Genomic DNA, 144179 nt, shown 5'->3' on the forward strand with positions numbered 1-144179 from the left:
ACATAGACCACAATGTGTCCCTAGTGAGCCTCTAGTTGACTAGCTCGTTGATCAACAAATAGTCATGGTTTCCTGGCTATGGACATGGGGATGTCATTGATAACGGGATCACATCATTAGGAGAATGATGTGATGGACAAGACCCAATCCTAAACATAGCACAAGATCGTATAGTTCGTTTGCTAGAGTTTTTCCAATGTCAAGTATCTTTTCCTTAGACCATGAGATCGTGTAACTCCCGGATACCGTAGGAGTGCTTTGGGTGTACCAAACGTCACAACGTAACTGGGTGACTATAAAGGTATACTATGGGTATCTCCGAAATTGTCTGTTGGGTTGACACGGATCAAGACTGGGATTTGTCACTCCGTATGACAGAGAGGTATCTCTGGGCCCACTCGGTAATGCATCATCATAATGAGCTCAAAGTGACCAAGTGTCTGGTCACGGGATCATGCATTACGGTACGAGTAAAGTGACTTGCCGGTAACGAGATTGAACAAGGTATTGGGATACCGACGATCGAATCTCGGGCAAGTAACGTACCGATTGACAAAGGGAATTGTATACGGGGTTGCGTGAATCCTCGACATCGTGGTTCATCCGATGAGATCATCAAGGAGCATGTGGGAGCCAACATGGGTATCAAGATCCCGCTGTTGGTTATTGATCGGAGAGCCATCTCGGTTATGTCTACATGTCTCTCGAACCCGTAGGGTCTACACACTTAAGGTTCGGTGACGCTAGGGTTGTAGAGATATGTATATGCAGTAACCCGAAAGTTGTTCGGAGTCCTGGATGAGATCCCGGACGTCACGAGGAGTTCCGGAATGGTCCGGAGGTAAAGAATTATATATAGGAAGTGCTATTTCGGCCATCGGGACAAGTTTCGGGGTCACCGGTATTGTACCGGGACCATCGGAAGGGTCCCGTGGGTCCACCGGGTGGGGCCACCTATCCCGGAGGGCCCCATGGGCTGAAGTGGGAGGGGAACCAGCCCCTAGTGGGCTGGTGCGCCCCCCTTGGGCCTTCCTCCTGCGCCTAGGGTTGGGAACCCTAGGGTGGGGGGCGCCCCACTTGCCTTGGGGGGCACTCCACCCCCCCTTGGCCGCCGCCCCTTGGGAGATTGGATCTCCAGGGCCGGCGCCCCCCTGGGGACCCTATATATAGAGGGCGGGAGGGAGGGCAGCCGCACCCATGCCTTTGGTGCCTCCCTCTCCCTCTCCAACACCTCTTCCTCCTCCATAGAGCTTGGCGAAGCCCTGCCGGAGTACTGCTGCATCCACCACCACGCCGTTGTGTTGCTGGATCTTCATCAACCTCTCCTTTCCCCTTGCTGGATCAAGAAGGAGGAGACGTCACGCTGAACGTACGTGTGTTGAACGCGGAGGTGCCGTCCGTTCGGCGCTAGGATCTCCGGTGATTTGGATCACGTCGAGGACGACTCCCTCATCCCCGTTCTTTGAACGCTTCCGCTCGCGATCTACAAAGGTATGTAGATGCATCCGATCATTCATTGCTAGATGAACTCATAGATGGATCTTGGTGAAACCGTAGGAAATTTTTTATTTTCTGCAACGTTCCCCAACATGGAGAACACGGGCAGAGCTTGGGCAACTGCCTTAATCAAAATCTCTTTGCCAGCTGAAGATAAAAGTTTCTGCATCCACCCCTTGATTTTCTCCCAGACTCGGTTCCTGAGATATTTAAAAGTGCCCATCTTGGACTGCCCCACGTCCGTAGGCATGCCCAAGTATCTTTCACTCAGGGACTCATTCTGCACATTTAGAATGTTTTTAATTTGTTGCCTCATCTGTTGCAGACACCCTCTACTGAAGAAAAAGGCAGTGAATACATCTTTGACAAGACCCAGCCTCTCGTAACGTGGACCGTCGATAGACTAACCAGCTCGGATGCCATATGGTCCCGTGTCAGCGACCTGGGCCTTGTTGGGCCTCCAACAGCTGACTAGCCCAGCCAGAAGACGCAAGAGATTATATGTATAGTGGGAGCCCCTCAAAAAAATGTAGAGGTATTAATTTGCAACTAGGCTTGGATCAAAACAACGGCTTCGACCGAGGCTTGTGTTGGGTAGAGATGGTCTAAACGGCCAAATTCAGTGTTTTGACCCTTTTGGCAAAGTTATGCCGGATATGACACCGGTTTAAAAAAATCAGGATTTGACATTTTTTTCTACTGCCGGGGTCGATGACGGTAGGTTATCACAGCCTACCACCGAGGTCCCTGGCGGTAGGGTTGACGGCAGAGGCAGACGATCATCGGTTGTTGCTGACGTGGCCAGAGTGTCTACCGCCAAAGAGGGCAGCGGTAGCTTGAAGTACCATATCGCCATAGTCTCTGTCGGTAGGCCTCAACCCCCCCCCCCCAAAACCCTCACCTCAGGCATATATGTTCCTGAAACAGGGTTTTATTTTGCAGTAGGGTATACAACCCTGCCGCCAGCTACCTCGACAGTAGGTGTCGAAGAGGGGAAATTGGTTTTGTTCCTGAAACTGGATTTTCATTTGCGGTAGGGTACCCAAACCTACCGCTAGTCTCTTGCAGTAGGTATCTATCCCCTTTAAACTCTAATTCCTTTCCTGCAAAATTTGATCATTCAATATAAATATCATAACCTCACACATCATAATATCATCTGGAAATAAAATTAGTATCTCACACATCATAATATGCATCACACATCGAAATAGTTCAACATACTCAACATTGCAAATAGGTTTACATGTCTAACATAGCAAATAGTTCAAAAAATTCACGATAGCAAATACTTGAACATAGCCAACAAGTTCTCCTTCATCTCAACACAAAGCGAGTAGTTCAACATGACCATATCACTTGGTCTCCCCCCCTTGGCGGTACGCTCCTTGTTTCTCTTCAAGCAGGTCTCTTGCGTAATTGTTGTTGTATGACGAGAAGTACGCTCCCTCGGAACGGGGATGGACTCTTCCATTGCGTATTTGGTTGTTTCCTCATTTTGTCCTGGGTTGGCTAAGTGGGTGGTGGTCCGTCTTCCTCATCATACTCCTCCTCGTCATCCCCTTCTTCTTCTCCCTCGACTTGTTCCTCATCTCTTCCTCATCTTCCTCGTCCTCCTCAACAATGTGAGACGACGAGGCGGCATTGCTAGAGGAACCTCTGCCAGCATGGCTCGACGAAGCGAGGGTACGTGTCGACGGTCCAGGAACATGCACATTAACCGAGCTAGCACACCCAAGCATGCCCACTAGCTTGCGACAATGGTTCCTGAACTTCTGCAATAACAAATAAACAAAAACATGATATGGATCAAGTTTATGGTTATGGATCTAGCAGTGACAAATACTATAGTATGTTATGATTATGCCTAGTATGCTCAAAGTGAGTGATAAAAACATGACATGGACCAGTGTTGTGGTTTGCTACTTCTTAGCTTGCGTTGGTTTTTCCCTTGAAGAGGAAATGGTTGATGTAACACAATAGAGGTAAGTATTTCCCTCAGTTAAGAACCAAGTTATCAATCCAGTATGAGAAGAACGCACAAATCACCAACACCTGCACAAACAATCAAACACTTGCACCCAATGCGATAAAGGGGTTGTTAATCCCTTCACGGTCACTTGCAAAGGTGAGATCTGATAGAGATAGATAAATAAAAGATAAAATATTTTTGGGTTTTTTGGTATATAGATATGAAAATAAAAGATTGCAAAATAGTAGATCGGAAAATAATATGATGAAAAATAGACCCGGGGGGCATAGGTTTCACTAGAGGCTTCTCTCGTGAAGGCAAATAATACGGTGGGTGAACAAATTACTGTCGAGCAATTGATAAAAAAGCGCAAAGTTATGATGATATCCAAGGCAATGATTATGCATATAGGCATTACGTCCGTGTCAAGTAGACCAACTCTTGCCTGCATCTACTACTATTACTCCACACATCGACCGCTATCCAGCATGCATCTAGAGTATTAAGTTCATAAAGAACGGAATAACGTCTTAAGTAAGATGACATGATGTAGAGGAATTAATGATACGTCTCCGACAATTTATGAAGTATTCATGTCATGTTTACAACAATTCTATATGATTTTGGTATGATTTGATTAGAACTAACTTGGACTGACGTTGTTTTCAGCACAACTACCGTGGTGTTGTTTTTGTGCAGAAATAAAAGTTCTCAAAACGAGCTGAAAATTAACGGAGAATTTTTCTGGAAAATGTAAAAAATACTGGAAGAAAAAGATGCGAAAGAAGAGTCCCGGGCTAACCACAAGGGTGGAGGGCGCCCCCACCCCCCTAGGGCGCGCCCTCCGACCTTGTGATCACCTCATGGGGCCCCCTAACGTGAAACCGACGCCAACCCCTCCTATAAATCCTAAAAACCCCAGAACAGAAGAGAAATCGGAAATTCTGCCGCCGTAAGTCTTTGTAGCCACGAAAAACCAATCTAGGTCCTCTCTGGCACCCTGCCGAAGGGGGCCATCATTACCGATGGCCATGGAGGAGGATCCTGGAGAGGCCATCATCGCCATGGAGGCCAAGGACCAGAGGGAGAACCTTTCCCCATCTAGGGGAAGGCCATGGAGGAGGAAGCACAAGGGGGAGATCCTCTCCCCCTCTCTCTCGGTGGCACCGGAGTGCCATCGGGGGAACCATCGCCGCGGTGATCGTCTTAATCAACATCACCATCATCATCTCTTTTACGCGGTCCACTCTCCCGCACCCCGTTGTAATCCCCTACTTGAACATGGTGCTTTATGCCACATATTATGATCTAATGATGTGTTGCCGTCCTATGATGTTTTGAGTAGATTTCTTTTGTCCTTTGGGTTGATTGATGATATATATTGGTTTGAGTTGTATGTTTTACTTTGGTGTTGTCCTATGGTGCCTTCCGTGCCGCGCACACGTGGGGGATTCCCGTTGTAGGGTGTTGCAATACGTTAATGATTCGCTTATAGTGGGTTGCTAGAGTGACATAAGCTTAAACCCGAGTAAGGGGGTTGTTGTGTATGGGATAAAGGGGACTTGATACTTTAATGCTATGGTTGGGTTTTACCTTAATGATCTTTAGTAGTTGTGGATGCTTGCTAGAGTTCCAATCATAAGTGCATATGATCCAATAAGAGAAAGTATGTTAGCTTATGCCTCTCCCTCATATGAAATTGCAATAATGATTACTGATCTTGTTAACAATTTCCTAGGACAATTCCGCACACCGACCCATCATTATTCCACACTCGCTATTTATAATATATATTAATATATTCTAACTTTATGATAACAGCACCTACTTTTATATTTTGTTTCTTCGATATCATGCAAAGTTATCCTCTTCATACCCACAACGTAGTTTTATTTATCGTTTCTAGTTGAAAGCAAACGTTCGGTGTACGTAGAGTAGTATCCGTGGCAGATAGGACTTGAGAGAATATTGATCTTACCTTTAGATCCTTGAGGGTTCGACACTCCATACTTATCACTTCCACCTTTGGAAATTGCTACGATGATTCCTTGCACTTGGGTATTATCAAGCTCTTTTCTGGCGCCGTTGTTGGGGAGCAATAGCGTGGGGTTGATATTTTCGTGTATGCTTGTTTGCTTTCTTCACTAAGTAGTTTTTGTTTCCCCTTTTGTTTTTGCTTAGTTGTGGGTGAAACAAACAAAAAAATTAAAAAATGAATATACCAAAAAGAAATTTTGCTTACCTCTTATGCCTAAAAACTTTTTCAAAAAGAGAAGCGATTGGAAGGTTGTGCATTGGAGAAGTGAGGGTCGACCTTGAACACTTGTGTTCATGCTCATGGAAACAATGTAGAATTTTTCATGGAAGTTTCCCAAAAATAAGTATCCCCTTGTATATATTCATTGTATTATAAAAATAAGGTGCCAAGTTTTGGTTGTAGGATGATTAGATTGTTTGTTTGCTATGTGCAGTGCAAAAACAGAAACTTTAGTTGTAGTGCGTGAACTCTCATTTTTTACTAGAACATCGAATGCCTATGAAACCTTTTGCACAGTACTTCTATACAAATTGTTTAAATTGTCCTATTTGTTTTGGAATTTTTGGAGTTACAGAAGTATAAGAAAGTTGCAGAATACTACAGATTGTCTTGTTTTTGACAGATTCTATTTTCTACGTGTTATTCACTTATTTTGATGTATCTATGGGTAGTATCAGGGGGTATGAACCATGATGAAGTTGGAATACAGTAGATATAATGCTAATATGAAATTGGAATGAGTTTACAATAGTACCTGTCGTGGTTCTAACTCTGACAGTGATATAGGGGGGTAAGTATGGAGAGGCGAGGTCTTAGCTATGGAGAGGTTGTAAAGACGCAAGGTTTACGAGTTCAGGCCCTTCTCGGAGGAAGTAACAGCCCTACGTCTCGGTGCCCGGAGGCGGTTGACTGGATTATGTGTGTATGAGTTACAGAGGTGCGAACCCTTGTCTCGGAGGAGGGGGTGGCTTATATAGAGTGCGCCAGGAACCCGGCCAACCCACGTTACGAAGGGTTCAATGTACATTAAGGTGGGGCGTTTCTGGTAATGCTAGTAATAAAGTGCTATGATGACCATAAAAGCTACTTAATGACCGACCGTTAGCGTGCGGGGCGCCTTTAGGTCTCCTGGCCGTCGAGTGGTTGGGTCTCGGTCGAGTGATGCTTCTTGGTCGAGTGTCTTCAAGTCTGTCGAGTGGGACACCTTCAAGTCGATTGAAAGGTGATTTCTTCTAGAGATGTCCTTGGGCAGGGCAGTTAGGACAGGTCCATGACCCTACCCTAGGTTCATAGCTTCATCATTAGCCCCCGAATGGATCGAGGTTTGAGTGAGACAGGAGTTGAGGACCTCTCCAACTCATTTTTCATGTCGTGAGCATATCTTGCTTCGGATCAACGGACCTGAGTGATGACGGCAACTTCCTTTTCAGTCGCCTTGATCCATTCTTAGTTCTTCGTCGAGTGAGTTCCTTTACCTGTAAGGTTCCAAGTGACGGTGCGGAGGAGATCTTTTAGTCTGACAAGTCTGTTTGCTGCTCACGGATTTAGTGGGATCCGAATTTTGGGAAGCGCGCGGGACGGGGGAGGCCGCAGTAATCGGATGGGATAGAGCGGAATCGACTCGATCCCCGCGCCACCTTTTTCGCCACGTATCGCTCACGCGGTTGTTACGGGGTTTGACGGAGCCATCTGGGCCTACGAGTCAGCCACTTGGAAGCGGCCTCATATAAGGCGTTGGACCGGGGTCCTCCGAACAGTGCGCCCCATTACCTCCTCTCCTCCTCACGCCTCTCTGCTGCGCTCGCTCTCGCCCCAGCGCCACCGCACCGCACGCGTCTCGTCGGCGACAATGGTGAAGGAGAAGACAGCGGCTCTGGAGCGGGCGAAGAAGGCGACGGCGAAATCGAAGGGGAAGGCGACAAGCCGGGGCGGATCTTCCTCGCGGACTGGTCTGCCGAGGGGTTGGATCCAGGGCGACTGGATCCACTCGAAGATCTCCCAAGAAGACCTCGACGACCTGGCCGAGGAAGGACTGATCCCCTACGACTCGGCGCGGCTTCCGGGGAAGGAATCCGAGCCACAACCCCGGGAGGGTGAGCGCGTTCTTCTTGCCACCCACGTCGACCGTGGGTTTTCCTTGCCTCCTCATCCTTTCTTCCGAGGGTTTCTGAACTTCTTTGGGGCTCAACTCCACCATTTTACCCCCAACTCAATCGTTTATCTTGCCGCGTTCATTTCCTTGTGCGAGAACTTCTTGGGTTGTCGACCTCACTGGGGTCTTTTCAAGCATATTTTCACTTGTCGCTCCCAGACAGTGAAAAAGGCTAATCCGAGTGACGAGAGGACCCAAGTGATCCAGATGTGTGGGGGTCTTGGCATCCAGACGAGGGAAAAAAGCTCTTTTCCGGCCATGATTCTTCCCGATTCAGTTCGCGGATGGCAGTCGACCTGGTTCTACTGCAAAGACCAGTCGACGCTAGGGCAATCGACCGGCCTCCCTCCCTTTACCATGGACCGAGTGGAAAAACCCTCCCCTTTGAAGGTGCTCCCGGAGGAGAAGGCGCACGTGAAGGTGTTGGTCAACCGAGTGGTCCAGCTCATTCGTGACGGGGTCACTGGTATGGATCTCTTGGAGGTCTTCCTTAAGCGGCGCATCCAGCCTCTCCAAGCCCGAGAGCACCCGATGTGGATGTATTCGGGTCTAGAAGACTCCACTCGGATCTACCCGGAGAAGGCCGATGATGACACGCTGGAGAAGTGGCTGTCAAGCATTACCGGGAACAAGGACAATCCCAGAGGAGCCAGGAGAGTTCTCCCATTCGACCAGTCGCGTGCACCAGAGCAGGTCTGATTCTGAGTTTTTGCTTGTAATCCGAATTCACTCGCGCAGCTGTCTGTATTGCGTCGACTGACTTTGTTCTCCCTTCTTTCTTTCAGGCCATTACTGAAATGTATTCGATGCCCAACGGGGAGCAAGAGCAAGCTTTGGAAGGCGAGGCGAGTGGTGGCGAAAGTGGCGAGTGGACTTCTGATGGTGAAGGGGATGGTGAAAGTGACGACTCAAGTGATGGGGAAGAAGTCGAGTTGCCTCCTCGCATAGAGAGACGATCCAAGCTTGACCAAGAACGGCCGAGTGCCCGCGACAAGGCAACTGCTCAGGCTGGCCAGTCTTCGAAGCGTCCTCGGGTCTCTTCACCAACCCCGACTGAGAAGGCGCCAAAGCACCCCAAAGTTGCAGAGCCGAAGACTCGGAAGGCGCTGCCAAAGATCAAGATCGATATCCCTGTTGCTTCCGCGTGAGTGTCTCTCCTTGTATTCACTCGACGCTCCGCGCTGTTTGTTTTTCTTGTTCTAACTGGACGAACTTTGGAATTGTTAGCGCTGCCACTTCTGGGACCTCAGCTTACAGGGATGATGATGAGGTGATGGAGGATGCAGTCACTTCTAATCCAGGTATGATTTCCACCATACTATCTTTCTTTGGTCGATTCAACTACATAGTGCACCCACTGGGTGGCGTGATTTTGGCAATTTGAACTTTGCACAGCTCCCAACATTATTGACCTCCCTGATGATGATGAAGAGCCCGAGAGGTCTTTGACGAGGAAGAGTAGGCGAGCTCCTGCAAGTGAGACGCTACAGTCGACGCCGAGGGCGGAACCAGTCGTTCAGGACACTGGTGACGTCAATCGGGGTTCTGTTACCTTCGCGGAGCCCCTGTCGAGTGCCTTGCCTTCTTCTTCGACTGCTCATGCCCCTGTCGACCCGCCTTCAGTTTTTGCGACCCATCATGTCCCAGAGGACGAGGTGAATGCCGCTAGGGAAGCCATACGCCAGGCGGGCATTATGATGGAGAAGATGAAGATGGTGCGGGACGCCAGACAAGCCGCCTATGATGCCAGCTCGGCTCTCCAGAGCAACGTTCAGGTTAGTCGGTTATCTGAAGGTTCTTTCCAAAAATCTTTGCGTCTGTACACCCACTGGGTGCGTTGATTGAAGTACTGTAGTCTTTGTATTTTGCCGAATGTATAAACCAAACTGGTAGTTTGTCTCTTCCACTCGACTCCGGCGGGCCGGTCGAGTGAGATCAGAACCGGTGGGGGCACGCTAAGTGCACCCACTGGGTGTAGTCCCCGAGACTATGGTGGACTGCTGGCAGTCGACTGTAGTCTGAGTTCTACTTTATTTCTCTCTCTTTTTCTTTTTGGACTCGACTTCGGCGGGCCGGTCGAGTGGGATCAGAACCGGTGGGGGCACGCTAAGTGCACCCATTGGGTGTAGTCCCCGAGACTATGGTGGACTGCTGGCAGTCGACCGTAGTCTTAGTATTTATTGCCTTTGTTTTTTTTACTGTAACGATAACTTCTCCCCTTTGATTTCAGAAATCTTGCGATCTTGGAGCTCGCTTTGCTGACTTGGAGAAGCAGCAGATTCAACTGAACCTTGATCTGGAGCTGGCCAGGACAGAGCTGCAAAAGGTCAGAGACGGCGCCGCAGGTAAGACGATTTTGTCGACTGGTTAGTTTTTAGGCTTGAGTACCCTTCTATTATTTCCGAATCAATCATCATTTCTTTCCAGAAAAACTGAGCGAAGCTCTGGCGAAGAAGGATCAGGGCTTGGCTGCTGCCCGTAAGGAGGCTGACGACAAGACCGCTCTGGCCGTATAGAAGCTGGCTTCGGTCGGCCAGTTAGAAGAAGAGAATATCAAGCTGAAGACCGCTCTGAATGAAGCCAACAGGGAGTGTACACGTTGGAAGAAGGATAACCTCAACCTGAACGAAAAGATGGAAGGCATCGCTCGCAGGAGGGACGATCTGGAGAGCTACTTGAGGAGCCTCGCCAAGAAGTTGTACATCAAGCTTGAAGGTGCACATTCAGTTCCGACTGGTGTTTTTTTTGTGTCGACTCAGTCTATGAAAATTGACTTATCCTTGGATCGTGAATGCAGAGTTTTGCCAGAACTTTGAAGAGGAGACTGGGCGGATCGAACCAGGTTTGGATCCAATCAACTCTCCCGTGAAAGATGAAACTGCCATGAATCTGCTCCGAATGGAATCTCGCATTGACGGTGTCGTGGACTACTTGGCTCGACTGAAGGTTGCCATGTCACGGATCGACCCGGCACTTTGGCCAGAGGCTACGCTCCAAAACGATCTCGAGTCTCTGATGACTCGTCTTAATGGAATCCCTGACCGAGTGCAGGAGTGGAAGAAGTCTTCTGCTCGGTGTGGCGCTGATGTGGCTCTGTCCTTGGTTCGTGTCCACTGCAAGGAGGTGCGACAAGACAAGCTGGCAGCAATCAAGGTCGCCAACATCCAGAAGCATGACTTCCGAACCTTTATGGAGACTTTCATCGCTGCAGCCACTCGGATAGCCGACGGCGTCGACCTGGATGAGTTTGTCGAGCCTGCCAGCCCTCCTCCCGCGGAGTGAACAAACTCTTAGGTCTCACCTTAAATTTGCCTCGGAATGCCGAGTGGTTTTTGTAACCGTTAAACTTTTTCGGGCTGCATGCCCGAGTACTTCTATCTGTGGTCTGGAACCTTTGGATCTTATCTGAACTTGATTTATCGTTGAATATCTTCATGAATTATCTGTCGAGTGGGACTTGTTCTTCACTCGAAATAACTTTGTATTTGTGGTGCAGCTCCGAAGGGGAAGGTAGCAGTCGATTTGCACCTCGTCGTCCTTGCGGGTTGGGATGTGTTCCGTACTTAGGCGAGCACTGGACTGCAGCTAAGCCCTCGAGTGGGAGGTCTGCTCTCCACTCGGTAGGATTTTTAAACACTTAGGCGAGCACTGGGCTGTAGCTAAGCCTCCGAGTGGGAGGCCTGCTCTCCACTCGGTAGGATTTTTTCCAAACTTAGGCAGGTACTGGACTGCAGCTAAGCCCCCCGAGTGGGAGTCTGGCTCGCCACTCGGTAGGATTTTTAAACACTTAGGCGAGCACCGGGCTGCAGCTAAGCCTCCGAGTGGGAGGTCTGCTCTCCACTCGGTAGGATTTTTTCCAAACTTAGGCGAGTACTGGACTGCAGCTAAGCCCCCGAGTGGAAGGTCTGCTCTCCACTCGGTAGGATTTTTAAACACTTAGGCGAGTACTGGGCTGCAGCTAAGCCTCTGAGTGGGAGGTCTGCTCTCCACTCGGTAGGATTTTTTCCAAACTTAGGCGAGTACTGGACTGCAGCTAAGCCGCCGAGTGGGAGGTCTGCTCTCCACTCGGTAGGATTTTTAAACACTTAGGCGAGTACTGGACTGCAGCTAAGCCCCCAAGTGGGAGTCTGGCTCTCCACTCGGTAGGATTTTTACAAACTTAGGCGAAACGGATTCGCAGCTAAGCCTCCGAGTGGGAGTCTGGCTCTCCACTCGGTAGGATTTTTTCAAACTTAGGCGAGTACTGGACTGCAGCTAAGCCCCCGAATGGGAGGTCTGCTCTCCACTCGGTAGGATTTTTAAACACTTAGGCGAGTACTGGGCTGCAGCTAAGCCTCCGAGTGAGAGGTCTGCTCACCACTCGGTAGGATTTTTTCCAAACTTAGGCAAAACGGATTCGCAGTTAAGCCTCCGAGTGGGAGTCTGGCTCTCCACTCGGTAGGATTTTTACAAACTTAGGCGAAACAGATTCGCAGCTAAGCCTCCGAGTGGGAGTCTGGCTCTCCACTCGGTAGGATTTTTACAAACTTAGGCGAAACGGATTCGCAGCTAAGCCTCCGAGTGGGAGTGTGGCTCTCCACTCGGTAGGATTTTTACAAACTTAGGCGAAACGGATTCGCAGCTAAGCCACCCACTGGGGGATTTCATGCGCAAACAAAAGCAATAACAATTATAGGAAGATTTGTAATACTCTTGTCTTTGATAAACATACTACAGAAGTTTTTCTTATTACATCTCATCCGAGTGAGAATTCAAGTGTGAAAGGGGAGGAGCAGTTCTGCATTCCAAGCTCGTGGTTCATCGGTCTGGCGATCGACATTGTAAAGGTGATACGCTCCATTGTGGAGGACTCTAGTGACGATGAAGGGACCTTCCCAAGTAGGAGCGAGCTTGTGTGGTTTCTGTTGATCCACTCGGAGGACCAAATCTCCTTCTTGGAAGGCTCGACTATTCACATTTCTGGCATGAAATCGACGCAAGTCTTGCTGATAAATGGTTGATCGGGTCATAGCCATTTCTCTTTCTTCTTCCAGGAGGTCGACTGCGTCTTGCCGGGCTTGTTCTGCTTCATCTTCGGTATAAAGCTCGACTCGGGGTGCATTGTGAAGTAGATCACTCGACAAGACTGCTTCCGCTCCATAAACCAGAAAGAACGGAGTTCTTCCAGTCGACCGATTCGGAGTAGTCCTCAATCCCCACATAACCGACGAAAGCTCGTCGACCCAAGCGCCTGCCGCGTGCTTGAGATCACGCCTCAGTCGAGGCTTTAGTCCTTTGAGAATCAGACCATTTGCCCTTTCTGTCTGTCCATTCGACTGGGGGTGGGCGACCGATGCGTAGTCGACTCGTGTGCCTTGAGAGGCGCAAAAAGCTCTGAACTTGTCTGAATCAAAGTTTGACCCATTGTCGGTGATGATGCTATGCGGGACTTCATATCTGAATGTTAACTCTCTGACGAAACTGATAGCAGTGCAAGCATCAAGATTCTTGATAGGCTTAGCTTCAATCCATTTGGTAAACTTGTCGACTGCCACAAGCACATGTTCTCAATGGGCCAACCATGTCCAGTCCCCAAACAGCGAAGGGCCAGACGAGTGGGATGGTCTTCAGGGCTGATGCAGGCTTGTGCGACATGTTGGAGTAGAACTGGCACCCTTCGCACTTGTCGACTATCTCTTTTGCCATTTCATTCGCTCTTGGCCAGTAAAATCCCGCTCGGTATGCTTTAGCCACAATGGTCTGAGAGGACGCATGATGGCCACAGGTTCCCGAGTGGATATCATCAAGGATCATCTGACCTTCTTCTGGTGTTATACACTTCTGACCGACTCCAGTCGCGCTTTCTCTATATAACTGTCCCTTTACGACTGTAAAGGCCTTGGATCGACGGACGATCTGACGAGCCTCTTCTTCGTCCTCCGGGAGTTCCTTTCTCAGGATATACGCGATGTACGGTATCGTCCAGTCAGGGGTGATTGCCAAAACTTCCATGATTAGGTCGACCACTGCCGGAATTTCAACTTCAGTCGGATCTGTGGCACTCTTTGGCTGCGGGGCTTCATCTGTAAAAGGATCTTCTTGGACTGATGGCGAGTGGATGTGTTCCAAAAACACATTGCTGGGGATGGCTTCTCTCTTGGAGCCTATCTTTGCCAAATCATCAACCGCTTGATTTTTCAGTCGGGGGATGTGATGAAGCTCTAACCCCTCGAATTTTTTCTCTAACTTTCTCACTGCATTGCAATAACCAATCATAGCTGGACTTCTGACGTCCCATTCTTTCATCACCTGATTAACCACCAAATCTGAGTCGCCATAAACCATGAGGCGACGGATGCCGAGTGAAATGGCCATGCGCAACCCATACAAAAGTGCTTCATATTCTGCTTCGTTATTAGAGGAATCAAAGTGAATCTGGAGAACATATCTGAGCTTATCTCCTCGGGGGGAAACCAATACTACCCCAGCCCCGGAACCATTCAGCATCTTAGATCCATCGAAGAACATGGTCCAATGCTCCGAGTGACCTTGAGTCGGAAGTTGCTGTTCGATCCACTCGGCGACGAAATCTGCAATTGCTTGGGACTTGATAGCTTTCTTTGCCTCAAACTTGATATCTAGGGGAAGAAGTTCGATCGCCCATTTGGCCACTCGACCAGTTGCATCTCTGTTGTGCAAAAATCTCTGATAGTGGAGCGTCGCTGATGACTGTAATGGAATGATCAGAGAAGTAATGCGCAACCTTCTTCGTGGTCATATAAATCCCATATACAAGCTTCTGGTAATGAGGATATCTTTGCTTTGAAGGAGTCAAAACTTCAGAAACATAATATACTGGGCGCTGAACTTTGAAGGCCTTTCCTTCTTCTTCCCGCTCGACCGTAAGTACTGTACTGACAACTTGTCCTGTGGCTGCAATGTAAATCAGCAAAGGCTCCTTGCTGATTGGGGCAACAAGCACCGGCTGGGTGGAGAGCAGAGCTTTGAGCTCTGTAAACGCTGCATCAGCTTCTGGAGTCCACTCGAACTTGTCGGACTTCTTCATCAGTCGGTAAAGAGGCAATGCCTTTTCACCGAGGCGAGAGATGAATCGACTTAAAGCGGCCAAGCATCCTGTAAGCTTCTGGACGTCATGCACACACACGGGACGTTTCATCCGGAGTATAGTACCAATTTTTCAGGATTGGCGTCGATTCCCCGTTCGGAAACGAGAAAACCGAGTAACTTCCCACCTGGAACTCCGAATGTGCACTTTGACGGATTGAGCTTGATATCATACCGCCTGAGGTTGGCAAAGGTTTCAGCAAGGTCAGTCAGCAGGTCGGAACCCTTCCATGACTTGACCACAATATCATCCATGTATGCCTCCACATTCCGACTGACTTGAGGGAGCAAACACTTCTGAATCATCCTCATGAACGTGGCTCCGGCATTCTTGAGGCCGAACGGCATGGTGACATAACAGAAGCACCCGAATAGAGTGATGAAAGCTGTTTTGATCTCGTCGGGCCCGTACAGACGAATCTGATGGTACCCGGAATAGGCGTCTAGGAAAGACAAACGCTCACATCCCGCAGTCGAGTCGACTATCTGGTCGATGCGGGGGAGAGGAAAATGATCTTTTGGGCAGGCCCGATTGATATGCTTGAAATCGATGCACATGTGAAGTGACTTGTCCTTCTTGGGTACCATGACAACATTGGCGAGCCACTCGGAGTGGTAAATTTCTCGGATGAACTCCGCTGCTAAGAGCCGAGCCACCTCCTCGCCAATGGCCTTCCTCTTCTGGACGGCGGACCGTCGAAGATGTTCTTTCACAGGTTTAAATTTTGGGTCGACTCGTAGGCGGTGCTCAGCCAGCCCCTTGGGAACTCCAGGCATGTCAGCAGGCTTCCATGCGAAGATGTCTCAGTTCTCACGGAGGAACTGGATGAGCGCTTCTTCCTATTTGGAGTCGACCGTCATTGAGATGTGAGTCAGAGCAGCGTTGGGATCGGTCGGGTGAATGTGAACTGCCTTCGTTTCACCGGACGACTGAAAAGCTGATTCTGAAGCAAGCTTCTTAGCTCGTAGCAACTCACTCAGATCTGCAGTCTTCTGATACTCTTGCAGCTCGACCACTGCCATCTGAGCGTCAGCGATCTTTGAGCCTTTCTGAAAACACTCTTCTGCTTTCTTTCGATTGCCTGTAACAGTGATCACACCTTTGGGACCAGGCATCTTCAATTTGAGATACACATAACATGGTCGAGCCATGAAGCGTGCATAAGCTGGCCTGCCCAAAATAGCGTGATAAGCACTTTGGAAATCCACAACTTCGAAAGTCAACTTTTCCTTGCGGTAATTCTTGGAATCACCGAAAACCACATCAAGAGCAATTTGGCCGAGTGACTCGGCTTTCTTCCCAGGAATGACTCCATGGAAACTCATGTTACTGGTGCTGAGCCTGGACATCGGAATGCCCATCCCTTTCAATGTTTCTGCATATAGTATGTTCAAACCGCTGCCTCCATCCATCAGGACTTTGGTCAATCAAGTGCCTTCGACAATTGGGTCGACCACCAGAGCTTGCCTCCCAGGGATGGCAATGTGCGTAGGGTGATCAGACTGGTCGAATGTGATAGCAGTCTGGGACCACTTCAGATAATTGGGTGTTGCCGGAGCAACCATATTCACCTCACGATTAATAACCTTCAGTCGACTTTTGCTCTCAATATCAGCAAAAATCATCAGGGTGGAATTGACCTAGGGGTACCCATCGTCACTATCTTCCTTGTCCTCAATTTTGTCCGACTCCTTTTCCTTGTCTTTGAACTGCTTGCCTTGAAACTGCTGGATCAGAAGCCGACACTGTCGAGTGGTATGCTTTGGGTAAATGAGTTGACCCTCTTCATCCTTCTTGGTGTGGATGTGACACGGTAGATCCAAAACATCATTCCCATCTTGGTCTTTAACTTTCTTGGGGTTCCAAGGTCCTTTGGGTTTTCCCTTAAATTTTCCCTGGGTTACGGCCAGAGCCTCCCCAGGAGCGGCTGGCTCGGCTTTCCGCTTCTGTTTCCGACTGGAATTTCCTCCGGTTTCCTGGGCGACTGCTTTATGCTTGCCACTCCGAAGTCGATCCTCATCTTCACCATTAGTGTATTTGGTGGCAATCTCCATCATCCGATTCAGAGACATCTCTCCGGTTCGACCGAACTTTAGATTCAATTCTCTGTACTTAACGCCTTCTTTAAAGGCACAAACTGCTTGATGATCTGGTACATTTTCAACTGTGTGATGCAATGTGATCCACCTCTGGATGTAATCCCTCAGAGTTTCATTCGGTTTCTGCACGCAAGACCGCAATTCCGTAAGGCCTGCAAGTCGCTTGCATGTTCCTTCAAATGTGGTGACAAACACTCGGGAGAGATCCTCCCAAGTGTAAATGCTGCTGGGTGCTAACTGATTCAGCCACGCTCTGGCCGAGCCTTCTAACATGAGAGGCAGGTGCTTCATGGCTACCTCATCGTTCCCACCGCCAATCTGGACAGCCACTCGGTAATCTTCGAGCCAAGTATCGGGCTTGGACTCACCGGTGAACTTACTAACTCCAGTCGCCAACCTGAAGTTGGGAGGAATTACAGCGGCTCTAATGGCTCGACTGAAACACTCCGGCCCTGAAACATGTACTCTGCTACTGGTAGGCGCATCTCTGTCGTGGCCTTCTCGGTGAGCTCTATTCCTGTCGACCAAACCTTGAACGAGAATGGATCTCGCATCAAAGCCTGGTTCCCTGGGGTCGATCGGAATCCCCCGCCCAACATTATGAGGGCGTCTGTCCGCCTGCTGTCGAGGCACATACGATCCACTCCTCAGGGGAGGGGTTGGCACTCGACGTCGATCATCACGATCGAATCGGTGATCATACTGCTCATTCCTTCTGTACTGATCATGCCGGTCTCCACGTCCCTCATGCCTCGGAGGCGATCTTGGGCTGTGAGCCGACTGGACTGTATCTGCTGCAACAGATCGACTGTGGATCCTGTTCCGCGACTGAGAAACAGCGGAATTCTGGTCTCCCGCTGCCCGGAGCAACGCTCTGATTTGCAACAAGCCTCTGCCAGCCTCTGACTGGGAGGGCTGAATCGACTCTACTATACGAGTCGCAGCCGCCAAATTCTGAATCGGAGTACGATATACCTGCGGGGGCGGAAAGAGCTGACGTCGACTGGATTCTGGAACCCGTTGTCGCGCACGCTCGTCGAGTGCTCGCTGGAGGTTCTCCAGTCGAGTGCGCTCAGCCAAGTTTGCCAAGCGCGCATCCTCTAAGGCTCGGGCCTCGGGGGTTTCTCCAACGATAGGAGTGTGGAGTGCATCCATGTTCCGGCGGCGAAGTTCCTCCCGCTGCAACGACGTGATAGGCTCGGGGAGATACTCCTCGTGAGGACGCAACGGGTCGCCCCCATCCGCACCTTCGTCGGCGCGAGGGAAACCGGGAGGACTGTGTGGCCCATCGATCACCAGAACCTCTACAGCTGGGTCACTGCTGTCGCATTCGGATGCGGTCTCTGCGGAGCAAGTTGACAAGTCGAACAGGCCGTAGAGGGATTCGTCGGGCTCGATTGCCGCGACTTGTGGGGTGGCCGACTGGCGGGCCACCGCATGCCTCACCCACCTCTGAAGCCTCGACCGACCGGAGCGCTTGCGTCGGCGAGAAACAGGGCGGGGAGATGTCACGGGAGTCGACCGATACTGGGTCGACGGCTGCCGCAGGAGGACACCACGGACGCATGCGCGAAAGTGCGTCGCCCCGCGGACGGGGAGCGCGTCGACGTTGAGTGGAGCCTCCTGAAGCCAAGCAGAGTCGTCGGCGATGAACGTGAGCGCGCCGAGACGAATCTCGCGGCCCTCCACCAAAACTCCGCCCGAAACCATGATCAAGGAGATCGGAAAAAAATCACAACTTCTCAAACTAGGCGCTAAGACTCCTCGCCCCACGGTGGGCGACAACTGTCGTGGTTCTAACTCTGACAGTGATATAGGGGGGTAAGTATGGAGAGGCGAGGTCTTAGCTATGGAGAGGTTGTAAAGACGCAAGGTTTACGAGTTCAGGCCCTTCTCGGAGGAAGTAACAGCCCTACGTCTCGGTGCCCGAAGGCGGTCGACTGGATTATGTGTGTATGAGTTACAGAGGTGCGAACCCTTGTCTCAGAGGAGGGGGTGGCTTATATAAAGTGCGCCAGGAACCCGGCCAACCCACGTTACGAAGGGTTCAATGTACATTAAGGCAGGGCGTTTCTGGTAACGCTAGTAATAAAGTGCTATGATGACCATAAAAGTTACTTAATGACCGACCATTAGCGTGCGGGGCGCCTTTAGGTCTCCTGGCCGTCGAGTGGTTGGGTCTCGGTCGAGTGATGCTTCTTGGTCGAGTGTCTTCAAGTCTGTCGAGTGGGACACCTTCAAGTCGATTGAAAGGTGATTTCTTCTAGAGATGTCCTTGGGTAGGGCAGTTAGGACAGGTCCATGACCCTACCCTAGGTTCATAGCTTCATCAGTACCTACTGGTAGTGATTTGTTTTATTATACTAACGGGTCTCACAAGATTGTTTGTTAAGTTTTGTGTGGATGAAGTGTTCAAAGAACGAGGAGTTACCCATATGAGAAGAATAAGGAGAGGCAAGAGCTTAAGCTTGAGGATGCCCAAGGCACCCCAAGTAAATATTTCAAGGATACTCAAGCATCTAAGCTTGGGGATGCCCCGATTGGCATCCCATCTTTCTTCTCCAAACAATTATTGGTATACCTCGGTTTTTGTTTTGTTCACATGACATGCGTCTTTTGTGTTTATTTTTCCTTTATTTTCCTTTATGATCCATGCTAGTATGAGATAGCCCTTCATTGATTTGTAGAATGCTCTTTGTGCTTCACTTAAATTCTTTGAGTATGGCTTTATAGAATGCTCTTTGTGCTTCACTTAAATCTTTTGAGTATAACTTTATAGAATGCTTCGTGTGCTTAATTTATATATTTTGAGCTTGGATATCGGTAAATTTATATTATTTGTAGAATGCTCTATGAACTTCACTTATATCTTTTAGAGTATAAATAAAATGATTGTCGGAATTGGGCTTGGAAGAGTATCATTTGAATATCATGCCTAGCTAAAACGACATTAAAGAAAAGCGCTTGTTGGGAGACAACCCAACATTTATCCTTACTGTTTTTGTGCGGTAACATGATTAAGCTACTGTATTAATCATTTTTATAGCTTTTGTTTTAATAAAGTGCCAAGTAAGATCTTTGGGATAGCTTATGGTGATACTTGATTTGATCTTGCTGAAAAACAGAAACTTTTGCGCTCATTGCCAGAATTGTAATAAATCACAAAAGCGTGATTTTGATCTGAATTTTTTAAACGGGATTGATATACAAATTTCCTGGGTTTCCCTATTTTTCAGAATTTTTAGAGTAGCAGAAGTATGGTTGTTGTTCAGATCATTACAAACTGTTCTGTTTCTGACAGATTCTGTTTTCAATGCATAGTTTGTTTGTTTTCTAGTTTCTATGGCTTATATTGCTCAATGTAAATTGTAGAAATGAAATGGTACAGTAGGCATTGTGTGAGAACAATTATGAATCTTGCCTTTGACAGTAGCAAAATGAATAATTTACTCTTTATCATAATAACCTATCTCACGAAGTCCAGTTAAGTTTTGTGTGATTGAAGTTTTCAAGTTTTGGGTGAGATATCGATACGAGGAGAATAAGGAGTGGAAAAACCCTAAGCTTGGGATGCCCAAGGCACCCCAATGTAATTTTCAAGGAGGACTCAAGCACCTAAGCTTGGGATGCCCCGGAAGGCATCCCTATTTCGTTTTCAAAACCATCGGTATACCTTACTCGGAGCTATATTTTTATTCGTCACATGATATGTGTTTTGCTTGGAGCGTATTTTCATTTTACTTGCTGTTTGAATGAAGTCATTGGATCTGAAATCTTGAAAAATAGAGAGTCCTCCCATGGCTAGTTAATTATTTGACTACTCATTGTCCTTCACTTATATCTTTTTGGAGTAGTTTATCATTTACTCACGTGCTTCACTTATATCCTATGAGTAAATGGGTGAATGAATTGAATATCATAGATCTGAAATTTTATATGATTCATATGCTTATCCCATGGGGAGTAATGACTTCACTTATAAAAAGCATAGGTGGTAAAATTTATTGAAAGTTAGCAAAGTCAACATCAGTCACTTGGACAATTCATAAAAGAATATTGAAGAAAGAGAGATTTCACATATAAATATACTATTTTGGACATCTTTTGTAATTGTGAGCACTCGTTAAAATATGACATGTTACAAAGTTGACGTTGTACAAGGAAGACAATATAATGAGTTATGTTTTCTTATATCCGAATATAAGTTATATTGTCATGGAACATTCAACATGTTGAGATTGCCTTTCCCCATCATGCTAGCCAAATTCTTTGCATCAAGTAGGGATACTACTTGTAATTCCAAACATCCCTTAAACCAGTTTTGCCATGAGAGTCTACCATACCTATCTATGGATTGAGTAAGATCCTTCAAATAAGTTTTCATCGGTGCAAGCAATAAAAATTGCTCTCTAAATATGTATGATCTATTAGTGTGAAGTAAATAAGCTTTATACGAACTTGTGATATGGAATAAATAAAAACGACGGACTGCATAATAAAGGTCTTTATCACAAGGGCAACATAAAGTGACATTCTTTTGCATTAAGATTCTGTGCATCCAACCATAAAAACGCATGACAACCTCTGCTTCCCTCTGCGAAGGGTCTATCTTTTACTTTTATCTTCTACCCTTATACAAGAGCCATGGTGATCATCACCTTTCCTTTTTACACTTTTTTTCTTTGGCAAGCACTATGTGTTGAAGTGATCCGGATATTTATATCCACTCGGATGTAGGTTTTCATAGAGTATTATTGTTGACATTACCCTTAAGGTAAAAGGTTGGGAGATGAAACTATAAGCCTCTATCTTTCTCTGTGTCCGATTGAAACTTTGAACCCATAAATATCACGTGAGTATATGGAATTTGCTAAATCAAAGCTCTTACATAGACCCTTCCTAAAAATAAGATGAATTGTAATTGTCTGATGACTAAGAACATGGTTTGTTAATTTTCAAGAAAGTTTATGGTCCATAGTTTAACATGTGAATAACTCGTTACTTGATCATGAGAAGTTTTATGAAGATGAGCTACTATTTATAATAAAGAATAATGCTAGAAAAGGTGGTTGGAACTTTCATTGATCAAACTTGTGCATTTGATAGCATTCACACTTCATAAATTATTTCTTTCATCATTTACCTACTCGAGGACGAGCAGGAATTAAGCTTGGGATGCTGATATGTCTTCGACGTATCTATAATTTATGAAGTATTCATGCCATGTTTACAACAATTCTATATGATTTTGGTATGATTTGATTAGAACTAACCCAGACTGACGTTTTCAGCAAAACTACAGTGATGGTGTTTTTGTACAGAAATAAAAATACTCAAAACGAGTTGAAAATTAACAAAGAATTTTTCTAGAAAATATAAAATACTGGAAGAAAAAGATATGGAAGATGAGTCCTAGGCTAACCACAAGGGTGGAGGGCGCCCCCACCCCCTAGGGCACGCCCTCCGACCTTGTGATCGCCTTGTGAGGCCCCCTGACATGAAACCGATGCCAACCCCTCCTATAAATTCTAAAACCCTCAGAACAGAAGAGAGATCGGAAGTACCGCCGCTGTAAGCCTCTGTAGCCACGAAAAACCAATCTAGGCCCTTTCTGGCACCCTGCCAGAAGGGGCCATCATCATCGATGGCCATGGAGGAGAATCCCGGAGAGGCCATCATCGCCATGGAGGCCAAGAACTAGAGGGAGAACCTTTCCCCATCTAGGGGGAAGGCCATGAATGAGGAAGCACAAGGGGGAGATCCTCTCCCCCTCTCTCTCGATGGTGCCGGAGTGCCATCAGGGAACCATCATCGCGGTGATCGTCTTCATCAACATCACCATCATCATCACCATCCGCATCTCTTTTACGCGGTCCACTCTCCCGCATCCCGCTGTAATCCCCTACTTAAACATGGTGCTTTAGGCCACATATTATGATCCAATGATGTGTTGCCATCCTATGATGTTTTGAGTAGATTTATTTTGTCCTTTGGGTTGATTGATGATATATATATTGGTTTGAGTTGTATGTGTTTACTTTGGTGTTGTCCTATGGTGCCTTCCATGCCACGCACACGTGGGGGATTCTCGCTATAGGGTGTTGCAATACGTTAATGATTCGCTTATAGTGGGTTGCTAGAGTGACAAAAGTTTAAACCCGAGTAAGGGGGTTGTTGCATATGAGATAAAGGGTACTTGATACTTTAATGCTATGGTTGGTTTTACCTTAATGATCTTTAGTAGTTGCGAATGCTTGCTAGAGTTCCAATCATAAGTGCATATAATCCAAGAAGAGAAAGTATGTTAGCTTATGCCTCTCCCTCATATGAAATTGCAATAATGATTACCGATCTTGTTAACAATTGCCTAGGACAATTCCGCACACCGATCCATCATTATTCCACACTCGCTATTTATAATATATATTAATATATTCCAACTTTATGATAACAGCACCTACTTTTATATTTTAGTTTTTTGATATCATGCAAAGTTACCCTCTTCATACCCAAAACGTAATTTTATTTCTCGTTTATAGTTAAAAGCAAACGTTCAGTGTACGTAGAATCGTATTAGTGGCAGATAGGACTTGAGAGAATATTGATCTTACCTTTAGCTCCTTGTGGGTTCGACACTCCATACTTATCATTTTCACCTTTGGAAATTGCTACGATGATTCCTTGCACTTGGGATTATTAATTAACTAAGCAATATGGTGAAAACCCCATCTTTTTATTCTCGATGGCAACAATGCAATACGTGTCTCGCTACCCCTACTTTGTCACTAGGTGAAATCACGCAAGATTGAACCCAAAGTTAAGCACCTCTCCCATTGTAAGAAAACCAATCTAATTGGCCAAACCAAATTGATAATTCGAAGAGAATTACAAAGATATTAAATCATGCATAAAAGAACTGAGAGAAGATTCAAATAATATTTATAGATAAGCTGATCATAAATCCACAATTCATCGGATCTCGACAAACACACCGCAAAAGAAGATTACATTGGATAGATCTCCAAAAACATCGAGGAGAACGTGGTATTGAGAATCAAAGAGAGAGAAGAAGCCATCTAGCTACTAGCTATGGACTCGTAGGTATGAGGTAAACTACTCACGCTTCTTCAGAAGGGCAATGGAGTTGATGTAGAAACCCTTCGTGATCGATTCTCCCTCCTGCAGGATGCCGGGAAAGGCCCAAGATGGGATCTCACGAGAACAGAAGGTTGTGGCGGTGAAGAAGTGTTTTCGTGAATGCCTCTGGTGGTTTTGGAATATATGTGAATTTATAGGAGAAAGATATAGGCCAGGGGAATCCCAAGGGCCCCACAAGGTAGGGGGCGCCCCCCCTAGGGCACGCCTCCCACCCTTGCCACCGCCTTGTGGCTCTTCTGACTTGGACTCCAAGTCCCCTGGGTGTCTTCTAGTCTAAGAAAAATCATCATAAAGTTTTATTCCGTTTGGACTCCGTATGGTATTCCTTTTCTGCGAGGCTCAAACGTTGGGAAACGTTACATGAAAAACAAAAAAAATTCTACGCACACACAATAATCTATCCATGAAGATGCATAGCAACAAGGGGGGAGTATGTCCTTGTACCCTCATAGACCGAAAGCGAAAGCGTTTCACAACGCGATTGATGTAGTCGAGCTTTCTTCGCGCTCCATCGATCGAGTACCGAACGTACGACACTTCTGAGTTCTCACACGAGGTTCTCCTCTCAGCCTGCGCTCTTCTTGAACACGATGCCACCATGCATCGGCTCCTCCTTTCAGCTTGTATGCGACCAAAGGAACTCTACGATCTTCCGGAACCTCCATAACCTCAAAGAAAGTCTCCACTTGATATGACCAATCTAGGCACCCTTCAATATCAACATTTATATTAAAACTTGGGATCTCAGCTTTCATCCTTGTATGTATCTCTTGCATATGTAGGATTGGGTGCTCTCCGATATGCTTAGAGATTTGGTTCTTCAAGGGCATCATCATATTCTTCATCTTCAGAAACTTCAACATAAATTGGCCTTCTTGAAGCACATTGAACAACATTTTGTTATGGCGGTCTTGCTCCAAGATTACCTCTCCTTCTTCTTTGATGAACATCTTATTCTTCTTTAGATGAATCTCCTTCATTGGTAGCAGGGGACACCTTTTTATTATCTAAACCAGCTGGTCAAATCTCCGATTAAGATCTTCACGCAACTCTTTGATTTGTTGTTCTGCAACATCCATCCTCTTCTCCAATTGCTCCATTGCTTGCTGCAGCTTGCTCTCGAAGAGGATAACAAGAACTAGTATGGATCAACGAGGCTCTGGTACCACCTGAAACAGCACAAAGGTTGTGGAGGAGCAACTCCACCTTGCTGCTACAATGTGTACAACACAAGTGTTGAAGGAACAACTTCAACATGCTGCGCTAGATATCGCTCTAGTAGCGAATGTAGGCCGATATGGCAGCAAGAGTTCAATCCAGAACTCCTAGAGCACAAGATCTACTCCATGATCTTAGATAAGAACAACAAATTCTATTATAGGTAGTGGGTACATAGTCTAGGTTACAAAGTAGAGGTGAGGACCTCTATTTATAGGGCTTTGGAAAGCCTTCACATACTTCTACTTATAACTGGAATACTTTAGAAAATATTACTTAGGATTCACCATTCTACTCACAGCTACTTATAAGCTACTTATAACTAGAGAACTCTATAAACAATAGGTAGGGTACAAAAGAAAAGAAAAGAAACACTACACTAGAGTGGAAGCATCTAGAAGTAGCCAAACAAATCTGACATATGATTTTTTTTTCATCTAGTGTTCCTCACCACTCCACCACTAGATCCAGCATCTACAAGGCAATCCCTGTCGATTCCCTTCCAGAACACCACCCCGAAGCTGCATCCCCCCCCCCTGCACCCGACATTGCACCCCCACCGGCTGCAAAGTCGACCTCAACACTGGTTGCTTCTTCCCCAAGGTCCTCCCATGGCAACGATGGTGAATCTACTGTACATGTAAATGGGTAATATTTTTGCACATGTTTGCAGATGTTTCAATTGTGATTACTGCTGTGTCCATGTGACTTATGTATACATTGTTAGTTTGATATATGATTGTGCCTATGCAAAAGTTCAGTTAGTGTGTTATGTGTATTGTTCTGTTCATATGATCTGTGCATAGACAATTCACAAGAGCTTCTGATTTGTGTATACACAAGTTACATGAGCTTCTGATTTGTGCATACACAAGTCACATGAGCTTCATACGATTTCTGCATAGATGAGTACCAAAGTGACATGCATTTTCTTAGAGAAAAATCGAGCATGGCAAAGTGTTCAAGTTGCTAGAAAAATAAAGGTCAATTGAACTTTATTACTCCTTATTAGGTTGCCATACTTTTGTTCCTTGACTACCAACCTTGCAGAGCTCAATATGTATGTATGGCAAAGTGTTCAAGTTGCTAGGAAAATAAAGTTGGCATCATAATTTTAATTTATACTCCCTCCGTTCCTAAATACTTGTCTTTCTAGGCATTTCAACAAGTGACTACATACGGAGCAAAATAGATGAATCTATACTCTAAAATATGTTTACATACATCCGTATGTAGTAGTCATTTGAAATGTCTAGAAAGACAAATATTTAGGAACGGAGGGAGTATATAACATCACCTTCTTGGCCGGTAGGGGTTTAGGGTGCAACTTTTGTACATCCAGATCTGATAAATTCTTAGGTGCTAGTAAGTTCTTTTTGTATCAAAGGGTTTCCCCCTCCGAATTCCATTAAGGGAAACCAAGCAGCAAGCTACAAGTCATGAGAACTACAAACACAAACGAAAAACGCAGCAAACAGCTAACTAACAAAGCCCAAAGTAATAAGATCCAGCATCCAACGCAGGAGTTAAGCCCTCTAAACAAAAGCCAGCAGGAGGGAGGCGCACAACAGGAGTGTCACCTAAGCAAAACAGGCATCAACAAGCAGACTAGACCTATTACAAGGAGATCAACGCCTGTGGAGACAAATCCGCACCACCAAAGCAGCCTCAGGCTTGAATCCTCACAACGTTGATCCTCATTGATAAAGAGAAGCAGCTTTGAAGTCATGGAGAATGAAAATAGGACCCTGGCTCGAGCCCATCTAGTGATTAAAGGTAAAATGCTTCGGTACATTGGTGCAGGGGAATGCGTACCTACGCCTTTTAACTACCTTGGGGAGAGCGGACTCGCTGATGACCCTCCTTGGGAAACAAATGAAGTGGGTGGATTGGAGTTCGTCTCCGCCAATTAGAGATACGGTGCTAACCCAAGCTGAGTGAGTGAAGGCTGCGGCTTGACGTACTAGCTGTTTGCTATCAAATCCTTGTGATGCCCTGTAAACCTCACTTGCCACCTGTTCGAGAAGTCTTGACCCCAGCTCCAGCATTCTTCTTGCTTGGTCCTTTGTCTGAAAAATAGACCAAGAAGTAATCCAGTATGTCATAGACTGAACAAGATTCATATGATCATTACATTTTTTGCCATCAAATATAACAGCACTGCGACATTTCCAAACAGTCCACATCAAAGCACCCACTCCAATCATAGCAAGTTTCTGATCATTTTTAGCAAAAAGTTTTAATCCACCTGCCAAACCAGTTCACACCTGGGCACAGATCGAAGATTAAAGGCACATTTAATTAAACTCCACAGAAGAGAGGCAACAGAGCATGAAAAAAAACAAATGGTCTACAGATTCATCTTCACCACACAAAGAACATTCTTTGGGCCCTTTCCACCACCTCTTGAGCAGAGAATCTTTTGTTAAGTAAACATAACATATGGTCCAAAATATATTAAGCTACCATTACTTGTGACTGTTTGCTTCTTTTATCACTTCATGGTTGATACAGGAAGAAGTTTCCTGCCAAGATGCAGTTTCTACTCTCAGTGGCCAATGAACAATGCCGCAGATCCACGAGTGTTACAATTTCAAATGGGCAGATGTTAACTTGTCTGCAGTTGCTAAAAGCTCCTCAAGGCCAACTCTTCTACACACCAACCGAATCCCGTGGTAGAGAAGCAGGATCGGCCCCAATGGAGTTTGAGCGCAGTTATTCTGAATTATATATCTTGTTGTTATTCTGAAATATATAACTTGTCTTAACTGGGATAATTTGTGATCATTCAAAAAACACAGCACATAAAACTCTCTGTACTAGAGGTCACAAATAACAAGGGCCATGGTGATAACACAGTATGTGGTTGTAGGACTGGACATATTTTTTTACTCACCCAGAATCGGACTATGGCTGTACATCTCTCTGTAATAACAATTACGCACAGCTAACCAGGGATATATAAGTGATTCACAAGGGAACTACGTACCACCAGAAGAAGTTGAAGCTTCACGAGCAGCTTTGCGATCATCCCAAGCCTTCAAGACGCCTTGAATGCGCTCCCAGCTCAGCTTGTCTTCCTCATGCCTAGCCTTAAGAACACCAGTGAGCTTCCTTATCTCGTCTTGGAGCTTGGCCACGTCACTCTTGCTTTTCTTTGCTTCAGCTTGATTCCTCTGCGTGAGAGTTGCTATCTGCTGCTTGTACGCGGCTTCATCTTCGTTCTTCTTTCGAAGCTGCTCCTGCAAAAGAGCGTTGGCCTGCCTCTCCTTGACAAGCTCCTCCTCCAAGTGAGCTCTGGACTGGGCTTCTTGGTCAAGCTGCTCCATCAGCTGATCTGAAACCAGAAACAAAGTAAGCATAGAGGAAGGGGATCGGATCGGGAGGCAACGGCGGCGGCGGGGATGGGGGGGGGGGGGGGGGGGGGGGGGGGAGGGGCTAGACCTAAATCCCCTGATCTCCTCCTCGTTTAATTCCCCTGATCCAATCACAACGAACCACCCAGAAATAAATCGCCGGGAAATCCGCCCGCGCAGGAAAATGAAACGAGAAGGAACAACCCTGGCCCGGAGCCGCCACACGGCGCGGCGCGGCGGGCCTGTCTAGGTGGTCGGCGGCGGGCGTACCTTGGGGCCTCGGAGGACGGCGACGCCTAGGGTTTGCGGTCGTGTCCAGTGGCGAAGAAGAGGGGGACGGACGAGCTGAGATGGGTTTGGGTTGGAGGGGTGGGGGAGAAGTGGGAGCGAAGGGAAGGGGAGAGGCGACACGTCGGGCACAAGTACTAGTAGGGCAGGGCAGCAAATCGGGGGCGATATGAGTTGGAATTACCGACGAAATAAGCAACCGGAAATCTCGACTGCTAATCCCCAACCGATTTCGATTTAATTTAATTTGATTTAGTTCCGATTAGGAGAGAGAGAAAGACCGAGAAAAAAATTAGGACCGGTCTAGCGAGCGGCCAGCTGCTCGCTACAGTTTGCGAGCGGCCGGCCTAAAATTGCAAGTTTTGGTTTTTAATAATCTATAAATAGCAATTACTTTTTTTTGAGCATTAGTACAAACACAAGCGTTCATACACACGCGCATACACTCATTCCTATGAACGCACACACGCACACCCTACCCCTATGAGCACCTCCAAGAGACTGAGCCGGCATATCATCTTGAGATTTACGAAGTCACCGTAGGCGCCTCATGGGGGGGGGAGGGGCTAGACCTAAATCCCCTGATCTCCTCCTCGTTTAATTCCCCTGATCCAATCACAACGAACCACCCAGAAATAAATCGCCGGGAAATCCGCCCGCGCGGGAAAATGAAACGAGAAGGAACAACCCTGGCCCGGAGCCGCCACACGGCGCGGCGCGGCGGGCCTGTCTAGGTGGTCGGCGGCGGGCGTACCTTGGGGCCTCGGAGGACGGCGACGCCTAGGGTTTGCGGTCGTGTCCAGTGGCGAAGACGAGGGGGACGGACGAGCTGAGATGGGTTTGGGTTGGAGGGGTGGGGGAGAAGTGGGAGCGAAGGGAAGGGGAGAGGCGACACGTCGGGCACAAGTACTAGTTGGGCAGGGCAGCAAATCGGGGGCGATATGAGTTGGAATTACCGACGAAATAAGCAACCGGAAATCTCGACTGCTAGGCTAGACCTAAATCCCCTGATCTCCTCCTCGTTTAATTCCCCTGATCCAATCACAACGAACCACCCAGAAATAAATCGCCGGGAAATCCGCCCGCGCAGGAAAATGAAACGAGAAGGAACAACCCTGGCCCGGAGCCGCCACACGGCGCGGCGCGGCGGGCCTGTCTAGGTGGTCGGCGGCGGGCGTACCTTGGGGCCTCGGAGGACGGCGACGCCTAGGGTTTGCGGTCGTGTCCAGTGGCGAAGACGAGAGGGACGGACGAGCTGAGATGGGTTTGGGTTGGAGGGGTGGGGGAGAAGTGGGAGCGAAGGGAAGGGGAGAGGCGACACGTCGGGCACAAGTACTAGTAGGGCAGGGCAGCAAATCGGGGGCGATATGAGTTGGAATTACCGACGAAATAAGCAACCGGAAATCTCGACTGCTAATCCCCAACCGATTTCGATTTAATTTAATTTAATTTACTTCCGATTAGGAGAGAGAGAGAAAGACCGAGAAAAAAATTTGGACCGGTCTAGCGAGCGGCCAGCTGCTCGCTACAGTTTGCGAGCGGCCGGCCTAAAATTGCAAGTTTTGGTTTTTAATAATCTATAAATAGCAATTACTTTTTTTGGGCATTAGTACAAACACAAGCGTTCATACACACGCGCATACACTCATTCCTATGAACGCACACACGCACACCCTACCCCTATGAGCACCTCCAAGAGACTGAGCCGGCATATCATCTTGAGATTTACGAAGTCACCGTAGACGCCTCGTCGTCGACGGGAACGTCTCCTCTCACTGAAAGTGCATCGCGCGAAAATCCTGAAATAAATCCAGGAATAATGCGAGCACCAGGATTTGAACCCTGGTGGGTTGGGGATACCACTGTCCACCTAACCAACTCAACCACACGTTGATTCGCAATAGCAATTACCTAGTGTGTGTCTTTTTTGTCAGTTAGTGGATGTTTTTGTTAGCATTAAATGCGTACAGCAAATACATACAGACTAATCTGTAAAACACGTTTATTTTCGCCTCTTAAATCTTTAAAAAGTCATATCTTTTAAACCACACGTTGGAATTCTGATCCGTTTTCACCTTTGGATTCATCGCGACGAGATCTTCGAAACTAGATCCCGCATGGGTATGTTTCGAAAAAAATTTGATCTAACTTTTGTGCTATATGGTGCAACTAAAGTACTGCATTGTGCAACTAGAATACATTGCTGTGCCAACTGAGTATATGTGTGTAATTAGTCCTGCCAACTAAATATGAATGCGTGTGCAACTAGTGTCCTGCCAACTAAACATCAATGTGTGTGCAACTAAACTATATTACAAGCCAACTAAGCATATGTGTGTGCAACTAGTCTTTCTGCCAACTAAACATCAACGTGTGTGCAATTAGACTACGTTACAAGCCAACTAAACATCAATGTGTGTGCAACTAGACTACATTATAAGCTATGACAATTCATATGCGACTATGCGGACCAGATTGTGCAACTCTGTGGCCATGCATGTGCCAACTAGAACTACTATGTGTGCAATTACAACTACTGTGGGTGCAGCTCCAAAAAACTGGGTTTGAAAAAAATTGCACCATGCAGTACTAAACTTGCACAAAGCAGTACTGAAGTTGCACGATATAGCGCCAAAGTTGGCATAAAAAAATTTCGTCGAAACATACTCATGGGGGATCTAGTTTCAAAGATCTCGTCGCAAAGAATTCAACAGTGAAGACGGATCTAAATTCCGAATCGCGGTTTGAAAGATATGGTTTTTTTTAAAATTCGAAAAACCAAAATAATTGTACGTGAAGTTGTTTCTTTCAAATTGGAATAATCAGTGTGAACACATTAAATACTGATAACGACATGCACTAACAGACAAAAATACAACTCATGCATGGCAAGAAAGCTCGGTCGCTCGTTCTCTCCAGTTAGCGCGCGGCCACTTTTTAGATTTTGGTAAAAAAAAATATGAGACCAGGTCTCACGATTAGCAAGTGAGACCCGCCCTGATGGATGACACCTGACATTCACACATCACAAAGCATCTAATCTCTCCTCTCCTGATTTCAGGTGGAGGGTGGGGTAGATGCTTTGTGATTTGTGTCATCCATAAGGATGGGTGTGACCTGCTAACCCGTGAGACCTGGTCTCATAGAATTCCTTTTCGCCTTGAGCGGTTAGGTCAAGGAGGCCAGATCAGATGCGATTGGATGGTTGGCGTTCGTCCGGATCGCCGCTTTGGTTGCTCGCCTAGGCCTCTAGGACTCTACTAGCCGCCCGTGTACTCGCTGGAGTAGTAGGCTAGGCACGCGTGTGCGCTCCGGACCCTCTTTTCTCCTGCTCGTGCTCCTTATGGTTACGTTGTATAAATGAAAACGTTTAACTATATTTCCCTCGGAAAAAACATTTATAATAATTATATAAGGGCATCTCCAACATTATCCTTCAGTGGACCGGTGGGGAACAGTCGGTGGGCACTGATGCAGGAGCCGGTCATCCAAAACTGCCCGCACATATTTCAAATCGGATCTAAATAAACTAGACAAATTATATCAAACATGACGAAATTCATTAAAATTTGGACATAATTTCTAGAGACCCTGTTGGGCCGCCAACAGGTAACCCACGACCTGGGCCCTAGGAGGGAGGCACCGTTTCGCAACTAGGCCGGGATCATCTCGTCCCCTCAAAATTTACTAAAAAAAAGCTCCTGGCTTGTGCTGGCTAAAGATGACCATGGAGCCTTCCACCTCTGTGGCGACCTCCACCGCCGCCGCCTTAGCAGGCGACGCTAATTGCACGAAGCCATGGAGCGCCCGCGTGCTCACCTTGGCGCGCCTCGCCCGGCATCGGGAGGTCCTGGCCCTGCTTCGCCACGGTGACCCCTCGCCACTGCCGCACGCCCTTGCGCTACCAGCCGCGGTAATCTCTTGCACGGCACTATCCCTGGTCTCTAGCATCGCCGAGATACAGTCACTCGGTTGCAAGTGCGGCCTGCTCCCTTCCTTCGATGCCTACCTCCTCTCCTTGCTGCTCTCCTCCTACTCCCGCCTCGGCCTCCTCCCGCGCGCCCACCAACTCCTTAATGAAATGCCCCTTGCGTCCATGCCTCCCACCACACGCCACACTGCCTTTAACTCCCTCATCTTCGGATGCGCGCTTCATGCGCTCCCGGCGGCCTGCTTCGCCCTCTTCCGCCGCATGCGGGCGGCCGGCGCCCCCTTTGATGCTGTCACACTCATGACGCTGCTCTCCGCCGCTCCTCAGAGCGTCGTGTCGCAGCTCCATGCCCTCGCGGGGAAAGCAGGGCTCGCCGCCGAGACAAACGTGGGCAACTGCCTCATATCAGCGTACGCGCGCCGCGGTGCTGGCCTTGGCCGGCAGGTGTTTGACGAGATGCCATTGACCTCCTGTGACATTGTCTCATGGAACGCCGTGTTGGAAATATGAGCAATTTATCGAATGATTTTATTAACAGAAATACTAAATAAAGCATGACTAGTATAGAAGAGATAAAACAAGTCATGTGATCTGATAGAGAGAAGGTAAATAACATCTGCATATGTGAACTGTAACCAAACATATCTACAGCAGACAGTAGATCAAGTTGCATATATGAAATAGAACTTAACATATCTAGGGCAAACACTGGAACAAGGAACTGTGGCAGGACCTCTAACAGGAAGAGCAAGAACATGTACGGGACAGCAGCACCAGCAGAAGCACTGGACTTGGGGACGGTGTCCTTGCCAGCCATGTCATCGAGAAGGTTGTCGACGTCGGCGAAGAAGTCATCATCGGGGAAGTAGTCGTCGGAGTCTGGGGTGTCCGTGACGAAGAAGTCAGTAGTCGCGCGGAGCACTCCCCAAAAACCTTATCACCCTTCTCCCGTACTGGACTCAAAGAGGTGCGGTTTTGGAGGCCTACTGTCCCGACCTGCGGTGCACGCTGCAAGCCGGGATGGGGAAGAACGTAGCATCAGTGCAGTGCTCGGGAACTTAGTGGCGAGAGGGAGATGGTCTTTCTGATGTGCCTCTCTGGAGAGGAGAAACCTCTCTTATATAGGCACAGTAGAGAGAGGCGAACAAGCTGCGACGGGAGGTGAAGCAACAGAGGGAGACGAAGCGAACAGGTAGCAGGCAGAGAGGTGCGTCGTTCGTAATCAATCTCCACTACAGCAAAAACGTTTCGGCTCCCATGTGACCGTTCATATACCCGTCGTGCGTGGCAAAAATTTAGACATCGGCTCGGCTCATTCCCACAACCAGCGGCGTGGCACGTCGTGACGAGGCGTGGCGTGGCAAGGCGGGCGGCGGAGGAGGTTCGCGCGTGGATGTCCCTCTTGTTCTCATGCTCATAGATGTGGGGAGAGAACCTCCCTTATAAAGAGGTCCAACTCCCTCTAAACTAGCACTGTGGGACTAAACTTTAGTTCCACCTCTTGCCTTGCACGAATGGGCTGTGTGGGCCTCTAGGACTAATTAGGAATTTCTGAAACTACTATTGGGCTGGCCCAAAATAGACAAAATTCCAACAATCCCCCACCAGATCCCAGAGGCGCACAAAAATTGCCTTTGGTTCCAAAAACATTTTTTTATATACCGGTACTGCAGTGGAGACTGTTAAGTTGAACTTCCACCTAGAACTCTATGCTACACTAGTAAGCAACTTGAACAGTGGACTGGACCTTGAACTGCAAGTTTTCTACAAATCTAGCTTCACATAAAGCCTTGACCAATACGTGGCTGCCGTAGGTCTTCCCCGCGGGTGGAGCTTATGTGTCATACTCCGAGACCTTTCATGAGTTTACTAGAGAGAACCCTACTCTCATAGATTGCGACGTTTAACAATCAGACTCATATAGGTGTGTTCTTCAAAAGATGTTCTGCAGGAAAACATCTCTGCTTCAATGAGCCAATTAGAACACATTAAGATATACATCAACCAGCCATGCAGATTAGGAGAGTATTGCATCTTCATGGAGTGGTATTGTTAATAGTAAGGATACTCTCCTCTCAGTTGATCAACAACTTGTCTTCCACATCTAATTCACGGGATCTCCGATCACATAGACTAGGTTACCACTGTGAACAACTCATATTGTGGGTCTCATACCATCTCCCTTGATGCATTATCTATCACATTACGTGATAGACCCTTAGTAAAAGGATCTGCCAGATTTTTAGACGTTTGGATATAATCCAATGCAATAACTCTGGGGTTTCTCATTTTCCTGACAGACTTTAACCTTCTCTGAACGTGTCTTGATGACTCCATGTTATCTTTTGAGCTGCTCACTTTCGTGATCACAGTTTGATTGTCGCAGTTCATAAGGATACCTGGTACAGGTTTCTCAACAACCGGCAAGTCATTCAAGAGATGATGAAGCCAATCCACTTCGACCGTAGCTGTATCTAGTGCTGTGAGTTCTCTTTCCACTGTTGACCTCGATAAGATGGTCTTCTTGCAAGACTTCCAAGAAACAACGCCACCTCCATGAGTGAATACATATCCGCTCGTGGCCTTTATCACATCGGCATCTAAGATCCAGTTTGAGTCACTATACCCTTCAAGCACCTTTGGGTGCCCAGTGTAGTGAATTCCATAATTCGTAGTGCCTTTCAAATAACGCAAAACTCTCTCTAGAGCTTTCCGATGCACATCTCCTGATTTTGAGACAAACCTGCTGAGTTTGCTAACAACAAAAGAGATGTCAGGTCTTGTAGCACTGGTTAAATACATAAGCGAGCCAATAATCTAAGAATATTTCAATTGGTCTCTAGCAATTCTTCGATTCTTTCGAAGCAACACACTAGCATCATATGGTGTTGGAGAAGGCTTGCAGTCACTATAGCCAAAGCGACTCAAGATCTTTTCCACATAGTGAGATTGAAGCAATGTAATCCCACCATCATCGTCTCTCAACAACTTGATGTTCAGAATGACACCAACCACTCATAAATCCTTCATCTCAAAGCAACGAGATAGGAAATCCTTGACCTCCTTAATAACCTTCAGATTTGTTTCGAAAATCAGTATGTCATCAACATACAAACAAAGGATAACTCCCTCGCCCCACCATGGCGATAGTACACACATTTATCAGCTTCGTTTATAACAAAGCCTGTAGCTGTTAAAGTTCTTTCAAACTTCTCATGCCACTATTTGGGTGTTTAATTGAGTCCATACAAAGACTTCAGCAACTTGCACACTTTTCCCTCCTGACCATCTACTACAAACCCATCTGGTTGTTCCATATATATTTCCTCATCCAACTCTCCATTTAGGAAAGCAGTCTTAACATCCATTTGATGAACGAGAAGACCATGTGAGGCCGCTAGAGAAAGTAGTACTCGAATAGTGGTCAGTCAAGCCATAGGTGAGTAAGTATCAAAGAAGTCTGCACCTTCCTTTTGGGTATAACCCTTGGCCATGAGCCGTGCCTTGTATTTTCAATAGTACCATCAGGCATAAGCCTCTTCTTGAATATCCATTTGCACCCTATAGGTTTGCACCTATCAGGACGATTAGTGATCTCCCAAGTTTCATTTGCCAAGATGGAATCCATCTCACTACGGACCGCTTCCTTCCAGTAGTCAGCATCTTCAGACGCATAGACCTCTGAAATAGAATTGGGAGTATCATCTATGAGATACACAAGAAAATCATCACCAAAGGACTTTGCAGTCCTCTGTCTCTTGCTCCTAGTAGGAACTTCATTGTTCTCCTCTACATGATTTTCAAAGTGTTCTATCGAAATCACAGGTTGAGTAATTGTAACTGGTTCCTGATTCGATGAACTAGGCATCTCCTGATTAGATGAGGTAGCCATATCCTTCTTGGGAAATATATCTTCAAAGAAAGTTGCGTCATTCGACTCCATAATCGTACCGACATGCATGTCAGGTACCTCAGATTTTACAACCAAGAATCTATAACCAATGCTATGAAAAGCATATCCTAGGAAAACACAATCCACAGTCTTTGGTCCAAGCTTGCGCTTCTTTGGAATTGGCACATTGACTTTCGCCAAACAACCCCAGGTTCATAGATAAGAGAGTTTTAACCTTTTCTTCTCCCATTCCTTGAATGGAGTTATCTCTTTGTTCTTTGTGGGAACTCGGTTTAGGACATGACATGCAATCAATATCGCCTCCCCCCACCATGCCTTGGAGAGACCCGATGTGTCTAACATGGCGTTAACCAAATCAGTTAGACTATGGTTCTTTCTTTTGTCCACCCCATTTGACTGGGCTGAATAGGGGGGGGTCCTCTCATGGATTATACCATGTTCTGCATAAAAGGAATCCAATTCATTTGAGAAATACTCTCCACCATGATCGGACCTAAGCCTCTTGATCTTTCGATCAAGTTGGTTTTCCGCTTCCACTTTATAGATCTTGAAATAGTTCAAAGCCTCATCCTTAGATTTCATAAGATACACATGGCAGTATCTAGTGGAGTCATCAATTAACGTCATAAAATATTTCTTTCAAACTTTTGTCAACACACCATTCATTTCAGAAAGATCTGAATGTATGAGTTCTAGTGGTGCAAGATTTCTTGTTTCTGCAGTCGTATGAGACTTACGAGGTTGCTTAGCTTGCACACACACACTTGACACTTAGATCCCTTGGCAGTGGTGAAACTAGGGATGAAGTTCAACTTTTCTAATCGCGACATGCAACCAAAGTTAACATGACAAAGATGTGAATGCCACACATTTGATTCACTATTATTGCAGACATGATTAACAACTTTATTGCAAACGTCTGACAAGGATAAACGAAACAGGCCTCCTGACTCATAGCCTTTACCAACAAAGGTTCCATACTTGGATATTGAAAATTTATTCGACTCAAAGACAAGCTTGTAGCCATCTCTACACAGAAGAGACCCGCTAACAAGATTTTTATTGACGGAGGGGACATAATGCACGTTCTTCAGCCGCACGATCTTCCTCGAAGTAAACTTCAGATCGACCGTGCCAACACCACGAACAAAAGCACTTGAACCGTTGCCCATCAGCATGGTGGAAGTCCCTGCGGTCTGATAATACGAGAACATGGAAATATCACTGCATACATGCACATTAGCATCCGTGTCAATTAACCAATTAGGAGAATGGCATACTGAAACAATAGTGTGAAATATACCATACCCAGCATCCTTCATGTCAGTGTCTCCAATGACAACATTAGCGCTCTTGCCGCCTTTCCCAAGATGACGCTTGTCATAGCGATTAGGACAACTAGGAGCCCAATGATCAGGATCTTCACACACATGACAAACACCTTTCTTCTTGTCATTCTTCTTCTTGAAGTTTGTGTGCTGTACAGCCTTGTTCTTCCCATCAAACTTTGCTTTACCATCAAACTTTCCCTTGTTCTTGAACTTGTGGGGCTGGAAGTTTTTCTTCTTTACCAGATTGGCACTAGAACCTCCCTCAATACCTCGAGCATGGTTGTCCTTTGCTCTCGCCTTTTCTTCCACATCAAGAGTACCAATGAGATCCGGAACGGAAAACTCCTGCCTCATGCTTCAGTAAGGTAGCAAAGTTCCTCCACGTGGGAGGAAGCTTAGTGATGATACCTCCGGCAACAAACTTGTCCGGTAGCATACAATTGAAGTGCTCAAGTTCTCTAGCAAATGACTGTATTTCATGAGCACAGAGCGCTCTTCAGTCATCCTGTAATCATAGAATTGCTCCATGATGTACAACTCAGTGCCAGCATCCGAGACCCCAAACTTGGCCTCGAGTGCGTCCCACATATCTTTTCCATTATCAATTGAGGCATAAGCATCAACTATGTTCTCACCAAGAACACTCAAGAGAGCAGCCTTAAACAGGGTATCCATTTTCTGAAAAGCTTGTTCTTGTTGAGCACCATATTCTCCTTCAGGTTTGCCAAGACTGGCGTCATAGCAACTCATGGTTTGAAACCATAAGAATGTTCTCACGCGCCACCTCTTGTAGTGGATACCCTCAAACATAGGAGGTCTCATGGAAGCAGCAAAACCACTCGGGGTAAATTGCCTATTAATAAGGTTTTTGGATTGTTGGAAATATGAGCAATTCACCGAATGATTTTATTAACAGAAATACTAGATAAAGCATGACTAGTATAGCAGAGATAAAACAAGTCATGCGATCTGATAGAGAGAAGGTAAATAACATCTGCATATGTGAACTGTAACCAAACATATCTAGAGCAGACAGTAGAGCAAGTTGCATATATGAAATAGAACTTAACATATCTAGGACAAACACTAGAACAAGGAACTGTGGCAGGACCTCTAACAGGAAGAGAAAGAACATGTACGGGACAACAACACTAGCAGAAGCACTGGACTTGGGGTCGGTGTCCTCGCCAGCCATGTCATCGAGAAGGTTGTCGATGTCGGGGAAGAAGTCGTCGGAGTTCGGGGCGTTCGTGACGAAGAAGTCAGTAGTCGCATGGAGCGCTCCCCAAAAACCTTATCACCCTTCTCCCGTACATGACTCAAAGAGGTGCGGTTTCGGCTTGGCTCATTCCCGCAACCCACGGCGCGTCTTGACGAGGCGAGGCGTGGCGAGGTGGGCGACGGAGGAGGAGCACGCGTGGATGTCCCTCTTGTTCTCATGCTCATACATGTGGGGAGAGAACCTCCCTTATAAAGAGGTCCAACTCCCTCTAAACTAGCAATGTGGGACTAAACTTTAGTTCCACTTATTTCCTTGCACGAATGGGCTGTGTGGGCCTCTAGGATTTATTAGGAATTTCTGAAATTGCTATTGGGCTGGCCCAAAATAGACAAAATTCCAGCATGCCGTGCTGTCATCCCACGCGCAGAATGGCCTCGCAGGGGACGCCCTTGATCTCTACGGCCGCATGTGTGGCCACGATGGCGGCGGCGTGGAGCCAGACGTCGTGATGCTCGTGGGCGTGCTCCCTCATGTGCCCACCTTGGAGAGTGCGATGTAGGCCTAGGTGTCGAACACTGCATGCAAGAGAGACTCCCAGGCTTCCGTGCCAACATGCAGCTCTGCAACTCTCTCATCAACTTCCATGCGTGCTGCAGAAGTTTTCCCCAGGCCCAACGGTTGTTCAACAAAATGCCCAGGAAGAGCATTGTGTCTTGGACGGCACTGATCACTGGGTACAGCATGCACGGGCATGGTGATGTTGCTGTATATCTCTTCTAGGCGATGGTGTCAGAAGGCACCCGACCAGATAATGTCGCAATGGTCGGCCTCTTGTCGACATGCAACCACGCTGGAATGTACGAGGATGGGCACAAGTACTTCTCATCAATGGAGAGTACATACCAGTTGCGACCTACACTGTTGCACTACACCTGCATGGTGGACCTCCTTGGACGGGCCGACCGTCTCAAGGAGGCGCAAGAACTCATTTCTTCAATGCCCATGTCAGCCGATGGTGTCGTGTGGGGTGCCCTTCCACTAGTAGAAAACAGGGCTTTGGTCCAGGCCAGGTAATCCCATTAGTCCCGGTTCACTCACGAACCGGGACCAATGGTGGCATATGTCTCGGTTCGTGACGCCAGGGGGCCGGCCGGGCCTCGTGGGCCATTGGTCCCGGTTCATCTAGCCCTATTGGTCCCGGTTCCATACACGAACCGAGACCAATGGGCCTCGCTCCTGGCCCACAACCATTGGTCCCGGTTTGTTGCTGGAACTGGGACCAAAGGGGGTCCTTTAGTCCCGGTTCTAGCCACGAACCAGGACCAATGAGATGCCTATATATAGTGCCCGCGCGCTCAGCTCAGCTCACTGCTCTATTTTTTGGGAGAGGTGTGTTGTGCTCTAGCTCACCTCCTATGCACATGAGGTGTTCAATGAAATGCCCGAGCCACACTACTTAAGCTTTCTCCTCTCCAAGCTCGACCTGCAAGCTCCATTTTCCTCAAGATTTGTATAGGTTTAGCGGTCCGTCCCGTCCCGTCCCCGTCTTCACCGCCGTCGATCTCGTCGCCGACACCACCGTGGTGAGCCTCTTGTTCTTATCTTCTTTGTAAAATAAAAAAATCTTACTTGTATGATTAGATAGATACTTGTCTAATTTTCTTACTTTTATTATTGTTTGTTATTATATAGTGCGATGGTTTTGGTATCCGCCCCCGTCGGCCCTCGTCCTGTCTATGATTCGGATGTGGTATATATTATCTTTTATAACTATTTGGTTCATTTATTGTTTATGACAATTATGCCGACCAATGTGACATAGATTTTATTTATCTAGGAGGTATGTGAACCGGAAATTCCAACTGACCCTATTGTCGAGAGGTTAAATTTAGTTGAAGAAGAAAACAATTACTTGAAGGAAAAAATAAAAAAATTGAGGAGGAGAATATGATATTGGAGTTGCATGTTGCGGATGTCGTCGATGTTCACAAGATCAAGATGGATGCAATGCACTTGAAGATTAGAAAGATTAGAAAATATGCCATTCATACCAAGGCTTGGTATTATTATGCCGTTGGATCAATTGTTACCTTGGTTGCGATTATGATCGCATTTGTTGTTGCATTGAAATGTTTTACATAGTTTCAATGTATGGTTTAATTAGATGCTTTGGAGAGCTATATGTTGTTCAATGAGAACTATGTATGTACTTTGGTTTTAATGTGATGATGAACTTCTATTAATTTGGTCACTTATCTATTCATGATGTTCTTTAATGGTTTTTGACACACTTAATTATATATAATGCACATAGATGAACCGACAATGGATGTACGGTGACAGACACACCTCCGAGTACATTAAGGGCGTGCATAATTTTCTCGAAGTGGCTGAGGCAAACAAGCAGAATGGTTTTATGTGTTGTCCATGCCCTATATGTGGGAATATGAAGTATTACTCTGACCAGAAAATCCTTCACACCCACCTGCTTTATAAGGGTTTCATGCCACACTATATTGTTTGGACCAAGCACGGAGAAATAGGGATTATGATGGAAGACAACGAAGAAGAAGAGGACGATGACAACTATGTGCCCCCTGAATACGGTGTTGGTGCAATGGGGGAAGCTGAAGATCAAGAGGAACTAGATGATGTGCCCAATGATGATCTCCGCCGGGTCATTGTTGATGCAAGGAGACAGTGCGAAAGTGAAAAGGAGAAGCTGAAGTTTGATCGCATGTTAGAGGATCACAAAAAAGGGTTGTACCCCAATTGCGAAGATGGCAACACAAAGCTCGGTACCGTACTGGAATTGCTGCAGTGGAAGGCAGAGAAAGTTGTGCCTGACAAAGGATTTGAGAAGCTACTAAAAATATTGAAGAAGAATCTTACAAATGATAACGAATTGCCCGACAGTACGTATGCAACAAAGAAGGTCGTATGCCCTCTAGGATTGGAGGTGCAGAAGATACATGCATGCCCTAATGACCGCATCCTCTACCGCGGTGCATACGAGGATTTGAACACATGCCCGGTATGCAGGGCATTGCGGTATAAGATCAGACGAGATGACCCTGGTGATGTTGACGGAGAGCCCCCAGGAAGAGGGTTCCTGCCAAGGTGATGTGGTATGCTCCTATAATACCACGGTTGAAATGTATGTTCAGAAACAAAGAGCATGCTAAGTTGATGCGATGGCACAGAGAGGACCGTAAGAAAGACGAGAAGTTGAGAGCACCTGCCGACGGGTCGCAGTGGAGAAAAATCGAGAGAAAGTACCGGGGTGAGTTTGCAGGTGACCCAAGAAACGTATGGTTTGGTTTAAGCGCGGATGGCATTAATCCTTTTGGGGAGCAGAGCAGCAATCACAACACCTGGCCCATGACTCTATGTATGTATAACCTTCCTCCTTGGATGTGCATGAAGCGGAAGTTCATTATGATGCCAGTTCTCATCCAAGGCCCTAAGCAACCCAGCAACGACATTGATGTGTACCTAAGGCCATTAGTTGAATAGCTTTTACCGCTGTGGAATGGAAATGGTGTACATGTGTGGGATGAGCACAAACAGGAGGAATTCGACCTGCATGTGTTGCTGTTTGTAACCATCAATGATTGGCCTGCTCTCAGTAACCTTTCAAAACAGACAAACAAGGGATACCACGCATGCACGCACTGTTTAGCTGACACCGAAAGTATATACCTGGACAAATGCAGGAAGAATGTGTACCTGGGGCATCGTCGATTTCTTCCAACCAACCATCAATGTTGAAAGAAAGGCAAGCATTTCAAAGGCGAGGCATATCACCAGAAGAAGCTCGCTACACGTACCGGTGATCACGTACTTGCTATGGTCAATGATTTACACGTAATATTTGGAAAGGGTCCCGGTGGACTATCTGTTCCGAATGACGCTGAGGGACGCGCACCCATGTGGAAGAAGAAATCTATATTTTGGGACCTACCCTACTAGAAAGACCTGGAGGTCCGCTATTCAATCGACGTGATGCACATGATGAAGAACCTTTGTGTGAACCTGCTAGGCTTCTTGGGCGTGTATGGGAAGACAAAAGATACATCAGAGGCACGGGAGGACCTGCAATGTTTGCACAAAAGACGGCAATGCCTCCAAAGCAGTATGAAGGTCCTGCCAGCTACGCTCTTACCAAAGAAGAGAAGGAAATCTTCTTTGAATGCCTGCTCAGTATGAAGGTCCCTTCTGGCTTCTCGTCGAATATAAAGGGAATAATAAATATGAACGAGAAAAAATTTCAGAACCTTAAGTCTCATGACTGCCATGTGATTATGATGCAACTGCTTCCGGTTGCATTGAGGGGGCTTCTACCGAAAAATGTTTGATTAGCCATTGTGAAGCTATGTGCATTCCTCAATGCAATCTCTCAGAAGGTGATCGATCCAGAAATCCTACCAAGGCTAAGGAGTGATGTGGCGCAATGTCTTGTCAGTTTCGAGCTGGTGTTCCCACCATCCTTCTTCAATATCATGACATACGTCCTAGTTCATCTAGTCGATGAGATTGTCATTCTGGGCCCCGTATTTCTACACAATATGTTCCCCTTTGAGAGGTTCATGGGAGTCCTAAAGAAATATGTCCGTAACCACGCTAGGCCAGAAGGAAGCATCTCCATGGGCCATCAAACAAAGGATGTCATTGGGTTTTGTGTTGACTTCATTCATGGCCTTAAGAAGATTGGTCGCCCTTAATCGCGGTATGAGGGGAGACTGATTGGAAAAGGCAAGCTTGGAGGGGACTCAATAATATGTAGGGACGGACATTCTTGGTCTCAAGCACACTACACATCTCTATAGAACTCTACCTTGGTGACCCCGTATGTCGATGAACACAAGAACAGTCTGCGCTCCAAACACCCGGAGCAGTGTGACGACTGGATTACATGTGAACACATCAGGACTTTCGGCAGTTGGTTGGAAACGCGTCTCAGAGGTGACAACACTGTTTCTGATGAGCTGTACTCATTGTCCAGGGGACCATCTTCGACTGATTGACTTACAAAGGATACGAGATAAATGGGAATACATTTTACACAATCGCCCAAGATCAAAAGAGCACCAACCAAAACAACGGTGTCCGCTTTGATGCAGCAACCAATAGGGGAAAGGACACATATTATGGTTACATAGTGGACATATGGGAACTTGACTATGAACATGATTTTAAGGTCCCTTTCTTTAAGTGCAAATGGGTCAATCTGTCAGGAGGCAGGGTACAGGTAGACCCATAGTACGGAATGACAACAGTGGATCTGAACAATCTTGGGTACACAGACGAACCAGTCGTCCTAGCCAATGATGTGGCACAGGTTTTCTATGTGAAGGACATGTCTGAAGGAAATATGCCCTAGAGGCAATAATAAAGTTATTATTTATTTCCTTATATCATGATAAATGTTTATTATTCATGCTAGAATTGTATTAACCGGAAACATAATACTTGTGTGAATACATAGACAAACAGAGTGTCACTAGTATGCCTCTACTTGACTACCTCGTTGATCAAAGATGGTTATGTTTCCTAGCCATTGACATGAGTTGTCATTTGATTAACGGAATCACATCATTAGGAGAATGGTGTGATTGACTTGACCCATTTCGTTAGCTTAGCACTCGATCGTTTAGTATTCTGCTATTGCTTTCTTCATGACTTATACATGTTCCTATGACTATGAGATTATGCAACTCCCGTTTACCGGAGGAACACTTTGTGTGCTACCAAACGTCACAACGTAACTGGGTGATTATAAAGGTGCTCTACAGGTGTCTCCTAAGGTACTTGTTGGGTTAGCGTATTTCGAGATTAGGATTTGTCACTCCGATTGTCGGAGAGGTATCTCTAAGTCCACTCGGTAATACACATCACTATAAGCCTTGCAAGCATTGCAACTAATGAGTTAGTTGCGGGATGATGTATTACGGAACGAGTAAAGAGACTTGCCAGTAACGAGATGGAACTAGGTATTAAGATACCGACAATCGAATCTCGGCAAGTAACATACCGATGACAAAGGGAACAACGTATGTTGTTATGCGGTTTGACCGATAAAGATCTTCGTAGAATATGTAGGAGCCAATATGAGAATCCAGGTTCCGCTATTGGTTATTGACCGGAGACATGTCTCGGTCATGTCTACATAGTTCTCGAACCCGTAGGGTCCACACGCTTAAAGTTCGATGACGGTTATATTATGAGTTTATGTGTTTTGATGTACCGAAGATAGTTCGGAGTCCCGAATGTGATCACGAACATGACGAGGAGTCTCGAAATGGCCGAGACATAAAGATTGATATATTGGAAGCCTATATTTGGATATCGGAAGTGTTTCGGGTGAAATCGGGATTTTACCGGAGTACCGGGGGTTACCGGAACCCCCGGGGGTTTAATGGGCCAAGATGAGCCTTAGTGGAGAAGAGGAGGGGCGGCCAGGGCAGGCCGCACGCCCCCTCCCCCTCTAGTCCGAATTGGACAAGGAGGGGGGCGGCGCCCCCCTTTCCTTCCTCTCTCCCTCCTCCTTCCCCCTTCTTCTACTCCAACTAGGAAAGGAGGGAGGTTGTAGGACTCCTCCCTGGCGCGCCTCCTCCTGGCCGGTCGCCTCTCCCCCCCTTGCTCCTTTATATACGGGGGTAGGGGCACCTCTAGACACAACAATTTATCCCTTGGATCTCTTAGCCGTGTGCGGTGCCCCCTCCACCATAGTCCACCTCGATAATATCATAGCGGTGCTTAGGCGAAGCCCTGCATCGGTAGAACATCATCATCGTCACCATGCCGTCGTGCTGACAGAACTCTCCCTCAAAGCTCGGCTAGAGCGGAGTTCGAGGGACATCATCGAGCTGAACGTGTGCTGAACTCGGAGGTGTCATACGGTCGGTACTTGATCGGTCGGATCGTGAAGATGTACGACTACACCAACCGCGTTGTGCTAACGCTTCCACTTTCGGTCTACGAGGGTACATGGACAACACTCTCCCCTCTCGTTGCTATGCATCACCATGATCCTGTGTGTGCGTAGGAATTTTTTTGAAATTGCTACGTTACCCAACAGTGGCATCCGAGCCTGGTTTTATGCATAGATGTTATATGCACGAGTAGAACACAAGTGAGTTGTGGGTGATATAAGTCATACTGCTTACTAGCATGTCAGACTTTGGTTCGGCGGTATTGTTGGATGAAGCGGCCCGGACCGACATTACGCGTACGCTTACATGAGACTGGTTCTACCGACGTGCTTTGCACATAGGTGGCTGGCGGGTGTCAGTTTCTCCAACTTTAGTTGAACCGAGTGTGGCTACGCCCGGTCCTTGAGAAGGTTAAAACAACACTAACTTCACAAACTATCATTGTGGTTTTGCTGCTTTGGTAAGAACGGTTCTTGCTCAGCCTGTAGCAGCCACGTAAAACTTGCAACAACAAAGTAGAGGACGTCTAACTTGTTTTTGCAGGGCATGTTGTGATGTGATATGGTCAAGGCATGATGCTATATTTTATTGTATGAGATGATCATGTTTTGTAACTGAGTTATCGGCAACTGGCAGGAGCCATATGGTTGTCGCTTTATTGTATGCAATGCAAACGCCCTGTAATGCTTTACTTTATCACTAAGCGGTAGCGATAGTCGTAGAAGCATAAGTTGAGACGACAACGATGCTACGATGGAGATCAAGGTGTCGCGCCAATGATGATGGTGATCATGATGGTGCTTCGGAGATGGAGATCACAAGCACAAGATGATGATGGCCATATCGTATCACTTATATTGATTGCATGTGATGTTTATCTTTTATGCATGTTATCTTGCTTTGATTGACGGTAGCATTATAAGATGATCTCTCACTAAATTATCAAGGTACAAGTGTTCTCCCTGAGTATGCACCATTGCGAAAGTTCTTCATGCTGAGACACCACGTGATGATCGGGTGTGATAGGCTCTACGTTCAAATACAACTGGTGCAAAACAGTTGCACACACGGAATACTCAGGTTAAACTTGACGAGCCTAGCATATGCAGATATGGCCTCGGAACACTGAGACCTAAAGGTCGAGCATGAATCATATAGTAGATATGGTCAACAGAGTGATGTTCACCATTGAAACTATTGCATCTCACGTGATGATCGAACATGGTTTAGTTGATTTGGATCACGTGATCACTTGGAGGATTAGAGGGATGTCTATCTAAGTGGGAGTTCTTAAGTAATATGATTAATTGAACTTAAACCTATCATGAACTTAGTACCTGATAGTATTTTTCTTGTCTATGTTGATTGTAGATATATGGCCCGTGATGTTGTTCCATTGAATTTTAATGCGTTCCTTGAGAAAGCAAAGTTGAAAGATGATGGTAGCAATTACACGGACTGGGTCCGTAACTTGAGGATTATCCTCATTGCTGCATAAAAGAATTACATCCTGGAAGCACCGCTAGGTGCCAGACCTGCTGTAGGAGCAACACCAGATGTTATGAATGTCTGGCAGAGCAAAGCTGATGACTACTCGATAGTTCAGTGTGCCATGCTTTACGGCTTAGAACCGGGACTTCAATGACGTTTTGAACGTCATGGAGTGCATCTAGTTATTGCCGTAACCCTCTCAACTTTTTGGCACATGCTATGTGGGTGAAATGATGATACCATGCCAAATTTCAACCTTTTCAGAGTTCATTTGTAGTGCTTTTCATTTTCAGGGTCATATAGCTCAAAAAAAATCAGTAAATGCATGAAAAATAACAAATGAAGTCAGAAAGGGTTGAAAATTGATGATGTGACTTTGGATGGTGCATTTTGAACACACAAAAAGTCTGGAGTTCAAATAAGTTCAAAAAAATGAAATCCCTTTGTAACAGACGAGTTTTTGTCCGAAACCCTCATACTTCGAGAGAGATTGTCTGTTTTGTACACGAAGTGCATCCAGTTGTTGTCTTAACCCTTTCAACTTTTTAGCACATGCTATGTGGGTGAAATGATGATATCATGCCAATTTTCAACCTCTTCGAAGTTCATTTGAAGTGTTTTTCAATTTCAGGGTCACTTAGCTAAAAAAAAATCAGTAAATGCATGAAAAATAACAGATGAAGTCAGAAAGGGTTGAAAATTGATGATGTGGCTTTGAATGGTTCATTTTGAACACACAAAAAGTCTGGAGTTCAAATAAGTTCAAAAAATTGAAATCCCTTTGTAATAGATGAGTTTTCGTCCGAAACCCTAATACCTTGAAAGAGATTGTCCATTTTGTACACGAAGTGCATCCAGTTGTTGTTGTGACCCTCTCAACTTTTTAGCACATGCTATGTGGGTGAAATGATAAAATCATGCCAATTTTCAACCTCTTCAAAGTTCATTTGAAGCGCTTTTCAATTTCAGGCTCATTTAGCTCAAAGAATGAACTAATATAAAAAAATGAACTAGAAAACTTTTATGAAACTCTAATAGCAAAAGTAATAAACTAAAGGAATGAACTAGAAAACTTTAATGAAACTCTAATAGAAAAAGTAATGAACTAGAGAACTTTAATGAAACTCTAATAGCAAAAGGAATCAACTAAAAAGCTTTTATAAACCTCTAGTATTATTGAAACTAAAATTATATAGAATTTATGCAACTGAAATTATCAAAGTATTTTCTGTTCAAAACATTAAAAGCAAAAGGAATTTTCATAAAGAACTTTTTTTGTTAGAAAATTTAATAGCAAAAAGAATTATCATAAAGATTTTTTTGTTAGAAACTAAAATAACAAAATCTGTTTTTGAATATAATGATAAAACACAATAATATTAAATAGCAGGAAAAAGAATTACTCCAAAATCTATTTTTATAGTAGAGTTAATCACAAACTAGTGATTCACACAAATTTCAAAGAATTAAGATTTAAACTATTCAAATTTGAAAACTAATGGTACTAACAGAAAGTTTATAACTTTTTTGGCCTAAAAGCAAAAAGAATTAAAAAATTAAGCAAAAAAAAAGAAAATAAATAATGAAAAAAACAAAACAAAAATACTGGAAAAAATTAAAAAAATGCCACCTACTGGCTACACAGCCTGCATACGACTAGATACCCATCTGTAGATGGGCCAGGATGTAGGCTTGCAGGCCCAATAGGCCCAAGATGGCAGTGACAAGGGTAAGCAAGTACTGCCTGTATATTAGAGAGGAGCTCAGCACCTGTGCCACAACGCACCTTATAAACAGCTGCTGAGCTCTCTCAGCTAGTGAGGTAGGACTAAACTCCCACCACACCACTGTTGTGCCACCCATTCGCCCCGGTTGGTGGCACCAACCAGGACCAATACCCACCTTTGGTCCTGGTTGGTGGCACGAACCGGGACAAATACTCACCTTTGGTGCCGGTTCGTCCACCAACCGGGACCAAAGGTCTCTGCTTCCCGCCCTTTGGGCTGCTGAAAAGAGACCTTTGGTCCCGGTTGGTGGCATGAACTGGGACCAAAGGTGAGCATTCGTCCCGGTTCGTGCCACGAACCGGGACCAATGCTCTGGGTATATAAGCAAACACTTGTGAAAATTTTCATTATCACCTTGCAATTGCTCCCGATGATGCCGACGACATTGACGCCGCCAGGCTGCCCCAACGCCGTCCGCCGCCCCTGCTGTCACCGTCGCATGTGCCCCGTCGTCGCCGTCGCCATTGCCGACGTCGTCCCCGAGCCGGCGCGCCCCTGCCCCCGACCCTGCTGCCCCGCCCCTGAGCGCGCCGATCGACCGACCGCGCCCCTGCACTGGCCAGCCCCCACCGTCGCCGTCGCCGTGCCCTCGCCAGCCGCCGCCACCCCAGCTATGATGAATTTTTTGTGATGATTTCTTTATGTGATGATTTTTTGTTCATATATATATAATGTGATGATTTTTTTGTTTTTATATATAATTTATATATGTATGTATGGATGTATATATATATATGTGTGTGTGTGGTTAGTGGAGAGGAAAAAGGAAATAAGGAAAAAGAAGAAAAGAGGAAGAAGGAAGAAGGAGGAAGAAGAAGAAGAAGAAAAAGAAGGAGAGGAAAAAGGCAAGAAGGAAGAAGAAGAAAAAGAAGGAGAGGAAAAAGAAGAGGAGAGGAAAAAGGAAATAAGGAAAAAGAAGAAAAGAGGAAGAAGAAGAAAAAGAAGGGGAGGAAAAAGGAAGAAGGAAGAAGAAGAAAAAGAAGGAGAGGAAAAAGGAAGATGGAAGAAGGAAGAAGAAGAAAAGAGGAAGAAGGAAGAAGGAAGAAGAAAAAAATAAGAAGAGGGGGGTTGATATATATACCCCCTCCCTGATAACTTCGACATGAGGGGGGGTCGATATATATACCCCCTCCCGGATAACTTCAACATGAGGGGGGGTCAATATACCCCCTCCCTGATAACTTCGACATGAGGGGGGAGAAAAGGAGAAAAAAATTAAGAAGAGGAAGAAGAAGAAAAAAAAAGGAGAAGAAGAAGGAATAGAGGAGAAGAAGAAAAATATATAGTCTATTTTTTCTTCTTCTCCTCTATTCCTTCTTCTTCTCCTTTTTTTTCTTCTTCTCCTCTTTTTTCTTGTTCTTCCTCTTCTTAATTTTTATCGGGAACGAGGGTGTCGAGGATCATCGAGCGGTCGAGGGTCGGGAACTAGGGTAGAGGGTCGAGGGTCACTGAGCGGTTGAGGGTCACCGAGGGTTTGAGGGGCGAGGGTTGGGAACTAGGGTCGAGGGTCACCAAGGGGTCGAGGGTCGCCGAGGGTTCGAGGTTCGAGGGTCGAGGGTTGCCGAGGGGTCGAGAGGCTGCCTTGTGTCAAAGTATTGAAGAAAAAGATAAACATCGCTGAAACATCGAGCCTTGTAAGGATTTAGATAGATCTTCGTGATTACATAGTTGAAACAGGTTGGAACCCCGGGAAAAAGATAAAATGAAACAAATGAAACCGAGAATTTGAAGGGCCTCCGGAAAAAAGAATTAATCATTAGGATGAAACAAGAATAAGAATTATGACATATTTCTTATTCTCGTAGAAAGGATTAAGATAGATATAGCATAAACTTGGAAAGGTCTTCAATGAACCACCGGTAGAATTTGAAAGAACGGGAGTATGATAACGTAAGAAGAGGAATCTTGAATGAAACACCGTAAGACTTAAAAATGAACGAAGAGAAGATAAAGAAAACACCGGGAAGAATTAGCAAATGAATGAAGATGCTTGAGAGAATTTAGATATATGAGAACGAAGAGATGACGAGCTGATTAGAGAACACTTGAACGATGCACCGGTAAGATTAGGAGGACGAGAGCTAAAAGCTGGGAATAAACAAGTCTTCTGAAATGATGGGCTCCGGATAATCGAACTGAAAATACCCTTGAATATATCCTGATGGGTGAAAAAAAAGATTCTCACAATCTAAAATAATTATGAGAGGATGGCAACAGGCTAGCACCATGAATCCTGAAGAGAATGGAGCAAGATTAAAGAGAAACTCTTCTTCGGTCTCCAAAAGATGAGAATGACAACGAGAAACACCACCAAGAATTATTGAGGCACCGGAATAGAGAAGAATATAAAAGTTGAATCAACAATGAAATGAATTTGAAAGATCTTGGAGAAAGACATTTGACTGATTACAATTCATTCTTACGTCAAACTTCAAAAAGAATTTGAGGATAGCTCCGGGAAAATAGAAGAGTCAGTTAAGATCCTGGAAACAGACCTGTGGGTTAGGGCCCACTCAAAAGATACATCGTTGAACGATTTGAAAGAGAGGTTGCACCAGTTGAATTAAAAGGCTTGAATGAGATAAACATCCTCAAAATAGGATTAACGGAACTTGAATGACAAGACGATCCTTCTGAGATATCTTCGGCACTCCGGAACAATTGAATAGCGAGAGGTGAATGATTAAGAATTGCACCGGCATGAGAAAACATTGAAACGAGGAAAGGATATGATCAACAAAGCTTGACTTGAAACCACCGGAGATGAAAAATGAGTGAGGAATGACGAACTAGAAGAGCATCTTCATGTGAACCACCGGGTGGAACATTCAAATAAAAGAATCAAGAGACTTCACAAGAATAAAAGGATGCTTGATTAAGAAATCCGAGTCCTTGAGAAAAAAGGGTGGGTGGGCGGGAAAACAAAGGCAACTTGGAGACGGATGAAACAAACACCATTGAGAAGAAGTGATACTTGATCTTGCTGATGTTGAAAGGATCGGATCCACTTGAAGAGAAACAAGCCGGTGAAAAGGATTGACATGACAAACTTGATGATCAAGAAGGATTGGTATCCACATATAAATATGAGAACACCGTTTAGGAAAGGTATGGAATCAACATTTGACTTCGAAGCAACTCGAATACCACAACTCAAAACAAAGGATTGGCTTGCAAAATAAGCCGGAACAAACATATGATAGAGATTTCGTCTGAAGTTTTCGTGGTGGGGCCTACACGGGCTCGATCGTACAGCACCATCATGTGCAAGGCAGTGCACATGACATACGAAGCGTCCCCGAGTCGGCATAGCCAAGGACTCTTTAAGACACAACGAGACCACTGTAAAACCGACCGTGAATAGGCGGACCACTAGACGTCGAACCCCAATTTCATATAATACATCTGTCGGAAAGATATCCTACGAGCTACTTGATTCCCACCTATGAAACTCCCGAACCTTTCCGGTTATGCAATCGGGTATTGGGGATACAGGGGAAGCATAATATCTCACCCAAACTAGCGAATCCTACATCCAGCTGTATCCATCCTTCAACACATAACCAAGAAACCTTCGGAAATCGTCTACCTCAACCTTCGAAAAGCATCCATTATACAAGTTATGGCAATACTCCCGAACTCCCGCCCCAATACTGGGTGGCGTCGAGGTTATCTCACCAACGAACTGCATAAAAGAGATTTTCGATGTCGGTGTACTAAACTCAGGTATTCCAGAACTGCAATGATAAAATTATGATGACAACACCTCAGAGCTCAACTCCCCGGGACACTTCCACTAAACCCCTGACAGGAGGCACCAAGACAATGTTCTCATCATAAAACCATCAGAACGATTCCAAGATACCCGCGTGATCCTAAAATTTTTTTTAGTGAAATTTGAGAAGAGAAGAGTCAAAACTCTACGTCAGAATGCCTTACCAGAGCGATGAGGAGACTGGGAAGTAAAAAGAATTCCTAAACTCTCTGATATATAATTCCTAAATGACTCAAAACATTTTTTTTCTAGACACAACTCGGCCGCTAATAACGATCAAGCAATGGGGCTCCTAAGGTCAGGGAAGGCTCTGATTACCAACTTGTAACGCCCTCGATGCGGCTATATCTCCCACGTGTCGAAGCACGACTTAGAGGCATAACCGCATTGAAAGCAATGCCGCAAGTGAGGTAATCTTCACACAACCCATGTAATAAAATAGGGGAAGAAGTTACATAGTTGGCTTACAATCGCCACTTCACACAATTACAACAATAAAGCATTACATCATCCAAATACAATCAAGGTCCGACTACGGAACCAAAATAAAAGAAGAACCCCAAATGCGACACGGTCCCTGATCGACCCCAACTGGGCTCCACTACTGATCAACTAGAGCAAAACCACACAAAGGACAAGATCTTCATCGAGCTCCTCCTGAGCTTGGTTGCGTCATCTGCACGGTCTAATCGGCAACTGCAAGCTGGTTTTGGAAGTATCTGTGAGTCACGGGGACTCAGCAATCTCGCACCCTCGCGATCAAGACTATTTAAGCTTATGGGTAAGGTAAAGGTATGAGGTGGAGCTGCAGCAAGCGACTAGCATATATGGTGGCTAACATATGCAAAAGAGAGCGAGAAGAGAAGGCAAAGCACGATCGATAAACTATGATCAAGAAGTGATCCTAGAACAACCTACGTCAAACATAACTCCAACACCGTGTTCACTTCCCGGACTCCGCCGGAAAGAGACCATCACGGTTACACACGCAGTTGATTCATTTTAATTAATGTCAAGTTTAGGTTTTCTACAACCGGACATTAACAAATTCCCATCTGCCCATAACCGCGGGCACGGCTTTCGAAAGTTCAAATCCCTGCAGGGGTGTCCCAACTTAGCCCATCACAAGCTCTCACGGTCAACGAAGGAATAGACCTCCTCCCGAGACATTCCGATCAGACTCGGTATCCCAGTACTACAAGATATCCTCGACAATGGTAAAACAAGTCCAGCAAGACCACCTGCTGTGCCGACAAATCCCAATAGGAGCTGCACATATCTCGTTCTCAGGGCACACCGGATAAGCTAAGCGTACAGGAGCCGACGTAACCCAAGTTGCCAAGGGATGGCCCTGCACGATGCTCTGGGTTGGACCAACACTCAGAGGAGCACTGGCCCGGGGGTTTAAAATAAAGATGACCCTTGGGCTGGCCTAACCCAAGGGGAAAAGAGGCTAGGTGGCAAATGGTAAAACCAATGTTGGGCCTTGCTGGAGGAGTTTTATTCAAAGCGAACTGTCAAGGGGTTCCCATTATAACCCAACCGCGCAAGGAACGCAAAATCCGGGAACATAACACCGATATGACGGAAACTAGGGTGGCAAGAGTGGAACAAAACACCAGGCATAAGGCCGAGCCTTCCATCCTTTACCAAGTATATAGATGCATTAATTAAATAAGATATATTGTGATATCCCAACAAAATATCCATGTTCCAAACATGGAACAAGCTCCAATCTTCACCTGCAACTAACAACGCTATAAGAGGGGCTGAGCAAAGCGGTAACATAGCCAAACAATGGTTTGCTAGGACAAGGTGGGTTAGAGGCTTGGTTCAACAATATGGGAGGCATGATAAGCAAGTGGTAGGTATCGCAGCATAGGCATAGCAAAAGAGCGAGCAACTAGCAAGCAAAGATAGAAGTGATTTCGAGGGTATGATCATCTTGCCTGAGATCCCGCAAGGAAGAAGAATGAGTCCATGAAGAAGACAAACAGACGTAGTCGAACGGGTCCTCACAAACACGACGTTATCGGAACCAACCCGAAGAAGCAACACCGGAAAGAAGCAAACAACATAGTAAACAACCACCACATAAGCATGGAACGATGCGCAAACAAGTATGATGCATGTCCGGTTTAATGAGGCATGGGATGGCAAAGTGCACAAACAATACTACAAATTAAGTGGAGCTCAATATGCAACTCCGTTGCATATTGACGGAACACCACGACAAGTTATTTAGTTCGATCTCGTTTATGTACCCAACAATATTAAATGTTGTTAAACATGGAAAGAGGGTGAAGTAAAGTAAAACTACCTATCTAGTCAAGGTTAAATGAGGCCGAAAACAACGAACAACATTTTCCGACCACTTATAAAATACTATTTCGGACATGCCGCGGGCGCGTGCAAGTGTGGTTGGGCTCAGAATGGACAACAGAGAGAACTCGGAGAACCCGGACGAATGCAAGTTTTGAAAACGTGATGATGCAATGCACATGATGACATGACAAGATGCAACACGCAAGCAAATGACATGGAAACGACAGCGAATAACTGGACAACACCTGGCACATCAGTCTCGGGGCGTCACAACACCACTCTCCAAGAAGTAACAAATGGTGTGTTGATGATGAACTCCTTGCTCTTGTGCTTCAAATGATAGTCTCCCCAACACTCAACTCTCTCTCACAGGATATGGATTTGGTGAAAAGAGGATTTGAGTGGAAAGCAACTTGGGGAAGGCTAGAGATCAAGATTCATATGGTAGGAATGGAATATCTTGGCCTCAACATAAGTGTAGGTGGTTCTCTCTCAGAAAATGCAAGTTGGAAGTGTAGGTTCGTTCTGATGGCTCTCTCCATGAATGAAGAGGAGGTGGAGGGGTATTTATAGCCTCCACACAAAATCTAACCGTTACACACAACTTGCCAAACTCGGTGGGACCGAATTGATAAACTCGGTCGGACCGATTCAACAAATCTAGCGACCATTAGGATTTTTGGTGGGACCGACATGCAACTCGGTAGGACCGATATGGTTAGGGTTAGGGCATAACGTAATCTCAGTGAGACCGATTACACAAACTCGGTGAGAACGATTTTGGTAATAAGCTAACCAGAGAGTTGGTTAGGTAAACTCGGTGGGACCGATTCGCTCATTTCGGTGAGACCGAAATGTTACAAAAGGGAAACAGAGAGTTTACATTGCAATCTCGGTGGGACCGGTCGCTCATCTCAGTGAGACCGAAATGTTACGAAGGGAAACAGAGAGATTACAATCCCATCTCGGTGAGACCGAGATCCCTATCGGTGAGACCGATTTGCCTAGGGTTTGTGGCAGTGGCTATGACATCTGAACTCGGTGGCGCCAGATAGAAAGAATCGGTGGGGCCGAGTTTGACTTTTGGTTTAGGTCATATGTGGATGTGAGAAAGTAGTTGAGGGCTTTGGAGCATATCACTAAGCACTTTGAGCAAGAGCCTCATTAAGCAACACCTCATCCCTCCTTGATAGTATTGGCTTTTCCTATAGACTCAATGTGATCTTGGATCACTAAAATAGAAAATGTAGAGTCTTGAGCTTTGAGCTTGAGCCAATCCTTTTGTTCTTAGCATTTTGAGGGGTCCACTTTTCTCACCCATGCCATGCCAATCATTGAGCTTTCCTGAAATATTAATCTTGAAATAGAATTAGCTCAATGAGCTATATGTTGTTAGGAATTACCAAAACCACCTAGGGATAGTTGCACTTTCAATCTCCCCCTTTTTGGTAATTGATGACAACATATAGATCAAAGCTTCGACAGATGATAATGAGAGTGAAAGACATTGTCGCTTTGAGAAGTATGTGAAAAGCAAGAGCTCCCCCTAAATTTGTGCACAGTTTAAGATTTGCTTTGGACTGCAAATGCACAATGAGTTAGGATCATGGGTTACTCTTCCATGTCACATACATCTTGTTGGAGCGCTCAAAATGATAATAATTAAATACATGCACTCATCACCAAGCAAAGTGAATGATCATATGGGAATATAAAAGGATAATGTCATCCAACAAGCATTAAGGTAGCATATGATCAAACACATGATCATCCAAGTATCACACAAAAGCATAAAGTATCTCAAACAAGCAAATAACAAAGTTCAACCACCAAAAACAAGAGAGATAACAAAGGGCAACACTCTCTCTCGAAGCCTATGATCTATACATTTTCTCCCCCTTTGGCAACAAGTTACCAAAAAGTTCATAAAAATGCATAGTGCTAGATCGACTCTCAGGCTTGGTCTTCAGGTGGTGGTGTAGATAAAACTCCAAGGACGAAGGCATTAGTTGAAGTAGCTGGAGCTGGTGCAGTGGTTGCTAGAGCTGGTGGCACTGAAGCTGTAGCTGGTGCAGATGAAGTTACTCTGGTGTCTGTAACAGGCATTGCAGCAGACCTTTGTCCTCTGGGCACTCTAGCAAAAGCATCAGTGGTAGTCTTGCCCTTCTTCTGCTGCACTTCATCCTGAAGTTGCTCAACAACTGACTGTATCTCAGTGACCTTCACATCTAAATCATAGAACTTATGCTCCATGATCCTCTCCAAGCTCTCCTGGTTTTGAGTCAGGGTGGCCAATCCCTTCTCAATCCTCAGAGTGGAGGCAATCAAGTAGCCAAGCTGATCTTGCTTTCTCTTCAAAAGATACTGAGATGCCTCATCCATGGTTGGCATCTTTGCAGCCTTTTCAGTCCTTGCCTTCTCCCTCTTTGCTTGTGCTTGCACAGAAGATGGTTCATTTTCATCCATGACCATAGTGTTTTCCTCAAAGTCTGGGTAGATGGGCATATGTTCCTTGTCCAAGAGATATGTGCCAGTGCCCATCTTGGAGTTGATTAGCTACTGGATCTGTGGGACATACCCACAACTTCTCTTTTGATCTGCAGCTGTTCTCTTTATGGTTTTCACAATTAGGCTCATGACTTTGAACTTTTGTGGGACATCAAATATGTGCAGCAAGTTGATGGAATGTCCTCTGATCATTCTGTGATCTCCTGACTTTGGCAATAGAGTGTGCCTGAGGATCCAGTTGATTGTAGGCAGGCCTGACAGCAAGTGTTTCACAGAACCAAATTGGTGAGTCTCAAGATCTGCATCAGGAATCTCCTTGTACATGCTAGCCATGGAGTTGTGATCTTTCTTTTTCTTGGCATAAACATCCAAGTCATCTTCTTGTTCTTCTGGGGCATTGATCAACTGAGCCCATTCTTCAACTGTTGACGGGTACCTAGTACCTTTAGACATCCAGACAATTTTCCATCTGGGTAGAAATGAGCTGTGGAGTAGAACTGCATAATAAGCTCATCATTCCACTTTGTGAGCTTCTGAGCCACAAACTTATCAACTCCACATGCCTTGAAATTATCATAGACTCCAGGATAGTGTTCTTCATTTTCCTTGATGTACTCCCAGTCAACCCATCTCATGTCACACACTATGGGCTTCTTGTCAAGCAGAATTGTCTCATAGAAGTCCTTCTATTCCTTAGTGTGAAATCTATAGTCCACAGCGGTCCTTCTCTTGGTAGCATATGGATCAGACTCTCTCCATAGTCTCAATCCTGAATCCTTCTTGATTTTCATGTTCTCAGCTACTAGATGAGCATCATTGTGATCTGGAATTTTGGGCTTCAACTTCCTTAAGATATGTGACTCATCATCTTCTTCTATAGCAGCTTCAGGCACTGGGGCATTGTTCTTCTCTGCAGCTGGGATGTTCCTGGTACTCCTCTTGTGTGCAGCTTTGGGTTTTGGAGCAGCTGCCTTGGGAGCTTCTTTGGGATTAGATGGAGCAGCCCCTGATCTTATAGCATCTCCCATGAGCTTTTGAGCTTTAGGTGCTGGTGCAACAACCTCTTCCTCTTCCTCTTCTTCTGAATCCCTCATCATTGAAGTTTTACCAATAACTCTGGCAATGGTCTTCTTGACCCTTTATTTCCTCTTCTTGCCATCTCCGGTTTCCTTGGGTTCAAGAGTGAACTCCATTGTTTCTCCCGTGGCAACTTTCCTTGCTTTAGACATGGGCTCTCTTCTTGTTGGCATCTTGGTCTTCAGACCTGGCTTAGTTGCAGCAGCTGTGCCATATTCCTGTTTTAGAACTTTCTTCTTTGAGGTGGGCTTCTTCCTGAACAACCACATAGTCCTCATTCTCAGAATCAGAAGTTCTCTTCTTCCTGGCCCTTGTGGCTGCCTTAGGCAAGTTGCTTGTAGTGCTCCTGCTGCCTTCATCATAGCTGCTAGAGGGACTAGTGCCCTCACTCATGTGAACTTGCTCCTCAGACTTGTTCTCACTGTCACTCTGATCTGACATGATGCAAACACTGATAGCAGACTCTGTGAATAGATATAGATGAGATAGATTGGACGAGCATCACAAAGTGCAGAGGTTTTTGCAAAACAATGAGTCAAAACTTAGTTTTAGTTTTCCACATAAAGCATTTCAGATCTACCGATTTGAAATCTTGGTGATACCGAAGCAGCTTTTGGAACCTAAACTGGTGAACTCGGTCAGAACGACTCACGGTTCGGTGGCACCGAGAATGCTAGGGTTTCACAAAGTATTAAACTCGGTAACACCAATTTGCAATTCTCGGTCAGACCGAGAATCACATGTGCAATGGCCTTAGCCAAATCGGTGGAACCGATTTCAACAACTTGGTTGGTCCGAGATGGTTTCGACGGAAACCTAACCCTAAATTTTCAATCCATATCTAAACTACAGAGTGATTTCATTGGATAGAGTGATCTCAATTGTGGCAAGATACATGGCAAAACAATGTGCTAGGAATCAGAGTGAGATTAGCATAAAGATCAAGTCCATACCCTAAGTGCGGCGATGGACCTGCTATGGCGGCAACGGCGGAGACGATCTCCATTGACAGCGGCGGAGACCAGCGACGGGAGGCAGCTGGTGATGAGGTAGACGATCCGAAGACCCAGGGAGCCAGAGCAGGCTGAGCACGGGCGAAGGGGTTCGGAAAATTTTCCAAATTTTTGCCCGGGGATATATATAGCCTGACCCTGTCGGTGTGACCGAGTGGAACAACTCGATGGCACCGAGATGCATAACTGCAAGCAGTTACTGCAACTCGGTGTGACCAAAAAGTTCAAATTGGTTGCACCGAGATTGAAAACCTAGATCGACTTAGTGATCTCGGTATGACCGAAATGGATGAATCGGTCATACAAAGAAGTTTTGGAAGTTTAAGTCTATGACGAATCAGGGACTCCGAGTGCTCCTCACACAGAGTGGTTCGAATCTGACTTGATCAAACTTTGTGATGTAGCATGAATAGAGTTTGAGACGAGAAAAACATAGATAGCTAGAGAAGGTTCTTAGGCAATCTTGTCCATCCACTTGGCAAAAGAAAAAAGGAACCAAACAATCAAAACAACAAGTGGATGTCCTCGAATGAGTAAATTATGCTACCAACATGTTCACACAATAAAATGGCAAATGAAATATGTGGCAAAGCATGCACAACCAATTCTAGCATCTATCAAGCAATTGGCGATGACTAGGTCATCTATATATGAGTATATTGACTTAGGAGTCAAATGAGAACATTTGATCATAGGTCATACTCATCGTTTAAGCACAAGTGGGGTTACCACTTTTACATAAAGCGTTGTTGTGTTCACACCATTAGAGTTGCTTTAGCTCAATTCTTAGAGTAAATCTCCCCCTAGATGTGAGATCCCCCCTAGAAGGGATAAACTAACCTTGGGTTTTGTCGATGACGACTTCATGCAGGTGTTGAAGATGTGGATGCTCAATGTTGATGTAGATCATTTGGAGCAATCCTTTGTAGTGAGTTGCACTTTCAATACCCACACGGGTTAGTCCCACAAGGAACAAACAAGGATATCCATAGACATAGAGTGATGCACACACAAGATGATGTCTATGAAAGCATTAGGTTACCTTGTCCCTTGTCTTACCAATAAGAGGATTTGTGACTCCTTGAACTAGTGCAAGATGTGGAAGTTGTTTGCACTTGTTCTTTCCAAAATGATAAGAGTGAAGAATGTTGGCGGAGTCACCCTCAAGAACTCTCTAGTTCTTCTTCTTCTGGATCCACACCATCTTGATGGGAATCCTCGGAGTTGTAGTTGTACTTGATGAAGTAGAACTTGATGTAGTCTTGGGAACCCACTTGACCAAGGCCTTAGGTGCTTCTTCAAATGCATCAATTTCCTCTTGAAGCTTATCCTTGCCTTTTTGCTTGTGGTCTTGTGGTGGAAGATCATCTTGAGCTTGTGTCCCTTTGAAAGAAGTAGGATCATACTTCTCTTGTTGAGGAACAAACTTCGTCTTGGGTTATTGATCTTCTTCCCACTCAACTCCATTGGCATTGAACTTTCATTCAAAACCAACACCTTGGTTCTTCCGGTGCCTTCCTTGCTTGCGTACAATTTCCTCGAATTGCTTACTCCCAGCAAGGCTCTTGTAAACACCTTTCTCTATAATTCCCTTCAATAAGCTATTTTCTTGCTCAAGTGTAACTTGGCTAAGAGAATCATCAGTGGAATCAAGAGAACTACTAGAAGCAACAACATTGGATTTAACATGATTATTGTTACTACTAGAGGAAGAATCTTTCTTGTTCTTGTTACTAGACTTGACTTGAGGCATGTAAGTGGATAAGAGTAAACCCTTGGCAATGTAAGAAGAACTTTTCTTGCGAAGATCATCATTGATTGCCTTTACGAACTCATGCTCTTGCTCAAGGTTGAGCTTTTCAAAACGTAATTTCTCATGAGTCCTCAAAAGTTCTCGATGATCTCCTAAGATAGTTTCATGAGCTAACTTAAGAGTGTTTAGTTCTTTAGTTAGAAAATCAATCTTCTCCTTATCATTGTCATTCGTCTTATCTTGATTAGCATGATTAATTGACATTTCATCATAGTATTCATCACTAGAGTTGTGAACAAGTAAATCATCATCACCTAACAAGTCATCTTCATCACTATTAAAATCAACAAACTTGGGGTGTGATACCTTTGGGCCTTTAGCCATGAAGCATCTTCCAAGTCCTTCATTTGGTGAATCAAATATGCCGTAGGAGTTGGTTGACACAAGTGCTAGACCGGCAACACCTTCTTCTTGAGTATATTCGGAGTCGGAGTGATAGCTTCTCTCGGAGTGATTGTCAGAGTCGGAGCCGGATACCCATTCACCAACATGAGCTTGATGTCTTAGTTTTGTGTAGCTCCTTGATGACTTGTCCTTCCTTTCCGAATCCTTGCTTCTTCGGGATGTTCTTCGTTCGTAACGATCATCTCTACTCCTTCTCTCTCTTGATGGTGATTCTTCTCTTCTACTTCTTCTTTTTGGAGAATCTTCTCTTCTCTTGTAGGGTGTTGTACACTCATTGGAATAGTGTCCGGGTCTTCCACAATTGTAGCAATTTCTCTCTCGACTAGAGGATCTTTTGTCATTGTAGGACCTTGACTTGGAACTTCTTTCTTTGCTTCTATTCTTGTAGAACTTGTTGAAGTTCTTCACCATTAGGCTCAATTCTTCATTGAATGTTTGTTTCTCACTTGATGATGTGGGAGCTTCACATTAGGCTTTGTAAGCACCACTTGACTTGTTATGGAGCTCCTCCTTATCCTTGAGTGACATCTCATGAGCAACAATTCTTCCAATGACTTCCGTTGGCTTGAGATCTTTGTAATTGGGCATCATTTGGATCAATGTGCATACGGTATCATATTTCCTGTCCAAAGCTCTTAGGATCTTCTTGATGATGAATTTGTCGGTCATCTCGTCACTTCCTAAGCCGGCGATCTCATTTGTGATAAGAGCAAGCCTAGAGTACATTTCAGCGACACCTTAACCATCCTTCATTTTGAACTTGTCAAGCTGACATTGAAGCACATCCAACTTGGATTCCTTGACGGAGTCAGTACCTTCGTGCATATCAATCAAAGTATCCCAAATTTCCTTTGCATTCTCAAGACGGCTGATTTTTGTTGAATTCTTCGAGGCACAATCCGTTGAAGAAGATATCACAAGCTTGAGCATTGTATTGCAGAATCTTCAACTCTTCTGTGGTAGCTTCACGGTTCGGTTCTCTCCCATCAAAGAATTCACCTTGCAAGCCAATACACACAACAGCCCAAACGGCGGGTGAGGGAATCCTGGATTAGGGGGTATCCGGACAGCCGGAATATATCCTTTGGCCGGACTGTTGGACTGTGAAGATACAAGATTGAAGAATTCGTCCCATGTCCGGATGGGACTCTCCTTGGCGTGGAAGGCAAGCTTGGCAATACGGATATGTAGATCTCCTCCCATTGTAACCGACTCGGTGTAACCCCAGCCCCCTCCAGTGTCTATATAAACCGGAGGGTTTAGTCCGTAGGACAACAACAATCATACCATAGGCTAGCTTCTAGGGTTTAGCCTCTACGATCTCGTGGTAGATCAACTCTTGTAATACTCATATCATCAAGATCAATCAAGCAGGAAGTAGGGTATTACCTCCATCGAGAGGGCCTGAACCTGGGTAAACATTGTGTCCCCCACCTCCTGTTACCATCCGCCTTAGACACACAGTTCGGGACCCTCTACCCGAGATCCGCCGGTTTTGACACCGACATTGGTGCTTTCATTGAGAGTTCCACTGTGTCATCATCATAAGGCCTGGTGGCTCCTTCGATCATCGCTAACGATGCGGTCCAGGGTGAGGTTTTCCTCCCTGGACAGATCTTCGTATTCGGCGGCTTTGCTCTGCGGGCTAACTCGCTTAGCCATCTGGAGCAGATTGAGAGCTACGCCCCTGGCCACCAGGTCAGGTTCGGGAACTTGAATTACACTGCCGACATCCGTGGAGACTTGATCTTCAACGGATTCGAGCCCATGCCAGGTGCGCCACATGATCACGACGAGCATGATATAGCTCTGCTGTCAGACAGTGTTCGGGAGATCGCACCGGCAACTACTCCGGCCTTCAATCTGGAGCAAATTGCGCCATCCAAGGACGGGCGGATAGACCCCGCCATGGAGGCCGTACTCTCAGCGGCGATAGAGCCGGATACTGACTTCACCCCTCACAATAGCCGTGACACCGAACCACTAGATTTGTCTCCGGCCACGGACTCTAAGCCGCCCACGTCCGCGTCTATCGAATCTGATCGGGCGCCGATCATGGAGTTTACCTCCGCGGATATCTTCCAGCACTCGCCTTTCGGCGACATGCTAAATTCATTAAGGTCCCTCTCCTTGTCAGGGGAACCTTGGCCGAATTATGTCCGGCTAGAATGGGATGCGGATGATGAAGAAACTTGCTACCCACCCACAACCAAATTAGTAGCCACTATCGACGATTTAACCGACATGCTCGACTTCGACTCTGAAGACATCGATGGTATGGACGACGATGAAGGAGACGAACAGGAACCACCGCCCACAGGGCGCTGGACTGCCACTTCATCACATGACATATACATGGTTGATACACCAAAAGAAAACAATGACGAGGAACGGAAAGAAGCAGCGAAGAACAGCTCCATCGAGAAGAAAACAAAGCGTCGATGTAGGCGCCGCTCTAAGTCTCGCCTCGGCAAAAACAGCGATAACAACGAAGGAGAAAATAACACCCCGGTCGACTCCAGAGGAAACGACGACCACACTGACCCAGCGGCAAAGCAAAATGAAGCCGCGAATGGTGAACATAGTACGGATCCGATGTCCGAACACGGTGACGCCGAGGATAAAGCTGATAAAACTCCTTCCGAGGAGGAAAATAGTCCGGACGAAGATGTGCACATCATCCCGGAAAAGCTCTTGGAACAAGAGAACCTCCGCAGAAGGTTTATTGCCACAACGAGGAGTCTAAAGAAACAGAAGCAAAGGCTCAAGGCCGTACAAAATACGCTCAACAGCAGATGGAACAAAGTGCTCGACAACGAAGAAATGCATGGTGGAAATTACCACGCAAAGAGCTATCCAAAGCGCAAGCTATTGCCCAAATTCGACGACGAGGCCGTAGAGCCCACACAGCCAAAAAACAAAATGGCCAACTGGTCGGATCAACCACCCCGTGGCCGCGATAGAGCGGCTAACAGGGCCGCACATAAGTCAACACACGGCCTACGTGAGGACTTGCGCCAAAAATCCAGTATGACCAGATCCATCTATGGATCTAGGAAGACGACACAATATCAAAACCGAATACCACAACCGTCCGAAAGCCTTGATAAATCTAAATACAGGGGTGCCGCACACCCCCTATGTTTCACCGATGAGGTGCTGGACCACGAATTTCCAGAAGTATTCAAACCAGTGAACATAGAGGCATACAATGGGACCATAGACCCTGGGGTCTGGATTGAGGACTTTATCCTCCATATCCATATGGCTCGCGGAGACGATCTCCATTGGAAGTTGGGAGGAGCTCGAGGATGCTTTTCGGGCTAATTTTCAAGGGACCTATGTCTGACCTCCGGATGCAGACGATTTAAGCCAAATAATTCAACAGCCCGGAGAGTTAGCCGGAATGCTTTGGAACATGTCTCTCACTAAGAAGAACCAAATTGTCGACTGTCCGAACGTTGAAGCCTTAGCAGCTTTCAAGCACAGTGTCCGAGATGAATGGCTCGCCAGACACCTCGGCAAAGAAAAGCCAAGGACAATGGCAGCCCTGACAAGCCTCATGACCTGCTTTTGCGCGGGCGAAGATAGCTGGTTGGCCCACAGTAGCACCAGCGACCCAAGCACATCCGAAGTTAGGGATGGCAACGGAAAACCACGACGCCGTAAAAGCAAGCGTCGAAATATAGAACACAGCCCAGACAATACAACGGTAAACGCCGGATTCAGGGGCCCTCGACCAGGTCAACAGAAAAAGCCTTCTAAAGGCAGCAGAGATGGACTGTCCGGCCTAAATAAGATTCTAGACAAACTATGTCAGATTCACGGCACCCCCGGTAAACATGCAAATCACACCCACAGAGAATGCTGGGTCTTCAAGTAGGCCAGTAAGCTAAACGCCGAACACAAGGGGCGGGATACACCAAGCGAAGACGAGGATGGGCCTCCCCAGCAAAGCACCGGGGGATATAAAAAATTCCCACCAGAGGTCAAAACGGTAAACATGATCCACGTGACGAAGAGGAGAAGCAAACATGCACTCCGAGACACCCGAGCCGTAGAGCCCGTCACCCCCAAGTTCAAACCCTGGTTGGCCTGCCCGATCACTTCTGATCGCAGGGATCACCTAACAAGCATCCGGCATGACGGATCGGCTGCCTTGGTGCTGGACCCAATAATAAATGGATACCATATCACACGAGTCCTTATGGACGGCGGCAGTAGTCTAAATCTGATATATCAGGACACAGTCCGGAGAATGGGGATAGACCCGACAAAAATTAGCCACAATAATACTACCTTCAAGGGAGTAATACCAGGCCCAGAGGCCCGCTGCACGGGCTCTCTATTACTAGAGGTTGTATTCGGTTCTCCCGACAACTTCCGAAGCGAAAAGTTAACCTTCGACATCGCTCCATTCCGAAGTGGCTATCAAGCACTACTCGGAAGAGAGGCTTTCGCTCGTTTTAATGCAGTACCGCATTACGCTTCCCTCAAGCTCAATATGCCCGGCCCATGTGGCATCATCACCATTAGCGGAAACATTGAGCGTTCCTTACACGCAGAAGAACGTGTGGCTGCTTTAACAGCCGAACAGTAGACGGCCTCACCAACCAGAACAAATCACCGGTCATTAAGACCACGGACACGGTTAGACGAGTCCGACGCATCATTAGATATACTTGAGATTGGTTTGATAGTTATACCCTTATAGATGGTACCAGGGGCTTCCCACGTGTAAACAGCGCTAGTTCAGCTCAACTTTACTTATCTTGAATTTTAAATGATTTATTTAGAATAACCAATATTTTGCACGACAACTTTCAACTAAGTTCCTCTCTTTTACAGATGACAATCATGCTGCACCCGTCCAGGATACGGCACAACGGAGACACAGGCGCAAACATGCAGCAGGGACCCGTGCAAAGGTTTCTTTTTAGATTAAGACCCTGCGTAAACCTTTTTTAGTGTCTCTTATTGTTCACATCCTCCGGATTCTTAGTACAACCGAGAAGGATGCCGACGTTATTGGCATTTGGCCACGTCAGAATATTGCACGTACATGGACACTCGGGGTTCATTATCAAGGGCATTGTTCAGCCCGGCATATGTTATAAAGACCGAATACCTTAGGGAGTGTTCGGCGTCGCGAGTTTGGCCTTATATGCATCAGCTCCGAATCATGTCTTTGGTCAAATGTTGGGTTTGCCCAGCTCCCGTGTTTTGCTACCTTACGTTCCGCTCTATTGGCTAAGGTGGCACCAGGAGAACTACTGCGATTATGCCCTGGTTCATCCGGATGAGCACCTCAGTAGAGAAAGCCGAAAACTGACTGTCATGATAAAGCGCGAGACTGTTCAACCACTCAATGACCCACCGGAATCTTCGGGATTCCTCCACATTAACGAAGGGCTGTTTCCCGATCACGTACGTAGGCACCACGTATTCGGACGAGCACGGAGGTACCTATAACATCCTGATTTTTTTCAACAGTTCAATTTTTTTCTCTCTAAGCCAAGGGATGTTGCAACATAATCTTTAATTATATATTTTGGAGATTGCTCAAATTAATACCAAGTTGTTTGGAATTAATTTAGCACATGTCAGGTGGAAAATATTTTCCGTAATATCCTGAGTCGATTTATTTGTTTGTAATATTTCATTTAAGTTCTTCTTGCCTATTTTCTTACTTTGATTTCTTGGATTCTTGAAGACTTTTAGTTGTGTTTGTTTCGGTTCCTCTTGTAGCAATCCTAGTAAAAGAAATCAATATTATATTATATAGATTTTCTTTTCTTCTCTATCCTTTCATTTCTCTTTCTTTATTGGTCCTTGAACCAATACGTGCATCCTAGCCTAGCCATTGTTGGCATATTGCACGTATGCACCAAAATTGGTCACACACATTCACGTATGCACTGGGCCATCTCTTATCTTTATTTTTTTAAGTGTCCAGCCACCAAAGAAACTTGGCCCAAGGCCCAACCAGCAGGCCAGCGGCCCAGCCGAGTGAGCTAGCGGATGGCTCGGCTCTTCTCCTTCCTCCCGCACGCGTGCACGTACATGTTACAGAGAAGAAACCTCCATGGCTGCCTCTTCTTTTCCCTTCAAATCCCATTAATCCCTTCACCGTTTCCATTCGTCATCAACACAAGAATTACTCCCCACTCAACGATGAGTCCGTTTATTCTAATGGCTCCACTCATGATGCGCTTAATCTCATGCAAGTAACTGACGAAGTTATTGGCCCAACAATGGCATTCACCTCCTGATCTCCCTCCTCCGGCTACCATTCGGTAGACCCTTCGCGTCACGACGTGCGCCAGGAGCACCTCTATAAAAGCCCCATCATCCCATCTTCCAATTCCTTTCCAATCACTCGTAATCCACCGCGCAATACAGCCCCATCTCTACTATTCTTCGACTACCGTCGCCTAAGGTGAGCATCCTGGTCCAATTCCTCCCACCAACAGAATCCCTTTAGCCAAGCCTACCTCCTAGACATCTCTTCCCATCCGTTTGTTGTTGTTGGCCGCGTGCACAACGACGCCGCGCCGCTGCTACCTTTTTGGGCCGACGTTGTCGTCAACAGATGACCGTTTGTCGTGTCCGTCCGCGTCCCGGTGTTCCACCATCACCAAGAGTGTCACCCACCATCGTCTTTTCATCACCGGAGTTCGGACGACGACGACGACGCGCACTGGCGCTCGCTCGCTCAACACCACCGGTTCCATCTCCAACGACTACTCGGTGACCCAAAACCAATGCTAAACCATAAGCCATTTCGATGATGCTAGGAGCGAGTTAATTGTTTTGTTTGAGTAGATGTTTGATTGTGTTATTTTTTATCAAGTGCGTATGATATTTTATGTAAGTAATCATGCAAAATTGTTTGTGTCTTATTTTCATGTCCGTAGCATGCTTAGGGTTTGTCCTAATTATTGTTGAGTGATTCTAGGATATATTAGAATTGGTCATAGAATTTCTAGAACTAGTTTTACAATTATTATATTTGATGCATGTTAGCGAAGTGCGATAATTTTTATTTGTTCATAGACATAATATATGCATGCGTACTTTCTAGATAATATTGTCATGTGTAGCAATATTTATGTTCCAGTTTAGTTTCGGAATGATTGTAGAATTATTGTTTAAATTATTTTGATGGAGTCTAGGTGGTGTTGTGAGTCATATCATGTGCATGCTTTTTGTTACAAGAGTTGAACATGCTATGACTAGATTATTGTTGATCCATTTACTTCATATATATCTAGATTATTTTAATTAGTGCTACATGATTTGTGTCTATTATGTTCTAGCATTTCTTTAGGTAGTGCTATTGTTTGATGTTTTGTAACTTAACTAGTCTGTTTAGGAAGTAGCTTGGTTGACTTTTAAGATGCTTGTTGTTAAATTCTATAGTTGATGTTTTAACCATTATAAATAGTAGATTTTATCTAAATATTGATTTGTGGGTAAATTTGTATTGCCATGCTATGTTGAGTCGTGTCGTTCAAATGCATAGGATAGTTATTGTTTTGTGTTTATGTCATGTCAGTTATTATTTTGTCTTTTCTTTATAGTTAGCCAAAGTATTTGTACTGGGCACTATTAAAGTTCAGTTAGCGTAATGCTATTTAGAATGATAGACATGATGGCCGAGTTTTACTTAGTCCGGATAAGCCTATACCCAACCAATCCATTCAATCCCTCCACTCATCATCAATCGACATACCTCCTTCGAAATCTCCATATCCATCCACATCTTTCTACCAATCCTTCCTATATTGTTATTTCATTTGGATGTTATTTGGATTTTATTGCATGTTATTTATTGTGCTTCGCCATTACTACGAGTAGGAGACGACGATACGGGAGAGGAGGACTACGAGGTAGAAGGAAACAGGGGACTCGACAACGAAGGCATGCCTCCTTCTTTGATCATACTTATTGTTGGAAATATGCCGTAGAGGCAATAATAAAAGGATTATTATTATATTTCCTTGTTCATGATAATTGTCTTTTATTCATGCTATAATTGTGTTATCCGGAAATCGTAATACATGTGTGAATACATAGACACCAAACATGTCCCTAGTAAGCCTGTAGTTGACTAGCTCGTTGATCAACAGATAGTCATGGTTTCCTGACTATGGACATTGGATGTCATTGATAATGGAATCACATCATTAGGAGAATGATGTGATGGACAAGACCCAATCCTAAACATAGCACAAGATCGTATAGTTCGTTTGCTAGAGTTTTTCCAATGTCAAGTATCTTTTCCTTAGACCATGAGATCGTGTAACTCCCGGATACCGTAGGAGTGCTTTGGGTGTACCAAACGCCACAACGTAACTGGGTGACTATAAAGGTATACTACGGGTATCTCTGAAAGTGTCTGTTGGGTTGACACGGATTAAGACTGGGATTTGTCACTCCGTATGACGGAGAGGTATCTTTGGGCCCACTCGGTAATGCATCATCATAATGAGCTCAAAGTGACCAAGTGTCTGGTCATGGGATCATGCATTATGGTACGAGTAAAGTGACTTGCCGGTAACGAGATTGAACGAGGTATTGGGATACCGACGATTGAATCTCGGGCGAGTAACATACCGATTGACAAATGGAATTGTATACGGGGTTGCTTGAATCCTCGACATCGTGGTTCATCCGATGAGATCATCAAGGAGCATGTGGGAGCCAACATGGGTATCCAGATCCCGCTGTTGGTTATTGACCGGAGAGCCGTTTCGGTCATGTCTACATGTCTCGCGAACCCGTAGGGTCTACACACTTAAGGTTCGGTGACGCTAGGGTTGTATGGATATGAGTATGCAGTAATCCGAAAGTTGTTCGGAGTCCCGGATGAGATCCCGGACGTCACGAGGAGTTCCGGAATGGTCCGTAGGTGAAGAATTATATATAGGAAGTGCAGTTTCGGCCATCGGGAGAGTTTCGGGGGTCAACGGTATTGTACCGGGACCACCGGAAGGGTCCCGGGGGTCCACCGAGTGGGGCCACCCATCCCAGAGGGCCCCATGGGCTGAAGTGGGGAGGGAACCAGCCCATAGTGGGCTGGTGCACGCCCCCCTTGGGCCCCCCATGCGCCTAGGTTTGGGAACCCTAGGGGAGGGGGCGCCTCCACTTGCCTTGGGGGGCACTCCTCTCCCTTGGCCGCCGCCCCCCTAGGAGATCCCATCTCCTAGGGCCGGCGCACCCCCATAGGGGGCCTATATAAAGGGGGGGGGAGGGAGGGCAGCCGCACCCTGAAGTCTTGGCGCCTCCCCCTCCCCTGCTACACCTCTCCCTCTCGCAGTAGAACGACGAAACCCTGCTGCGGTGACTCCTGCATCCACCACCACGCCGTCGTGCTGCTGGATTTTCATCAACCTCTCCTTCCCCCTTGATGGATCAAGAAGGAGGAGACGTCACGCTGACCGTACGTGTGTTGAACGCGAAGGTGCCGTCCGTTCGGCGCTAGGATCTCCGGTGATTTGGATCACGACGAGTACGACTCCCTCATCCCCGTTCTTTGAACGCTTCCGCTCGCGATCTACAAAGGTAGGTAGATGCATCCGATCACTCTTTGCTAGATGAACTCATATATGGATCTTGGTGAAAACGTAGGAATTTTTTTGTTTTCTGCAACGTTCCCCAACAGTGGCATCATGAGCTAGGTCTATGCGTAGTTCTCTTTGCACAAGTAGAACACAATTTGTTGTGGGCGTGGATGTTGTCAACTTTCTTGCCGCTACTAGTCTTATTTTGCTTCAGCGGTATTGTGGGATGAAGCGGCCCGGACCAACCTTACACGTACGCTTACGTGAGACCGGTTCCACTGACTAACATGCATTAGTTGCATAAGGTGGCTGGCGGGTGTCTGTCTCTCCCACTTTAGTTGGAGCGGATTTGACGAAAAGGGTCCTTATGAAGGGTAAATAGAAGTTGACAAATCACGTTGTGGCTTTAACGTAGGTAAGAAAACGTTCTTGCTAAAACCCTCTTGCAGCCACGTAAAACTTGCAACAACAATTAGAGGACGTCTAACTTGTTTTTGCAGCAAGTGTTTTGTGATGTGATATGGCCAAAGTTGTGATGAATGATGAATGATATATATGTGATGTATGAGATCATGTTCTTGTAATAGGAATCATGACTTGCATGTCGATGAGTATGACAACCGGTAGGAGCCATAGGAGTTGTCTTTATTTTTTGTATGTCCTGCGTGTCATTGAGAAACGCCATGTAAATTACTTTACTTTATTGCTAAACGTGTTAGCCATAGTAGTAGAAGTAATAGTTGGCGAACAACTTCATGGAGACACGATGATGGAGATCATGGTGTCATGCCGGTGACAAGATGATCATGGAGCCCCAAGATGGAGATCAAAGGAAGCTATATGATACTGGCCATATCATGTCACTATTATTTGATTGCATGTGATGTTTATCATATTTTTGCATCTTGTTTACTTAGAACGACGGTAGTAAATAAGATGATCCCTCATAATAATTTCAAGAAAGTGTTCCCCCTAACTGTGCACCATTGCGACAGTTCGTTGTTTCGAAGCACCACGTGATGATCGGGTGTGATAGATTCCAACGTTCACATACAACGGGTGTAAGATAGATTTAAACATGCAAACACTTAGGTTGACTTGACGAGCCTAGCATGTACATACATGGCCTCGGAACACAGAAGACCGAAAGGTCGAGCATGAGTCGTATAGAAGATACGATCAACATGAAGATGTTCACCGATGTTGACTAGTCCGTCTCACGTGATGACCGGACACGGCCTAGTTAACTCGGATCATGTTATACTTAGATGACTGGAGGGATGTCTATCTGAGTGGGAGTTCATTGAATAATTTGATTAGATGAACTTAATTATCATGAACTTAGTCTAAAATCTTTACAACATGTATTGTAGATCAAATGGCCAACGTTGTCCTCAACTTCAACGCGTTCCTAGAGAAAACCAAGCTGAAAGACGATGGCAACAACTATACGGACTGGGTCCGGAACCTGAGGATCATCCTCATAGCTGCCAAGAAAGATTATGTCCTACAAGCACCGCTAGGTGAACCACCTGCTCTCCCTGCAGAACAAGACGTTATGAACGCTTGGTAGACACGTACCGATGATTACTCCCTCATTCAGTGCGGCATGCTTTACAGCTTAGAGCTGGGGTGCCAAAAGCGTTTTGAGAGACACGGAGCATATGAGATGTTCGAAGAGCCGAAAATGGTTTTTCAAGCTCATGCCCGGGTCGAGAGATATGAAGTCTCCGACAAGTTCTTCAGCTGTAAGATGGAGGAAAACAGTTCTGTCAGTGAGCACATACTCACTATGTCTGGGTTACATAACCGCTTGACTCAGCTAGGAGTTAATCTCCCGGATGACGCGGTCATTGACAGAATCCTTTAGTCGCTTCCACCGAGCTACAAGAGCTTTGTGATGAACTTCAATATGCAGGGGATGGAAAAGACCATTCCTGAAGTATTTGCAATGCTGAAATCAGCAGAGGTAGAAGTCAAAAAGGAACATCAAGTGTTGATGGTGAATAAAACCACTAAGTTCAAGAAAGGCAAGGGTAAGAAGAACTTCAAGAAGGACGGCAAGGGAGTTGCCGCGCCCGGTAAGCAAGCTGCCGGGAAGAAGCCAAAGAATGGACCCAAGCCCGAGACTGAGTGCTTTTATTGCAAGGGAAGTGGTCACTGGAAGCGGAACTGCCCCAAATACTTAGCGGACAAGAAGGCCGGCATCACGAAAGGTATATGTGATATACATGTAATTGATGTGTACCTTACCAGTACTCGTAGTAGCTCCTGGGTATTTGATACCGGTGCGGTTGCTCACATTTGTAACTCAAAGCAGGAGCTGCAGAATAAGCGGAGACTGGCGAAGGACGAGGTGACGATGTGTGTCGAGAATGGTTCCAAGGTCGATTTGATCACCGTCGGCACGCTACCTCTACATTTACCTATGGGATTAGTTTTAAACCTCAATAATTGTTATTTAGTGCTAGCTTTGAGCATGAACATTGTATCAGGATCTCGTTTAATTCGAGATGGCTACTCATTTAAATCCGAGAATAATGGTTGTTCTATTTATATGAGAGATATGTTTTATGGTCATGCTCCGATGGTGAATGGTTTATTCTTAATGAATCTCGAGCGTAATGCTACACATATTCATAGTGTGAATACCAAAAGATGTAAGGTTGATAATGATAGTCCCACATACTTGTGGCACTGCCGCCTTGGTCACATAGGTGTCAAACGCATGAAGAAGCTCCATGCATATGGACTTTTAGAGTCTCTTGATTACGAATCATTTGACACGTGCGAACCATGCCTCATGGGTAAAATGACCAAGACTCCGTTCTCAGGAACAATGGAGCGAGCAACCAACTTATTGGAAATCATACATACTGATGTGTGCGGTCCAATGAGTGTTGAGGCTCGCGGTGGCTATCGTTATGTTCTCACCCTCACTGATGACTTGAGTAGATATGGGTATGTCTATTTAATGAAACACAAGTCTGAGACCTTTGAAAAGTTCAAGGAATTTCAGAGTGAGGTTGAGAATCAACATGCCAGGAAAATCAAGTTCTTGCGATCAGATCGTGGGGGAGAATACTTGAGTCACGAATTTGGCACACACTTAAGAAAATGTGGAAAAGTTTCACAACTCACGCCGCCTGGAACACCTCAGCGTAATGGTGTGTCCGAACGTCGTAATCGCACTCTATTAGATATGGTGCGATCTATGATGTCTCTTACCGATTTACCGCTATCATTTTGGGGCTATGCTTTAGAGACTGCCGCATTCACTTTAAATAGAGCTCCGTCGAAATCCATTGAGACGACACCGTATGAATTATGGTTTGTGAAGAAACCTAAGCTGTCGTTTCTAAAAGTTTGGGGATACGATGCTTATGTCAAGAAACTTCAACCTGAAAAGCTCGAACCCAAGTCAGAAAAATGCGTCTTCATAGGATAACCTAAAGAAACTATTGGGTATACTTTCCACCTCAGATCCGAAGGCAAGATCTTTGTTTCCAAGAATGGATCCTTTCTAGAGAAGTAAGTGGGAGGAAAGTAGAACTTGATGAAGTATTACCACTTGAACTGGAAAGTGGCGCACCTCAAGAAAATGTTCCTGAGGTGCCTGCACCGACTAGAGAGGAAGTTAATGATGATGATCATGAAACTTCAGATCAAGTTGCTACTAAACTTCGTAGGTCCACAAGGACACGTTCCGCACCAGAGTGGTACGGCAACCCTGTCCTGGAAATCATGTTGTTAGACAACGGTGAACCTTCAAACTATGAAGAAGCGATGGCGGGCCCGGATTCTGACAAATGGCTGGAAGCCATGAAATCTGAGATAGGATCCATGTATGAAAACGAAGTATGGACTTTGACTGACTTTCCCGATGATCGGCGAGCCATAGAAAATAAATGGATTTTTAAGAAGAAGACAGATGCGGATGGTAATGTGACCATCTATAAAGCTCGCCTTGTCGCTAAGGGTTATCGACAAGTTCAAGGGGTTGACTACGATGAGACTTTCTCACCTGTAACGAAGCTAAAGTCCGTCCGAATCATGTTAGCAATTGTCGCATTCTATGATTATGAGATATGGCAAATGGACGTCAAAACGGCATTCCTTAATGGTTTCCTTAAGGAAGAATTGTATATGATGCAGCCGGAAGGTTTTGTCGATCCTAAGAATGCTGACAAGGTGTGCAAGCTCCAACGCTCGATTTATGGGCTGGTGCGAGCATCTCGGAGTTGGAACATTCGCTTTGATTAGATGATCAAAGCGTTTGGGTTTATGCAGACTTATGGAAAAGCCTGCGTTTACAAGAAAGTGAGTGGGAGCTCTGTAGCATTTCTCATATTATATGTAGATGACATACTTTTGATGGGAAATGATATAGAGCTTTTGGACAGCATTAAGGCCTACTTGAATAAGAGTTTTTCAATGAAGGACCTTGGAGAAGCTGCTTATATATTAGGCATCAAGATCTATAGAGATAGATCAAGACGCCTCATAGGTCTTTCACAAAGCACATACCTTGATAAGATATTGAAGAAGTTCAATATGGATCAGTCTAAGAAGGGGTTCTTGCCTGTGTTGCAAGGTGTGAAATTGAGCTCAGCTCAATGTCCAACCACGGCAGAAGATATAGAAGAGATGAGTGTCATCCCCTATGCCTCAGCCATAGGGTCTATTATGTATGCCATGCTGTGTACCAGACCTGATGTAAACCTTGCCGTAAGTTTGGTAGGTAGGTACCAAAGTAATCCCGGCAAGGAACACTGGACAGCGGTCAAGAATATCCTGAAGTACCTGAAAAGGACTAAGGAAATGTTTCTCGTTTATGGAGGTGACGAAGAGCTCGTCGTAAAGGGTTACGTCGACACTAGCTTCGACACAGATCTGGATGACTCTAAGTCACAAACCGGATACGTGTATATTTTGAATGGTGGGGCAGTAAGCTGGTGCAGTTGCAAGCAGAGCGTCGTGGCGGGATCTACATGTGAAGCGGAGTACATGGCAGCCTCGGAGGCAGCGCATGAAGCAATTTGGGTGAAGGAGTTCATCACCGACCTAGGAGTCATACCCAATGCGTCGGGGCCAATCAAACTCTTCTGTGACAACACTGGAGCTATTGCACTTGCCAAGGAGCCCAGGTTTCACAAGAAGACCAGGCACATCAAGCGTCGCTTCAACTCCATTCGTGAAAATGTTCATGATGGAGACATAGATATTTGTTAAGTACATACGGACCTGAATGTAGCAGATCCGTTGACTAAACCTCTGCCTAGAGCAAAACATGATCAACACCAGAATTCCATGGGTGTTCGATTCATCACAATGTAACTAGATTATTGACTCTAGTGCAAGTGGGAGACTGTTGGAAATATGCCCTAGAGGCAATAATAAAAGGATTATTATTATATTTCCTTGTTCATGATAATTGTCTTTTATTCATGCTATAATTGTGTTATCCGGAAATCGTAATACATGTGTGAATACATAGACACCAAACATGTCCCTAGTAAGCCTCTAGTTGACTAGCTCGTTGATCAACAGATAGTCATAGTTTCCTGACTATGGACATTGGATTTTATTGATATCAGGATCACATCATTAGGAGAATGATGTGATGGACAAGACCCAATCCTAAACATAGCACAAGATCGTATAGTTTGTTTGCTAGAGTTTTTCCAATGTCAAGTATCTTTTCCTTAGACCGTGAGATCATGTAACTCCCGGATACCATAGGAGTGCTTTGGGTGTACCAAACGTCACAACGTAACTGGGTGACTATAAAGGTATACTATGGGTATCTCCGAAAGTGTCTGTTGGGTTGACACAGATCAAGACTGGGATTTGTCACTCCGTATGACGGAGGGGTATCTCTGGGCCCACTCTGTAATGCATCATCATAATGAGCTCAAAGTGACCAAGTGTCTCGTCACGGGATCATGCATTACGGTATGAGTAAAGTGACTTGCCGGTAACGAGATTGAACGAGGTATTGGGATACCGATGATCGAATCTCGGGCAAGTAACATACCGATTGACAAAGGGAATTATATACGGGGTTGCTTGAATCCTCGACATCGTGGTTCATCCGATGAGATCATCAAGGAGCATGTGGGAGCCAACATGGGTATCCAGATCCCGCTGTTGGTTATTGACTAGAGAGCCGTTTCGGTCATGTCTACATGTCTCCCGAACCCGTAGGGTCTACACACTTAAGGTTCGGTGATGCTAGGGTTATATGGATATGAGTATGCAGTAATCCGAAAGTTGTTCGGAGTCTAGGATGAGATCCCGGACGTCACGAGGAGTTCCGGATGGTCCGGAGGTGAAGAATTATATATAGGAAGTGCAGTTTCGACCATCGGGAGAGTTTCGGGGGTCAACGGTATTGTACCGGGACCACCGGAAGGGTCCCGGGGGTCCACCGAGTGGGGCCACCCATCCCGGAGGGCCCCATGGGCTGAAGTGGGGAGGGAACCAGCCCATAGTGGGCTGGTGCGCCCCCCCTTGGCCCCCCATGCGCCTAGGGTTGGGAACCCTAGGGGAGGGGGCGCCTCCACTTGCCTTGGGGGGCACTCCTCCCCCTTGGCCGCCGCCCCCCTAGGAGATCCCATCTCCTAGGGCCAGCGCACCCCCCTAGGGGGCCTTTATAAAGGGGGGGAGGGAGGGCAACCGCACCCTGAAGTCTTGGCGCCTCCCTCTCCCCTGCTACACCTCTCCCTCTCGCAGTAGAACGGCGAAGCCCTGCTGCGGTGACTCTTGCATCCACCACCACGCCGTCGTGCTGCTGGATCTTCATCAACCTCTCCTTCCACCTTGCTGGATCAAGAAGGAGGAGACGTCACGCTGACCGTGCGTGTGTTGAACGCGGAGGTGCCGTCCGTTCGGCGCTAGGATCTCCGGTGATTTGGATCAAGACGAGTACGATGCCCTCATCCCCGTTCTATGAACGCTTCCGCTTGCGATCTACAAAGGTATGTAGATGCATCCGATCACTCGTTGCTAGATGAACTCATAGATGGATCTTGGTGAAAACATAGGAATTTTTTTGTTTTCTGCAACGTTCCCCAACACTTATCCAATGGTTTGCAAAATTGCATTGAGTTTTATTGTTGCTATGTGCATGCTATTTTAATTCTCATAGCTAGCATGTCAATTGATACATTACCTTGATTCGCTTGTCGCCTATTTACTTGACACCCGAGTAGAAGTATAAGGTTCCCGTAGAGTAGAAATTCTTAGCCATGCTTATCACCCTATAGGTGCCTTGTTGAATGACCTCTAAGTCATTGACAGTTGAAACTTAACGCTGAGCTAGGCCTGTTGGCCCTTGTTGACCTTCTCTATTCTCTTCTACTCTGGGTGAAACTTACCATCTGAATACTGGCGTGGGCGACAGCTGAATCAAGGATTGAAGGAGCGATTGGTCACCCTTCACGAGTTGAAGGGGGCAATCAGTCGTCCGTGCCGTATGAGGCCTAATAAGTCTTGGATTTGAATATTGTGATAACAGTACAACCACATGCTATATGGGCACTGGCTTGGTTAATTAGTTAGTTCACTCTTATTGTCGTCATCGCTGTACCGCAGATGGGATAGCTGCCTTGCAAGGAGTATCCTCGGCACAAAAGGGGGGCCCGGACTGTGAACTGCGGTTACTTCCTTGTTGAAACCTAGTGGGCTTGGCAGAGTAAGTGCGGTCTAATGAAAGACCTCATCACAATCTCCCCGCCGGTATACCAAATGGTGAACTACGCCAACGGCCACTGGTGGCAACAAGTCGGGATTGTGTCGTGTGGGTAAAGTGTACAGCCTCTGCAGAGTGTAAAACTATTCGAATAGCCGTGTCCACGGTCATGGACAACACATGAATCTTTCTTGACGTACTGGACCTGTCTTGCTTATTCCCTCTTTGCCCCTAATCTTGAAACCTATGAAGTATGTGAGTTGATCGAGGATCCTCACTTGATGAAAGTTGTTTTGGAGATAAAACATGTTTTCATCTAAAACTGCTTCCATCCAACTACTTTATTTGTTAAACAAAATTAGCTTTATGCAAATTGAGCCATACAGCCTTCCTTTGAAGCCATATGTAGCTATTAGGTCCTTTCCCGTGGGAGGCATGTTGAGTACGTAATGTACTCATGGCAATACTTTTGTTGAACAGCAGAGATCTGTGAAGACGAGGGCGTCGACTATGACTATTATGATGATCCCGAGGAGTGAGGACACATTGACTACATCGACTGCCTGTGGCGGAGACGGAGTCGCTATGTATTTATATATTCCGCTATGTTTCTAGTTGTAATAAAATGTCATGAGACATTTCACTATGTATGCCTTGTGGCGAGAGTTGTTAAACTTTTAATGTTCTGCAATGATACCATTTCGCTGTGTTGTCAAGTTGATCCTGGATTGACAAATATACACAGGAGGGTCTGGAAATAATTTTCGGGTTCTCACAGAAGTGGTATCAGAGACGACATCGACCTAGGAACGTGGCCTTAGTTAGAAATGGAAAGCCTTAGAAATTATTTTATAAAATATTATTTTATAAATTTTCTAGTATTTCGCTTCTATTTTCTCTTATTAAATTGTGTACTGATTCTCTTCTTATTCAAATATGTAGATGGTGATATCATCCTCACGCCGGATTGAGCAGTTTGGCAACCTTGGTGTTCAGTTTCGGGACATGCTCACATGCTTAGGCTTCAACAAGGATCCAGAGGTTTCCGTACACTCCTACCACATGCTCGGGGGTGAGGAACGTTTCAAGGTCAACTTGGTGGTGTATCCGAGGATGGAGGAACGGACCAACAGTTACCGATACACATATGATGGAGAAGACTTCTTTGATGCTGTCATTGGAGTGGTTCATCAAGCGATGCATCGGATAGCCGGACTTCATCAGGACGAGCTAAGGCACACCCTGTTCTGGTACTTCACTTTCCGCATTGGGGACGGACCGATTCAGCAGAACTTGGGGTACATGGAGGAGGATGATCCCATGATCATTCGTATGGCTTCACTTACCCTTGGACTTGAGCAAAACCTTGCTATGACTACGAATACTCTGGAGGAGAACCGTCAGCGCTTAAGAGTTTTACCTGGAGCGTGTGGAGATACTTGAGGAGAGATTGGTGGAGGCGAACACTTCCTTAGCCATTGCCCATGAAGCACGGGAGGCCGCCGAGGCAGTTGCAGAGCAGGGTATCATCGCGACGAACGCTATGCTTGCCATGGAGAATGGTGACCAACATGAAATGCCCACCATAGGACCCTACACCTCCTCCACGCCAGAGGCTTCATCCACGCATCAAGATAACGCGGACAAAGAAGAGCGCTCTAGCGAAGAAGCGTCGCCTGACACATCGCGCCATTGCACCTTCAGCACCGCCTACACCTCCAGCACCACCAACTCGCGAGTAGCAGGTCGACGACATTGAGGAGGAGACTAAGCCTGAGGAGAGAGTTCCTGCTACGCCAGAGGGGACCGCATCACCACCATCCGGGCTTCGCTTTGCATCATCACCTACCCACCAGTACGATGGAGATCTCAGCGAGTAGATGAACTATAGGAACCATGAGCGAAATCTTTGATGATGTGAGTGAACGTTAGTTATTTTCATGTTTGCTATGTCCATGGTAGACTATACCGATATATGTGGTATAGCTACTATGTTATCCAGTACTTTCATGCTTGAGTGTTTTAATTGGAGTTTTATCTGGAGTTCAGTTGCTGGTTTTATTTGTTCATTTGTTATCATATTGGGTTTATGGGCTAGATATTTCCCTCTCTTCTATTTTAACACTGGGAGGCCAACAGGATGGATGCTAATCGCGGAGGTCGTGGCCATGGAGCACGCGGACGTGGTCGCGGTCGTGGACGTGGACGTGGTCGTGGACCAGGTTTTGAGGGACATGTCTTTGAAGAAAACTTTGAGGAGGGACATGTCCATGATACCGACTCTGACTCTGGAGGAGATGATGTGCCACCACCGCCGCCGCCACCCAATATGGCACAGATGATGTTGATGCAAACACAGATACTTCAGCAGCTTGCAGCCAATGTTACGAACCAGAATCAGGGTCAACCACCACAGTCGGGATTTGCTGAGTTCATGAGGGCAAAACCGCCAACTTTTGACGGATCAGCAGACCCACTTGATGCCGATGATTGGTTGAAGGACATCAGGAAGACACTCAACTTAGCCAATTGCACTGTGGCAAATTGTGTCAAGTTTGCAGCACACCAGCTCAAGGGTGTGGTTGTAGATTGTTGGGAGAATTATTGTGAAGCTCATGAGGATGCCCAAACTATCACTTGGAATGAGTTTGCAGAAGCTTTCCGCACCGCACATATTCCTGCGGGCATCATAGAGCTGAAGAGGGATGAGTTTCGAGCTCTTACTCAAGGAAAGATGACAGTGTCTGAATATCTGAGCCGTTTCACGCAGCTGGCATGTTATGGAAGGGTAGATATTCCAACTGAAGCTGACAAGACTGCCAAGTTTTTAAAGGGGCTGAACCCTGGGTTGAAGGACATGCTGGTATCTCATGATTTCCTTACCTTTCAAGCACTTGTCAACAAGGCTATACTCCAGGAGAACTCAAGGAGGGAGTTAGAGGAGCACCGCAAGCGTAGAGCACCATAGAATCACCATGGGGCAGGTAGCTCCTGACAGAATATTGGTCATCAACCTGGCTATCGTGCACAGTATGTCAAGCCATCAAGGCCCAACAACACCTATCAGCCAAATGCATATAAGAATCCACGAGCTGAAGTGGGAGGTAATCATGCTAATACAGCTGGAAAGGCATGCTTCAGTTGTGGGCAAGAGGGTCACTTTGCTGTTTCATGTCCCAATAAGAACACCGGTCCCACTCCAGTGAAGTTTAACTTGGGTTCTGCAGCCAAGACACCCGCATCAGGACGTGGCCGAGGCATTCTCAATACACCCAGGGGTGCACCTCATGCATCAGGACATGGCAGGATCAACAATGTCACCATCGAGCAGGCTCATGAAGCACCAGATGTTGTTCTTGGTATGTTTTCGATCAACTCAAATTATGGTTCAGTGCTATTTGATTCTGGAGCTTCCCATTCGTTCATTTCAAAAAGCTTTGCTGAAAAACATTTATTTCCAACCAAGTGTATGAGTCGGGTTTGGATGATAAAATCACCTGGGGGTATTTTAAGGACTGGACTAAAGTGTCCTAAAGTGGCCATAGTCATAGAAGGAGTGGAGTTTCTAGCAAATCTTATCATGTTAGACTCCACAGGTTCGGATGTGATTTTGGGTATGGATTGGTTAAGGAAACATAAGGCATTTGTAGATTGTGCTAGGACCTCTGTTACATTAACAAGCACTGAAGGGGCCACTGTGGAATACCAAGCTAGGATTGCACCTCAACCCGAGATTGATTGCATGCTGAACAAAGTGAAGGAGTTAACTTTGGAGGATGTTCCAGTGGTGAAGGAATATCCAGATGTCTTTTCGAATGAATTGCCTGGATTGCCACCAGACCGTGAGATTGAGTTTGTCATTGAGTTGATACCGGGCACCGCTCCTATTGCGAAGAGACCTTATAAGATGACAGCGAATGAATTAGCCGAGTTGAAGAAGCAAATTCAGGAGTTAGAAGAGAAGGGTTACATTAGGCCGAGCACATCACCATGGGGCGCACCTGTACTGTTTGTGAAAAAGAAAGATGGTAGCATGCGCATGTGTGTGGATTACCGAGCGTTGAATGCAGCAACTATTAAGAATAAGTATCCCCCATCAAGGATTAATGACTTGTTCGAACAGTTGAAGGGAGCACGTGTGTTTTCCAAAATAGATCTCCGATCAGGATACCACCAGTTAAAGATTCGCCCGCAAGATGTTCCAAAGACCGCCTTTGTTACTTGATATGGTCTCTATGAGTTTTTGTAATGTCTTTTGGACTCACAAATGCACCAGCTTACTTCATGTATCTCATGAACAGTGTATTCATGGATTGCTTGGATAAGTTTGTTGTAGTGTTCATTGACGATGTTTTGATCTATTCCCGGAGTGAAGAAGAGCACGAGAAACACCTTCGAGTGGTTTTGGAGAGGCTAAGGGCTCATCAACTCTATGCCAAGTTTAGTAAGTGTGAATTCTGGTTAAAACAAGTGGACTTTCTAGGACATGTCATCTCAGCCGAAGGAGTTGCCATGGATCCAGCAAAAGTGGAATCAGTACTCAGTTGGAAGCAACCCAAGAATGTGTCAGAAATACGCAGTTTCCTTGGACTAGCCGGGTATTACCGTCGGTTCATTGAAGATTTTTCCCGAATAGCTAGACCTATGACTCAGTTGTTAAAGAAGGATAAAAAATTTGAGTGGTCAGAAGCTTGTGAAGCGAGTTTCCAAGAACTCAAGAGGAGGTTGACAACTGGTCCAGTATTGGTATTGCCAGATATTCAGCAAGATTTTGAGGTTTATTGCGATGCTTCTCAACAGGGTTTGGGATGTGTGCTTATGCAACAAGGAAAGGTTGTAGCTTATTCATCGAGACAGCTACGCCCTCATGAGGTTAACTATCCCACACATGATTTAGAATTAGCCGCCGTAGTGCATGCCTTGAAAACTTGGAGGCACTACCTTATCGGAAATAGGTGTGAGATATACTCGGATCATAAGAGTTTGAAATACATTTTCACACAACCGGATTTGAATCTTAGACAGAGAAGGTGGCTAGATTTGATCAAGGACTATAATCTGAACATTAACTACCATCCTGGTAAAGCCAATGTCGTAGCTGATGCACTGAGCAGGAAGGTTTATGTCAACAATGTGATGATTCAGAAGGAAGCGCCAGAACTTTATGAGGAAATTCGAAAGATGAATCTGTATGTGAGCCTTGCTGAAAATGGTGAAATGTTAGAGGTCAAGTTTACTCTCCAAGATCAAGTGCGAGAAGCGCAAAAAGATGACAAGGGCATTGAAGAGATTCGAGAGAAAATCAAATTGGGTGAAGCACCCGACTATAGAGAGGATGAGAGTGGAAAGCATATGGTTTCGAGACCGTTTGTTGGTGCCAGACCAAAAGGATATCAAGGACACGATCATGAAGGAAGCTCATGAGTCAGCATACTCAATACACCCTGGAAGTACAAAGATGTATAATGATCTTCGGGGTAGTTTTTGGTGGTCGAGTATGAAGCGAGAAATCGCTGAGTATGTTTCACAGTGTGACGTATGTCGAAGGGTCAAGGCGGAGCATCAGAAGCCCGCGGGACTACTACAACCACTTAAGGTTCCAGTGTGGAAATGGGAAGAAATTGGAATGGACTTTATCACAGGCCTTCCAAGGACATCTTCTGGATTTGATTCTATTTGGGTCATAGTGGACAGATTGACCAAGTCAGCTCATTTCATTCCAGTAAAGACTACCTATGGTGGAGAGAAGCTCGCAGAATTGTATATGGCAAGAATCATTTGTGCACATGGAGTTCCTAAGAGGATAGTGTCAGATCGAGGTACTCAGTTTACCTCGCGGTTTTGGAAGAAAATACATGAAATTCTGGGAACTCAATTAGATTTCAGTACAACATATCACCCACAGACTGATGGACAAACGGAATGGGTAAACCAAATTCTTGAAGACATGCTTCGAGCTTGTGCTTTGACTTATTAGCGTAGTTGGGATAAGAGTCTTCCTTATGCTGAGTTTTCTTATAACAACAGTTATCAAGCAAGTATAAAGATGGCTCCTTTTGAGGCTTTATATGGACAAAAGTGTCGTACACCTCTTAACTGGCATGAAGTAGGTGAAAACCAAGTGTTTGGACCTGACACGTTGGAAGAGGCGGACAAGCAAGTGAAAATGATTCAAGAAAGGTTGAAGGCAGCCCAGTCTAGACAGAAGGCTTATTCGGATAAACGTCGTCATGACATATCATTCAAGATAGGAGATGATGTGTACCTGAAGGTATCTCCACTACGTGGAATGCGTCGATTTGGAATCAAGGGTAAGCTAGCGCCCCGCTACATTGGTCCGTTTGGGATTACCGCTCGACGTGGAGAGGTAGCCTATCAGTTGGCACTCCCAGAGAAGTTGTCAAATGTGCACAATGTTTTCCATGTGACACAGTTGAAGAAGTGTTTTAAGAAACCCGAGGAAGAGGTGCAGAAGACTTCACTTGACAACATAGAAGTCAAAGATGACCTGACATATGAAGAGTATCCTATCAAGATTCTTGATGAGCAGATGCGTACAACTAGGAGAAAGGTGATCAAACTTTGCAAGGTGCAGTGGAGCAATCACACTGAGAAGGAAGCAACTTGGGAGCGAGAAGACGACCTCAGGGAGCAGTTCCCAAATCTTTTCTCTTAGCTCTGAATCTCGGGGTCGAGATTCCTTGTAAGGGGGTAGAGTTGTAACATCCTGATTTTTTTTCGAGAGTTCATTTTTTTAAGCCAAGGGATGTTGCAACGTAATCTTTAATTATATATTTTGGAGATTGCTCAAATTAATACCAAGTTGTTTGGAATTAATTTAGCACATGTCAGGTGGAAAATATTTTCATAATATCCTGAGTCGATTTATTCGTTCGTAATATTTCATTTAAGTTTTTTTTTCTTACTTTGATTTCTTGGATTCTTGAAGACTTTTAGTTGTCTTTGTTTCGGTTCCTCTTGTAGCAATCCTAGTAAAAGAAATCAATATTATATTATATTGATTTTCTTTTCTTCTCTCTTCTTTAGTTTCTCTTTCTTTTATTGGTCCTTGAACAATACGTGCATCCTAGCCTAGCCGTTGTTGGCCTATTGCACGTATGCACCAAAATTGGTCACACACATTCACGTATGCACTGGGCCATCTCTTCTCTTTGTTTTTTTGTGTCCAGCCACCAAAGAGACTTGGCCCAAGGCCCAACCAGCAGGCCAGCGGCCCAGCCGAGTGAGCGAGCGAGCGGACGGCTCGGCTCTTCTCCTTCCTCCCGCACGCGTGCACGTACATGTTACAGAGAAGAAACCTCCATGGCTGCCTCTTCTTTTCCCTTCAAATCCCATTAATCCCTTCACCGTTTCCATTCATCATCAACACAAGAATTACTCCCCACTCAACGACGAGTCCGTTCAGTCTAATGGCTCCACTCATGATGCGCTTAATCTCATGCAAGTAACTGACGAAGTTATTGGCCCAACAATGGCATTCACCTCCTGATCTCCCTCCTCCGGCTACCATTCGGCAGACCCTTCGCGTCACGACGTGCGCCAGGAGCACCTCTATAAAAGCCCCATCATCCCATCCTCCAATTCCTTTCCAATCACTCGTAATCCACTCCGCAATACAACCCCATCTCTACTGTTCTTCGACTACCTTCGTCTAAGGTGAGCATCCTAGTCCAATTCCTCCCACCAACATAATCCCTTTAGCCAAGCCTACCTCCTAGACATCTCTTCCCGTCCGTTTCTTGTTGTTGGCCGTGCGCACAACAACGCCATGCTGCTGCTACCTTTTTGGGCCGACGTTGTCGTCAACGGATGACCCTTTGTCGTGTCCGTCCGTGTCCCGGTGTTCCACCATCATCAAGAGTGTCACCCACCATCGTCTTTTCATCATCGGAGTTTGGACGACGACGACGACGCGCACCGGCGCTCGCTCGCTCAACACCACCGGTTCCATCTCCAACGACTACTCGGTGACCCAAAACCAATGCTAAACCATAGGCCATTTCGATGATGCTAGGAGCGAGTTAATTGTTTTGTTTGAGTAGATGTTTAATTGTGTTATTTTTTATCAAGTGCGTATGATATTTTATGTAAGTAATCATGCAAAATTGTTTGTGGCTAATTGTCATGTCTAGGATATATTAGAATTGGTCATAGAATTTCTAGAACTAGTTTTACAATTATTATATTTGATGCATGTTAGTGAAGTGCGATAATTTTTATTTGTTCATAGACATAGTATATGCATGCGTACTTTCTAAATAATATTGTCATGCGTAGCAATATTTATGTTCCAGTTTAGTTTCGGAACGATTGTAGAATTATTGTTTAAATTAGTTTGATTGAGTCTAGGTGGTGTTGTGAGTTATATCATGTGCATGATTTTTGTTACAAGAGTTGATCATGCTATGACTAGATTATTGTTGATCCATTCGCTTCAAGTTTATCTAGATTATTTTAATTATATGCTACATGATTCGAGTCTATTATGTTTTAGCATTTCTTTAGGATCGTGCTATTGTTTGATGTTTTGTAACTTAACGAGTTTGTTTAGGAAGTAGCTTGGTTGACTTTTAAGACGCTTGTTGTTAAATTCTATAGTTGATGTTTTAACCATTATAAATATTTAGATTTTATCTAAATATTGATTTGTGGGTAAATTTGTATTGCCATGCTATGTTGAGTCGTGTCGTTCAAATGCATAGGATAGTTATTGTTTTGTGTTTGTGTCACGTCAGTCATTATTTTGTCTTTTCTTTATAGTTAGCTGAAGTATTTGTATTGGGCACTATTAAAGTTCAGTTAGCGTATTGCTATTTAGAACGTTAGACATGATGGCCGAGTTTTACTTAGTCCGGATAAACCTATACCCAACCAATCCATTCAATCCCTCTACTCATCATCAATCGATCTACCTCCTTCGAAATCTCCATATCCATCCACATCTTTCTACCAATCCTTCCTATTTTGTTATTTCATTGGATGTTATTGGATTTTATTGCTTGTTATTTATTGTGCTTCGCCGTTACTACGAGTAGGAGGCGACGGTACGGGAGAGGAGCACTACGAGGAAGAAGGAAACGGGGAACTCGACAACGAAGGCATGCCTCCTTCTTTGATCATACTTATCCTATGGTTTGCAAAATTGCATTGAGTTTTATTGTTGCTATGTGCATGCTATTTTAATTCTCGTAGCTAGCATGTCAATTGACACATTACCCTGATCCGCTTGTCGCCTATTTACTTGACACCTGAGTAGAAGTATATAATTCCGGTAGAGTAGAAATGCTTAGCCATGCTTATCACCCTATAGGTGCCTTGTTGAATGACCTCCGAGTCATTGACAGTTGAAACTTAATGCTGAGCTAGGCCAGTTGGCCCTTGTTGACCTTCTCTATCCTCTTCTACTCTGGGTGAAACTTACCATCTGAATACTGGTGCGGGCGACAGCTGAATCAAGGATTGAAGGAGCGATTGGCTGCCCTTCACAAGTTGAAGGGGGCAATCAGTCGTCCGTGCCGCATAAGGCCTAATAAGTCTTGGATTTGAAGATTGTGATAACAGTACAGCCACATGCTATATGGGCACTGGCTTGGTCAAGTAAGCTAGTCAGCCTTAGGTGTCGATGTCGCCGTACCGCAGATGGGATAGCTACCTTGCGAGGAGTATCCTCGGCACAGATGGGGGGACCGGTTTGAGGACGTACTCTCAGTTCCGTGCGCCAGACCCGGTGGGCATGTCACATCTTTGGGGGATCTAGTCCAAAGACCTCGTCACAATCCCCCTGCCGGTACACCAAATGGAGTACTATACCAGCGGCCACTGGTGGCAACAAGTCAGGATTGTGTCGTGTGGGTAAAGTGTAAAACCTCTGCAGAGTGTAAAACTATTCGAATAGCCGTGTCCACGGTCATGGACAACACATGAATCTTTCTTGATGTACAGGACCTGTCTTGCTTATTCCCTCTTTGCCCCTAATCTTGAAACCTATGAAGGACGTGAGTTGATCGAGGATCCTCACTTGATGAAAGTTGTTCTGAAGATAAACATGTTTTCATCTAAAATTGCTTTTATCCAACTGCTTTATTTGTTAAACAAAATTAGCTTTACGCAAATGAGCCATACAGCCTTCCTTTGAAGCCACATGTAGTTATTAGGTCCTTCCCTGTGGGAGGCATGTTGAGTACGTAATGTACTCATGACAATACTTTTGTTGAACAACAGAGATCTATGAAGATGAGGGCGTCGACTATGACTATTATGATGATCCTGAGGAGTGAGGACACGTTGACTACATCGACTGCCTGTGGTGGAGACGGAGTCGCTACGTATTTATATATTCCGCTGTGTTTCTGGTTGTAATAAATGTCATGAGACATTTCACTATGTATGCCTTGTGGCAAGAGTTATTAAACTTATACTTATTTATGTTCTGCAATGATACCATTTCGCTGTGTTTTCAAGTTGATCCTGGATTGACAAATATACACAGGAGGGGCTGGAAATAATTTCCAGGTTCTCACAGTACCAGGGGCTATCTAGTAGTCCCACTGTCAAACTCCTATGGCTAAGTGAAGGTGTTAAAGCAATATAGTCCGATTGCCTTGTTCGCTGTGCTACCACCTCCTTAATGGACCAAGACGTTGGATCAAGTGTGAATACGTGTTTTTTGCGAACACCCCCGCATTATATGCGTGGGGGCTGAAGCCGACGACTGCAAACTTTCAGGTTATATACATATATACATAAACGACCGCACAGGAGGCATCATAATACTTTCAGGCAAAAGTATAAAAACAGCCTTTGTAATTCAGTAAAACATTGTTTTTTCAGTGGGAATACATGTCACTAGAACATAAAATTCTTCGAACACTGAGCTTCTATTGAACGAGCGCCTTCAAGGACTTCTTCAAAGTAGTGCTCGGCAGCTACTCGGCCAACGGCCAAACCCTGGATTGCTATAGCGGTGGCCTCCATGTCTTCCCAGTATGTCTTGACACGGGCAAGTGCCATCCGCGCGCCCTCTATGCACGCCGACCTCTTCATAGCGTCGATGTGCGGCACAGCACCAAGGAACTGTTGCACTAAACTAAAAAAAACTATTCGGCCTTGGCCCTTCCGGCCACAGATGATCCACAACAGACCTCATGGCAAGCCCGGACAACCTATGGATCTTGGCCCACTCGGCCATTCACTCATTCAACAGCAGCGGACGCGCTGGACCATCGAACTGTGACCAGAACAACTTTTCCACTTCACGATCTTTCTGATCCTTGAAGTACTCGGCCGCATCAGGAGCACTGGCTGCCAAATCCACGTATGCGTCTGCAGAACTCCATAGTTTATCAAGAGGGGCATACTTCGGATCTCCAAACCTTGTCCGCAACAAAAAGGGCTTCCCAGCTGCGATATCTCCAGCTTGACGCAGCTCTTCCTTCGCCGCTCTAATTTTAGAGCGGGCTTCCTTGACTGCTACCATGGCCTTCTCCAGGTCCGTCGCCTTCGCTCGGTTTTCTTTTTCAAGGAGCTGGTAACGGTCGGCGGCATCTTTCAACTCAACGGCCATCTTGGCCATTTTTTCCTTGCTTTTGCAATGGGTAGTCTATTCGGCTCTCAGCTCTTCGACCGCCTTTAGAGCAGCCGCATCACTATTCCTAGCTTGTTCCTTGGCTCGGGCAAGTTCCGCCCGAAGGGTCTCCACGGCGGTAGCCCCATCTGCAGTCACACATATTAAAGATACTAGCATCATGCTCCTCTTACTACGTGTTGATCAATAGAGAAATCACATACCCTGTGCCTCATCGAGCCGCTTGTTGACAAGCACGATGTCGGCATCTGCCGCATCAAGTTGCCGCTTCAGCTCGGCAAACTCACTAGTCTGGCTAGCCACCGGACCCTCCACCACCTGCACATGAAAGCAGACTGTTTATTACCTGGGATTATGATCCTCTGCTCGCCGCCGTTCTCGACGGCAACCAGAGTCTCAGGGGCTACTATCTGCATAGGGCACACCTACCGTGTGTGGTACTGTCAAAAACACAAACTATTTCGCGTACCTCAAAGCCTTTCAGCAGACTCATGAAAGCTTCATGCAACCCGCTTTCGGCGGATGAAATCCTCCGAATCACCGTACCCATTAGCGTACGATGCGCCTCCGAGATAGCCGCTTGCTCCAGAAGATTCTTCAGTGCATCCGATCGCGCACCGGATGGTTCCGGACTCTTTCTGTCGCTCTCCTTAGAAGCCGAATACTGGGGACTTCAGGTGGCCAAGGGATTACCCTCTGGCCTCGGCGGATCAGGAGAAGCCCTTCGTGACGACACTTCAGCGTCACCTGCCTCATGAGGCGAGGAGGCATGGGGAGGTGTTTCGCTCTCCATCATCTCCGGAAGAAGATCCCCCAAAGACGAACTCTGTCGAGAAGGGCTACGATCCGAACTACAAGATATATGTTTCGGTTATTATCCTCAGAGGTAAAGCAGGATATTTTTAATACTATGCACCTTTTGTTTACTTATAGCTCGGTGGAAGGCTGATCCCCTTGCGGACACTGCGCGGCAAGGGCACCCTTCGAGATAGGACCCTCTGGCGAATATTTATTCCCCCGTTTGGAAACCTTTGTTTCCGGGTCTCCAGAGGCGGTCCTCTTCCTTCCTTGGGGAGAGGGAATTTTAGATTCTTCTCCCCGTTATCCTCCTTCGCGGAGGCGCTAACTCCTCTGGTTTGGATGAATAGTGAGTGAGGTCCGCTTTCAGCCTCTTTGTTCCCCCCTTTATCTTCCCCTGAGGGTGCTTGATAAGGCGCAAGCTCCAGCATCCTGGCTAGTACGGGATCCGGTGAGACCTCAGGGAGGGGGGCCGGACACCTGATCATCTTTGCCTTTGTGTCCCAGTCCTGGTCAATGAGCGACTTTTTAGAATGATGTTGTGATGAATAAAAAGACAACATGTTCGGCTGCGGGACTACTTACTTGGGTATCTGGATGATTGCAGCTCAGACCCGCTTCCTCGGTGGTGTGCGGACACATTATTTGTGGTCCGAAGAACAATTTGTACATCTCTTCGAGCGTCATTCCGAGGAAGTGCTGAATAGCTCACGGTCCTTCCGGGTTGAACTCCCACATGCGGAGAGGTCGACATTTGCAGGGCAGGACTCGATGAACTAACATGACTTGCATTACCGTGGCTAGACCGACATCTCTCTCGAGGAGATCTCAAATGTGGCTTTGCAATATCGGCACATCATTTACTGCCCCCCGGTCCAGCCCCTTATTTATCCATGACGTTAGTTGTGGTGGGGGGCCCGAGCGAAAGGCAGGGCCGGCCACCCACTTGGTACCCCGGGGAGCTGTGATATAAAACCACTCCCATTGCCATAAACTAGACATCTCTAGGAAGGAACCTTTTGGCCATGGAGCTTCGTTACCTTTGCTTATGACGGTGCCTCCGCACTCTGCGTGTCGCCCCTCGATCATATTCAGCTCCACGTTGAAAGTTTTGAGCGACAAGCCAAATTATGGGGTAATGCAGAGGAAAGCTTCACACACGACGATGAACGACGAGATGTGGAGGATGGAATCTGGAGCCAGATCATGGAAATCCAGCCTGCAATAGAACATGAGCCCCCTTACAAAGGGATCTAGAGCAAGGCCTAGCCCTCGGAGGAAGTGAGAGATGAATACAACGCTCTCGCCGGATTCAGGAGTGGGAATGACCTGCCCTTGAGCAGGCAACCTGTGCGAGATTTCACCGGTCAAATATCTTGCCATTCTTAGCTTCTTGATGTCTTCCTTTGTGACAGAGGAAGGCATCCACCGACCTTGAAGGTTGGATCCGGACATGATTGAAGGTCCGAAGCGCCTGACCTGAGCCTTGGGTGTTGGAACTCGGGGTGGGGGGAAGGATTCAATTGAGCGCAAGAAGAAAAAGGACAGTCCTTGGCCTCTTTATAAAGGGGATGAGTATCAGCGTCCTCCGCGTGGCCGTTTTGGACTTGCCTAAAATCGAGGGGTCGTACCAACGGGCACGGTTGGGTTACCCATGTCCGTATTGATGAGAATCCCGTGATAAGGGGACACGATCTCTGCTTCGACAAGACGTGCCAAGGAAACCGCCTCGCAATATGCGCTGAGGCTGGTTGAGAAAAACAGTTCAAATAATGACCGGGCCATGGTGTGATGTCATGCTACCGAGTGTGTCAGCAAATTAGATTTGTGGAAGTATTATTCTCTCTACGGTGGTACGTGGAATTTGTTTGGTAGAGCCGGACACTATCCTTGTGTTCACAATCTTCTATGGAGTATTCGGAGGAGGAACCCGCCTTGTAATGCCGAAGACGATCTGCGCGCCGGACTCATCGTCATTGAAGCCTGGTTCAAGGGCTACTGAGGGAGTCCTGGATTAGGGGGTATCCGGACAGCCGGACTATATCCTTTGGCCGGACTGTTGGACTGTGAAGATACAAGATTGAAGACTTCGTCCCGTGTCCGGATGGGACTCTCCTTGGCGTGGAAGGCAAGCTTGGCAATACAGATATGTAGATCTCCTCCCATTGTAACCGACTCGGTGTAACCCTAGCCCCCTCCGGTGTCTATATAAACCGGAGGGTTTAGTCCGTAGGACAACAACAATCATACCATAGGCTAGCTTCTAGGGTTTAGCCTCTACGATCTCGTGGTAGATCAACTCTTGTAATACTCATATCATCAAGATCAATCAAGCAGGAAGTAGGGTATTACCTCCATCGAGAGGGCCTGAACCTGGGTAAACATTGTGTCCCCCGCCTCCAATTACCATCCGCCTTAGACGCACAGTTCGGGACCCCCTACCCGAGATCCACCAGTTTTGACACCGACAACGGGGTTATGTCCAAGAATATGCATTTTCATCTTATGCTTCCAACTAGCAAAATTTGTACCATCAAAGTAAGGACCTCTACAGTGGTAATTTCCCTCGCTAGACGCCATACTCTCCTAGGTTGTGAAACCAAGGCTATGACTACCAAAAGCTATGAAAATCAAAGCAAATGGAAACCTGGCTCTGATACCACTTGTAGGATCGAAAGTATGTCTAGAGGGGGGGGGGGTGATTAGACTACTTGACCAAATAAAAACCTAACCTTTTCCCAATTTTAGTTCTTGGCAGATGTTAGCAACTTTGGACAATTCAAGCAATCTTAACACAATTCAAGCAAGCATGCAAAGAGTATATGAGCAGCGGAAAGTAAAGCATGCAACTTGCAAGAATGTAAAGGGAAGTGTTTGGAGGATTCAAACGCAATAGGAGACACGGATGTTTTTTTCATGGTTCCGACAGGTGGTGCTATCGTACATCCACGTTGATGGAGACTTCAACCCACGAAGGGTAACGGTTGCGCGAGTCCACGGAGGGCTCCACCCACGAAGGGTCCATGAAGAAGCAACCTTGTCTATCCCACCATGGCCGTCACCCACGAAGGACTTGCCTCACTAGCGGTAGATCTTCATGAAGTAGGCAATCTCCTTACCCTTACAAACTCCTTGGTTCAACTCCACAATCTTGTCGGAGGCTCCCAAGTGACACCTCGCCAATCTAGGAGACGTCACTCTCCAAGAAGTAACAAATGGTGTGTTGATGATGAACTCCTTGCTCTTGTGCTTCAAATGATAGTCTCCCCAACACTCAACTCTCTCTCACAGGATATGGATTTGGTGGAAAGAAGATTTGAGTGGAAAGCAACTTGGGGAAGGCTAGAGATCAGGATTCATATGGTAGGAATGGAATATCTTGGCCTCAACACAAGTGTAGGTGGTTCTCTCTCAGAAAATGCAAGTTGGAAGTGTAGGTTCATTCTGATGGCTCTCTCCATGAATGAAGAGGAGGTGGAGGGGTATTTATAGCCTCCACACAAAATCTAACTGTTACACACAACTTGCCAAACTCGATGGGACCGAATTGATAAACTCGGTCGGACCGATTCAACAAATCTAGTGACCGTTAGGATTTTCGGTGGGACCGACATGCAACTCGGTAGGACCAATATGGTTAGGGTTAGGGCATAATGTAATCTTGGTGAGACTGATTACAAACTCGGTGAGACTGATTTTGGTAATAAGCTAACCAGAGAGTTGGCCAGGTAAACTCGGTGGGACCGATTCGCTCATTTCGGTGAGACCGAAATGTTACAAAAGGGAAACAGAGAGTTTACATTGCAATCTCGGTGGGACCGATCGCTCATCTCGGTGAGACCGAAATGTTACGAAGGGAAACAGAGAGATTACAATCCCATCTCGGTGAGACCGAGATCCCTATCAGTGAGACCGATTTGCCTAGGGTTTGTGGCAGTGGCTATGACATCTGAAGTCGGTGACGCCAGATAGAAAGAATCAGTGGGGCCAAGTTTGACTTTTGGTTTAGGTCATATGTGGATGTGAGAAAGTAGCTAAGGGCTTTGGAGCATATCACTAAGCACTTTGAGCAAGAGCCTCATTAAGCAACACCTCATCCCTCCTTGATAGTATTGACTTTTCCTATAGACTCAATGTGATCTTGGATCACTAAAATAGAAAATGTAGAGTCTTGAGCTTTGAGCTTGAGCAAATCCTTTTGTCCTTAGCATTTTGAGGGGTCCACTTTTCTCACCCATGCCATGCCAATCATTGAGCTTTCCTGAAATATAAATCTTGAAATAGCATTAGCTCAATGAGCTATATGTTGTTAGGAATTACCAAAACCACCTAGGGATAGTTGCACTTTCAATCTCCCCCTTTTTGGTAATTGATGACAACATATAGATCAAAGCTTCGACAAATGATAATGAGAGTGAAAGACATTGTCGCTTTGAGAAGTATGCGAAAAGCAAGAGTTCCCCCTAAATTTGTGCATAGTTTAAGATTTGCTTTGGACTACAAATGCACAGTGAGTTAGGATCATGGGTTACTCTTCCATGTCGCATACATCTTGGTGGAGTGCTCAAAATGATAATAATTAAATACATGCACTCATCACAAAGCAAAGTGAATGATCACATGGGAATATAAAAGGATAATGTCATCCAACAAGCATTAAGGTAGCATATGATCAAACACATGATCATCCAAGTATCACACAAAAGCATAAAGTATCTCAAACAAGCAAATAACAAAGTTCAACCACCAAAAACAAGAGAGATAACAAAGGGAAACACTCTCTCTCGAAGCCTATGATCTATACATTTTCTCCCCCTTTGGCAACAAGTTACCAAAAAGTTCATAAAAATGCATAGTGCTAGATCGACTCTCAGGCTTGGTCTTCAGGTGGTGGTGTAGATAAAACTCCAAGGACGAAGGCATCAGTTGAAGTAGCTGGAGTTGGTGGAGTGGTTGCTGGAGCTGGTGGCACTGAAGTTGTAGCTGGTGCAGATGAAGTTGCTCTGGTGTCTGTAACAGGCATTGCAGCAGACCTCTGTCCTCTGGGCACTCTAGCAAAAGTATCAGTGGTAGTCTTGCCCTTCTTCTCCCGCACTTCATCCTGAAGTTGCTCAACAACTGACTGTATCTCAGTGACCTTCACATCTAAATCATAGAACTTCTGCTCCATGATCCTCTCCAAGCTCTCCTGGTTTTGAGTCAGGGTGGCCAATCCCTTCTCAATCCTCAGAGTGGAGGCAATCAAGTAGCCAAGCTGATCTTGCTTGCTCTTCAGAAGATACTGAGATGCCTCATCCATGGTTGGCATCTTTGCAGCCTTTTCAGTCCTTGCCTTCTCCCTCTTTGCTTCTGCTTGCACAAAAGATGTTTCATTTTCATCCATGACCATAGTGTTGTCCTCAAAGTCTGGGTAGATGGGCATATGTTCCTTGTATAAGAGATATGTGCCAGTGCCCATCTTGGAGTTGATTAGCTTCTAGATCTGTGGGGCATACCCACAACTTCTCTTCTGATCTGCAGCTGTTCTCTTTATGGTTTCCACAATTAGGCTCATGACTTTGAACTTTTGTGGGACATCAAATATGTGCAGCAAGTTGATGGAATATCCTGCGATCATTCTGTGATCTCCTGACTTTGGCAATAGAGTGTGCCTGAGGATCCATTTGATTGTAGGCAGGCCTGACAGCAAGTGTTTCATAGAACCAAATGGGTGAGTCTCAAGATCTGCATCAGGAATCTCCTTGTACATGCTAGCCATGGAGTTGTGATCCTTCTTCTTCTTGGCATAAACATCCAAGTCATCTTCTTGTTCTTCTGGGGCATTGATCAATTGAGCCCATTCTTCAATTGTTGACTAGTACCTAGTACCTTCAGACATCCAGACAATTTTTCCATCTGGGTAGAAATGAGTTGTGGAGTAGAACTGCATAATAAGCTCATCATTCCACTTTGTGAGCTTCTGAGCCACAAACTTCTCAACTCCACATGCCTTGAAACTATCATAGACTCCAGGATAGTGTTCTTCATTTTCCTTGATGTACTCCCAGTCAAAGTTGAGGGGCCGAGGGTCCAGATTTATCAAGAATGCCCCCATTATGGGTGTGCACAAGTTGATTCAATTTTTTCCTGATCTCATATATATATATATATATATATATATATATATATATATATATTCTTCTATATGTCACGTTGTCTGTCAAAGTATTGAAGAAATCCATGGCTTCATCATTAACTGGAAGTAACAGGCGTATGATGCTACGAAGCTCTTCAAAGTTGTTTTGGAACGGTGTTCCTGATAGAATAATTCTCCTTTTGGTATGAATTTCAGTAAAGGCCTTCCAAATAGAGATATTCGAAAGACTCTTGCTGAACTTTATACCAAAAAGCAAATTATTCTATCGGGAACTCCATTCCAAAACAACTTTGAAGAGCTTCGTACCATTATGCGCCTGTCATTTCCGGCTAATGATGAAGTCATGGTTTTCTTGAATTCTTTGACACTAGACAACATGACATATAGAAGGCTAGATGTCGGCGTTCTGGGAATGGGGGTCCCCAGACTTGCCTGCCTGCGGCCCACAGTGTGGCTAAGCAGCAGGCCGTGCAGCCCATCTTCGTTAACAAGGCATCCAAGACCCTTGCGAGGGTCCAAGCCTCGCGAGGAGGATAACGCAAGACCTCCTCTGGAGTGGCCTAGCCAGGCAGGCTCACGAGGAGCAGAGATATCAAGGCGGGGCAAACCTCACGAGGCTCTCGTGACATGAGCCATGACGAACGGTGCCAGGCGGGTGCCAGGCGGGCGCTAGTGCGCACAGTGTCCCCATTTCCTCTTTGGTGCTAAGAAGGCCAGCGCAGGGAAGAGTACCGAGGCATCAGGCAAAGGTTGCCATATTGGTGCAACGAGACCAAGACCAGGAGGACGGCAAGGCGGAGGTCATCGTGGAGCCCAAGACGATGTCACCCTAGAGCTTTTCGCAGGCGAAGACCGCTTCTGTCAGGATAGCTTGTACTAGCTGTTCCCCTTCAAATTTGCCCGCCATTGTTGGCTCCCTTCCCGCTCGATATTTGGGAAGAGGACCAGGGCCTCTATAAATAGGACTAGCCACCAAAGTAGAGGCAGGTTGATCGGATCGGCAAGAGATAGAACCCTCATGCCACAAGTTCATACGCACAAGAACACCTCAACCTCAGGAGGCTGTTCTTCCCTTGTACTGTTCATCATCAACCCGAGAGGCAATCCACCACCACCACACTGGAGTAGGGTATTACACCACATCGGTGGCCCGAACCAGTATAAACCCCGTGTCTTTTTGTGTTGCGAGTAAGTCGAGTTCGTCCGCAAGATCTTAGTGAGCTAGAGCGTAGATCGGTAGGAGGGAAAGACTTCGCGCCCACCCCAGTGTTCGAACCTTAAGGGTTTGCCGGAACCCCACATCCGACATTTGGCGCGCCAGGTAGGGGTGCGCCGTAGTTTCCCCTTCCGTCGGTTCGTTGCTCCATCACTCCGTCGCTTCCATGGCGGATGCTCGCCGTGCTCGAGCTGAGCGTCGGGCTACCCTCTCCACCTGTGTTGCTCAGACGGCCTCTGTAGGCGGGCCACCTCGTCGCTCTCTGTCTCCCGCCGCCAACGCTGCCACCGGCCCGGCGGGGAACGAGCAGCAGGCGTCCTTGCTGCATTCTTCGGTGTGGCAGGACGGCCGCACCGCTACTCCGTCACTCACCCCTGCTGGCTCTTCGTCTCACGCGCACCGCGCTCCCATGGAGGCACGAGCCGCGCTCATCACGGCGAACGAGCTCCTGCGTTACCGCCCCGTCGACGACCTCTATGAGGAGTGGCTCGACCACGTCGCCGAGCTCGTCCGCGCCACAGGGGGATCTCCGGCGCCGTCCCACTCTCTGCCTCCCCCTCAACCAGACGCGTGCGACAGGGCCCATGGCATGCCTCCACCGCCTCAACCCCAAGATGGTGCCTTGGCACCAAGGCGCGCGCCTCCGCGACGTGATCCACCGTGCCCGGCGCCAGCACGTGAAGAAAGAAGCTGCCAAGAAATCCCGCGGCCACGAGAAGCTGCACCGGCGCTCCCCGTGCCACCTCGTCAAGACCGTGTGCCGCCTGCGGTGGCGCAGCGTGGACCCCGCTAAGATCAAGCTCCGCCTCAGAAGCGGGCCCCGGCGACCATGGCCGGCTGCCGTGCCTTCACCCCCGAACTGTGTAGCATTGCCTGGCCAGGCAAGTTCAAGCCAGACCTGCCTCCTCGCTACGATGACGCCGCCGACCCCGCGGAGTTCCTGCAGCTCTATGAGCTGAGCATCGAAGCGGCCAACCGCGACGAAAAAGTCATGGCGAACTGGTTTCCCTTGGCTCTCAAGGATGGGGCCCGCTCCTGGCTTCTGAACCTGTAGCATGGCTCGATCTCCTCCTGGGATTAGATGCGCGACCGCTTTGTCGCCAACTTCCAGGGCACTCGCGACTGCCCACTGGCCGCGGGAAATCTACGCCGCATCAAGCAACAGCCAGGAGAAACCCTCCGGAAGTACATCCAGCGCTTCAACAACACCCGCCTCAAGATCCCCAATGTCACGGACGAAGCCATCATCTCCGCGTTCTCAGACGGCGTCCATGACTGTCGGGGAAACTAATCCACGAACACCTATGGGGCCGGCGGACCGGGCCCCTTTCGGTTCGGCGGGGGGCGGAGATCGCACCAAGAGCAGATCGAGGCGAAGCACACGAGCAGTTTACCCAGCTTCGGAGCTCTCCGGAGAGATAACACTCCTACTGCTGCTTGTTTGATTATCTTGTGTTCTTGCTCCAGAGAAAGAGAGCGTAGTGTTCTTCTGGGTTCCGAACCAGTCGACCCTCTCCCACCCCCTCTACGTTGCGCATGGGCCTCCTTTTATACGCTAAAGGGGTCACCGACAGGTGGCAACGCAGAGAAGGGTACAAATGTAAAAAGCGAGGTGGTTGGTATAGTTACTTGTACAGTGCACCCTACCTAACCCTGACGGCAGGGGACAAGGGCATTAAATGCCCGTCTGAGTCGCCCAAACAGTGCAGAAAAGGACCGTTAGGGGCGCCACCGTTCGCCACGATGGCGATCTTGTCAGCTTCGCATGCCACTGTGCACCGCTGGCTACACAACCTCCCGCCACGCGCGCCTGGAGAGGCCCCCAGAGCGACACGTTGGTGGATGCGCTGGAGCGTGGGCACAGAGTGGCCGCCTGCCGCGGCAAGCGCCTTGCCGCTGCTGTTATCTTGTCGGGTCCGGAAGCTTGTCGCTCACCGGGCCTCGAGGTACCTTGGTTGGTCTTCCCGGCAAGCTCCTCTTGCCGTGGCCTTGTTGCCTTGCCGGAGCACTCGGCGCGTCGCGGCAAGTTCCTTGGAGTGTCTTGGTTGGCCTTCCCGGCAAGCTCCTCTTGCCGGGGCCTTGTCTCCTGAGCTTAAATACTTTGTTCTTGAATGGCTCCAAGGGAGCCATGGAGGATCTTGGCGTTCGCCCGGCAAGCCTTGCCGCGGGGTGCTGCAACTGCCCGTGCACAAGTTCGGGGTACTAGGGTACCCCTATTCTAGTACACCGACAGGAGCCCCTGGGCCTGGGCCAGACACGGTGCTGAGCGCTGTTGGGCCAGGCCCAAGACAGGGCACGGGCACACGCGGACTGGGCCACGCCGAATCTCGCTCCGTATCCACCGTGCTCTCCCCTAACGGCACGCGTTGAATGCAGCATCGTGGGAGAGATCGTGGGTGGTTCTTTATTCGGAAGGGCGAAACGTCCGCCCCGTCCCTCTTTATAAGCAGAGGAAACAGGGGCAGTTCGTTCCCCCTTGCTGGTTGCTACTACTCCATCTTCACGAACCTCCGCCGCTCCCCCCTTCTTCTTGAAGCCGAGAGAGCAGCGCTCCGCCCCTCATTTCCACCAGCATCACCAACGCCGTCGACCTCCCCCACCACCTCCGCCATGGCTCCGAAAGCCGACAAGGGAAAGGGCGTGAAGTCGGCCGAGGCGCAACGGCTCGCGGCGCTGCGGAAGGAGCGGGCGATCTTCTCTCGCCAACTCGGCGCGAAGGAGCTGAGGGAGTACTTCTACCTCTTTTGGGCGACGGAGACGCGTGCGCATCCGCGCACGAGGGTACTCCCGGCCGCTGCTTCGGAACTGGCTCCAAATGGGTACCCATTCTTCACGCTGTTCTTCTATTGCGGGCTCTGCCCGCCCTTCTCGGAGTTCTTCTGCGATATCATGAACACCTACGGCTTCCGCCTCCTTGATTTCACCCCCAACGCTGTTCTGACCATGGCAGTTTTCGCACATTTGTGCGAAAACTTTGTCGGAGTCCACCCCAATGTTGCCCTTTTCCACCACTTCTTCATACCTCGGGTAGAGAGAGGAGAGCCGCTTGCCGGAGGGATCGCCTGGATCTCGAGAGTCGGCAAGAAGGAGGCGTACTTGGAGGGTGAGCTCCGCAGCAAGTGGGAGGAGTGGAGAGCGGAGTGGTGCTGGATCGTCGAGGAGAATCCGCAGCCCTTCACCGCCGTGCGCCAAGCTCCAATAGTGCGCGGCAATGACTGGAGCAACGTGGCCCCGGAAGATGAGAGGCTGAAGATTGCCATTACTAGGATCCTTCGCCTTAGGCTTGCCGGGCTCACTGTAGGCGCTGTAGGCGCAGATTTCCTCCGCCGCCGCATCGCCCCCCTGCAGGAGAGGGGGAGGCCCGCCTGGGAATTCAAGAATTCAGCGGACATCATGAGGCTGCGGCCGGGCCTCAACTATAACTTCACCGTCATGGAGCTGGATGCAATGCTCCTGGAGTTGTTCAAACGCGATCCCCTGCACCCATTCACGCTGGCGAGGGGCGTTGTTCCATTGTGCAATAATTCTTCGCTTGACCGGATCCGCGCCATGATGCCGTTGCGCGATTCACACGGAATCGTTCCAACTTGGCAAGAGCCTGCGGATGACGTCGTGCAAGCGTTCTTCGACAACTTGGAAGAAGTGCCGGTCCGCGTTGACGAGCAGAAGAGCCTCACCCGTGACACCACCGACGAGGAGCTGCAGCGCATCGCCACTAGGGCGGAAGAGGTTGCGGCCGCAGCTGCCGCGGGCGCGTTCGGGTTCACTGTGGAGGAGGCGGAGGCGGCAGAGGCGGCAAACCTCGCCGAGCGCGCGGAGTTCATTGGCGAGGAAGAGCCTGCCGGCTCTGAAGCTGAGCCGAGCGAGACCGGCGAGGAAGAACCCGAGCCTTCAGAAAGCTTGCCGCAGGCGGAGCCCCCGGCCCCGCCAAGAAGGTGTCTTCGCAGGGTCGCGGACGTAGCGGGGCGGCAGCCGGGTCAACAGCCGCCGAGCCGTGCGACACGCTCTACCGCGGCAAGCAATGTTGCCGCGGGAGCGCCTCACGCAGCAGCGGCAACTGGAGCGGGATCTTCCCGGGCCACCGCCACCGCCCCCGCCAAGCGGGCAAGGGATCCTACTCCTCCGCCTCGCCGCACCGGAGGGGAGCCGGACTTCGATCTTTCCGCGCTCAGCTCCGACGAGGAGGAAGAAGAGTAAGTTTCTTTGGTGCTCTTGTAGTTCTTCAATCTTGCTGTTTTTATCTTGTATCTGACTTGCTTCAATCTGAACTCCTTCCTTTTCAGGATGCTGGCCCAGAGAGCGGCGAAGAGGGCCAAGGCCGCGGTGATTGTCATCGAAGATGACCCCACCGTGTCAGCAGGGGGTGGGTCCGAGACCACCTTGACGGACCCGGCAACCACTCCTCAAAGCAGCCCCCAGCGCAGCCCCCAGCGTAAGTTCATAGTTAGCTTTCTGCTGTCAGGCTCGCATGAGTGCTTTTTTCTTTGTTGATATCTTGCTTGTTGATTTGTGTAGGAGCAGAGCAGCCATATCAGGAGCGCCCGGAAGCTGGTCCTGAAGTGCCATCTGCTTCGACTACGCCGCCAAGGGAGGAGTCCCCGGCAAGGGAGCGCTCTCCGGCAAGGGAGAACTCTCCGGCAAGGGGCAGTACCGTTGATCCTGCGGCGGCCGAGACCGCAACTGTAGATCTTGGCACAGGTAATTCACTTGTCCAAAAACATTCCCTTGGGTTCTTCTTCTTCTGATTTTCTTCTCTTGGATTTTTGATTGATTTTTCTCCCTTCTTCGCTCTTCAGACCCATCTGCTGCTGAGCCAATGGAGACAGAGGGCGCCGGCGAGGAAGGCGCGCATGGCAGCACTAACGACGCCGCCGCCAACGAAGAAGGGGTCGGTGCTGATGAGACCGCCGGCGAGGAGGCCGCCAAGGCTGCCGCCGCAGAAGCCGGCGAGGGGTCGGGCGATCGCACTGACGACCCTGAGGCCGCAGGAGCGCCAGGCGCTGCGCCGACCGCCGATCCCTTTGCCGCTGCTACGGAGCCGGGCTCCGAGGAGCCCCAGCCCGGCGCCTACTTGAAGGCCGGCGAAGATATCTTCATCAAGCTACCCTGGCGTCGAGCTCCAGGGCGCCGGTCGAGGGGGAAACTTTCGATGTGGAGGTGCTCGCCTCCGCTGGACTGTCGTTGGTCGACGCGCCCAACAGCAGCAGTGGCGAGCCTAAGGAGGAGCAGCTGCTGCGGAAGCTGCTGTCACTCTACCGCGCACGGCAAGCCAAGCTGGCTTCCCGAGAAGCGCTTGTCGCGAAGGCGGGAGTTGATATGGAGAAGCACGCGGAGGAGCTACGGGGCCACAATCAAGAAGCTCTCCGGTCCCTGGCATAGGAGCAGGAGCGACTCGCCGAGGAGCGCACGGCCTTCCTTCTCGAGAAGGCCGAAGCTGAGGAGGAACAAAGGCTGGCCGCCGAGAAGCAGTCCGCGCGAGAAGGCGAATTGGTGCAGCGGAAGGCCAACCTCGACAGCTACGAGGAGGAGCTCGCCGAGCGCGAGCAAGCACTTGGCGGGGCGCTCAGGGAAGCAAAGGACGCTGCCGCAACCGCAGAGGCCGCCAAGAAAGAGCTGGAGGAGAAGGTAGCGCAGCTGGAGGCCAACATCGGGAAGAGCGGCGAGGAGCTTGCCGCGCTCAAGCGTGAGCGTGAGAAGGATGCTGCCACCCACGGTGAGCTCCAAGGTCTTCTCGCTAAGAGGGGCAAGGAGCTCAGCGCCGCCAAGGATTCCAATGCAGACCTAGAGTTGAAGCTGGCCACGCTGACGCAGACGCTGGGCGACGCCAAAGAGCGGGAGAAGACCTTGTCGGAGAAGGTCAAGGCTGACAAGGCGCTGCTGGAGAGCATCGCAGTTACCCAGAACTCATTCAGAGATACTGTGGAGCACTGGACCGAGGGTCTGGTGAATATTGCCGCAGTCATCGACGAGGAGCTGGCGCAGCTGGGGATGGAGGACTTTGGGTATCCCTCCGACGAGAATCTCCAACCCAGCGCCAAGCTGAGCCTGTTCTTCAAGGGCGTGGCGACGGCACTCCAGCGGCTCCAGGAGAGGATCCCAAAGCAGCTGGCCGACGAGTCGCGCAAAATCTCCACCGGGGTTCTCCAGAAGGTGCTGATGAAGGTGGCCTTCCGCAATCCAGGCCTCAGCTTCACCAACGTCCTCAAGTCCTTGCCGCTAGACACCAATCGGGACGCACTCAAGGCCCTTGTCGCACCCATTGTGGACAAGGTGAGCGAGATCAAGAGGGTTGAGGGCGATCGCGTAGACTAGGCCGCCCATTTCTTCTTTTCCCTTGTCGCTGCTAATCATGTTATGAAAACAGTCTGTTAGAGCTGCGACAAGTTATCTTGTAATATAACTTTATTTCTGTTATCAATTGCTATGTTATTTCCTCTACTAGATTCCTTCCTTTGTATGTTTTTACCCTACGCTTCTAGGGAACTTGTCGGCGCAGGCACCCGAGCCGCGAGCGCTGAGTGCGGAACGTCAGCAGCCTGCTGGCGGCGCTGCTTCCGACAAGAAACCTTGTCGCGACTAGATGCAGCACACTTAAGTTGTTGAGCGGACTCGAAACAAAGTAAGGGCGCAACTAGCCACGAGTTGGTTCCTCCGCGCACAGGTTTTCCATACAAAGCAGGGTCGTTCGAGGAAGATAACTCAAAAATTTAAAAACTGATTGCTCAAACTTTGGCAACTTAGCTTTTCTGTCGTTTGCTTCCCGGCAAGGCAAAACTTTGCTTGAACGACGCTTGGTCCATACCACAATCTTCTCCTTCCCCCCGGCAAACTTGTGTGCGAGGGAACCATCTTTTCCTTTGTTGAAAAAAAGATAGAAGAGAAAATAATGATATGGAGCCCTTCGGCTCGTTATTGCTTACTGGATGTAGGTGCTGCACAAAATGTCAGATAACGCATGCAAGAAAGAAACTAATGCATGAAATGGACAAGTTGTGTGGAGCACATGGGGTTTTACTTATGCACGGGATCTGCGCCCGGCTTTGTACAAAGGATTACATGCAACAGCGGCAAGACTTGTACAAAAGGTGGTTGCCGGAACGGGTTCCGGCAACCGCGCCCTACGGGAAAAACTTACGAAGATGTTCTATGTTCCAGGAGTTGCTCACTGGAATGCCATCTTCGGTCTCAAGGCGGACAACGCCGGGCCTAGTGACTCGTTTCACCCGATAAGGGCCTTCCCACTTCGGCGTCAACTTGTTGGAATTCTTGGCGGACTGAACGCGCCGAAGAACAAGGTCGCCTTCCTCGAAGCTTCTGGCCTTAACTTTGCGGCTATGGTAGCGGCGCAAAGCTTGCTGGTATCGAGCAGCTCGTACAGCAACCTGAAGACGATCTTCCTCGAGGAGCAGCGCGTCGTCTTGTCGCAGCTGTTCTTGCTCAAGCTCATCATAAGCGAGCACTCGAGGCGATCCGTATACGAGTTCCGTGGGGAGAAATGCCTCCGCTCCATAGACTAGAGCGAAAGGCGTCTGGCCAGTGGCTCGATTTGGCGTCGTTCTAATCGACCAAAGAACCACCGGCAGCTCCTCGATCCAGTTTCTTCCGCACTTGCGCAGCCTGTCGAAAGTTCTGGTCTTGAGCCCGCGCAGCACTTCAGCATTTGCCCTCTCTGCTTGACCGTTGCTTCTCGGATGAGCAACAGAAGCGAAGCAGACCTTGGCGCCAAGGTCTTGGACGTACTGCATGAAGGTGCGGCTCGTGAATTGCGTGCCGTTGTCGGTGATGATCCTGTTAGGGATCCCAAAATGGCAAACAATTGACCTGAAGAACTTGACTGCTGACTGTGCTGTCACCTTCCTCACTGGCTGCACTTCCGGCCATTTTGTGAACTTGTCGATTGCGACGTACAAGTACTCAAAGCCCCCGACAGCTCGGGGGAAAGGGCCGAGGATATCGAGCCCCCAGACCGAAAATGGCCAGGATAAAGGGATCGTCTGGAGAGCTTGAGCTGGCTGGTGTATCTGTTTGGAGTGGAACTGGCACGCTTCACACTTGGTTACTTGTGCAGTTGCATCCTGGAGGGCTGTCGGCCAAAAGAAACCGTGCCGGAAAGCTTTGCCGGCAAGTGCTCTTGCGCCAATGTGGTGGCCACATATGCCTCCATGTATCTCTGCCAACAGCTTTTGTCCATCTTCCCGGCAAATACACTTCAATTTCACACCGTTGAGTCTTCTTCTGTACAGTATGCTATCGACAAACTGGTACATACTTGACTGCCGGGCTACTTTTTCCGCTTCTTCTTGCTCTTTGGGAAGTTCTCCTGTCTGAAGGAAATGGACAATCTGCTGTGCCCATGCCGGAGCTTGTGGCTCGACAACAAGGACTAAAGGCACATCTGCTGCTGCGGGAACATCCGCTTCTACGGCAAGGACTTGCGGCCCTGCCGGAGCTTCATGTTCCCCGGCAAGCTTGCCAGAGCAAAACTTGTCGGGAGCGTCTGCTTCAACGGAACAAACCATAAGGCTTGCCGGAGCAGACTGCCCCTTAGCATCCTTGGTGTTGATCTTGGGGACTTTCTTGGCGGCGGCTTCGGGGAGCTCTGCCGGAAAGTAGTCACCAGAAACCAACTTCCTCTTCTTGCTTTGTCCAGTTGATGGTGTTACGGATGGTTGAGTCAACTTGAGCACAAAGATCCCTGGTTCCACAGGTAACTTTAGTGCGGCGCACTTTGACAGGCCATCAGCAATGTCATTCTGAGCTCTTGGGATATGCTCCATGTGTAGGCCGTCAAAGTGCTCTTCTAGCTTCCTCACTTCATCAACATATGCTTCCATCAATGGACTCTGGTAGTTCTTGTTCACTTGGCGGACGACAAGCTGTGAGTCACCCCTGACAATGAGCTTCTTGATCCCAAGGTCTGCTGCGATTCTGAGATCGGCAAGCAATCCTTCATACTCTGCAGTATTGTTGGTTGCTTGCTCCTTGGGAAAGTGCATCTGGACTACGTACTTGAGGTGCTCTCCGGTGGGCGCGACAAGCAGCACGCCCGCACCGGCGCCTTGCAGCGAGAAGGCACCATCAAAGTACATCAGCCACTCTTTGCTTGCCTCTTTGACGGGGATGCTCGTCTCTAGAATTTCTTCATCTGGTGTTGGCGTCCATTCTGCTATGAACTCTGCCAATGCTCTGCTTTGGATAGTTGAAGTGCTCTCAAACTTGAGGCCAAAGCTTGACAATTCCAGCACCCACTCGACAATCCTGCCTGTCGCTTCTGGATTTTGCAGTATCCTCTTCAGCGGAAAGCGAGTGAGGACTGTGATCTCATGTGCTTGGAAGTAATGGCGCAGCTTTCTCGAGGCCATGAGGAGGCCGAAAAGCAACTTCTGCACACCATAGTACCTTGATCTAGCCCCCTGTAGGACGGAATTGACAAAGTAAACTGGACGCTGCACTATTCTCTTCTGCATCTTATCATGCTCCTGCGCAGATCCATCTCTGTCATGACCAGAGCTTGTCAGCGAAGCTCCCTGCTTGTCGCTGGATGCATCTGCCGTGGTTGCTGGCTCATCATCTGCCTCCCTCTCCACCACTAACGCAGCACTAACCACTTGATTGGTTGCTGCTATATACAGTAGCAACTTCTCTTGCGGCTTAGGTGCGACAAGTGTTGGAGTGGAGGACAGGTATCTCTTCAAGTCCTGCAGCGCAGCCTCCGCCTCCGGAGTCCATTTTATTGGACCTGCCTTTTTCAAAATTTTGAAAAATGGCATGGCACGCTCAGCAGATCTAGAGATAAACCTGTTGAGAGCAGCCACGCAACTGGCAAGCCTTCGTACATCCTTGACGCGCTTTGGTGCTTCGATCTGCTCAATGGCCTTGATCTTGTCGGGATTGGCTTCAATTCCCCGCTGAGACACGAAGAACCCGAGAAGCTTGCCGGAAGGGACTCCAAATACGCACTTATCGGGGTTAAGCTTGAGGTTGATCTTACGCAGATTTGCAAATGTCTCATCTAAATCTTGAATCAGGGTCACCCTGTACTTGCTCTTGACCACTATGTCATCCATGTAGGCGTCCACATTTCTGTGCATCTGCGGTTCAAAAGCGTGGTGGACTACCCTTGCGAATGTTGAACCAGCATTCTTCAAACCGAAAGGCATCCGTATGAAGCAGTACGTGCCACACGGGGTGATAAATGCGGTTTTCTCTTCATCCTCTTCTGCCATGAAGATCTGATGGTATCCTGAGTATGCATCAAGAAATGAAAGCAAATCACATCCGGCTGTGGAGTCAACAATCTGGTCAATGCGCGGCAAGGGAAATGGGTCTTTGGGACAAGCTTTATTAACATCAGTGAAGTCAATACAAAGCCTCCATTTCCCGTTAGCCTTGCGCACGACAACAGGATTGGCCAACCACGTGGGATGGAGCACTCCTCTGACAAGGCCTGCTGCTTCCAACTTCTTGATTTCTTCTGCGATGAATTCTTGGCGCTCCACTGCCTGTTTCCTGACTTTCTGCTTGACGGGCCGCGCATGAGGACAGATGGCAAGGTGGTGCTCAATTACTTTCCTGGGAACATCGGGGATATCAGACGGTTGCCATGCAAACACGTCGACATTCGCCCGCAGGAAAGCAATGAGCGCGCTTTCCTATTTGGGGTCAAGAGTGGCGCTGATGGTGAAGGTACCACCAGTGCCGTCCTCCTTGGCGGACACCTTCTTGGTCTCAGATGGGGCTGCCATTGCCTTCTTACACTTGTCGGTGGAGCTCGATGGTGCGTCCTCGACGGTAGCGCAGCACTCCGAAGAGGTGCGCTTGCCGGAGTGGGCATCAGAGCTCTTGCCGGACTTGGTCTTCTTCTTCCCCCCGGGAGCTTCAGCGGCATGTGTCTTGCGTTCTGCTGCGGCTACTGCTTCCTGGTAGATCTTGTCGGCACAGATAAGAGCATCCTTCTTGTCGCCAGGGACAGAGATGACACTTATCGGGCCTGGCATTTTCAGTATGTTGTACGCATAGTGAGAGGCTGCCATGAACTTGGCGAGTGCCGGACGGCCAAGGATTCCATTGTAAGGTAATGGAAAGTCAGCAACATCAAACGTGACCCTCTCAGTCCTGAAGTTCAGCTTGCTACCAAATGTTACCGGCAACGTGATATTTCCCTTCGGCTTGCTCCTTCCCGGGTTGATTCCTTGAAATGTACCGGTCTCTTCGAGCTCGCTGTCAGGGATCTGGAGTTTCTGGAGCACCGTGGAGGAGATCAGGTTCAAGCCGGCCCCGCCATCAACTAGCATCTTAGTGACCTTGAGGTTGCGGATTGTTGGTGAAACCAACATCGGCAAGCACCCGACCGCAGTTATGCGATCAGGGTGGTCCTCAATATCAAAGATGATAGGCGTGCTGGACCATTTCAGAGGCTTGCGTGACTCGACGGGTGGTTCTGCTGCATTAACTTCCCGCACCCACTGCTTGAGCTGACGGTGCGAGGTATGCAGAGAAGCACCACCGTCAACGCACAGGACCTCTGTGGCTTTCTGGAACTCCTGCTCATCAGTCTCCTCATCATCCATGTCTTCATCGTCGTTGTCATCTTCATCCTTGTCGCGGCCGCGAGGAGGTCTGTCTCCTTGCCGCTGCTTGTCCTTGCCGCGGCGTCCTCCTCGGCCGGGACGTTTCTTGCCGGATCCCCCAGCACCTTCCTGGGCCTTCTCCTTGTCGCGCCGCTCGTATTCAGCTTTCTGTTGCTCAACAAGCTGCTCGACTTTCCTGCAGCTCTGGATATCATGGCCCTTGGTGCAGTGGATTTTGCAATACTGCTTGTTGGTGCCGTCCTGCTTGTCGGCGACTGCCACCTCTGCGGCAACCTCCTTGCCGGAGTCACCAGCTTTGGCTTTCTTGGCGCCACCACCGTTGCTGGACTGCTCAACAACTAGCATCTCTTTGCCTTTCCTCTTCCTGTTGTTCCGCCGCCGATTTTTCCTTGCCGGGGCAGCATCTTCACTGTCAGATCCTCCCGCTCCTACATTCTCTCCGGGGAGTCTCCTCCCTTCCTCAGCACGTGCACACTTGTCGGCCAGTGCATATAACTCACTGACGTCCCTGATCTTGCACATCGCCATTTCCTCCCGCATCCTGCGGTTTCGCATGTTCTGATGGAACGCGCTGATCACCGCGGCAGGGTGGATGTCTGGGATGTTGTGCTGCACACTGCTGAATCTCTGAATGTACTTGCGCAGGGGCTCTCCTTCCTTCTGGGCGAGCAGATGAAGATCACTCTCCTGGCCATGAGGCTTGTGTCCACCTGTGAAGGCGCCGACAAACTGATGGCACAGATCAGCCCAAGAGGATATGGAGTTGTCCGGCAAGTGCATGAGCCAGGATCTGACGTTGGGCTTGAGCACCAGCGGGAAGTAGTTGGCAAGGATCTTGTCATCCCGTCCCCCGGCAGCCTGCACCGCAATGGTGTAGATGCTGAGGAACTCCGACGGATGCGTCTTGCCGTCGTACTTCTCCGGTACATCTGGCTTGAAGTTCTTTGTGCTAGGCCACTGGACTTGCCGCAGCTCACGAGTGAACGCAGGGCAACCTACCGCGTACGGCAGATCGCCTGGTTCCCCTGGCGCATGCATGTCAACAGAGGGCCCAGCGCGCTTGTCGGATTGACGTCGCGCTTCTCTTCGGCGCTCGATGTGAGTTCGAGCGTCTTCTTGTTGTCGGTCATGAAGAACTTGGCGCTGATCGCGACGAGCTCATGGATCCAACGATGCGGTGGAGTCGCTGTCGAGGTGGATCCGGCGAGTCGGAGATCTTGGCCTTCGGGGTGGTGATTGCATGGTAGTTGCACCTCCACCCATTTCGTCGCCACCGGCTCGCACCCGGCAACCCTGCCGCGGCGGCGACGCACTCGGCCGCCATGGAGTGTCGCCGTTGGCGTAGCCGATGAGACTCTGAATGGTGGCCCTCCATTCTTCTATCTTGTCCGACGTCGGAGGGTAATCTAGGAGCAGTTGAGCTCGCGCCAAAGCTTCTACTGGAGTGGTGGGTGGCAGTGGCGGACGGCGCGAGGAGCGGGACGTGCTCGGACTTCTAAAGATGTTAGAAGGAGCGGTATCCCGTCCAGGCGACCGTGCCCCGCTCATGCCAGCACGCTGGCGTGCATGCTGGTCTTGAGCGCCCCGAGATCCACCAGCTTGGTCTTGGCCTATCATGCGTATGGCACTGCAAGTGCCATGACGCTGTTGGTCTTGCGCCTCCTGAGAGTGGCGCGGAACATGTACAGTCGCCGAGGTTTGTGCAGCCTTGTCCTTGGACCTGGCAGCATCATAAGCTTCCTCGTCGACGTCCATTCTTCCGCCGGCGTCCATTCCACCACCCGTTTGCTCCAATGGTGGCGGAAGTGACGTGGACGGAGCGGCTGCCGCCGAAGTCTTCTTCTTCGGTGGCATGTTGATGAAGGGAATGAAGATCTAGCTCGTGTGAACGCCGGATCAGGTTCACACAATCTCGACGCCCCCTACCTGGCGCACCAAAGATGTCGGGGAAACTGATCCACGAACACCTATGGGGCCGGCGGACCGGGCCCCTTTCGGTTCGGCGGGGGGCGGAGATCGCACGAAGAGCAGATCGAGGCAAAGCACACGAGCAGTTTACCCAGCTTCGAAGCTCTCCGGAGAGATAACACTCCTACTGCTGCTTGTTTGATTATCTTGTGTTCTTGCTCCAGAGAGAGAGAGAGTAGTGTTCTTCTGGGTTCCGAACCAATCGACCCTCTCCCACCCCCTCTATGTTGCGCATGGGCCTCCTTTTATACGCTAAAGGGGTCACCGACAGGTGGCAACGCAGAGAAGGGTACAAATGTAAAAAGCGAGGTGGTTGGTACAGTTACTTGTACAGTGCACCCTACCTAACCCTGATGGCAGGGGACAAGGGAATTAAATGCCCGTCTGAGTCGCCCAAATAGTGCAGAAAAGGACCGTTAGGGGCGCCACCGTTCGCCACGATGGCGATCTTGTCAGCTTCGCATGCCACTGCGCACCGCTGGCTGCACAACCTCCCGCCACGTGCGCCTGGAGAGGCCCCCAGAGCGACACGTTGGTGGATGCACTGGAGCGTGGGCACAGAGTGGCCGCCTGCCGCGGCAAGTGCCTTGCCGCTGCTGTTATCTTGTCGGGTCCGGAAGCTTGTTGCTCACCGGGCCTCGAGGTACCTTGGTTGGTCTTCCCGGCAAGCTCCTCTTGCCGGGGCCTTGTTGCCTTGCCGGAGCGCGCGGCGCGTCGCGGCAAGTTCCTTGGAGTGCCTTGGTTGGCCTTCCCGGCAAGCTCCTCTTGCCGAGGCCTTGTCTCCTGAGCTTAAATACTTTGTTCTTGAATGGCTCCAAGGGAGCCATGGAGGATCTTGGCATTCGCCCGGCAAGCCTTGCCGCGGGGTGCTGCAACTGCCCGTGCACAAGTTCGGGGTACTAGGGTACCCCTATTCTAGTACACCGACAATGACGTCAAGATGAAGGAAGAGTTGGCTATCCACGAGGAGCTTTGCACATCTCAGGAGCTGTTCAACCTGGCGACCAAGTGAGGAGGGGCGTCTCTCTCTCCTTGAGCTGCCAGCTGCAGGAGTGGAGGAGAAGAAGGCCAAGGCCAAGGACGTGAAGCGCAAAGAGGCAGTAGTGCTCGCAGCGGAGCCCGACACCAAGCGAGGCAGAGATCAGCCTGAGACGTCCAAGAACGGCCGACTGTTCTGCGCCTTCCACAACCTGAAGACCCACAACACCAGCGACTGCCAAGAGCTCAGAGCCATACAGGAAGGACGCTCCGAGCGCAACTACCGGGGATACAGCCGCGGAGGCGGACGCTGGGACGACCGTGGACAGCGCGAGGAGTGGCGCGACCGGCCTCGTGAGGACCGCTGGCAGGACCAACTTCACGAGGGCGCTTGGAGGGACCCGCCTCATGAGGATCGCCCCCAGGGCAACGCCGGTCTTCCCCCCTTGCAGCCACCAAGAAGGAACGACGACCACCACCAGGACGAAGGGGCTGGGAGCTTCCAGGAGCCGCGTGCGATTGCTTGCATCTTGGGCGGCGCTCAGGCCCCAGCCTCTCAGCGCATCTTCAAACAGTCCGCTCACGAGGTGAACGTGGTGCTCCCCAAGCTCGAGGCCACGCGCCGCTTAGGTGGTCCCAATGCGCCATCACCTTCAACTCGGCAGACCAGCTCAAGTGCGCAGCCACCGCTGGCGCACTCCCTATGTTGTGCTCCCCAGTCATCAGCAATGTGCAAGTCACCAAGACTCTCATTGATGGCGGCGCAGGGCTCAACGTCCTATCCGTCGACACGTTCGACAACCTCCAAGTGCCCTATGAGCAGCTCCAGCCAACCAAGCCTTTCTCAGGAGTGACTGATGGTTCCACCACACCGATAGGGAAAGTCCGCCTGCCTGTCACCTTCGGGGAGCGCAAGAACTACCGCACCGAGCTCATCAACTTCGACGTCGCGCACATCTGCCTGCCGTACAATGCCATCCTCAGGTATCCAGCCCTAGCCAAGTTCATGGCAGTCACTCACCACGGCTGCAACATTCTCAAGATGCAAGGAAGCGGTGGAATCATCACGGTCCCATGTGAAGAGAGGGATGCGGTGTGCTCCCTCGAGCACGCCTTTCAAGCCGTAGAAATCGACGACCCCGACAGCAGAAGTGAAGGCCCTCCGGAGACTATCCCCAAGAAGAGGCTGCCGCGCCACACAGGGCCTTAGGAGGATGGCGTCGCAGCAGGAGCCTCGTCAGGATCAGCGCCCGCTCCAGGGGCGTCTCCCTCCACTGCATAGGAAAGCGCGCCCGGCGCCCTCCTCAGGCAGGACTTGGGGGCTCTCTCCTGGAGAGCCTCAGACCTTGCCGGCCTCACGAGGGAGGCGCTTGGGCACCGCTTGGAAGCGTGCCTCACGACACACTTTCCTCAGGAGAGCACAGGGCAAGGAGTGCCCACCACCTAGGAGTTCATCACCAAGACCACCCAGGAACTGCAAGAAGCAAGAGCCATGCGCGGCCACAGTCGCTCACAAGGCGCAGCTCCCCATCCAGGCGAGGATGTCGGGCTGCGTGTCCGCGTCGATGTCCCAGGGCTCAACAGGGCCGCATCTCAGGAGTGTTTCCGGCCATCGCGTGTGGGCCGCTACGAGGGCCCACCACACAGCCACGTACGCATGCCCCTCGGCTTGCCGAGCGTGGCATCGGCCTATCGGTGCAACGTGCGACGAGTCCTGGCGGCTCAGGAGGCCAGGTTCCACGCCGTTCTAGAGGAAATGGAGACGGTCTTCAGGGAACCTCCTGAACCCCCGGAGCCTCCCGAGGCTCAGGACCCCGGAGGCTCATGAGGAGCCGTCCCTTCAACGCGTGGCTTCAGCTGCACCAACTCTACTTCGGCTACAGAACCAGGTGACATCTTCCAAGTTCGCTTAAGCTGGGAGCGCCCTCGGGCTGCATTATTCCCAGGCTACACGGGTCCATCCCTGTGGCAAGTATCCCTTTTGCTTAAGTCTTTAGCTTACCTTGCTGGGGGCGCCCCTCGGGCTGCATCATCCCCAAGCCGCTTGGGCCAGACCCAGTGGCATGTATCTTCCTGCATTTATCCAAGTCGATCTGCTCTTTATGCTTAACCTGCCAACGGCTGTTGCCTACTCGATCATCGCCTCCCCGGGACCTTCACACAGGCACGGCGCTGGTGCATGGGTCCGTCCCTGCCACGACCGACAAATCTGAGTGGTCGAGCTCTGCCTCGCGGCACGCGCCGTGCACGTCACCTCACTAGGCCCTCGGTGCCTTCACCTCACCCAGAGCAAGCAGCACCAGGCCAACGGCTGTAACGGTCAACCGTGTTTCTTCTTGTGCCTGTTCACAGGGGTCCCAAGGGAAGGATAGCAGACGGCACCACGAGTCTCCTTTTCCCTCGTGCGATTCGCTTGCGTGTTAAAAGGGGAGCTCCTGAGCATCGTGACTTAGGTGCTCTTACTGGCTCTCCATCCCTCACCCCCTGGCCTTGACCACGGCATCGCGACCTGGCATACCAGCGGCGGCTGAGATCGCTCGAGGGCCGGGACCTGAGGACGTAGAGCACTAAGGAGAGCATGAGGGGGGGAACTTGAATGGGCCGACCTAGCTATGCCGCATGAATTGGCGCGCAGCCCTAGTGCAACATCAGGAATCGCCACGAAGTCAGCAAGATAAGTTTCACCCTAGGATCGGCTAAATATCTGAGCCTAATGGTCACTTACGCCGTGCCGCAGCCACGTTGCGGCCAAGTCTTTTTCCTTTCTTGCCTTACCATGGCTGCTTGAGCGCTAAGGGGGACCTCCTGAGCATCGCGCCTCAGGGGCTCTTACTTGACCTTGGGCCGCACACCTCCTGGCCTTGACCACGGCACGCGACCTGGCATAACAGCGACGGCTGTAGCCTGCCTGGGGACCAGGGCCTGTCAGCGTAGAGCAACAAGCCATCGCGAGGAAAGAAAGGAGGGGCGAAGTTTTAACGAGACATGCACTCACCAAGTTTTCATAACAAGGAAGATAAGCACCAAAGACATTACAGACCCTTACATGCCCCCACGGGGTGGTTCATGATCCTTCGTAGGAAACAAAAGCTAATACTAAGGGGAATCCTATCTACACCCTCCCGTGGCGGATGCCATCATCAACAGTGGGCCATGGGAGGCCGGCGCCAACCCCATCCAGATCAACGGCGGCGGCGGCCGAAAGCCGCAACCCTGCTCCGAGCGCGGTGAGAGCTCGGGGGGACATAGCTGTCGTCGCTCGTCTCCGGAGTCTCGTAAAGCTCGGGAGAGCTGCCAGACTCCCAATAACTGCTGGTGTTGTTGGAGCAGCCACGATCAGAGCGCACGACAGCCCGACGCTCCTCTCCAAGGCAGCACTCCAGGCGGCGGCCCTCGGCGTCGTAAGCCTTGAAGGAGAGCGTGGAGGCGTCTTCGTACTCAAAGTGGATCGCGAGGGCTCCCCTCGCACGGCAGACCCGCGCGACCTCGCCACAACCGCGAGTCATGAAGATCTTGCCGGTGGGAACCGCTTCGATCTCCGCTCTGGTCGCCGAAGCACTGCAGTCAGCATGCTGCAGCTAGAGCTCGAGCGGCCCCCTCGGTGGCATCACGTCTGAGAAGAACATCGGGAAGCGGATCCAGGAGCTTGGTGGCATCGGCGCCCACATCACCAACTCGCGCGAGGAGTCAGCGGCGTGGACCCCAAGGGCAACGACACGCGGCGTGGGCGGCGTTGCTCGTCGCTCCTACCTCCCGAGCCCTCAGCTCGGGAATACAAGGGTAGCGAGTACCCCGGTGGAGGCCGCTCGCATCAAGGCCTCGTCACCACTTGCATCGCCGCTTCGTCACGGCGATGGATCGACCTCTTTCGCAGAAGTGGCCCCGGATTGTCACGGGGAGCTTTCCCTTTCTCTTTGGCGGAAAACCTTCTAATGGGCGCCATTGTTGTCAGCGCTGCGAGCAATGGAGCAGAGGAGCGAGCAAGTGAGGAAGAGATGGGCAACGGGGGCTCCGTCCCCTCTCCATTTATAGCAAGAGAAGGCCAACCGACGTCTCCCATGATCGTAGGTAATGATGGTTTTCCTTGCATGTCGTAGGGACTTGTCAAGTCATGCAGTTGCCGAGGCAGCGTGGCGAAGCGGAGACGCCCACGTCCAATCAACCGCCACGCGTCGACCGAGGCCGCAGGCTTTTGGGGCCTGCGGTGCTCCGAACTTGACCATTGGCTTCACCGCAAAGCCAAGCCCGAGCGCACCTTGGGCCCGGGGCTACTGTCGGCGTTCTAGGAACGGGGGTCCCCAGACTTGCCTGCCTGCGGCCCACAACGTGGCTAAGCAGCAGGCCATGCAGCCCATCTTCGTCAACAAGGCATCCAAGACCCTCGCGAGGGTCCAAGCCTCGCGAGGCGAACGACGCAAGACCTCCTCTGGAGTGGCCTAGCCAGGAAGGCTCATGAGGAGCGGAGATATCAAGGCGGGGCAAACCTCATGAGGCTCTCATGACGTGAGCCATGACAAACGGTGCCAGGCGGGTGCCAGGCAGGCGCCAGTGCGCACAACGTCCCCATTTCCTCTTTCATGCTAAGAAGGCCAGCGCAGGCGAAGAGTACCGAGGCATCAGCCAAAGGTTGCCATAATGGTGCAACGAGACCAAGACCAGGAGGACGGCAAGGCAGAGGTCATCATGGAGCCCAAGACGGCGTCACCCCAGAGCTTTTCGCAGGCGAAGACCGCTTTTGTCAGGATAGCTTGTACTAGCTGTTCCCCTTCAAATTTGCCTGCCGTTGTTGGCTCTCTTCCCGCTCGATATTTGGGAAGAGGACCAGGGCCTCTATAAATAGGACTAGCCACCACAGTAGAGGCAGGTTGATCGGATCGGCAAGAGATAGAACCCTCACACCACAAGTTCATACGCACAAGAACACCTCAACCCCAGGAGGCTATTCTTCCCTTGTACTGTCCATCATCAGCCCGAAAGGCAATCCACCACCACCACACTGGAGTAGGGTATTACACCACATCGGTTGCCCAAACCAGTATAAACCCCGCGTCTTTCTGTGTTGCGAGTTCGTCGAGTTCGTCCGCAAGATCTTAGCGAGCTAGAGCGTAGATCGGTAGGAGGGAAATACTTCACGCGCACCCCAGTGTTCGAACCTTAAGGGTTTGCCGGAACCCCACATCCGACAGTAGATGAGATCAGGAAAAATATGGACCATTTTCTGCATATCCAGAATGGCACCATTTTGTTAAATCCCTTGTCGGTCCGGACGTCGGACAATCATGAGAGAGGCGGTCCGGCCCAAACCCTAGAAGCGTTGCCGAGGCCACAAAAAATTTACCAAGTTAAAAGAGCATTGTCGTCAAGGCCACCCCAAACCCTAGAAGCGCTGCTGAGGCCACCCCAAACCATAGAAGCGTTGAGGCCACTAATATGATTCCTTGTTGTGATTAGCTAGCTAGGTCTACGTTTGCCACTAATATATCCATCTGTCATGTTTGTATATTAATTGCCATGTTGTGATATTTGCAGAAACTATGGATCATCAAAGAGACTTAGAAGAAGAAGAGTTGTTGGGGGACATCATCCGTGAAGGAGCTGATGTAGTCTTAACATTTCTCAACGAGACCGATGGTCTAGAAGGAGAGGGTGAAGCAGGCTCCGGTGATCGAACAATGGAGGAGGAAGGACATGATCATGATGGCTCCGGTGTCCGAATGCCGGTGGAAAAAGGAGACCGTGATGACGGCTCCGGTGACCGAACGGAGTTTGGCCAGGTATATATATATTAATTAAGCCTGTGCTGACTAGCTAATTGATGCATTAATTGTCTTGGTATGTACACATATTAACTCTCTTCTTTCTTCTTTTCTAGCCCTTCGGATCGAGCGAAACTTCGGTAACGAGACGAGGCCCAAAGGTTCACGATCACAGCAATCGTGGGCGATGGCCAACCGATTGAACCAGTCCGAACCAAGGAAGCATTTTATGCTCAGTGCGGGGTTCTTGTTAGGGACATGATCCAGATCAGCATCCCCTAATGGTATAAGCCTAAGAATGAATACCCTCAGGTGTCTTATGACAACGATAGGCAAAAAGATGATCTTTGGATCACGCTGAAGGCAAATTTCACCCTACCACCAGAGGAGGATCCGAAGAAGCCAGTTATAGAGCCATTGGTCAAGGCTCAAGCTCTTAAGAAGATGGAAGATCTATTCAGGAGGTGGAAGAATGGGTTGAAATCAACGTTTGTCGACAAAGGGAAGACTCCAGAATTCACCGGTCGATTTGAGAAGATAAGAGATCATTGGGACGCATTTGTGGCCCACTAGACATCGGAGAAGAGTAAGAAGATGTCAGCGACAAACAAGAAAAATGCTGCAAAGAAGGAGCTTCACCATCGCATGGGGTCAGGTGGCTACCTCAAAGCCCGACCATTGTGGGACAAGGCTGAGAATGACCTGCTTGATAAAGGGGTCAAACCAGAGACATTGCATTGGCCAGACCGTTCAAGGATTTGGTTCTTCGGGGTTGGGGGAACATTGGACCCTGAAGCAGGGAAGTGCATTTGGACGAACCAGCAACTGGAATTACCCGTCATGAAGCTTGAGTATATCGCCGCAGCGCAGCAAGGGACGTTCGTTCCCGACAGAGAGAACGACGAGCTCACACAGGCCCTCGGGAATCCTGAGCACCCTGTACAGACACGAGGCACGCCAGGCTCCGTTTCGTGGAAGGCTGGGTTTCTAGTGCAAGAGGTTACAAAACCCGGGAGAGGAGGAGGAAAGTGGAGCAGACCGAACTGCAAAAGTTGCACACAAGGGTACAAGCACTAGAGGAACAAGCAGTTCACAGCAAGCGACCTGCCGAAGCTACCCCAGAAGCTACCCCACCATCTCAGCGGAAAAGCAGCACGGCTTCCACCGAGCTGCTTCAGGAGCCTGACTTCACGGCTCCCAACTACCCATGGATGCTATCATGGAGTCTCAAGATTGCCACCTTATGACGCGATGGCAGCACCTCAAAGTCAAGGCGGTTGTCGGCTCTGTTGCACCTCCTGAACCCAGCGCAACTTTTCATTGCCGGCTGATTCCACAAGGCTATGCCGTTGTGATGGTCGATGAAATAATGGAGGGATTTGAGGAGCTCGAGCTTGACCACCCTACCAGTGATGGGGAGACTCAGCTGGGTCTTGCTCTAAAGACTCCATGTCTATGGAGGAAGGAGCTCATCAACCTTCCGAACTGGACACCTCCGCCTCCTCCTCCTCCTCCGGCGTGCCAGGGCACTCCACCTCCTCCTCCGGTGAGTGATCAGGGCACTCTGCCTCCTTCTCTGGCTGCTCCAGCGCGTGGCGGCACTACGCCTCCTTCTCTGCCTGCTCCGGCGTGTCCGAGCAGCCCGCCTCCTCCTCCGCCTCGTCAGCAAGGGCGGAAGAGATCCACCGCCGCTCCGGCTGCTCCGGCACATCCTAGCACTCCGCCTCCTTCTTCTCCGCCTCGTAAGCAAGGAAAGAAGATAGCCGCAGCCGCTCCGTCTGCTCCGGCGTCTAGCAGTACAGCCAGAGCCGGGAGGCAATACAGATTCGGTCCATCTCTCAAGCCTCTAGAGAGGTTACCATACGAGATGACCGAGGAGGAAAACACGGAGATCTGTAAAGCCCATGTGAATGACTTCTTTGAAACACGAAGAGCTATGAGGCATCCACCTTCTCCGGAGAAGATAGATCCCGTGAAAGCAAAGCGCACTATCGATGCCCTGAAGAAAACACCACCGTCTCCGCCGAAAACCAACTATGAGTGCATTATTGAAAGGTAATATATCAAAGCGGAGCGGTCGGGAAGTACTTGGAGTGATCGAAGGTTAGCAGAACGAAGAAGTGGGAAAAATTCCCCAGCTCGGCGAACAAGCGAACCAATCATGCCCCCCGCTCAAGGTGTCTAGCGATATCGTCGCTAATCATCCGGGGATCTTGCCCGGTACCAATACTGCAGATTACATGCCCGACGATGCACATTTTGATATAGTGGAGGTGGACGAATTTAGATACCAGTACGGGAAGCCTCTCGTCAAAGATGGAAGTCCTCCTCTAACAACGATGATGCGAAGATTCCATGATTGGTACATGAAAACCTGCAGACAGTCTAGGAAGGATACTTTGGCACTGAGAGTTAAAGAGGAGCACGACCTCATTGGAATTGATCTGTTGTCTGTTCTATTTGAGGAGTTCTTCCAGTTTTTCAATCAAAAGGCCCTCGATAAATTAACAGTCACTTGCTACTGTCTGTAAGTACTACTTCTGTCATTAAGTCTCTATATATAGCTTAGCTCTTTCATTGCCTGTATATATAATTATCCTCACAATATTATGCAGATTGAAGATTGTCGAATGCAGAAAAGCATAAATCTATGATATTGGGTTCATTAACACAAATCTAATAGATGAATTTACGGTTACATTTCAGACCAAAGAAACCGAGACCAACTTGCTACGATCGTTGGTAATAAATCAAAACAAATATAAAATACTCTTTCCTTACAACTTCAAGTGAGTGTTACTGTCTTGTGCATATTCGGTTTCCCTTATTACTCAAGGTTATAGTAATGTAATTGATGAGTTATGCATGCGTGCGCAGGTTCCACTATATTCTCCTAGAGATTAAGCTTGAGCAGGAACTAGTAACCGGCTTAGACTCGAGATGAAAAGATCCCAAGGAGTATGCGGACATGACTAAAATGCTCGAGAAGTAAGTTCAATCGATCATTATCGCACCATATCGGCAACTTTGTTCATTTTCTGATATCAAGTAATCAACTTTGTTCAACTTTGGTCCCCTTTCTTCTTCACAATCTTGTTTATTTGAACTATTCACACTAGGGAAGGGTCGAGAGAGCTAGCTAGGTAGGGCTCCTGTGCCGCTGGTCACTCCGGCCACGACGACCACCATCGTGGCCATTGGTCACTCTAGCCGCTCATCCAGCGCCGTTGGTCACTCCGGCCGCGGTGGCCTCCCTCGCAGTCGTCGCCGCCCAACCTTGCGCCGCTGGTTTTCCTGCCGGTAGTGGCCTCCTTGCGTTGGCGGTCTTCTTGGCTGTTGATGCACCACTGCCCTACGACACTACTTCGTCGGATAGCTCGTGCCCGGAGTTCTGGTCCGTGCGACAGCTGCACGTCGGCCCTTGCCGGTAAGGTACATAAGACTACAGGTTGGTTTCTTCTTTAGAGTGAGCTTGTGCTGCAACCCGATCCCCCCTGCTTTCCTCGCCCTTTGTTGCACCCCTCGCCTGGCTTCCTATCGTTCAGCTTGCTTCCTTCGCTCTAGCCCTAGTTTCCCTCCCATCTTTGTTTCCTGGCTTGGTCTATGGATGGTTCCGAGTTCGAAGATGCTATGTTGGCCAAGTATGGGTGTGGTACGGTGGAGGCTATCGTCGGACGCTGCCGGCATGCCAGCGTGCTCGCTACAGTCCTCACCGACGGTGTGCCGCTCTCTTCACTTCGCTCTTGGTCAGTTGGTTTGGGGGATGGGCCAATGGCTATCATGTTCAAACGCGCCAGCGTGGCACCTTCCTCTTCCAGGTCGCACATGAGTACATCGCCAAGGATATCGTGCTCTGCGAACCCTGGAACTCTGGCTTCCTTTCTGTTAGTATGTCACTTTTCACCTTGGAGCCTTCTTCGTGTCGTGGTGTCTCGTCTAGCCGCCTTGGCGCGCACGGCCGGACCCGGCAGGCTAACGCTCTCTTGCCTTATATCCTTGGGCCACGCCCCTTGTGCTCGTCTCATTTGCGCCAGGTTGGCAGTCAATCGATAGCGCACGCCCCGCATGGTCAGATTTCTGGGGATCCCGTCGTCGCTTTGCACGGTTCGTGCCCTCGCGCATGCAGCTGCGCGCCCGCATGCAATCAGTTGCATGCTAGCCCTTCCTCCCCTAATCCTGGCCTTTTGCTGGCACCGCCTCCTAGTGACCAACCCGCTGCTATTCGACGCTCGGATTCCTCCATGGATTTTGGCAACGCTTTGGCTGCCGCCCCCGGCTCCCCTTCCTCTCCTCTGACTATGCCTGGTGTCCCAGTTATAGGGAGGTGCTGCTAATCTAATGCGGATTCACCATACCCACCTCCTGCAACCTTGGGTACTGCACCAACTCGCCTTTTTCGATTTGGAAGGCCTAAAGACCTGTCCCGGCGCTGCTTCCGATGCCTCGCCTGCAGTCACCGCCGCTGTGATTGCCGAGATCTGGCTGTTTGCTGGACGTGCCGCTTAGTTGGGCATTTTAGCTATTAGTGCCATCTCCGTTTCCTTCACTCTCCTTCTAGCCGCTCCGCCCCGGCCTTAAGTACCAGACCAAACCCACTCGCTCACCCCACTCCTCGCCCTCGACCAGCCTTCTCCCTCTGGCGCACTCGCTCCTCCTCACAACTCCACTAGCCCGCCCTCCCCTCTCATGGAGCCTGTTTTGCATGGCTGCCCCTCCTCCCTGGATGTGCACTACCCCATGGTGCCAGACCAAAACTCCCTTGTTTGCCTCGTCAACATCACCCCCCAAAAGCTGCCTTCTTGCCTTGGCTCAAGCGCGTTTCCCGTCACCACCTTGGCATCACGGCGGTGCGCTTCGCTGATGCCACTGTGGGGACTGCCTTCGTGATCTTCCAGTGGGAGTCCGAGAAGGTTGCAGCCCTGCGCGCCAGCCCTCTCACTCTGGGGGGTCGCACGGTTTGGATCCTGCCACACAACACCGGTGACAACGCCTTCTCCTTTGCCTATCGCCATGTTGTGAGCTTGTCTCTCGAGAAGATGCCTCTAGAGCTGTGGAACCGGCGCGGGGTGGCGGCGAGTGTTGCTGGATTCGCCAGCTTGTTTGGCCTCGAGCATGCATGTCTCCATGGCAGCGAGTTCTCGAGCATCTTCGTCCTGGTTAAGGTGGAAGCGCTCCACCACATCCCTCACCACCTCACCTTCCACCGCGTCGACGGCAATGGCACCTATGCCGACGTGATCATCAATGAGATCTGGGACGTCGCCTGATCGCTCGGTGCACCCACTGCGCCGCCTCGCCATCGTGAGGAGGGGGGTGTGGGCGAGCCACGGCCGGGCGCCTTGCCGCGCTTCGTCGGGAGCGGGGGTGGGAGCAGCGCGCATTCTGCCGCATCGCCGCGCCGCGGTTGCGCTCTCACTCGTTCTTCCGCACCTTACGTGTCGGAGGAAGGAATGGCAGACCGGGCCTTCCGTGCTTTTCTGCACCCATAGATGGCCATGATGGATGACTGCCTCACCATGCTCAAACTCTCCACTAAGCCTAAGCTCATCAAAGGCGCCACCTTCTCTTCTCCATCGGTGGCCCAGATTCTACATGAGGACAAGCTCCGCCTCTGCCTCCACTCCTCGTTGTTGGCGGCCGACGTGCGCACTCCACGCGTCACGGTCTCGTTCAACATCAACTCGCTATGCTTCTCCTTCACGCTGGATCTCACCAATTGTCGGGCGATCACTGGGCTCATTCCAGTGCAGCTGGTGACTGTGGGTGACGGGTTTTTCCCTTGCTTCAATTATCTCACGGAGGAGCTTGCGCGGGAAAGCTGTCGATCCCTAGTTTTCAAATTATGGCCCAAGGAGGTGGGTGGTGGGCTCTATCCGCGCACTCTGCCCTTGCTCCCCTTTGTTGAGGCCCGCTACCCGCCCAAGCCCAACGGCTGGCCCGCTGCTTTCCTCCATGGATCCCAACACGCTCCCTCCTGCGGCCCAGTTCCCAGCCCAGGCACACCTTCAAGCCCATTAGATCCTTACTACCCGACCCATCTGCACCCGGCCTCTCCACTATATTCCTAGGGCTGAGCCTGGGATCCTCCCCACTGACCAGCCTTCTCCAGTGGTTGCCATTGACCTCATACATGGCACTTGTGCAGCGCTCCCCCCCCCCCGCATGTGGCCACCGTCATCTGTAGTTGTCGCGACCCGCCGCGCGAGCCTATAGTAGATGACTTCATCGCCTCCAAGGCCGTGCCGCAGCTCATTCCTCCCACCCCTGGTTTTGTTGCTGTCCTACTAGGTGCTCCGGCCACGCTAGATCTCAACTTGGATCTGCGAGAGTCGGACCTACCTCTGGTGGAGAACGACGGGATCACCTCTAGTTCGGTGGCCACTCTAGTGGCGGTGACACCGCCTGCTGCCTCGTCCCCGCGGCGCAACCGGCACATTCAGAAGGCCTATGACGGGGTTCAGGTGAGCCCGGTGGAGTGTGCCGCCAAGTGCAAGGAGATGGAGTCTGGCTCCAGCTCCAGCAACGGCCCCTCTCGGCGTCCGGGCTCCTCCTACCGACGCAAGAAGGCTAGGGCCAAGGTGCCAGTTGTGGCTGGTGACGGTGTCCTGGACTAGGGGGTACTCAACACGTCATCTCCCGAATAGGTGTATCGGGCCGAGGACCCCCATGGCGGTTCACTCATGGGCCACTTCGGGCAGCCAATGACGCATACAAGTAGGATTCCACAAGACTTGCGCCTAAGACAACAACTCCTCTAAACCCTAGGCCTCCAGTGTGTTATATAAACCGAGGCCAGGCTAGTCAATAGATCATCTAATATTAATTAGAACAATCTCGTTTACTCTGTACTACACCCATATCAATACAATCAAAAGCAGGATGTAGGGTATTATCTCTTCAAGAGAGCCCGGACCTGGGTAAAATCCTGTTACCGTGTTACCGTTGCACCAAGACGCCTAGCTTAGGACCCCTACTACGAGATACGCCGGATATAGAACCCACATTAGTGCTTTCATTGATAGCCTGCTAGGTGTTCGTCACGGATCGATGGGATGATCAGGTGATATTTTTTCAGTTAGATCTGTTTTGTATATATCAATTTCTTGCAAACTATTCTTTGTCGGTCTGCATAATTTTCTTCGCAGATGTGTTCTAGATTGAAACAGACAGGAAGAACCACAGTCAATACATCGGGATTAGCAACATGCAGTTGTCTGATGACGATTTGTCTAGGTCAATTCAATATATGCATGTCTTGGTCAGGGGCGGTAGGAGGCGTGCGTGCGGATGCTGGCAGGCCCAGCCAAAAGCTCTCATGATCAATGGAGCAGTTTGAAGGAATCCCATGTCTGATGGGACGGCTACCCTTCGTCACCTAAAAATTGATGGTGCATGTGCTAGTACTACAGTCCAAGTACTAGTTGATACACGTGTTACACTCCACGTAAAGTACTAAGATGTGCTACTACAGTACAAGCAGTGCTTTTTCTCTCAGATCGGCCGTCCTGGAAGTCGGTTTGGCCGGACAAAGCCTTGATGCGTCCCTGTCTTGTCTGCTATAGTACTAGTTCACATATCATCGGATAAATCATCAGGTGCAGTTGTTCTAGTTATTTTTCGTGTACGTATATCAATAATACTCCAAAGAGTGTTTTCTGCTGGTCCACGATGTCTGGTTTTGTAGGTTTTGCAATCCACTTTATGCTACAGGGCGATCCGATATGTTGTTGTTGTCCCACGCGCATCGTGTCCGCCACTCGAGCGACCCCGCGAATTTGGATCTTGTTATCTCGTCGCGTCGATGCCATGTGTTGACATTGGCCTCGCGCCAGGCCACACCTATTTTAATAATTTATTTCGCATAAATATTTTTTTCCAGCTTGATCAATTCCACAGATCAAATTCTTTGAAAATTATTGTTCTCGGTTCGCTGTTTTATTTAGAAGGTTCGTCCGAGATTGATTCTGATCTAAGTACGGCTGCGTCCACACAGCAACACATATTGCTGGTTTTCGGAGAAATCAATTTTGTTTGGCAGTGGACGAAGAAGTCAAATCTAGCGCTCCTACTTCAAGGGCGTGGCTGCAACTTCACCTGACAGACTATCCAAAGCCTACTTTTCTCTCCAAAATTGCTGCATGCACTAGGAGATCATGAGGGAGATTGAACTTTTCTCTCTATTTCTTTCTTATTTAATTATAAGCCTTGAGGAAATATACTACTTTAATAAGCAGTCTGTCTTCGGATACGTACTGCATGCTTGATGCTAATTGTTTCCTGATTTTCAAGGCCTTATCATTGTGCAAACTCGTTTTGGGAAGTACAGCTCATCACTAAGAAAGCTCCTCCACGCCGCTCCAACCTGGCTATCTTCTGGACAACCTGTGGTGATCCAGCGAGGAGTTCGCACGAGCAAATACTACACATACGGAGCAGTACAGGCGGCCCGGCATGAATGTTGGTCCTCGGCAACCCATAGGGAGATCAATCCTTCCCTTTCTTTATTAAGATCCTCAGGTGCTATTAATCCTTGCAATTTTTGCTTACGTGGGTTTATTTTTTCTGAGGAATTATTACTTTGGTCTGTTTCATTCACTACACACAGGTATGTCAAATGGTGGCCGCATTAACGATGGTCGCTTGGTGGTTCGGTCAATTTCCGTACACAGTTCGGCGAACGCCGCATCCGAAACTCGGATCGACCTGTGAATTCGGGCTTTGTCACGCTTTTACCACATCACGCCGATGCCCTGCATCGACATTGATTTCGGCACCAGGCCACATCTCTTTAAATAAATTATTTGACGTAAATTTATTATGCGAGGATTTTTATATTTATATTATTATTTTTGGACTGCACTATTTTACATGTGTAGGTAATCTACTTCGACTACGTCACGTGGTCACGTCCCAATCGGCGTAAATCGGCTCGCGTGATCACCTTATTCGTCGAATTGCCATACCAACATGTTCGGTTCGGCATTGCTGAGAGAGCTCTACCTCTTTGAATGTTCGGCACACAGGCCATATTTCTATTACTCATTTTGCATAAATTATTTATTATGCTGTGAATTTTTTATTTTATTTTATTATCATTACTATTATCTCCGGCTTGCACTATTTTCTGTGCACAGATAAAGGATCCGGGTTGGGCAGCGCTGTCACCTCGGCATACTGACGTACCATGTCACCTCGGCTGACCAGGGGCTTCGACATCACTTCATTAACCCACGTCGGGGGCTTCGGCGTCATACTGCTGGCCGGCTTCGTCGCCTCGATCGGACTGGGGGTTCCACCTCGCCACATTGGCTGTGCTATGTCACCACTTCGGAGTGCCGAGCTCTTTGCTCCACCACCTCGGGACCGGCTTGGTGGCAGCGACCTTGTCCTGCACCAAGCTCGGACCGCGTCATCAAATGCCGAGCACATAACCAGCTGAGTCGCTTTCATGCTCAATTTGTTTTAATGATTAATTTTTGTTCGGTTTGACCATGCACTCTATATATGTTAAACAAAAACTTTGGTTGGTAAAAACACTTCCTTTCCCATGTTAACTGGGGGCTCTTAAATTATGTGAGATGTTTTATAATAATTCTTCTTCTTCTTAGTCGTTGCTTTTTTTATCACTCCTTTCTTCGACACGAGTGTGTGGTCAATAGCCGGGGAGCCTAATTTCTCTCTCAAAGCTGCTAGAGTTTAGTTTGCTAAACAGGCCTAATGAGAAGCACTCCACCTTCAGGATAGGAGGATGAAGCTGTAGGCTGGCCCGCTAGAAGTCTTGAGATAGGATGTGTCATGTTAAAGCATGACAGAAGCACATTTTTTAAGACCAATTCTCGGATTGGCACCGAACACTTGATCTAGTTCGGACGTCAAGTTTTTACTGAAGTTTTTTGGTTTTCCAAGCCTATGGTACTTTTAAACTATTGATGTGTCTCCAGCATAAGTCTCGCAGTGCAGCACTAGAGACCTTTAGAGATTCGGCAAAAACATTCTCGGATATTGCTATATATGCATCGGTTTCGAATTGTGTCTTTGGTCAATAGTTGGGTTGCCCGGCTCCTGTGCTTGCCTCCTATGTCCCGCTTTGTTCGGCTAGGTGTGCAAAGGGAGAATCACTGTGATTGTGCTTCCAGCTCGAATGGTTAAGCACCTCAGTGGACAAAGCCAAAAACTGACTGTCACAATGGGCGAAAACTGTTCAGCGATCCGATGATAGTGTCAAACTATAGATCGATACCGATTACCCCGTGATAAACGATGGGCCGTTCATAACATTGGCCAAAGTGTTAATGGCTAGACTTTGGTCGATGCCGAACACTAACCGGGGGCTCGTAGCTAGCTTCCCCAGTTTAAAGCTCCGATGACTAAGTGAAAGTTATAAAGCCCGCATATCTAATTTCCTCGTTTCCGCTAACACAACAGCCTTTGGGCACTGAGACGTCGGCTAAGGGTTGTTTTGTTACTGCGGAAACACCCCGCATAGCATCTACAAGGGTGTGGAAGCCAATGATGGGCCACTTTCAAATGATAAACGATCGTAACGGAGTCAAAATAAACATATCTCATCAGCGGTTGTATTTATTATACAAACATTCCCTTTCGCAATCATTGTTATAAAGCCATAAATATGCATTAATTTGACTTAAGATTTTGGCCAAGCTGGGTTGCATGGCTCCTGTGCTTGCCCCTATGTTCCCGATTGTTCGGCTAGGCGGTAAAGGGAGCACCTTTGTGATTGTTACTACCGGGTCATCCGGGTTAGTACCTCAGACTGGGTGAAACCGAAAGCTAGCAATCTTCAAAGATATATTTGGTCGGCAACGACGGAAGTGAAAATTCTGGTCCATTCAGAACTTAGAGTTTGGGAACTTTCCCCGAACCAAATCCTTAGTATTTTCCTCCCACATTGATTAGAGGTGAGGTTTCATCATGGTCAGCATGACAACCCAAAGAAAGGAACCGATGGTCGGCAACAATGCTGGGAAAATGGGTGCATCACCTAACGGTGCTTCAAGGACATATGCTTTCTTGGCAGCTATGAGGATGATCCTCAAGTTCCGGACCCAGTCCGTATAGTTGCTACCATCGTCTTTTAGCTTGGTTTTCTCTAGGAACGCGTTGAAGTTGAGGGCAACATTAGTGTGGGCCATTTGATCTACAAGACATATTGCAAAGATTTTTAGACTATGTTCATGATAATTAAGTTCATCTAATCAAATTATTTAATGAACTCCCACTCAGATAGACATCCCTCTAGTCATCTAAGTGATACATGATCCGAATCGACTAAGCCGTGTCCGATCATCACGTCAGATGGACTAGTAATCAACGGTGAACATCTCCATGTTGATCGTATCTACTATACGACTCATGTTCGACCTTTCGGTCTCTCGTGTTCCGAGGCCATGTCTGTACATGCTAGGCTCGTCAAGTCAACCTAAGTGTTTTGCATGTGTAAATCTGGCTTACACCCGTTGTATTCGAACGTTAGAATCTATCATACCTGACCATCACGTGGTGCTTCGAAACAACGAACCTTCGCAACGATGCACAGTTAGGGGGTACACTTTCTTGAAATTTTAGTGAGGGATCATCTTATTTATGCTACCGTCGTTCTAAGCAATAAGATGTAAACATGACAAACATCACATGCGATCAAATAGTGACATGATATGGCCATTATCATTTTGCTCCTTTTGATCTCCATCTTCGGGGCGCCATGATCATCATCGTCACCGGCATGACACCATTATCTCCATCATCGTGTCTTCATGAAGTTGTCTCGCCAACTGTTACTTCTACTACTATGGCTAACGGTTAGCTATAAAGTAAAGTAATTACATGGCGTTATCATTTACACACAGGTCATACAATAAATAAAGACAACTCCTATGGCTCCTGCAGATTGTCATACTCATCGACATGCAAGTCGTGATTTCTATTACAAGAACATGATCAATCTCATACATCACATATATCATTAATCACATCCTTTTGGCCATATCACATCACACGGCATATGCTGCAAGAACAAGTTAGACGTCCTCTAATTTTTGTTGCAAGTTTTTATGTGGCTGCTATAGGTTTCTAGCAAGAACTTTCTTACCTACGCCAAAACCACAACGTGATATGCCAATTGCTATTTACCCTTCATAAGGACCCTTTTCATCGAATCCGGTCCGACAAAAGTGGGAGAGACAGACACCCGCTAGCCACCTTATGCAACTAGTGCATGTCAGTCGGTGGACCATGTCTCACGTAAGCATACGTGTAAGGTCGGTCCGGGCCGCTTCATCCCACGATGCCGCCGAATCAAGATAAGACTAGTAATGGCAAGTAAATTCACAAAATCGACGCCCACAACAACTTGTGTTCTACTTGTGCATAGAAACTATGCATAGACCTAGCTCTGATACCACTATTGGGGATCGTTGCAAAAATCAAAAAAATTCTACGCATCACCAAGATCAATCTATGGAGAGACTAGCAACAAGAGAGGAGAGTGCATCTTCATACGCTTGAAGATCGCGATGCGTAAGCGTTACAAGAACGCGGTTGGAGGAGTCATACACGCAGCGATTTAGATCGCGGTCGATTCTGATCTACGCGCCGAACAATGGCGCCTCTGCATTCAACACATGCGCAGCCCGGTGACGTCTCCTGCGCCTTGATCCAGCAAGGAGGAGGGAGAGGTTGGGGAATACAACTCCAGCAGCAGCACGACGGCGTGGTGGTGGTGGAATGGCGTGATTTCCAGTAGGGCTTCTCCAAGCACTACGAAGGATGAGGATGTGGAGAGGTAGGGCTGCGCCGAGAGAGAGAGAGAGACTCGTGTCTTTTGCAGCCCCCAAAACCCCCACTATACATAGGAGGAGGGGAGGTGGCTACGCCCCCTCTAGGCTTCCCACCCTAGGGGGTGCGGCAGCCCTAGATGGCATTGGAGGGGGCGGCCAAGAGGGGGAGAGAGGGGACACGCCCTAGGGTGGGCCTTTAGGCCCATCTGCACCTAGGGTTTCCCCCCTCTCCTCCTAGTTGTGCCTTGGGCCTTGGTGGGAGGCCCACCAGTCCACTCATGATGGGGAACGTAGCTGAATTTTTAAAATTTTCTACGCATCACCAAGATCAATCTATGGAGTCATCTAGCAACGAGGGAAAGAGGAGTGCATCTACATACCCTTGTAGATCACGAGCGGAAGCATTCAAGAGAACGGGGTTGATGGAGTCGTACTCAACGTGATTCAAATCACCGATGACCAAGTGCCGAACGGACGGCACCTCCGCATTCAACACACGTACGGTTGGGAGACGTCTCCTCCTTCTTGATCCAGCAAGGGGGAAGGAGAGGTTGATGAAGATCCAGCAGCACGACGGCGTGGTGGTGGAAGCAACGGTGATCTCGGCAGGGCTTCGCCAAGCGCTGGGAGACGGAGGATTGTCACGGAAGGGAGAGGGAGAGGCCAGGGGCTTGGGTGCGCAGCCCTCCCTTCCCCCCCACTATATATAGGGTGCCTAGGGGGGCACCGGCCCTAGGAGATCCAATCTCCTAGGGGGGCGGCGGCCAAGGGGGTGCCTTGCCCCCCAAGGCAAGGGTGGCGCCCCCATCCCTAGGGTTTCTAACCCTAGGCTCAAGGGGAGGCCCAAGGGGGGCGCACCAGCCCACTAGGGGCTGGTTCCCCTCCCACTTCAGCCCATGGGGCCCTCCGGGATATGTGGCCCCACCCAGTGGACCCACGGGACCCTTCCGGTGGTCCCGGTACAATACTGGTGACCCCCGAAACCTTCCCGATGGCCGAAACTGGACTTCCTATATATGAATCTTTACCTCCGGACCATTCTGGAACTCCTCGTGACGTCCGGGATCTCATCCGGGACTCCGCACAACTTTCGGGTTACCATGTGCTAATATCTCTACAACCCTAGCGTCATCGAACCTTAAGTGTGTAGACCCTACGGGTTCGGGAGACATGCAGACATGACCGAGAAGCCTCTCCGATCAATAACCAACAGCGGGATCTGGATACCCATGTTGGCTCCACATGCTCCACGATGATCTCATCGGATGAACCACGATGTCGAGGATTCAATCAATCCGCATACAATTCCCTTTGTCAATCGGTACGTTACTTGCCCGAGACTCGATCGTCGGTATCCCAATACCTTGTTCAGTCTCGTTACCGGCAAGTCACTTTACTCGTACCGTAATGCATGATCCCGTGATCAACCACTTGATCACATTGAGCTCATTATGATGATGCATTACCGAGTGGGCCCAGAGATACCTCTCCGTCATACGGAGTGACAAATCCCAGTCTTGATTCATGGCAACCCAACAGACACTTTCGGAGATACCTGTAATGTACCTTTATAGTCACCCAGTTACGTTGTGATGTTTGGCACACCCAAGGCACTCCTACAGTATCCGGGAGTTGCACAATCTCATGGTCTAAGGAAATGATACTTGACATTTAGAAAAGCTACAACAAACGAACTACACGATCTTTGAGCTAAGCTTAGGATTGGGTCATGTCCATCACATCATTCTCCTAATGATGTGATCCCGTTATCAATGACATCCAATGTCCATAGTCAGGAAACCATGGCTATCTTTTGATCAACGAGCTAGTCAACTAGAGGCTCACTAGGGACGTGTTGTGGTCTATGTATTCACACATGTATTACGATTTCCAGATAACACAATTATAGCATGAACAATAGACAATTATCATGAACAAAAGAAATATAATAATAACCATTTTATTATTGCCTCTAGGGAATATTTCCGACAGTCTCCCACTTGCACTAGAGTCAATATTCTAGTTACATTGTGATGAATCGAACACCCATGCAGTTCTGGTGTTGATCATGTTTTGCTCTAGGGAGAGGTTTAGTCAACGGATCTGCTACATTCAGGTCCGTATGTAATTTACAAATCTCTATGTCTCCATTTTGAACACTTTCACGAATGGAGTTGAAGCGACGCTTGATATGCCTGGTCTTCCTGTGAAACCTGGGCTCCTTAGCAAGGGCAATAGCTCAAGTGTTGTCACAGAAGAGAGTCATCGGGCCCGACGCATTGGGTATGACTCCTAGGTCGGTAATGAACTCCTTCACCCAGACTGCTTCTTGTGCTGCCTCCGAGGCTGCCATGTACTCCGCTTCACATGTAGATCCCGCCATAACGCTTTGCTTGCAACTGCACCAGCTTACTGCCCCACCATTCAAAATATACACGTATCCGGTTTGTGACTTAGAGTCATCCAGATCTGTGTCGAAGCTAGCATCGACGTAACCCTTTACAACGAGCTCTTTGTCACCTCCATAAACGAGAAACATTTCCTTGGTCCTTTTCAGGTACTTCAGGATATTCTTGACCGCTGTCCAGTGTTCCATGCCGGAATTACTTTGGTACCTTCGTACCAAACTTACGGCAAGGTTTACATCAGGTCTGGTACACAGCATAGCATACATGATAGACCCTATGGCCGAGGCATAGGGGACGACACTCATCTTTTCTCTATCTTCTATCGTGGTCGGGCATTGAGCCATGCTCAATCTTGTACCTTGCAATACAGGCAAGAACCCCTTCTTTGACTGATCCATTTTGAACTTCTTCAATATCTTGTCAAGGTACGTACTCTGTGAAAGACCAATGAGGCGTCTCGATCTATCTCTATAGATCTTGATGCCTAATATATAAGCAACTTCTACAAGGTCCTTCATTGAAAAACACTTGTTCAAGTAGGCCTTTATGCTTTCCAAGAATTCTATATCATTTCCCATCAACAGTATGTCATCCACATACAATATGAGAAATGCTACAGAGCTCCCACTCACTTTCTTGTAAATGCAGGCTTCTCCATAAGTCTACATAAACCCAAACGCTTTGATCATCTCATCAAAGTGAATGTTCCAACTCCGAGATGCTTGCACCAGCCCATAAATCGAGCGTTGGAGCTTGCACACCTTGTCAGCATTCGTAGGATCGACAAAACCTTCCGGCTGCATCATATACAATTCTTCCTTAAGGAAACCATTAAGGAATGCCGTTTTGACGTCCATTTGCCATATCTCATAATCATAGAATGTGGCAATTGCTAACATGATTCGGACGGACTTCAGCTTTGCTACGGGTGAGAAAGTCTCATTGTAGTCAACCCCTTGAACTTGTCGATAACCCTTAGCGACAAGCCGAGCTTTATAGATGGTCACATTACCATCCACGCCTGTCTTCTTCTTAAAGATCCATTTATTTTCTATGGCTCGCCGATCAACGGGCAAGTCAGTCAAAGTCCATACTTCCTTTTCATACATGGATCCTATCTCGGATTTCATGGCTTCCAGCCATTTGTCGGAATCCGGGCCCGCCATCGCTTCTTCATAGTTCGAAGGTTCACCGTTGTCTAACAACATGATTTCCAAGACAGGGTTGCCGTACCACTCTAGTGCAGAATGTGTCCTTGTGGACCTATGAAGTTCAGTAGCAACTTGATCTGAAGTTTCATGATCATCATCAATTTCCTCTCTAGTCGGTGCAAGCACCTCAGGAACATTTTCTTGAGCTACGCCACTTACCGGTTCAAGAGGTAATACTTCATCAAGTTCTACCTTCCTCCCACTTATTTCTTTCGAGAGAAACTCTTTCTCTAGAAAGGACCCATTCTTGGCAACAAAGATTTTGCCTTCGGGTCTGAGGTAGAAGGTATACCCAACAGTTTCTTTAGGGTATCCTATGAAGACGCATTTTTCCGACTTGGGTTCGAGCTTTTCAGGTTGAAGTTTCTTGACATAAGCATCGCATCCCCAAACTTTTAGAAACGACAGCTTAGGTTTCTTCCCAAACCATAATTCATACGGTGTTGTCTCAACGGATTTCGACGGAGCCCTATTTAAAGTGAACGCGGCAGTCTCTAAAGCATAGCCCCAAAATGACAACGGTAAATCGGTAAGAGACATCATAGATCGCACCATATCCAATAGAGTGCGATTACCGAGTGGGCCCAGAGATATCTCTCCATCACATGGAGTGACAAATCCCAGTCTCGATTTGTGCCAAACCAACAGACACTTTCGGAGGTACCCGTAGTGTGCCTTTATAGCCACGCAGTTACGTTGTGACGTTTGGCACACCCAAAGCATTCCTACGGTATCCGGGAGTTGCACAATCTCATGGTCTAAGGAAATGATACTTGACATTAGAAAAGCTTTAGCAGACGAACTACATGATCTTGTGCTATGCTTAGGATTGGGTCTTGTCCATCACATCATTCTCCTACTGATGTGATCCCGTTATCAAGACATCCAATGTCCATGGTTAGGAAACCGTAACCATCTATTGATCAATGATCTAGTCAACTAGAGGCTCACTAGGGACATGTTGTGGTCTATGTATTCACACATGTATTACGATTTCCGGATAACACATTTATAGCATGAACAATAGACAATTATCATGAACAAGGAAATATAATAATAACCATTTTATTATTGCCTATAGGGCATATTTCCAACAGGGAGCACCTCCGTGATTGTTACTACCGGGTCATCCGGGTTAGTACCTTAGACTGGGTGAAGCCGAAAGCTAGCAATCTTAACGGATATAATTGGTCGGCAATGACGGAAGTGAAAATTTTGGTCCATTCAGACCTTAGAGTTCGGGAACTTTCCCCGAACTAAATCCTCAGCATTTTCCTCCCACATTGATCGGAGGTGAGTTTTCATCATGGTCAGCATGACAACCCAAAGAAAGGAACCGATGGCGGGACTATTTTCTTTGGAAGATGTTTCTTACGTTAATAGTAATATAACATATCTCTCTGCATACCTTTGTTTATAAAACCGTATGGCCAGATTGCCTTGTTTGTCGTAAATCTTTGCCCTCATAAAGGCTTTATGAAGTGGGACACACACTCCCTGGCTACTGCCCGAGGAGGTTGAAGCCGATAGTCGGTCAACAAAGTTTGGTACAATGCGGATCCGAGCATTAATGATGTAAAGTACTTGGATACATAGAATTATTACACATAATTTGTGATTTTACTCCGGATATCGATCCTTAATTTGGCTACCCGTGGCCACATTAAGGCTCGGGGCTACTGGGCTTTGGGCTTATCATTTGCTAATATCAGAAGGGCACATCGAGCCCCTAATCTGGTGTTGCCACCCGACCAGTGTCTCGGGGGCTACTGCATTGCCTATTCAATATAGAAAATTCAAAGTGCTCAGTGTTCGGCTTGATCGAACTATGGGCAAATGTATCTTTGGATAACAATAGGTACCATCTGGGACTTATCCGGCATCAAGCTAATAAAATACGGCGACTTCTTAGGACCCTCTCTCAAGGGCCCGTCCGCCGATCACTATCTCCTCTAATGTGCGTCTTGGATTTTTGGCCGACACACACCTTGAGGGCTATTGTCTATACATCTCGTCAGAGAATACATTGCACAAATCGGAATTAAATCCATAGAGGGAATCTCTGGCATTAAGCTTGGTTGAACCCTTTTAACTTTTTCAAGACCGAGGTAATCTATCACACCTCGGATACATTCCGGCGTTGGATCCCGGATACATTCCGGTGCTGGAGCTCGGATACATCCTAGTGTTTGAGCTCGGAAGCAGTCCGACGTTGGTGCACGGCTGCAAAAGATAGCTCGAATACAGTATGGCATTAGATCTCGGATGCAAGAGGACACCGCCACACGGGAACAATTTCAAACCCGAGGTGTGGCATAAAAATAACAAGGCATTGATAAAGGCCGAGAACTTAAAGGGTCTCTTCGGATACCCGACGTGTAAACTCTTCGGATTCACTTCGGCGATCCTCAAGATCGAAGATGAGAAGATTTGTTGAATCAGTTTTCAAGACCGACAACTGAAGATGAAGAACAGTTCAGAAGAATCAAGGAGCGTCCCCAACTTGAAGGCTGGTTCAGGGGGCTACTGACGGTGTCCTGGACTAGGGGGTACTCAACACGTCGTCTCCTGAACAGGTGTATCAGGCCGAGGACCCCCATGGCGGTTCACTCATGGGCCACTTCGGGCAGCCCATGACGCATACAAGGAGGATTCCACAAGACTTGGCGCCCAAGACAAGGACTCCTCTAAACCCCAGGCCTTCGGTGTGTTATATAAACCGAGGCCAGGCTAGTCAATAGATCGTCTAATATTCATTAGAACAATCTCGTGGTAGATACATGTACTCTGTACTACACCCATATCAATACAATCAAAAGTAGGACGTAGGGTATTATCTCTTCAAGAGAGCCCGAACCTGGGTAAAATCCTATGTTCGTGTTACCGTTGCTCCAAGATGCCTAGCTTAGGACCCCTACTACGAGATACACCAGATATAGAACCGACAGTCGGCCTCCTGGAGCTGCCTCTGCTTGCAACCCCGACTCCACTCACGAGGAGCAAGCTCAAGCTGATCGCCCAAGGCTGCGACCTCAATGCCTCGGCCATCCTCGATCAAGCCAGGACCCGCGCGGACTCTACTGCTTTGGGTGAGGCGTCTGCCTCCCCTTCTGTCAGCACTTCCTTTGCTTCCTCTATGCGCATGCTAGACACCCAAATGCATTACTCCTCTGCTGTCAGTCTGTACTGCTCTAATATGTATCGAGTTTGTTTCCTTTCCAACCAGAGATATCATGTTTGCTTTCTGCCCCATGTTTCTTCTAGCATTCTTATGCTTCTCTTGCTCTTCCTCTCGGGTTGCATGCACAATGTTTCTCTATGAAGATACTAAGCTGTAATGTCCGCGGCCTCAGTGATGACGATAAGTGTTCGCTCGTCCATGATGCCATAACTTCTTGTTGTCCTAGTGTCGTGTGTTTGCAGGAAACGAAGCTGGCCTCCTCACTCCGTTCAAGTTGAGATCGTCCCTCCCCATGAAATTCATAGATCATGTTGTTACTCTTTCTGAAGGCACCTCTGGGGAATCCTGGTGGCGTGGGACTCCTCAAGTGTTACTGGGCAAGTTGTTGCTGAGCACAGATACCATGTTACGGTCAAGTTGGGTTCTACTGAAACTAAATGCCAGTTCTTGCTCACTGCCGTGTATGCTCCCTGTCTGATCATTGAGCCGTATGTGTATTTTGAGGCAGTTTCTGAAGTGGCAGCTGATTCCGACACACCATGGGCCATTTTGGGAGACTTCAACATGTACATATTCTCACACGAGAAATCAAGGGGCCGGATTTGTTGGACTACTATGGAACATTTCAATTCTTGGATCAGAGAGCAAGGCCTGGACGACATCCCAATTGAGAACAAGTTGTTTACCTGGTCCAACAAGCGAAGTGCGGGAAATATGCCCTAGAGGCAATAATAAAGTTATTATTTATTTCATTATTTCATGATAAATGCTTATTATTCATGCTAGAATTGTATTAACCGGAAACTTAGTACATGTGTGAATACATAGACAAACACAGTGTCCCTAGTATGCCTCTACTTGACTAGCTCGTTAACCAAAGATGGTTAAGTTTCCTAGCCATAGACATGTGTTGTCATTTGATGAACGGGATCACATCATTAGAGAATGATGTGATGGACAAGACCCATTCGTTAGCTTAGCATTATGGTCGTTCCAGTTTCATTGCTACTCCTTTCTTCATGACTTATACATGTTCCTCTGACTATGAGATTATGCAACTCCCAAATACTGGAGGAACACTTTTTGTGCTATCAAATGTCACAACATAATTGGGTGATTATAAAGATGCTCTACAGGTGTCTCCGAAGGTGTTTGTTGAGTTGGCATATATCAAGATTAGGATTTGTCACTCCGTGTATCAGAGAGGTATCTTTGGGCCCTCTCGGTAATGCACATCACTATAAGCCTTGCAAGCAATGTGACTAATGAGTTAGTTGCAGGATGATGCATTATAGAACGAGTAAAGAGACTTGCCAGTAATGAGATTGAACTAGGTATTGAGATACCAACGAACGAATCTCAGGCAAGTAACATACCTATGACAAAGGGAACAAACGTATGTTGCTATGTGGTCTGACCGATAAAGATCTTCATAGAATATGTAGGAACTAGTATGAGCATCCAGGTTCCACTATTGGTTATTGACCAGAGATGAGTCTCGGCATGTCTACAAAGTTCTTGAACTCGTAGGGTCTGCACGCTTAACGTTCGGTGACGATCGTTATTATGAGTGTATGTGTTTTGATGTACCGAAGGTTGTTCTGAGTCCCGGATTTGATCACGGACATGACGAGGAGTCTCAAAATGGTCGATACATAAAGATTGATATATTGCACGACTATGTTTGGACTTCAGAATGGTTCCAGGTGAGTTCGGGCATTTACAGGAGTACCGGGCGGTTACTGGAACCCCGTGGGGAGTATAATGGGCCATATGGGCCTTAGTGGAGAGAGAGGGGCTGCCAGGGCAGGCCGCGTGGCCCCTCCCCCTTGGGTCCGAATTGTACTAGGGAAGGGGGGGGGGCGCCCCCCTTTCCTTCTCCCTCTCTCCTCCTTCCTTCCTCCCCTACTCCAACTAGGGAAGGGGGGAATCTTACTCCCGGTGGGAGTAGGACTCCCCTTGGGGCGCGCCATGAGAGGGCCGGCCCTCCCCCTCCTCCACTCCTTTATATACGGGGGAGGGGGGCACCCCATATACACACAAGTTGATAGTTGTCTTAGCCGTGTGTGGTGCCCCCCTCCACAGATTCCACCTCGGTCATATCATTGTAGTGCTTAGGCGAAGCCCTGCGTCGGTAACTTCATCATTACCATCATCACGCTGTCGTGCTGACGAAGCTCTCCCTCGACACTCAGCTGGATTGAGAGTTCGTGGGATGTCACCGAGCTGAACGTGTGCAGATCGCGGAGGTGCCATACTTTCAGTACTAGGATCAGTCGGATCGTGAAGACGTAAAACTACATCAACTGCGTTGTCATAATGCTTCCACTTTCGGTCTATGAGGGTACGTAGACAACACTCTCCCCTCTCGTTGCTATGCATCACCTAGATGGATCTTGCGTGTGCGTTGGAATTTTTTTGAAATTACTGCGTTCCCCAATAGTGGCATCCGAGCCAGGTCTATGCGTAGATGTTATATGCACAAGTAGAACACAAAGAGTTGTGGGCGATAATAGTCATACTACTTACCAGCATGTCATACTTTGTTTCGGCGGTATTGTTGGATGAAGTGGCCCAGACCGACATTACATGACCGTGTTCATGAGACTGGTTCTACCGTCGTGCTTCACACACAGGTGGCTAGTGGGTGTCTGTTTCTCCAACTTTAGTTGAATCAAGTGTGACTAGGCCCGGTCCTTGTTGAAGGTTAAAACAGCACACTTGACGAAAAATCGTTGTGGTTTTGATGCGTAGGTTAGAATGATTCTTGCTAATCCCGTAGCAGCCATGTAAAACTTCCAACAACAAAGTAGAGGACGTCTAACTTGTTTTTGCAGGGCTTGTTGTGATGTGATATGGTCAAGACGTGATGAGATATTAGTTGTAGTATGAGATGATCATGTTTTGTTGAAGTTATGGTTGTCTCTTTATTGCATAAGATGGAAGTGCCAAATAATTGCTTTACTTTATCGCTATGTGATAGCAATAGTTGCAAGAGCAATAGTTGGCGAGACGACCATGTGACGACACGTTGATAGAGATCAAGATGATGGAGATCATGGTGTCATGCCGGTGACAATAGAGATAATGACGGTACTTTGGAGATGGAGATCAAAGGCACAAGATGATCATGGCCATATCATGTCACATATTTTGATTGCATGTGATGTTTATATTTTATGCATCTTATTTTTCTTAGTACGACGGTAGCATTATAAGATGATCCCACACTAAAATTTTAAGGTATAAGTATTTCCCCTGAGTATGCACTGCTACGATAGTTCGTCGTGTTGAGATGCCACGTGATGATCGGGTGTGATAATCTCTACATTCAAATACAACAGGTGCAAGCCAGTTTTGCACACGCAGAATACTCGAGTTAAACTTGACGAGCCTAGTATATGCAGATATGGCCGTGGAACACTGAGACCGAAACGTCGAGCGTGAATCATATAGTAGATATGATCAACATAGTGATGTTCACCATTGAAAACTACTCCATCTCACATGATGATCAGACATGGTTTAGTTGATATGGATCGCATGATCATTTAGATGACTAGAGGGATGTCTATCTAAGTGGGAGTTCTTAAGTAATATAATTAGTTGAACTTTAATTTATCATCAACTTAGTCCTGATAGTATTTGCATAACTATGTTGTCGATCAATAGCTCGCGATGTAGCTCCCATTTATTTCTGATATGTTCCTAGAGAACAATAAGTTGAAAGATGATAGTAGCAATGATGCGGACTTGGTCCGTGATCTTAGGATTATCCTCATTGCTGCACAAAAGAATTATGTCCTTAATGCACCGCTAGGTGATAGACCTATTGCAGGAGCAGTTGCAGACATTATGAACGTTTGACAAGCTCGGTATGATGACTACTTGATAGTTTAGTGCACCATGCTTTACGGCTTAGTGGAAGTGCTAGTGATCGACTAGAGGGGGGGTGAATAGGCGATTTTTATGAAAGTCTTCAAAACATGGAAGTTTCGAAGACAAACGATAGAAATAAACCTATTATCATACAGCGGAAGGTAGACTACACTAAGCAGGCCATAGTCAAGTATTCAATGAAGTGAAAGCACAACGACTAATAGCAACTAGGTAGTATAGATCAGGTAGGAAGATAGTGTGAAGCCAATCAGAACAAGCGGTCACTCAGTGAAGACAAACGATAATGCAATCATACAATGACTTCACTAGAGCCAACAGTAAGTAAAGGAATGGGAAGGATGAAACCAGTGACTCATTGAAGACAATGATTTGTTGGACCAGTTCCAGTTGCTGTGACAACTGTACGTCTGGTTAGGGAGGCTGAGATTCAACTCAGAAGACTGTGTCTTCACCTTATTCCCCTTGAGCTAAGGACACCCAGTCCTCGCCCAATCACTCTGGTAAGTCTTCAAGGTAGACTTCCAAACCTTAACAGACTTTATTCACCGGCGATCCACAATGACTCTTGGATGCTCAGAACACGACGCCTAACCGGCTGGAGGATTCATAGTCCTCAAGTGTAATAAGTCTTCAGATCACACAGACAGGAAGACTTAAGTGATGCCTAACACTCTTTGGCTTTGGGTGTTTAGGGCTTTATCCTCGCAAGGAATTCTCTCTCAAAGGCGTCAAGGTGGGTTGCTCTCAAACGACAAAAGCCATACACTAACTCTGAGCAGCCAACCATTTATGGTTGTAGGGGTGGGCTATTTATAGCCACTAGGCAACCCGACCTGATTTGTCCGAAATGACCCTGGGTCACTAAGGAATTGACACATGTTCCAACAGTCAGATTTCAAACACGCATGGCAACTTTACTTGGGCTAAGCAAAGCTGACTTATCCAGCTCTGGATAAGATTTGCTCT

General features: G+C 47.9%; 1 protein-coding gene and 1 pseudogene across 1 annotated transcript; one reads left to right on the plus strand and one right to left on the minus strand.

Moving 5' to 3' along the window:
• Positions 1 to 26703: 26703 nt before the first annotated feature.
• On the minus strand, positions 26704 to 30193 carry LOC123062432 (uncharacterized). Its single transcript, XM_044485955.1, has 3 exons — positions 30064 to 30193; positions 28229 to 28576; positions 26704 to 27308 (listed from the first exon to the last, which is right to left on the minus strand). Exons 2-3 carry the CDS (start codon positions 28566 to 28568, stop codon positions 27244 to 27246), a joined length of 405 nt encoding a protein of 134 aa, XP_044341890.1. The 5' UTR covers positions 28569 to 28576; positions 30064 to 30193; the 3' UTR covers positions 26704 to 27243.
• Positions 30194 to 32604: 2411 nt separating this feature from the next.
• Positions 32605 to 82010, plus strand: LOC123057015 (putative pentatricopeptide repeat-containing protein At3g11460, mitochondrial; annotated as a pseudogene).
• The last annotated feature ends 62169 nt before the right edge of the window (positions 82011 to 144179 follow it).

This window comes from Triticum aestivum, chromosome 3A (genome assembly GCF_018294505.1).
Source record: "Triticum aestivum cultivar Chinese Spring chromosome 3A, IWGSC CS RefSeq v2.1, whole genome shotgun sequence".
Taxonomy (NCBI): Eukaryota; Viridiplantae; Streptophyta; class Magnoliopsida; order Poales; family Poaceae; genus Triticum; species Triticum aestivum.

What these genes read in the sequence shown, in the direction of transcription:
- LOC123062432 (XM_044485955.1), bottom strand. Translation starts at nt 28,568, where the DNA reads ATGGAGCAGCTTGACCAAGAAGCCCAGTCCAGAGCTCACTTGGAGGAG. An exon ending in AGCTTCAACTTCTTCTGGTG is followed by an intron (nt 27,309 to 28,228) that starts GTACGTAGTTCC and finishes TCTATTTTTCAG; the next exon opens with ACAAAGGACCAAGCAAGAAG.